The 144,179-nt window shown below is 40.0% G+C and overlaps 1 protein-coding gene across 8 annotated transcripts; it reads left to right on the top strand.

The window, feature by feature from the left end:
* Positions 1 to 43,530: 43,530 nt before the first annotated feature.
* SATB1 (SATB homeobox 1) lies at positions 43,531 to 136,981 on the top strand. 8 transcript variants are annotated; one of them, XM_050708950.1, is made up of 13 exons: positions 62,429 to 62,945; positions 63,038 to 63,107; positions 65,819 to 66,054; positions 69,873 to 70,049; positions 70,920 to 71,046; positions 71,775 to 71,898; positions 89,885 to 89,996; positions 92,527 to 92,981; positions 101,480 to 101,692; positions 110,004 to 110,159; positions 131,896 to 132,099; positions 132,599 to 132,694; positions 135,260 to 136,981. In XM_050708950.1, exons 3-13 carry the CDS (start codon positions 65,844 to 65,846, stop codon positions 135,743 to 135,745), a joined length of 2,361 nt encoding a protein of 786 aa, XP_050564907.1. In that variant the 5' UTR covers positions 62,429 to 62,945; positions 63,038 to 63,107; positions 65,819 to 65,843; the 3' UTR covers positions 135,746 to 136,981. The 8 variants fall into 8 exon arrangements, with proteins under 8 accessions (XP_050564911.1, XP_050564906.1, XP_050564909.1 ...); XM_050708949.1 differs by lacking the exons at positions 62,429 to 62,945; positions 63,038 to 63,107 and adding an exon at positions 56,114 to 56,186 and having other exon boundaries at positions 135,260 to 136,970; XM_035556414.2 differs by lacking the exon at positions 63,038 to 63,107 and having other exon boundaries at positions 62,439 to 62,945; positions 135,260 to 136,979.
* The last annotated feature ends 7,198 nt before the right edge of the window (positions 136,982 to 144,179 follow it).

The raw sequence follows: 144,179 nt of genomic DNA, 5'->3' as shown, positions 1-144,179 counted from the left end.
AGAGAGTGAAGTGCTTCCCAATAGGGGTGAGGAAGACCGTGACAGAATTGAGCTGAATAAATTTTACAATATCTGACCATCAAAAGGCCCTTGGTGACCAGGACAGACTCACTCTATCTGCTACAGCTCACACTAGTGCGCAAAAGAAGATTCCCCTACAATGGTCTTCATGAGAGTTTCCTCTTCTGGGAGGGAATTGTCAACCCACAAAATTCATACATCTGACTTTTATATAGACTTCTTCACTCATCTCAGTAGGACACACACTGGGGAGGGAAGAGAAGTGGATGAATTGAAAAAGAGTCTTTCCATCTATTCACAGCTGAAAAGTGCAATCAGCTAGGGGCAAGTAAGGCACCAGGCTGTGGCAGTTTGACAACCACAAAGCTTTCTACTTTTGACCCTCATCCTGGTAGTTGTTAACAGTGAGTAGAGCCTGTCCTACAAAGGATTGTCTCTGTCCATAATATGTTTCTCTACAGAATCAGTAATATCTCAGACTAGAGAAAAACCACCAACAGTCTCCTTCCTAAGAATAGCACATTCTTGATTCTTTTTCACTACTTTATCTGCCAGCTGTTTTAACTGATTAGTCAAAGACAAACCCCTTGTTGACATCTAATGTGTGGCAAAAACAAGTGTATAGAGGAATAATTATTTCCAACATTTGCAATGAGATTAAGTGCTTTTTGGATTATGAAAATAACAGGATTTAATGGGGTCGTTTATGTTGCTACTCTAGTATTAAAATGTACAGTGCATGCATACATATCAGATTACCATCTCTATAGTCCATCTACCTATAAGCATTTTATCTATCCACCACTAATACATTTTGGTCTCTTCCTTTTTCATACACTACAGGTGAGTGTCCTTGTGCATAGTGAATACGCAACATGGTTGTTATTGCCATAAATGAACAAGCACTCTTCCATATGAGCTATTTTTGGCATAACTTTCCTAAATCTGGGGAGCTTCCTCTTATTCCTTTTAAGTTTCAAGCATGTAGGATGAACGCTTCTCTCACTGCTTCTCTCTCTTCATGTTGCTGTAGTCATCACAAGCTCTACCAGTCTTCATTACAGCTTCCCCACAGTTCCCTGGAAGAAACAAAGGAACAGGAAGTGATGATTTGGGGAACCCACTTATGTGCCATTGTGTTGGGTGTATTTGGCAAGTTTTTGGTAATGGGGGGGGGGGGGGGGGAGTGCATTAGAGACTGTGGGAAGGTGGCTGCCCTGTGCTGAGCACAGCCAGTTCCAATGGACCCACCACAAAAGCACAGCTGAGAGTATCAGGGGAGCCGGTGTGCCTCTATGAAAACATAGCTAGGGAAGGGCAGAAAACACTAGACAGACAGAGAAGGAAAGGGGAAAAAAAAAAAAAAAGGATTGTTAAAGCATGGAACAACAGAAGAAACAGTAAGGTCAGAGAAGGAGGAGGTGTTTCAGATACTGGAGCAGATATTCCCTAGCAGCTCATGGACTGCCACACCAGATCAGATGGATATTCCTGAAGGAACTCTGGCCCATGAAGGACCTACACTGGAACAATTTTTTCTCCTGAAGGATTGTACCCCTTGGAGAGGACCCATACTGGAGCAGAGGAAAAATGTGAGGAGGAGGAAGGAGCAGCAGAGAGAAACTGCTGTGCACCTCTTGTAACCTCCCATTCCCCACCGCTACTGCAACACATGGATTGTGGGGGAGAAGTCTGTAATGAATGGTGAAGTTGAGCTGGGGAAAGGGGAAAGGAAAGATGTTGATTTAATATTTGTATTCTTCTTTCTCACAACCCAAATCTATTGCAGTTGGTAATAAATTAATTTTCCTAGGCTGAGTCTGTTTTGCCTGCAAGGATAATCGGTAAGTGATCCCCTGTCTTTACTTCAACGCACAAGCTTTCTTGTTCCTTTGTTTTTCCTATTTTCTTTCTCTGACCTAAAGAGGAGGGGGACTGACTATGAGGCTGGATTTAGCTTTTAGCTAATATTAACGCGGCATACCATTAGCAAAGTCTAGATTTATTTTTCAGCATGTCTCCATGATCTACAGATAGCTTGCTGGTATAGCCTGAGTCGCTGTTTTTCAAGATAATTTGATAAAAAATGATTCTGAGTATCTGTTCCTTACTAGTAAGGTCAGTACGGACATCTTAGTGACAGCTTACTTTTTCTCAGTCTACATTACAAAGCAATGAACTGCCTGAAGCCACCGTGATCTAAGAGTTGATCAGGAGAGTCAAAAGCTAGATGGTGCTGGAAATTGTAGAAGGATTATAATAGAAAGAAGTATCCACAAGAAGAGTCTGTCTGAATCCTAAAGAATACTTAGAAGTGTGAAAGCAATCAAGAAAGGGAATAGCTATATGTATTTCTCTATTTTGTCCAGGGAGGTGGTAGAGGCACCGTCCCTGGGGGTGTTTAATAAAAGGCTGGACGTGGTGCTTAGGGACATGGTTTAGTGGGTGACATTGGTAGTAGAGGGGGGTGGTTGGACCAGCTGATCTTGGAGGTCTTTTCCAACCTTAATGATCCTATGATTTACCCTGTGTTTCTTGAGTTGTCTAAACTGAAGGAAGTTTGGTTCACATGTCAGCTGCATTCTGTCTTCTGTATGTTTCATTTGCTGTGTGTCCTTTAAAAAGATGTAGCTGGATGCTTAAATTCCTGAAAAACAAGGAGTAGTGTTGGCTGTAGGATCCTACTTGTAAGTGACAGCAAAACAACCTCCCCCCCCCCCCCCCCCAAGAAGAGAGTTAAATTAAAGAATCAGTGACTAAAGCTGTGTGAATGCTAATGCTTCCAGTCACAGGATATTCAGACAGTCACAGGATATTCAGACAAAATGGAAAAAAAATAATAATAATAAAAAAAATCAGTCAATCTAATTTTTTTAAACAACTTTAAGCTGCAAAAAATATTTAGCTTAACCTGAAACATAAATTTCATTGTGATTTTAAGAGTTTCTTTATTTTTCTAAAATACATTTCAAGAAAAATTGAACATACATAGTATTTCAAAACCAGACCAATAATAGCATTTCTTTTAGAGAATTGCAATAAAACAATAAAACTATATTTTCCAAGTTATTTTCAGGAAATTAAGGAAGGTTACTTTTTAATTGGTTGGTTTAGGCAACTAACTTGATAAAATGAAATAAAACCCTTACAGTTCTTTGGTACTGCTGAACCTGCCCTTTTCATGTATATGAAAAATACATACACAATATCTGATTAAAAATATTGACAGACTCTACCTGGAGCCAGACACACTCCACCTGGAGTGTTAAAGCTCTGGAGCCGCCACAAGGGAGAAGTCTGAGGAAGGCTGAGGAATGGATCAGTGCTTCTTATTGATCCCAGTAAAGTTGCTTAGGTCTTTGAATATCAGACAAAGCTATAAAGCATAGCATCTTGAAAACAGATAAATAAAAGAACAAATACAGCCTTTGATGTCCTTTTTTTTACGTAAAGCTTCCAACAAAGTCAAAAAGACCGAATGTTACCAATGTGGAAAGCAAATGTCTAACTTAATTAATATTTCTAATTTTGTTCAAAAAGCTTTTTTTAAAAAAAAAAAAATGTCCAGATGAGGTGGATAGAATAGCAAAACCCAAATCTAAATTCAATAGGTATAGCTAACATTAGAGAGAAAAGAGAGAAACCATATTTTCACCAAAATCATCTTCCCGTTTAGTGTTACAGATGATACAACTCTCACATTTGGACTGTCACACTAACTGAGGCTGTGTGAAGGCAATATGTAAAGACTAGATTCTGCCCAGAAGCATGCACATAGCTTTAAGAAATTGGATGATCTTACGAAATCTAGGAAAATACTCTCATCCTGAGAGTTAAGCACGTATATAAGCACCTCACTGTGGGTTCTGAAGAAATTCCTGTCTCTTATGTGCTTAAGTCTCACGTGGATGTGGCTAGACCAGGCTGATCCAACAAAAAGTCTACAAGAGGCATCTAACTCTCATTCAGCAGCCTGACTTTTCCACAGAGAATGGGAGCAGTTTTGGGGTAGACATACATGACTGACTCAGATTCCCAGGTGGCTGCATTATCACATGGAAATGGGGGTGAAGGAGGAGGAAAGGACATTGTGCAATCCCTGCCCACGCACAGCCTCTAAGGCCTGCTGTCATATTTAGGGAAGGGAGGGAGGGAGAAAGGCAGCGCTGCTTCTAGCAGCTCGCAGCCAGAATGGGTAGAAGAGGAAGAAAGTGGCAGTGGTAGAGCTGCTTCCATGTTTTAGTAAAGAAAAAAGTGAGAGTAACCTGGCCCCTGCTTGCTGTGTATGGGACAGGCAGGAAGAAGCTGGGAAGCAGGACACATACTATCTGCTCAGCCAGCACCCTGAAATCCAGCAGAGATCCTGATCTTCAAGGAGGCCCTGAAGTAGGATTCTGTCCCTGAAGCTGCCAAGGCTGGGGCACGCTGACCTAGGCCATGAGCTCCTTCGTGCTAGGTCTCTGGGCCCACCTACTTCTAACTGCATGCACTGACAGCAGCTGGTGCTAACTCTATGCATCTCCTGTGCTTGCAGTAACAGTGTCTGGATCATGCCAACTACTTCGGAAAGTGTTCTGTTTCTCATCACCCAAATAGAAGAAGCTTCATTTTGTGAAAGCCCAGTAGCTTTTTCTGTCACGATTTTGCCAGTAAAACTTGAGGTTAGTCAAAAAAAAAAAAAAAAAAACCACCATGCAGCCAATTCAACAGGAATATTTCCCTCGCTTTCATGCACCTCTCTCGTATAAAATGATATGAGGTATTCTGGCTATCAGTACATACTACAAAGCTGTATAAAGCCCACATTCATTTTTATTTATAAAAGGAACTCAGGTTTTTCCAACAGGTCTCCTGTTGGTGGAAGGCAAAATTGTCACAAGGGTGGGACCAGATGAAGCCACCAAGGTGTCAAGGTTGTGAAGCAGTGCAGGATGAAGTGAAACACGTTAACCCCGCCACCAGACTTTCCCACTGATAACCCCTCACCTCAGGTTTGTAAGACAAAGCCAGTCCTGTGCCATTTAGTGAGTTTTCCCAAGTCCAAAAAGGTTACATTGCTGCTGTTTGTTTTGTGTGTGTGTTGTTTGTTTGCTTGTTTTTGTTGTTTTTTTGTTTGTTTTTACTGTAGAAAAAGTGTTTTGGACTCTCTGTATTTGCTCAGACATGCTGTATATGAAACAGATGTAGATATGCACATCTGTTCACTCTTTTCTTCCTCAAAAATCTCCCCACATCTATGCAATCACTTTAAAACTGACCAAATTTTCCCCATCTTAGGATCATACTGGAAGGGAAATAGTTGATCTGTTATTCAGTTCTGTATCATGAGCACATCCAGAGAAGGGCTACGAAGCTGGTGCAGCGCCTGGAACACAAGTCCTATAGGAGCGGCTGAGGGAACTGGTGTTGTTTAGTCTGGAGAAGAGGAGGCTCAGGGGAGACCTCATCGTTCTCTATAGGTACCTTAAAGGAAGGTGTGGGGAGATGGGGATCGGCCTCTTCTCACAGGTAACTAGTGATAGGGCTAGAGGGAATGGCCTCAAGTTGCACCAGGGGAGATTTAGGTTAGAAATTAGGAGACATTTCTTCTCACAAAGAGCAGTCAGGCACTGGGACGGGTTGCCCAAGGAGGTGGTGGAGTCACCATCCCTGGGGGTGTTCAAGGAAAGGTTGGATGTGGTGCTTAGGGACATGATTTAGTGGGTGATATTGGTAGTAGGGTGATGGTAGGACCAGATGATCTTGTAGGTCTTTTCCAACCTTCATGATTCTATGAGTCTGTGATTCTATGATACTGGACCATACCAAGGTCTAAGCCTAATAATTTATTTTCACGGATGAAACCACTGTTATCTAAAAGGAGGAAATGCTTTTCTCAGCACAGCACTGTGTAATCATTGGTTCACATACTCCAGAGTTGTGATTTAATCCAAATAAATTCTTTAGGTTATACTTTCAAATCTTTTCCCTTTTCCTTTTTAAAATAAAAATTAAATTTAAAATATGATGATGTTTAAACCAATAAATTTGTATCACAGACAGAAGTTGGGAAATCTATATTTGTGGTTCCTTGCAGCCATGGGTCATGATTTTAGCTCATATTTTCCAGATTTTAACCCATATTTTAAAATCCACATATATGACTTGTCTGATTTATGTGTAGGATTGCTTCATCCTCTGCAATCATGACACTTTGCATCAGCTACACTCCAGATGTGAAAAAAAATCTCTCTTTCAATGCAGAAACTTGTTGGTGCAGGAGACAGAACTTGGCTGGCAGCTGGTCCACATAGCTGGAAAGGAATTCATATCCGGTATGCACAGGAGGACCACAGACTCATCACCTCCAGCACAACATATATCCCACCACATATCCTATCACATACATCCCACCACATATCTCTACAGCAACACTTCACATCTGAAACCAAAGCCAGCTAGAAATGGACAGATGGGTAGATGTCCAAATATCTTTGCAAGTATAAATGGCAGACTAAAAACATGAGTTGCTTTATTCACAAAGGATAAAGCTTTAAAAAATACATACCCAAAACATATTGTTAGATTGCTTAAACTGCTGACCCAAAGTGTTTGTCATGCATATACTTTGTCATGCAGACAGTATCCAACACTGCCCACACATGGGCATATAGGCCAATCAGAGGTCAGACATGTCAGTGTCACATTGAAGGAGTTCCCATCCCTCTGTGCTCATTAAAAGAGCCTATTTATGTATTGACTACTTCTGTGACTGAAAGTGGGTGGGATCTGGACTTAGATTTGCACAGTTTGTTTACTGTTTCTCTTATACAGGTTTTAACTTGTGTCTTAATTCCTAGTTTCATATTCTTTTTTCACTAGCTTGAACATAAGAGAAAAAAAAATCTGAGTCAGTCAGTAAGGGTTTGTTCCTTTGTAACTAGGATCTCAGATTTCAGACTCAGGACCTGCTTTGGTTTAGGTTTAGCTTGAGCAAATTTACATTAAGTGTCAAATGATGTCATACAGCTGAAGGACATAACTGCCAATATGTAATGTATGGTTTGATATAGACACAGACCCAAAAAAAGCACTTTAGTAGGGCAAGTGGAGTGATTATTTTTCAATACCCCTGAGACCCTTCAGTCCTCATTAATCTTAGCAGGAAATGCATGTACCGTGCACTTTTCAGAATCAGGCCCCTATTGCTATAAGGCCATAAACAACCTGAGCAGTCTCCTCCTTTGGATATTGGAGGATTTACTGGAAATATTTGTGAACATACTGCCCGCTGTATTTTCTGCTCTCAAGAATTGAACAAAGCAATCTGAGGATGTATAAATGACTCGCTTGTCATCAGCTGTGGGACTCAGACGTCCTTCAAGCATTCAGATATTGGAAGCTCTTTGTATTATTGGTTTAGTCCACCACAACCAATTCTGCATGGAGTCAGAGCCTGAGGTTCAGAAACCATCAGCAAGACAACAGTTTGCTGCTTACACTGGGATTACCTTTACAGTACCATTTCCAGCAATGTGTGTTAGGTAAGGTCTCCCTCAGCTCTTGATCACTTTTCCCACTCCAGCTCCCATTCCCAGCCTCACAGAAAGCATTTTGTGAGGCCCACAAGAGAGGAAAACAGTGTGATGATCACGAGTCCCTCCACCTCTGGGATGGGGTGAATCTAAATGGAAAGTCTGCCTTTGCTGTCAATATGGAGCCTGCAGTTCTTCCTTGAGATAAGACTTTATATTATGACAGCCTTTACATGGCTCCTACTCGCACAGTGCCTCCACCTTCAGCCTTTCATACTCAGTTGACCTGGAGGCTATTGCCCTTTGAGACTGTCTTGGTCAAAATGCACTGACATAAAATTATTTTCTGCAGTAAGCCTCATTACAATGGCTTCAAACAATGATTTTACCAGCTCAGTTTAAAAACAAAACAAACAAACAAACAAACAAAAAACTAATATATATATATTTTTTTTATTTTAAAGTGCATGTGATAAATTTCTTAATGTTGTTTGCAAAGCAGGGATGTGTTAGAGTGGATTTAGAAGATCATTTTCTCACTTCTAATTTAAATTAGCTCTTTTAACACAACCAAAGTAGCAATGTGGTAGTGGAAACCCTGTATTTGTGCAGGGAAGGTAAGACTGTTAAGAGAAAGGCCAAAAAAATCCCCTAAAAACACTACTATGCAAAGTGATGTGAAACTATAATAAAAACACAGCTATTTAAGGGAATAGGACATTAGTATGACTAGATGCAGAAAGAAAACTAACACACGCATATCAATATGATGTTTAACCTCTTGGAAATCAGTTAAATCAACAGAGTGGCTGAAACTATTAGCCTAACCAAAAGTGTTGTCACTTCAAATGTGCAAATAGACAGATTCTGATAAAGGAGCTGCTCCTCCGGTCCACAATTTCTTGCCGTACTCTGTACTTCAGGGTTGCTTGAACAAAGTGAACTGATACAGTGGGAATAGGAATGCTTAATCTCAAAGGCAGCTGTATTTTTAAATATATTTTTTAGCACTTCGTGATGTACTTGCCTGTGTCAGGAGACTTAAATATTTAAACAGGGTGACAAAGTTCATTTCAACTTCAATGACAGTCAAACCCCCTGACATCCCCTTTTTGTAATGTGAGCAGAATTTTCTTCATAGAAATAGCCTACCTCAAAGGAGCAAGGAAGAAAGAAAAAAAAAGAAAAAAAAAAAAACCTTATGTTCCAACTTTTAAAGCCCAGAAAGTCTTTGCAATTTCTCTCTCACCTTTACCTATTTAGTCACCCCACCCATTTCCTACATAGAGCCATTTACATTTCTGACCAGGCTGTGAGTACATTTGCGTGGAAAATGAGCTGCCCACCTCATGGCCTGACACACAGCCAAGAGGAAGCCGGCAGCATTTTGTGTGCCTCCCCAGGGACAAGGTGTTTTCAGGCTGCTCTTTGGCCTCTATCTTCCCAGGGCAGCCCAGGCTGCCTTTTCCTTTCCCGAGCACACGGAGGGGTGTGCCTGTCCTCCGGCAGACCAGGGGATGAGCAAGCACCTTTAAAATGCGACAGAACAAGAAATGTGGATTTGTTGGATTTGTTTTCTCACCTGGCGCAGCCTCTGGGGTTTGGCGGGTGCTGGGTCACCCCATGCAGAGCCATCTCAGGGTCTGTGACCAGAACGGAAAGTGGTGGGGCCAATCCATCGCTGCGCGCCTCCGCACACTCCTGCACATGCCTCCACCCCACACGCACCCTCTCCCCTCTCTCTCCTTCCTGAGGAGACGTGATAATCCATCCCAGTTTTGGCTGTTCTGCACCCACACATATCCTCACCTGTGCGGTGCTCACCATCCCCTGGTTTAACCCCATCTCAGACATTCTCCAGCCAAGAGTACTGCTCTTGGAGCGTTAGTAGCAATCACACTGGCAAGCACTGACTGCAAGGGGAAATAGTGCCTCAACAATGGCTAAATTCAATCAAAAGGAGTTCAATCTGCTGAAAGTGTTTAGCTTTTATTTATTTATTTACTGGTAAGAAGCAGCGGAGGGGCTGAGAGGAAGAGAAGTGCTGGGAGCTTCCCTCTCACTGTGCACTCCCCTGCAGTGCACAAACCACCAGGCAGCATACGGAAAGGAAACAGAAACCAAGCAGCTCCCCAGTGCACCTGAGTGCTCGTGGATGGGTCCTTTGCATGGCGCATCGAAAAGCATGGAGAAATGGGAAAATCATGCCCCGTGCTTTGCAAGAGCATTGCAGTCCTGTATTCTGCCAGGCTGGCTTTTCCAGCACCAGGGTGTAAAAGAGACTCCCTGCACGCTGACACAGGAGTCCCCCAAACCTCACTTCTTCAAGCAGGAGAATGACTGAAGCAGCTGATTGCTCACTATTTTGATGTTTGTGCCCACCTTCACACTTCTCCCTTCCTTGCACCTTCCTTCCATAGTCAGCCAAATTGGGCATGTTCTTCCAGGTAGTAGACAAGATTTTAATTACGTCTAGTGGGAACTGAAAGGCACCGCCTCCCACTGTTCAGCCATGCCACTGGCCATGGGAGTGAGCGGGGGGAAGATACTGCAAGTAGGAAGGGAAACCGTGAGGAAACAAACTCCTTCCTTTCCCCTCCACTTCCAGCTTGCTCTATGCAACAGTCAGGGTGGCTAAACTAGAACATGAGGGCCTATTATTCCAACATTTTACCCTAGCAACAAAGTGAGTCTGACATGTTCCCACCTCTTCCATGCTGCAGGTGAGGTAAAGACTGTGTCTGTAACTGCCCCTCCATCATGCTTGTGCAAATGTTTGTGGAGCTGCTCTGTAAAGCAGAGAGTGAAACATTCCAGCTTGAAGAAATGCTTGAAAACAGAGCAATCACCCACAAAACACTTGTATCCATTGCACTGCTAAATGGAGCTGTTGGGAGAAGCAGAAAGAAGGTAAGAAAGCAAAGGATACACAGCAGTCTTCATCAAGATTTCCCTTAATAAAGCACTTGCTTGTCTACATCCTTGTGGTACTGTCAGAGCCACATAAATAGAAAAATATTTCTATAATTCTTGTGTGCAATACAGAGATGTGGGTTTCAAGTCCCTGCCTGGTAAATCCCAGGGAGTCCTGAAAGCCCCACAGAGCCTCAGCCCTCCACCTGCCAAAAGCAGCTTCCCTGCCTGGGACAGCACATAACCAAAGTCCGTGGCACGCTCTGACATAGTTAAGATAGAGCCCATAAAAGCACTGGAGCCAGAAATTCCCCTGGCACCCTCAGGCAAGGGGCTCTGGGGAGGATTTCTGGCTCTGAGGGATGGTGACCACCCAGGCGGGCGCAGCAAGCTGGCACAGGGCAGCCACGTCAGCATGGCACGGCGCCCAGCTTGTAAGCTTTTCCGAGAGAGCTTCCTCACTGCCCTGGGTCACGTCTTTCTCATGAAGATTTTACAGGGATGTCATAACTATACATCCTCCTATATGCACAGTAAAGAATTAGAGCTTTCCCAGCCTGGTGTAATTATTAACATGAGAGCAATCAGATAGACAGATCAAATAGCTTGTTATTAAAAGACCAATGAAGAGCATAAAAGGTCTAGCAATTGGCATAGGAAATCTTGGTTCCAGAATACTAAAAACCATAACCTATGGAGTGTTTGGTTTATATCATATGACTTATGTGTTATGGGATGTATTTTTCAAATTATACCTGCCCTGTGCCATGTGAACAACCTGATTCATCATGTAGGTCTCCAGGTAAAGTGGAAGTGAAACCTAGTATGGCTGGCTTTTGCCTGATCTCACACTCTTTTATGATCCAACCTTAGAATATTATTTTAAGTTCAGCTAAAACATTAATTGGAGATTCTGATTTATAGCTGATTTTTTTTCATCATTGAACTGATAAAGTAAGCTATAATGAGAACTTTCTGGATGATAGATGTCATTCTCCTGAGTAGTGCTATTAGCGCTTGTCCAGCTTCAGGAATATATATTAAGGAAAAAAAAGACACACATATGGCTTAGTGTAATTATGTAGTCCTTCAGAGTAAAAGAACTGTTTAAGAGAACACAGGTTCATAATGCTATGTTTATCTCCTTTTAATTTCTATTACTTTTTCCAAGTCTCTCAGCTTTATATATAATTTTACATTTTGTGAAATAAAGTTAACACTTATTTCACAAAAATAAAGGACAATGTTCATAAAGTACAATAACAAGCCAACACTTGCATGTGTCTGAACAGGAAGGGGGATAAGAAAAAGATCTTGTTTTGGTAGGCAAACAAATTTCAGTTTGTGTTTCACAAAGGATTATCATTAGGCTTGAGCAAACTCAATGTCTGTGAATATCTTACTTTCTTCCTATTGCCCACAGATTTTACAGAGCTGGCTTGACTCTGCAGAGTTTGATGTAATTTAAACCTTTTTGATTTTTTTTTCAAGTCAGAATTAGCATAGTACTGTAATTTAGCAGGTAGGAAAATCACACAACTACCTAATGTGACAGATATTTCTTTGTACCACGTGTAGAAGGCTATACTAGTAATCCTTTCAGATTCTCTATCTGTATTATCTAATCCAGTCGTCACACTACGTTCATATTTGTTATCCCCTACTGTTTTCTTCTCATCTACCTACCGTATTTTATCATTACATATTATTCCATGTGATCATCTTCTAAAAAGAAAAAGAAGCCAAGAATATTTCATGGTCAGAAATGGTCTATGAATATGCTTGTAATGAGGTAAAATGAGTTCACCCATCCCTAGTTGTTTTGTGTGCGTTTTCTTAATAGTAAGAAATACCTTGACAGAATCCCCTTAATTAAAACATTCAAGAAAGTGAGAGCCTGTGATAGCTGACTTTATGGACTTACACAGTACTGTAACTTAAAGATTGCCTGGGTCAAGTTTTAGGGCAAGGTGGTGTGATTTCTGCTTTCTTTAGCCTAGAAGTATTTTACTGTCTTGACTCTCTCTTGGTGTACTTAAACACATTCAGACCTACTTAATAACGTAGAATAATTTTGATTCACAGTCATTGACTAATGTGTTACATTCTTGTCCCATTACATGCCCATTTTACTTTATAAACTCTGATAGTATTATGAGATATGTTGTTACACTAATTCTCGTGGTATTACTCAATGTACTCCCAGTGAATAATGCAAGTATTAACAAATTGTTACTCTGTTCTAGGAATCAATTACAAATTCTTTTTTAGAGATAAGCAGCATTGCAAGAACCGGTGGGGTTTGCAGTGCTTTTCATAACATGTTTATTTTAAAGTGGAGAAATACAAAAAACTACTTACAGAAAGTTACTTTCCCATTGAAAGTTAGTACGGCTCATCCATGGTGAGATTTTCATTTAATAATCAAAGCTAATAATAATAATAAAAATAATAATAATAATAATAGAAAAGATATGACAAACAGACAAAAACACTTCCATTGTTATATCTATGGCTCTTAACCACAGGTGATCTGAAATTTTGGGGAAACTGTCCATAACTGTCACAAACAATGTAAACCATCCAGAAGCATAAGTCTGCCAAAATGTTTATCGGCCACTGTGTGAATGCAAAAAGAAAGCCTTCTGAGAGAAGAAAAACACATCTCTGGTGTCAACCATTCTGCAGACTTCTCTGTAGCTATAACAGTTTTTCTCTCTGTTTTCTAGAAAGGTGTGATGGACAACAAGGAAGGGAGAGTGCCTGTAATAAGTGGTGCATCTGTTTGAAGCTTCAGGGAGCAGCTGTGCTGGGTTCAAATGAGTTCGTTGATGATAATTCTTGAAATGACATATTCTTGGTGGTGTACTTTGATTAACTCTTTGAAAAAAAAACACTACATTTAGATTTTATAAGGCAGGAACTGACAGTCATTCTGCAATAGCGTGGAAGTTTATAGTTTACTCAGCAAAAGCTTGCATGCTGGTGAATTTTAGAAATGTTGGTCACCTCAGTACTTGAGAATCCAATCTTTTTGGATTCTCTTAATTCTCTAGAATGGAAATTAATTTTGTAGTTTCAAAGTTTGAATTTCACTTATTGTTCTTGGTATTCATAGAACTGTGATCTGAGCAAGGTGTCCTCTAAGTAATTAAGATGTTTTGAACTCACAGCAGACTTCTCCCTGACCCAGCAAACATACCTAGTTCATTGGGCACTACCACTGTAAACCCCACACTGACAAGTTCAAAGGATAGGGCCTTTGTCTTGAGGAACTGACACAAGTGACCCAAAGCCCTCTGATGCCAAGGGATGACCCTCACTGACCTCAGTAGACTGTGGATCAAGATGCACTTTCAGACATGCCAGTATAAAAGAGCAATGAAGACAGGAATAGAAAACATTTGACATTTGGTAAAGCAACCTTAACATAGCATACTACACTTTTATTATATGCGTGGTGTAAAATCATCAAAAACAAATTTTATACATATGTGTTTAGGATCTAATTTCAGCTATGGTCTCTGAATTATAAATGCTTGAAAAGATACAATGCATAATCTTAATCTGCAAGGAAACAAAGTTGCTTGCAACGACATGCATCAGAGAAGCTCTTGCTAATATTATGAGGAAGACAAGTGATGCACCGTTGGTAGCAGCTCAGTCACAGTTTGGTCTTTCCTTGACCACATTGCATCTCTATTCTCACCTCTGCTTCTTTCCTGTTTTCTTTGGCCCACACACATTTTTGTCTGTGGTAAATTCACATTCCTAAATGTCTACTCCATGGACTGAGGAACTGAGGTCCCTCGCATGTCTTTTTCACTGTGTTTTGGTAATGTAAGGAGTGAATTTTCCTTCCAGGCTATGCCACATGCCCACATCCCTCTGTTGTCAGTTGGTAGTAATTGAAGATAATTTAGTGCAAGGTACATGGCCTGCCATAGGAGAACATGAATCTGCTTGAGCCACTTATGTTACATAATGATGGAAATGTCAATCTATCCCTATATATCATATGTGTATACTATAGCAATAGGAATCAAAATAGGGCTACTCAGTTTTGTTGCTATTGTGATGACGTTACTAGCTTGTGAAAGTTATGGGAAAAGTCTCTGAATAATTTTCACAATTAATCACTTTGGCCAGCATTTCTCATCATTGCAGTGGCCAGTAATACAGTTGCAACGTTTAATTACCAACCAACGTTCATTTCCACTTATTTGAGGTAGGCATCAAACAAAATGTGGGTAATAAAAATAGTGAGGAAATACTCACAATTGAGTCTAATAGTTATTTGATTTTAAATGAAAAATGTGATAGTGGTGAAGCACAATGAAGTCCTTGTTTACCCCACACCTCCCAAAAAATAAAAATTGTTAGACTTTTATTTAAAGATGATGAAAAACTACGGACTCAGGAATACTTGCAGAAAGTTAAACAAATGTATGAATGTGTATTTGTGAGGAGCCTCTTAGTTTTCTAAATTAACTGACAGTCTGCCTTTTGAAAGTAATTAACTGTGTGCATATTTACACATTCTTTTCATGATGAAACACAAAGACAGAGTCGTCTTCCTATTTCCTGCAAGAAGTTGCAAGTGTCCTCAGCAACTGATAAAATTAAAATTTCACCAGTGATTTTTATCTTCATTTAAAAGCCATCCTGCAGAATCTTTAAGTGCCAACAAGTTTGTTATTTATTCTACAGAAAATAATTTTTGTGCTGTTCCTTTGTGAAAACTTCTTTCTCTCTTGTGTTTCCTATACATAAGCAGTGGTAGTAGAAGTTTTTTGCATACCCAGAATTTTCAAGTCATGGAATTTAAAAGAAAAAACCTAACTGGAAAAAATGACATTGTAACAGCCACCTGCTTGTGCCCACTATGTGGAAAAAAATGGGGTCCATAAGCAGATATTTTCAGCTGTTTCACAGGCAACATTTTTGTTGTTTGGTTATTTTTGCGATGCTCATCACTGGTTCCCTACATGTTGTTAGCTAAACCATTCTTGTGTGTTTTACTGTAAAATTTCTCCTCCAAATGTCTGTGAAGGGCAAATAGTGATTAAATCAGTACCTTACAGTGTTGGAAACCCTGAGGCCACATCAAAATTAGTCTTGGTGACCAATACCTTGCAACTCAGATTAAACTATGCTTTTCTGAGAACCTCACTGCAGAACAATACAAAAGCAAAGGCTGCATTTCCTTCTTGTTTGTTTGGCTAAAATTTGTAGAGATAAAATAAGTAACAGCATGATGAGCTGGCTACCTTCTGACTCGTTCCCAGTTAGCAGAGAAAAATATTATCTGACCTTGTGGATGTGTGCGGAGAGCTGTGAAAAAGCACGTAGTACTTGAGGTACAGCCTGCATCCTGCCAGCAAGGAGGTTAATGCAAGTAGAGCCTAGGCTCTGACCTGCCCTCCCTCGGTAGCCCAGCTGGGCTTCTTATGAAAAGAGACACTTGTATTGGAGTAGAAGGTTCTTGGTGTAAAGATATTAGAGAGGGATGCAAGTGGTCATTAAATGGTACAGAGGAGTTAGCAGTGAAGACTTTCCTCTTTCCCACTCCCCATTTCAGTTTGCCTTCCCCTAGTTGTGCTGACAGAACTAGATGTTGGGCTCTGAGATAACCAGATCCCTGAAATGATCGAAATAAAAATAGTTCTTCTGAATGTCTTACAGCTAAAGTATTACTCTTACAGAGTTCTTGGAGAATAACTTTTATGCTTATTTTATTTAAAATAAATAAGACACAAATGAATGTTTTATCAGAGAAACTACCATTAAACATTATAAAGAACATCATCATGCCTTGCTCAATTCATAGACTTTTTACAGCCAAAAGGGACTAAACATGAAGGTGATTTCAAGTTCATGGAGAATAAATGAATCAGATTTTGAGTGAGAAGTAAAAATTGACACCCTAAATTTAAAACAATATTGGCAAGATACCTAAAAATGCAAGACTGGCTATTTGAAGAAGAGAGAGTGAGAGCTAACCTTAATAACAAGAAAACATGCAAGATCAAACGTAAGTTTTTGAAAGATAAATTTATCCCACTTGTATATTACTGCTGCTTGCTAAAGCTGTCTCCAAATAGTTTATATAGATTTTTTAAAAAAACTGCTAAATAATATAAATGAAAAAAATGTGCATTGCATACAAGTGAAGTGTGCATCAAGGGAATAAGGTGATTACCTACTAATAAACATTCATCTAAATGTTTTTCAGGGACAACTGTAAAAGCCAGTTCTCAATGTCCTGCAAAAAAAGAATAGATGGAAGGTCATGGGACAATTCCTTCAATAAAATGTCAACGGTATTTTGGTTGCTAAAGTTTTTATATAACATGCACTGCATTGTAATTCTGTTACTTTCACAAAGCGCATATATATTATGCTATTTATGCTAAAATACTTTCTTAAAGAGCTGTCTGAAAGACAAAGCAATCAGATGTCGGCAGAATAAATCATTAAGAGTTTGCCCTTATCAGTGCCCTGATAGAAAGTGTAGTCTCAGAGGGGGTTTTAGCCCTTAACCTGAACGTTGCAACTTTCTGTTTTCATTCTCACATAGTTTCCTGGATTAGAGAGCACAGTTACAAAACACCCATTAAAGGAGACTTCACTTTGATTCCTGCAGCTGAGGAAGCTTTAGCATCATTTTCTCATCTGCTTCTCCATTTCACCTACTTACGTTAACAACTTTCTCTCCTCTGCTTCAGCTGAAGCAACCTTCCACCAGCATTGTTCCAACCATCTCTCTCAGCTACGTCGCTATCAGATGATGGTACAGTACTGGCCTGTTTACGTTTTAGAGCCTCTCTTCCCATGTGGTAGGTACCTGGAGTTTCTCCGACTACAGAAAATTAGTAGCAGGAGAAGTTTCACCATATTCTAGAGGGATTGTAAAAGAGCAAAAAGTGTTCTATAACTTTCAAGCCAGAAAAAAAGCCCAGATTTATTGAACCCTTCTAGATTGCAGGAAATTTTATAAACCTAACAGAGCTCAGAGGAAAAGAGGAATGGTAAGGAGCTTATCTACAATGCCATACAGTAAGATACTTTGCTGTTTAAGACTATGACAGTTCGTCCTTTTCTGTAACAGGAATATAACTTTTAAAAATGTTGGTGCCATTTGAAAATCGCTTATTGCTGAGCTCTAATAATAACTTTTTTTAAGAGTGTCATTTTACTCACTGCATATACATTAGGGTCTTGTTCTCAGCTATAACTTCCAAGACCTAATTTAACATGAACAAAATAATATTTAAATCAAAAAAAAAAAAATTGAACCGAGATTAGAGCAATTCTATAGAACACTTCTATCTTCTGCAAACTCTTTGCCTCAGTGCCAGGTAATATATTTCTCCTGCTGATGTGAATACTCACATGGTTCTACTAAGCTCTATGTGGCAGATACATTGGCAGTATTTCTTTCCCACATCCATACTTATAAAAAATCTTTACAAAATGCTAATATAATCTGAACCATTGGGAAGGAAGCATCAAACAAAGAAACAATTTTACACACTATCAATTCTTTTGTTTTTTTTTGTGGACTTTATTATTTTTAATGTTCCATTTTAACACCTGTTTTTTTAATCTGGGTTTAATCTGGCATTTTGTTGCCATTATTACTGTCTGGAGAAAGACAAGAGGACAGAGAGAGACTTGATGAAAAAGAAGATTTACAACACCTTTTTCCTTGTTAGTTACATCCATATAATTATAGCAAAGCACTGAGTTGGTACCACTTTGTTGTGCACCTGAAGCATTTTTTGCATGACAGTGCACTGATAGTTTAGTAACACAGCCCCTACTGTGACTGACAGTTGGTTTTGGACTAAATTACATACATTTGAATAGGAGATGGTGGCTATTGGTTAGTTCAGCCAAAGTCTATTTGGCAGAGTATATTAACCTTCATGAAGCTCTGTATTATTGCACAGTTCCATGTGATGCTGCTGTCTGCAGCACAGGTTTACCCCTAGTTTGGCTACAAAGAGTAGCCAAAGGCAGTGCTGTAGAAAGGCAGAGAATCACTGAAAAAGATTTCTTTAGCTCCAATGAAGATTGCAGGTATACCAGACACATCAATATGGCAGATGACCTGATAGAACAGGTAGTTAAAACAGTTTCTAAAATTCAGCTTTAGGAAAGTTGTTCCTGGGGCTGAAAAGCTCAAACCTCAGCTCACTCGAGAGAAAATTATTTTGGAGCATTGTTTCTATATTTAACCTCTTGGGAAGGCAAAATGAGTAAATTAATACTGTTACTTCAACCCTTTCATCTGCTTTATTTAACATTTTCCAAGAGCCCGTTCAATGCCATCTGAGTTTGTAAATTACTGAAATGGAAGGCATTAAGTCTGTTTATTGGAAAAGGAGCAAATACTGTATTTCTATTAAAGAAGCCAAATCTGAAGGTGATCCAAGAAATTGGATTAACGTAGGCTTCAGCCCAGAATCACAGATAAGTCTAGCCATCAATCACCAGGGAGAGAAAATAAAATAAAATAGGAGGGTGAAGAGAGACTGGGTGGAAACATGATATAAGTCCTGCCATCTGACCTCTGACAGCAGAGCCCAGCACTGATGGGTGCTGCACGAGCTTTCCAAACCAAGTTAGTAAGTCAGTGCTCTTCTTGAGGGCATCAGGACTGCAAGATATGGCTCCCAGATTATCTGAGACCCTGTGGAGATCCTGGGGAGAAAAGAGATTTTCATACCACCTCTATAGGCATGCTTTACTCCAGGCATGTAGACCAGCTGCAATTCAAAGTAATTAAACATAGGAGCCCGGAGTTCAATTTGTTCAGAATGAAGCATAAAGTGCTTGGAATCATTTAGAGTGGCCAAAACATCAGCCAAAGGTTGACAGGTATGCCACTGGCACTACAGGATAACCGTGTCCTTATGAAGCAGGAATCTGCAAGCCAGGCAGGGGATATGAGGGTGTCTCAAATGACGCCAGACTCCTATGCCCAGGCAACTGATCTGAGACCCTAATTTCTCTGTATAGCCCACAGGAAGAAATAGGCACTTGAATAGGTTTGTTCAGGACACTGAAGTTAGAGTATGATGGATTGCAGTCCACAAAGCATTTCCAGAGGCAGCAAGCCTTGCCCGCTTACCCTTGTATATACACATCCTCCTCTGTGTTAGTGACCTGTTACACCCGCCATCAAGAGCAAGATGGATCGTGTCTGCTTTTGGGAAATGGCACAGTCCTTTTCCCTCTGCTATCACCTGTTCTTCCCAAGGGGGGAACTTGATTGAAGTAGGGCAACGACCAAATTGCACCTGATGCTAAACCCACAGCTTCAGACTGTCTTAATCCAAGCTGGTGTTTCTTCTCTCTCCAGTTTGACCTCTCTCTGACTGCTTTTTTAGTGAAAAGGGGACACCTGTCATATGTGGCATTCAGCAGGTTCAAATGTCTGATTTGAATGAAACAGTCAGGGTTTGCAACATGGGTGTCTGTTCTCCATCTGAGTGTCCTAATAACCTCTTGGTTACTGGTTTCTCCAGAGTTGCCTTAAAACACTTGTTTCATCGTGATATAAGGAGGGAAATTTCTGAATTTTTGGCAGGATAGTAAAACCACCCAGCTGCAGTCTCAAGGCATGCACCCTCTCTCCATGGGAGGTGAGCAATCACACTCCACGCTATTCCCTCAGGTACTGGCCCAGCTCCACAGCTGATAAGGAAGGATAATAGGTCTATGGCCCCACCTCCTTCCTTTGCCTTTTTGACATCCTGCTCCCCGAATCTGAGTGACAACAAAGCCTATTGCCGCAGTTCCCGGGCTGCCTAGGACACCCACAAGGCAGCCTGTCAGGTCCTGCATGGATGCCAGGGCTCGGCTGGGAGCAGAACCTCCTCAACACAAACAGTTTTGGAGCCTCAAAAGCATTTTCTTTCATTTCTAGATACCAGCAGCATCACCCTGGGTTATCTGAATTACTCCAGGGTCCAAAGTTCCCTGCCTACGCTGCTGTCCCTTTCCTCTGTGAAATGTCCCCTGCGGGTATGTGCCAAACATCACCTGTTGGAGGGGCAGGAAGGATGGGGAAATTAAGCAGACATTGAGAAGACTCAAGCAAAGCAGAAAGATAATGACTGCTCCAGCCAGTGCTGGCAATCACTGTGCAAACTTCCCCGCACAGCAGTGCCAATGCAGCTCGCTCCTGACTGCGACACACCTGCTTGCTGAGAGCTGCGCATCTCTGTGCCAGGGCTGCCCACCGCACTGAGTGCCTGTGACTGCGCTGCTCTGTACTCCCAAACAATGCCTGCAGTGGAGGGGAATCAAACAAAACCTTTAACTTTTAGAAGCAAACAGCCAAATTCAGACCTCTAGCTCCAAACAGTGGTGTGGTAACCCACTCTTTCACATCTCTGCTGCGTGTATACGTGCTGTATACCAAAGCAGGAAGTCACACTTTTCTGTCCGTAGAATCCTCTGTGTGATTTACAAAACATTGCTGAGCTCATTTTAGGAGAATTCATTGCTGGAAAATGATTTTCAGTTATTGTTTTATTAATCAACACATGCCAAATCATATCTGCAGAAGAAAAAAAAAAAAAAAAACACTAAAAGAAACCCAAACAAAAATAATAGAACAATTATTGCTTGAAGATTTTGATTGCCTATAAATTATAACTCTATTCAGCTCCATGACAATTTATGTTTTCATTTATGAAACCATTCTTGTTATTAACTTTCAGTCTTGTTTACTGGGGGAAGCAGGAATACACCAAGCAGGCAAATCATGTTAAACTATGTCCTGAAAACCTAGGGTTATGGCACATGGGACACGTTTATTACCACTGTTTTAAAGCACATGATAAGTATAAAATGGGGCCCTATTTCAAAAGACGGGGGTTGGTCAGGACAAGGCAACTTACCATGACCGCAGTTCCTAATGCAAAAGTGTCAATGTGCTTGGTATATTCATAATGTGTTTATTCTCATTACAGTTTTCAATTTGTCAGTGTTTTACTGGCATGCAACCACAGAGCATAGACTGCTATTGCTGGTTAACCTTGTTATTGCAGACAAGTTACAAGTCCTGACAAGAGTTTGATAACTGTGCCTACTTATTTTAAGCCATACATGAGGAAAGGGTAGGAGGTTCAAAGTAAGTTATGCTTTCCTGTGTGAGTCCCCATATGATCATTCAAAGTTACTGTAAATATAAAAGCAGAAGTGCCTGATTGCCATTTTGTCACTATGACACTAGGCAAGAAGGTAATAAAAAATAAAAAATAGAAATAAAAAGCAGAATCAAGCACAAGGATGAAGTTATAAAAACGTAAAACCCTGGAGCCTCAATCCTCTAAAGCAAATGTGTGGATTTAGCCACCTGCACAGGTGTTTTCAGGATCAAGGACTCATTCATTTGCAAATAATCTTTCCTGGAATCTATATCCCAGAAGAAACAGTGGCCAAACAGGTAAATAGTGGAAATTAGCATTTCTTATGGAAAAAAATACGCTTTTCTCCTCCTCCTCTTGACATGTTTACAGTCTATTCACCCATCTCAACCCCTTGTTATATCCTGTTGTACACTTTGATTATAAACTTGCTGGGTCAGAATAATCTTTTTCCTAGTAATTTAACAAAAACAAAACAGCTTGCAAAAAAACATCATACAGCCCTGATCCTTGACTGAGGCCACAAATCACTTTTGGAATGTAAATACAGTCTTACTGTTTGACCAAATGCTCCACAACAGTTAAATAATAACAATAAAGTGCTGGAGGAAAAGAAGAAATGAAATGTTTAGGCAGATCCTAGATGCTGATTCACGGATCATGGTAAATGGGATAATGCTCTAAAAGCATCCCCCAAAAGAGACACCTAAATACACTTGTTCAGATATTCAGAGACATTGGCCATGTGCTGTTCTTTTAAAGTAAGGATTGTAGATGTGCAACCCTAAAATTAGAGGATTCACTTCCTATTTACAGTTTGCAATCTAAATTAGAAATTCACCAAAGACTGCCCCCCCCCCCAAAAAAAAAAAAAAGGCTTAAAAAATAAATAAAGGAAAAGTCATTGATCTTTAACAAGCATCTGCCAGTGGCTATTTGCACATCAATTCTGATTGTTGTCCTGCTGTGGAGAGAAGTGGTGCTGCCCCTTGTATACCTTTGGTTTGAGCAGAACTTCCTTATCATTAAGGTCCATTAGTGTTCATTAGTGTTGCTACAACATGAGCAGCCGACATATGGGAGGCAGAGCAGAGACAGGCAGAATTCTGTTCCCAAACAGCATCTGACACGGCTTGGAAATCTTGCTTCTTCAATCTAGGAGCACGCTGCTTCTGAAAAATGCAGTACCTTCCACATCACTTTCCATCAGTTGAAGCCCATTTTACTAAAAATTTTGAAATAAAAAAAGGGTTAGCAGGTTTAGCAGCTAAACTCAGAGAGCTGTGAACCTGCCCTAAAATAAGAAAATCCTTCACTCATTCATCTTTTAATGTTCCCTCAAATTAGATGAAGAGAAAAGATAGTCACTGGCTTCACCCTCACCCTTCTCCACCCTACCATTTAACCACAGAAAAGACTGATTTATAACAACAGTAACTTCTGTACTATCAGACATCTACAAGTTTTTCAGTCTTCAATTTTACCTTACATAAGTAGCTACTGCAGACTTAACATGCTTCAAAAAGTCAGAGCCATTTTAATGAACTACTTTTAATGTGACTACACTTCTAAGAACACAGAGTTCTTGCACAGGTGTTTCCAAGTGAAATATATTTCTGAGCCAGTTATTTTCTCTTCTGAAATCTGTTTTGACCCAAGGTTGGTAAAAAAAAATAATAATTATTAAATGCAAAAGTGTTCGTTTCTGTTCTTGCTGTTTGTATTCCTATGCGTTGGGATACTCTAGAGTAGAAACCTCATACATAATTTCACAAAATGTAAAGGTGGGACACCCATTCTTCTAATAAATTGCTTATTTAGAAAAACCTCCCCTTTTAAGCACAAACTCTCTGTTGCCAATTTTGCCACCTTGGTAAATATTTATACATGAATCACAAGCCTCTAAAGAAACGTTTTGGATTAAGAGCCTGACTGAAACTCTGCTAGTAATAAGTATATTCATGTTTCACTTGCTGACCTTGTATCTGCTACTTTTATGGGAAAATCAAATGCTTTTCATTATTACATTCAATTTCTGTCCTATATTTCAAACCACTTCTAAACTCTGCTTCTTGAGGTTCATGCTGATGTGTAAACAGAACGTTTCTTTATGAATCATACAGAGATGTCAGCACCTTGGGTCTTGGGTGAAGTTCACAAACTTGATAAACCTAAACCTTAAGGGACTTTTTGTTGGGTCTGTGAGACCAAAGTGGCACATTTAAATCAATTCTGTTTATACATAGTACGTAACGGACACTTATTTTTATACCCTGATACACCTCAGTATCAGAAGGTGAAACATCAAGGGTAGTAAGGAATCAATGGGGTTATGGTCATTCAGCCAGAATAAATGTGGTTTATTGTACATGAAAGGCCATGCCAGAGTTAATCCCATTTTTAGCTCTGTGGTTCCCTCCACACAGTGATGTTACATAGACAGCCTGTGTAACTGTCATTGGGACAGTAGATTTACATGGCAACATGCTGTTTTGGAAAAATATTGTAGTTTAATTAAGGTGTTTTTAAAAAATAAAAAATAAAAAATGAATTGATGAACAGAACTTAAGAACTGACTTACAGGCCCAACACCATGAGATTCTTGTCCACTTACTTCACTTCATCCATTCATTGAAAATGCAGGAAATGCAGGTCATATCTCAGCCTGCCTCTGCCCAGGATCAAAACAAGAAATCATAACAAGGTTCTTGATACTTTCTCCGAAATCCAAGAAAAAAAAAGAAAAAAAAAAGAAAAAAAAACAAGTAATGAAGACCCCACTGTAATCCTTTTATTCTCTTCAAGAGGCTGAGCTCATATACACCAATACCAATCCCCCCAGTACAACTGGAGAACCAGAGGTGTCAGGTTGATTGCTTTGCATATCTCTGCAAATGAATGTTGGGGACATGAATCAAACAAAAATTGCATTCAGAGAATGAGACACAGAAATGCGGGGAATATGCTGGAAGAAAGGGCATTTTCCCTCAGTCATGCAAGGTTAAAAATATAGTAGTTACTATCGTGCAGGTCTGTACACTATCCAGACTTTTCATATCTCAGAATGTTATACTTCCCTTACCTACAGCAGAACAAAGAGAAACAAGATTTAAAATAAAGAAAAGCATTTATTCCTTTTTTTTTTTTTCCAGGTTTTATATTTGGAAAGATGTGGCAGAGAAACCCTAAAGTTAAGGGGAAACAAGACAAGGGAAACAATGTCTTAATAATTAACATCCTTACTTCTACAGTCTCGGTGGTTGATGGACCAAGGGCACGCTCCTTATACTAAAGTGATTGGACACGACAGAGAAGGGTTTGAGTGGACATTAATACAAATGTGTTACACAGTAAAAAGGTGAGTTATATTCCCATCAGTGTGTGACCTGCTAACATGATTTTAAACACCACTACTCTTACCTAAAATGAGTGTTTAAACACAGCAATTAGCCTGGATTGTAGCATAGCTCATTTTCCTAGAGTTAATGATCAGGACTGCAGCAAGAAAAAATACAAAAACAAAACAAAACAAACAAAAAAAAAAACCATAAACTAAGTGCGAACTAATATGGGAATACCTCCACAGCTTGTGGACAGACTTCCCCATTTAATGTAAGGGCATTAACTGTGACATCCTCTCGTGGTATTTGAAAGAGTAACAAGATTACCCTCAGCAATATCACTGACAAGAAAGTGTGCACGAACAGGCTGATGATCAAAATCAGCACAAATATTTTATTTTCCTGACTGAAAATAGTTGAAAGCAAGAGGAACGAGTGCCAAAAAATAGGAATTGTATCACTCCAGCATGGGATTTTCCAGCCAGCTTTCAAATTTGAGCCCAAACATTATTAACAGTTCTAAAAAAAAATAAAAATAAAAAATAATTTTTAAAAAGTTCAGTAACAAGTTTAAAAAAAAAATCAAATGCTTTGGCAATTACTGTTTGTATCCAGATCACAAAGAAGTATCAGAATGCAAAGGAAAAGGTCTGGCAGCCCTGCTGAGCAAGCTATAAAAACAACAAGTGCCAGAAGCCTCACAAAAACAAACAACCCCTCCCAACCCGATTTCGTTTTATGTTTTGTGTTTCCCCAGAAAGTAGGAAGAGTGTTCAAATATTGAGCACATTATCCTGACAGAATTAGAGTAATTCTTAGTACTGATTATTAGAATATTATTTATTCCTGCTGGCTGAATGTGTCATCTCAAACTCAGTGAAATCAAAGGCACCTTAAAGCAAACTTCCCCTCCCTATTTTCTAGGGAGAGTTGGAAGAGCCTCTGGTGGCAGGAGATGAGATGGTGATGCCTACAATGTGCTATGTGGCTGCAGGAGTGAGACAGGGTGCCAGGATGTTGCACAGACATCTCCACTGCCCTGTTACAGAGATTCACCTCCTGACTGTGCCTGGCCAGAGGGATGAGACAGCACAAGGGGAATTTGCAAGGGGGGATTTTGCCAGTGGCCAGGCTGATGGTCTGGTCCAGAGCACACCATGTCCTTTGTGGGTTGGGTGTGAGGGGAAGGCAGCAGGAGTCTGGTGCTATTGGCCACAAGGTTCCATGCAGACCAGCAGGGGTGGCCAGGCAGCTGCTTGTCACCATTGTCCACAGGGAGGAGAGATGGAGGACGTGTCCTGAGCAGTGCTGGGGTAAGATCTGAGACTGGAGCTGGGGCTGAGGCTCTGGAGGCACAGAGAGGCACAGGTGTCCGCAGCCGGAGTGCCGGAGGGAGGGTCACCTCGCCAGCGTGGGCCCAGATGGCACTGCACATGGCTCACCCCTTTCTGGAGCCGTGTCCACTGAGGCAGCACCTAAGGTCACAGCAAGGCTTGGCAAAGACCTTCCAGAGCTCCCTCTCCCCTGCAGTCACTTGGATTTGGAACGGCGGCAGGTCTGCAAATGACAAACTGCTTTCCCCTGATCCGGGGAGGGTTTCCTGGTGACCTTGCAGAGGACAGTTCCCACCAGCACCTCCCCTGAATGGACAACAACAGAAAAAAAAAAAAGTATATAAAAAAAAAATATATATAGTTCTGCTCCTTCACGTATACTGAAATTACAGGACCAGGGTCAGTCAGTCTCTGCCTGACCAGTCAGGCCACCTCAGCATTGCTTGACTTGAGATATGTACCCAGAACTGCCGGGAAACTTTGGATCCACACTGAGAGGTATAAGCTCTCGCCAGTCAGGCTCTATGCACCAGGCATGGAGATGGCCCTGGTACTTGTCAGAGGGCCTTGGCCTGCGGATATGACAGCTGGTCAGCCTGCTTTGGTGCTCCCAACTAGTGCTTCTTACCTCATGTTCCTCCCCACTGCCTTCTCCAGCTGTGCAGGTTGCCACATGCAACAAAATGCATGTGCAGGAGCACACTGGAGGCCAGGCCTACCAGTGCTGGGCCACAAGTGGAACCAAGTGTTGGAAGGGCTTGGCCAAGGTCACACACTGTGCTCCAGGGGCCACACTGGGACCCTCCAGGCATACTATAAAAGTACCTCTGTCATGAGGATAGGACAGGGTTAGAGGAGAATAGATTCTGGCAGGGTTACCCATATTTAAAGAATCCCTGTGAGTGATATAAAGTAGTAGCACATTCAAACTCCCACCCAGGATCACAAACTCCATGAGTCTTGTGACTTATACTGACTTGTTTTAATAAAAAGCAAATTAAAAAAACATGAAAACATGATGCAAGTATAATCAATACAGTTACAACTGTACATCACTCGTCCTGAAGCAAGAGAGAGGGTGGACTGCATCTCAGTAAAGTATTTAAAGTATTAATATAATGGGAGGGGTACCAGCTCAGCTAATAAAACACTCCTCTTTCTTGCCCTTGTGTTTAATTTGCTGTTGCAGCACATGCCAAAGGTTTAGCATCTCAGCTCATTTAAGGAGTTATGACCCAGGATCATACTGGTGCCACCATATACCAAAAGATTGAACATAGCTGTTAATTACAGCTTCCCAGCAGCTCCAGAGAGGGAACACAACAAACTATTTAGTAAGCAGTGTACCTGCACTGAATAAAGACAAAAGCTCAATTTGAAATATTTGAAAGTAACTTTTAAATCAAAAGAAATGGTGTGAATTCTTATTACATACACTTCCACAAAAGCCTTTTTTGCTGCTATTACCATGTACCGTGTAGCCTGGGATAAATGTGTGGTTTACAGCATCTACATTACAATGTATAACTTTTAGCACTTACACTTTATGCTGTAACACATGCACAGACACTTTTTTTTTTTCTTCTCAATCTTCTTTTGGATATGATTTCTTAAGGCTTGTCTACATGGAGGAAGTTAAGCAGCACAGCAATTCTGGGATAACTACTCTCTGATAGCTCCCTGTGGACACTTCATTGCAATAAAAAAAAAAAAAAAAAAAAAAAAAGAGACTTTATTCGGGAATAATTACTCTGCATTGTGAGTGGAATAATTATTCTAGAATAAAAATCAACCTAATTCCAAGACAAAGTGTATACATCTATGTAAGAGTTTTGTCTGTTTGGATTTTGTCGGTTTTGTTGGTTTTTGTTTTTGTTTTTATCCCAGAATATGAATAGCATGCTAGAATATCTCGATTTTTTTTCCTGGAATGGCTATGTTAGGCCATTTTTCCTTATAGATGAAGTTATGGCATTGAGTTAAATAAAACGCCTGTCACCTGGATTCTCATTAGTTTGAAGTGCAGTTTTTCTCAGTCCAAAATATTTGTTTTGGCAGCCAATAACAGCCTGATGGGCCTTTCATTGACATAGGGTTTTTTTCCATTCTTTGGTAACAGGGGATTTGTCCTCCTCTGTGTATTCTTCAGATAGAAAATTTGTAGCTGAAAGACAAAGTGGTACAGACTTTGTTTTGTGAGATCATGCTGGAAAAGATCTTTTCAGTACATTTCTAGCAAAAGAGGGCAATCGTCTCTGCCCCATAAATCCAGAAGAATCAAATTGTAATTGGCAAGCTTGTATCTAATAGCGTTTTGTCCCTCCTCTCTCCCTAAATGCAACTGGCTATTTATTTCAAGCAGCTAGGTAATAGAGATCAGAGAAGGCCATGATGGTTTTCCTGTTAAGCAAAACTGAAATAGCTCTCCACCTGGCCAAGATGCAGGCCAACCACATGCATCTCTCCTGATCTTTTGTCACTGATCTTCCTCCAAGTTCACTCAAGCATCCCTTACCTCCTGTATTTATGACCTCTCCTGCCTTTGTATTTTAACTGGCTCTACTCTCAGGCTGTGGGTGGAGTGAAATGTGTAAAACCACCTGCTCATGATGCTGTGTTTCCATTCAGCTTCAGAAAAAAAAGGTTTATTCAGTAATTAAAAACTCTTTTTTGCCTTTAGATGTGTCTAAGCGTTTCTAACAGAAATGTAAGTCACGCAAACAAATTCATTCCTCATTCATCTTCTTGGCCTGCCTTTCCATTTAAAGACGTGTAATTCTGTTTGTAGATGATCTTCAGGGTCCTTAGTCCTTTCATAATATGTCCTTTCATTTCCCTCCTTACCCTTCAGCATTTTTAAGATCTGGCAGCAAAGACTGTTTCAGATACATAATGTGCTCATGATACTAATAGTGTTTAATGCATAGTCTAGTGGAGATATTTGAAGTATCACATGAACCATAAAGAGTTAAATTCAACTGGCTTCAGTCAAATCAGCTTTATGTGCAGATAAATTGCCAGGCAAAGAACAAAATGCAAATATTGCTCCTGATTTTGTGTACACCAGCATTTTTGGTAATTTTTAAACATTCTATATTATCTTTTAAACAACAGATGGTGTTAATAAAATTATAAACCACACCCCATAAAATGCCGAACAGCAATAGCATTTACCATGGAAATAATACAAGGTATAATATTTCTGCGTTTATGAAAAGCTGAGCATGAAAAACATTCACGTTGCAAAAAATAAGACCCAAAATACTCCTTTTCATTTCTTGTTAATGCAGCTTCAGCATTTTAATTAGTATCAATTACTGTGAATACAGTTTTGGATGTGTTTTAACTTGTTCAAAAGTTTCAAAAAAGAAAGTTTTTATTTGTTTTGTATTAGTCTCTCTCACTGCAAGTTCAGATGTGCAATGCAAAAATAATCTGCTCTAAGAAATGGAGTTTGCTTTGAATCAGTTAAAATGAAAGAGATGGATGACATGTTAAGTTTTCTGTGAGCTCTGAGTATTAAATTACTTAATAAAGAAAAGTTAAATTTGGCAACACTGGGTAAGTAATCAGAAAGTAATGAAAACACTCAAATAGGTGACAAGTCAAAGCTCTATCAAGGTCCAATTCTTTTTTTCAGGAAAACTCACGTTAACTTTGATTGAAGTGAGAGCTTTTGGTACATCCAGAGACAAAAAAGAATAAAGACTAGTTAATGTAGAGATCTTTATTCCACTGACATTTTTCAAAAGTTTATAAACTAGATGGAAACAGACTGGCTTTCCCCTTCAGATTAAACTTGCAGTCTGAATATCACTCCATGAGAACACTACAGTAGTTTCTCAGTCACAGTATAGAGACATATGGACAAAACAAGTGTCTTCTATACACACAGAAGAATGCCACCAAGCCTGTCATCACTTGGGTCATTCAGCACTTCCTCTGCCTATTTTGAGCCCAGCCTGCTGCCTTATCACATTATACTGGAAGGAGAATCTGTTTCTTCTCTACTCATTCTATCTTTTTGATATTCATAAGTCAGTCCTCTTCCCCCCAAGAAACCCAACAGTCATGGCAGCTCAGCTACTTATCCAAAATATATGAAAGTAAAGTGTGTTTGTTAGAGAGCAAGGAAAGAAGTGTTGTATGGAGAACCTGAGCATAGCTAGACTACAGCACAGTAAGTGTGAACCCAGTCAGACTGTACTCTTAATTATGGAAAGTAGTGATTATGCAGGATGAAAGTCCCGTCTCAGGCAACTGCTGCTAGGTCTACCTGTCTTAAGGTGTTCCAGCAAGGTGTGTGGCTAAATCTTCATAGCTCCACCCTCCTTTCATAGTCTCCTGTGGCATGTGTGCATCTTCATTTTATAGTCTTCAGGGCTAGTCCTCTGAGTTCAGTTTGTATGAGTCAAGAGACTCACGCTGGCGTTACCGAGATCAGAATCTAGCCATTTGTATGTCTGAGCACATATTCTCCTTGAAATAAGTTTGTGGTAGTATATTCAGGAATGTTTCACACTCGGGTTCAGATCTGGTTCCAGCTGGAGTTCCCTTGTAATGTTCCAAATCTCATTAAGTTAATGAGAGTTTTTTTCCAGCAATTTCAATGGGATTCCCTGTTTCTGTGCCCACATCCTCAGCTCAGCAAGGCACATGGGAAGCCAGGGCAAGTTCCAGGAATAGAAGGCCACGCTCCATCCCAGCCTCTCTCCTTGCAGCAGGACACTAAAAGAGGGTACCAGAGCAAACATGCCAGACAGAGGTGGCTGGTAGCCACTCTTGCCTGCCTCCCCTATGCCTTGAAGTTCACAAAAACCCAGTCTCCCGATTTTCTCTGTGTACTGGTGTGGTCAAAGATCTGGATTTAGGAGTTACACATAGAAAGTTTACACAAGTAAACAAAGGAAAATAAATGAATATTTGTGTGTGTTACCAAGCTTGGACAGTGCACATTGACATTGCAGAGGTGGGCTGTGGTGTAACCTCCACCTACAGGTCAATTTCAACCATTTAACAAGTGCACTTTTCCTTTCCATGTATATTACCAAATTGAACTGTCACATCTGGCTGCCTTGCTGACCACCCCCCACATCCACCCCCCCAAAAAAAGGGATCTCAGTGTGGTAAGGCACTGGCACAGGTTGCCCAGAGAAGCTGTGGATGCCCCAACCCTGGAAGTCTTCATGGCCAGGCTGGATGGGGCTTTGAGCAGCCTGGTCTGGTGGGAGGTGTCCCTGCCCATGGCAGGAGGTTGGAACCAGGTGGTCTTTCAGCCTGAGCCATTCTATGATTCTATAAAAAGAGATTCGCCTCAGTTGAACTGAGGGACGGCTATAAACCTTATACAGGTGGTGACAAAGCTTACTTATTTTCATGGAAAGAAGACTCCAGCAATCAGGACAGTCAAACCAGTACCTTTAATGAGAACTAGATTCACCCACACAAACAAGTTGTATGGACTCAGAGATATGTATCTTCTCATACCCAAATCATATACTTCCTATTAGCACTACAATTATTATACAGACTCACTAAGAGAAGTCTATCTTCCTAAATATTTATTTAGTGTTGATAGAATTGCTTACAAAACCTCTCTCTCATTCTGAGAATCTCTTACAAGACTCCCTTGTTCCCAAGTTCATTATAGCTACGTATATTATTACTGTAAATCTTTCTAATGCCTGAAATGTTTGGCTCTGAAGAACATTTTTATAATGAGGGTGGGGCAACGCAAAACTTTTCCTCTCCTAATTCATTGCTAAATTGTATTTGCAAGTTCAAATGCCAGAGTGATGAAATCACAATATTATTCATTGGATTTTGTTTGATTATTTGGTAGTGTTGTAGGGAAGGTATCTATAAAACGACATGAAAAGCAAAGCAACAGAGCTTTAGGGGTTTTCCGGAACTTCTCTTCCGCACACATCAATTTTACTATATGACTGTCCTGAAAGATTTATGCTTTGTGTTTTGAGGGCCAGGTTTTAAATGGCTTCACAGAATAAAAATATTAAAATTTAAATGCAACTTTAAAAATGTGTGTTGGACCTTTGGGCTGTCTGAAGAGGTCAAGTTCAAGACACTTATAAAAAGACCATTCCCAGAGAGACTGCATGGGAAAGCCTATTAACATTACTGCTTTCCCTTTATTTCCCCTTTGATCATAAAATAAGGTTATGGGTGGCAAAAGCTGTAGTGGTGGGAAGATCCCGAATAGGATAGTATGATTTAATCTACTGAACATAAAAATAATAAATAATTAAAAAAAAAAAAAAAAGGCAACAGTATGGTGGGGTACCAAGCAAGACTATGAGTACAAAGTCCCTTGCTAAGAAGAAAAGAAAGAAAGAAAGAGTAAATACATAAATAAATATGAAATTAACAATGGCTGGTACAAGTTCACAATATGAATTAAGATTTTAAAAAAAGGAAGAAAGAGCAATTTCATTCTACTTCTTCTTTTATTACATCTCATTTTATTCATACTAAAAAACATAATTTTTTTTTAAAGAGTTCCTAAATCCTGAGTAAAAATAAACAAACTCAGCATCTGGCATAAGAAATAACAATGGACAATTGTCTGTTTATGCTAGGGACATGCCTCAAATTCTCCATATTCCATAAAGGGAATATCCAAGGCCTCCTTCTCCTGCTTGTGCAGGCCTAGTAGTGACAGTGACTGATTTTGGCAAAAAGAGGAAGAATATATGTCTGCATGAGCAACTCTGGGCTTATTTTCACCCTGTCTTTTTTCAACTTTTTTTTTTTTAATATTTCATTCTGAAAGCTGATTTTTTTCCTCCATTTTACTGTCTTAGGTAAAATTTGAAAAATAATGTTATATGAATGATCTTCCTTTCCTGCTAAGGGCATTTTATACTATGTGAGTATTAAAAGGTCCATAGTGCTGAATAGACTCAAACTCATTGATTTTAAATGGTCCCATATAAATAAAAGCAAATTTTGGCTCTCTAGAAGAAAGCTCTGTTATTGTCATGAATATCTTAAGTGTAATCATTTTTCTTTTAATTAACATTCTAAAGAGAAGAGGAAGTTGGAAATCCAGATAAATCTGTTATGAGTCAATTCAGAAGCCAGGATTAGCATATGCAATCAAGATGGGTGCAGCAAGATTTCATGGAAGAGTTCATGAGGAAGCAACCAGGATGCATCATTTGCATGGGCAACCTCCTTGGTTTGTGTTCTTCTCAACCTCAGTATTGTTGACTTGACTCACTGCATGAATATTGCCAAGGAGTAGCAAACCACGATTTCATTTTCCTGCTCTCACTAGTACATCTTAGCCAGACATGCGGTTTTAAAAAAGACAAATCATATGAACTATGACAAACAGTAGTGGTCTTTTTATTCTTTCTGCAGATACTCTTTTTTTTTTTTTAACAGAATCTCCTTCTAGACCCCAGTTGTATAAATATCATAAGCAGATATGCAGATGGTTCTACTTTTGCTTGATTAGAAAGATGATATTGAACATCCCTCAGGCACTAGGAGTGGGATATTTCACACATAGGTCACCTGAGCAAGTGAAGCCTTTATCAAGGGGTGACGGATTAGTGGAAGACATAAAAGGAGTTGATGAACTCACACCAGGTACTATCAGACGAGTATTTATATTCTAAAGCCAATGGCAAATTTATAAGAGAATGCAGCTTTTTTTGCTTTTTTTTTTTTTGTGGTGAAACAAAACAACAAAAAAATGACCTTTACGTGTACAAAGGCTGAAACCTTTAACATTTGTGAGTTGATTATTCTACAGAGGCAACACCATGGAGAATCTTAGAAGTCTTGGTGGTGTATCTCTTTTATAAATAAACTGAATCCCTCCTCCTGGGAGGAAAAGCTAATGTTTTCCTCAATTCCAATTACCCAGAAAGAGGAATTAATGTCTTTTAAAATATGATACTTATCAGAAATAAAAATTACTGAGTATGTATCTGTGATCTCAATTGTCCTGAAAAAGCTGTCCATGGCATTGCAGAACAATACAAACATAGCAGAGTTTCTGAAGGACAGTCACTACTGAGCTCATTTCCAAAGTATGGTATAATTATGCTTAGCTCTACAGATTAACAGAGTTTGATAAAAACTAAACAATCATTTGTAAATCTCAAGCCTCAGTTACCATGGTTCACAGGAAGCTGTACACCTAATGCTAGTTAAAACAACCTGTTGTTTTGTAATGACTGGAAAAAGAGTATTGAATGCAAAGAAGTAGATAAACTGCATTTAAGCCTCAAAGATAAAACTCTGCTAAAAGAAGCTCATGTCTGCTTTTGCTGAACTTCATTAGTTATAAGCTTTGTACAACACCGCTTTTCCTCATATTACCTAAGCTTTATATTTATATTAGTTTAACATGAGATGCAATCCCTCCAAATTCAGCAAAGAAAATGATACTGCTTCACAAATGGACTTTCCTAATTCAAAGTTTCCTGAAACAAAAGACTGCTTGATTTTTTTTTTCAATCATGCTGCAGAACTGGAACCATTTCAATGAGTATGAAAGATAGCACAGTCCTGACACTGTAGTAAAGACTCTGATCACTATAATCATGGCAATGATAAGCCCTTATTTTAAGACAGAAACTTCAAAGTATGAAAACAAACACACCTACTGGACTTTCTTTCTCTTATTGAGTCATGCTCCATTATATTTCTCTACATCATAGTCTATCTAAAAGCAACAAAAAGTAAGGAACCGTGCACATCAGAAATGTTCTACGTGGACTACATTTTTAGAGGGCATAAATACATTAGAATATATCAATGTATATGAACAAATTAGGGTAGAAGGGTGTGTTTCAGAGACTTTTCAATGTGTGCACACTATTAAAATATGTCTGAGATCTGTTTAGAGAAAGCAACAATTATATTTCTTATTAAAGAATATGCAATTACAGCCCTCTTTACACTTCCTGCTTCCTTCAACAATGAAGACCTGTCTGCGTCGAAGATTATAAAGTCCTGCACTGTTTCACTAGGTCACCAGCCTGAACAGGCCAATCCACTTTCATGGCAATTTATTCCTGATTTTCTCTCCTGGGCCAACTTCTTTTATAATAATACTGAGCCTAACTGGAGATTTACAGCATTGTCACTGCAAGAGAATTAGCCCCCGTGAAATTAAATAGAATGCTGTTTAAACTTAAACTCCAGAAACTTTTGTGAGATCCCTAATGTATTATTCTCATGTCTACTATCTTTAAAATCTTCTTCAGATGCTGAAAAATCTGAACCTCAGTCCTCCCACTTTTCCACAAAATTTGTCACAGCCATAGCTGTGCTGCAAACATTTTGTATACTAAACCATTATTTTAGTTCCTTTTTGTTTATGGTATTTGTCTGTCATCAGAAAAACCAGAAAGACTACAGTTCAGATTTCTCAGGATCATAAATGGTTTGATTAAACTACAGATGTTAATTAAGACCCAAATCTGTATCTTCATGCATAGCCAGAATAACCAGCTTGTTAGCTAGGGAAGGCCCATGATATTTAGAATATTCCGTGTTGTAGGATGCAGATCACAAGTGGAAGGCTTCCAGGGCAGCTTCTGTAACCTCCTCTTCAGTTGTACCATGCAGGTTTGGGGAAAAAGACATGCATGGGACAGACTGTCTGAGCTGTGCCCATACACCCTGGATGTGGCAAAAGCAGACAGTTATGATATGGCAGGGCAAACCTGTGCACTGGGCTGCCATCACATTGGCAACATTTTTGGAAGATTATATTACTCCCCAATTTGGGAAGTTTGCAAGCAGATTAAGTATATATATATATACACACACATATATATATATAAAGAAATAAGCAATTTTGAATCTCACTATGCTTTTCCTATAAATAAATAACTTAATATGTTTTTTTTCTTTTTTAATTTAGTTAAATTCCACAAAAAATCTCTCAAACCAACATGAATGTCTAGCCATGCTGGCCATTACAGTTTCCAGTGAGAAACACAGTGAGAATTTTCATTATAAATAATATTCAATCCAAGAGTTTTTCCATGCTGTCTTTTGTGATACAAAATAAAATGGACCACAAAATCTGCTGAGAGAACAGCTATCAGCAGATACTAAGTACTGGTGTTCATATGAAACCAACTGCTATGAATAAACAGGTACTGATTTATATAGTTTATGGTCTAATCCAGTAAAATATTCTGGCGCTCCAAAACCTTGGTGCTCCAGCATCTAAGTCCCCTATCAGGTATCCAGAACCTTGTTTTTAAAGTGGTGGGCATAAAGCGGGACAAGCAGCCTGGAAAACAGGCAGCACATTGTGCGTTGACCCCAGCGTATACTGGCTGGAACTAACAGGGAAGAAACATGGAGGTTTGTCCCAGATTGAAAATCCTGCCTCCCTTTAAAGCCAGGGCTTTACCTGAGGGCTACCTGTAAAGACAGGGCTCTACCCAGGGCTGTCTGAGAGATGCCTCCATCCACTCAGTATCTACACCCTGATTCTTTTTATGAAAATAGGTTCCTGTGATCTTTCCTTCAAAACTTATGTTTTATTAAAACATAGCTAGAGGAGAAGCTGTCTTCCCATCTCCCTCTGTATAACGACTCTGTGATTAGAGCGCTCACACAATCACGGGATTCATCGCTCCTGTTCTGAAAGGCCCCAGCTCACACTCCTCTCCCCCAAGGGAGGACTCTGACCATCAGGCTGATGGTTATTTTAGAACAGGCAATCTCGACCCTTCTGCTGAAATGGTGCCCTTGAGCACAAACAAATTGAGGATTCCTTAGATCATAATCTAATGTTTAAATTATTCCCAGGGTTGGGGAACACACTGAGTTTTCCTGGGATTATTTCTATCTTCTCTATCTTAAATTGTTGTGGAACAAAAAGGGGGTGGGGTGGGGGGTGGGGGGGAACACGACAACGATAATGTCTCCTGGGAGTAAGTGCCATCACTACCAGAGTGACCCTGCTCCAGTCATGCCAGACAGTCTGGAGAATGCTCGAGGAGGGGCCAGGAGGTCAAGCCAACAAAGTGACCTGGGTAGAGAAATGAAATGCCATGGAGCTGAGGTCCTGAGGTCCCTGCATGAGCACGCCTGAAAGGCAGTTTCAGAGTCACAGGTAGAAAAGAAACTAACTCCAAGGCCTGAACCATGAGGACAAATGTACTGCTTTGAGGTTTAAGCAACTGCCCAGCAGAAATTTTTGGAATCACAGCTGTTTGTTCACATGCTTAAATTCCACCCGAGTCACACATTTCACACCACCTAGACCAAAATGTAAGTATTGACAGCGACATCTTTGTGCTCACCAAAGTATCTGTTTATTTATGAGAGAGAGAGACAGAGAGAGAGAGAGACAGAGAGAGAGAGAGAGAGAAAGAAAGAAAGAAAGAAAAAGAAAGAAAGAAAAAAAGAAAAAGAAGAAAGAAAGAAAGAGAGAAAGAAAAGAAAAAGAAAAAAAAGAAAAGAAAAAGAAAAAGAAAAAGAAAAAGAAAAAGAAAAAGAAAAAGAAAAAGAAAAAGAAAAAGAAAAAGAAAAAGAAAAAGAAAAAGAAAAGAAAAAGAAAAAGAAAAAGAAAAAGAAAAAGAAAAAGAAAAAGCAGTTGTTGAGGACAGTTAACATTGAAAGCACTGAGTTGTTACCTTCACAGGATAATCCTTGTCAGTGCTCAGCTGACAGATTGATGTTCAAGGTATGGTGTACCTCTGGCTGGGAATCATCTTGCAAGGTTTAGGGCTTTACGCTAAAACTGTCCTGTCTGTAGATAAACCATAAAGGGAGAATTGTGCTAAATCCTATTTTCACGTTGCAATATTCCTGAGGTTAAAACATATTTTTTTGCAGAAGTAACGTGTTTATTCTGACATTGTAACTAGTGTCTTCCACTACATGACAGAAACATTAGAGGAAGACCTTACTGACTAGATGTGGTAAACTCTTGACCAAAGACATTGCTTTAAGACTTCCTTATTGTGGGCAGTTTCTGCTTAGGCCTTTACAAATTCTCTAAATTTCTAATAACAAAATGTATCTCTAAACAGATCTGTGGTGAGGTGTTTATGTTGCCATCTATAGAGCAGGAAAAGCCCTTCCACTGGACTTGTCAGGAATGCAAGAAAAAGAGATGATTTTATCTTATTTCTTCTGGTTCCATAAACCCATTTACTAAGATCTAGTGGCACACCTTGTAACTCCTAGTCAGGTATTCAGAATAGCAACATGCGTATGTTAAATATAATCTGTGAAATATATGCCATATTTGATAAAAAATGCATGTAGTCAGAATCATATGATGATTTAATTTGCTTAGATGTAAAACCTGAATTTATTATACACAACCTATATTTGTAAAAGTAGACAGTCACCTGGTTTCTCTTCACTGGTCTAATCTGGCAGTCCCTCACTAGAGGCAACAGAGTTTTTAAAAGCAGCCAAGACAAGCCAGACGCCAAGGGGAAGGAACAGACAATGAGCAGGAAAAAGTGGTTAACACAAATATTAATACAACCCTCAATCCTTTCCAAAATGAAAGTTTCAGATCGACAGAAGGTGGAGAGGGCAATCAGACAACAGAGAAGCGAGTCTGACATCGTTGACGCATCTGCCACAAGTTGATCTTTTCTTCTGTAAAGCAGAAGTTGTAAGAGGAAATCTACAGGATGCAATTTACTTTCTTAGGTAATCAAAAGATCTTCAGCAGCAGAAAGTGGAGCGGAAAGTAGTTACCATCTTGAAGAGAAGCTGAATGGATTGAGGTACTGTGTAGCATCAGCGCTTGGAAAAAGAACCTTCAGTGAATGACTGGAGGAAACTCAAGCCAGTCTGGAGAAGGACAGATGAATTTATTATTGACATGATACACTTTTCAGTGAACAAATTTTTAGAAGAGGCATTCAGGTAGTGAGGTGACATAGGCCTAAATTCAGGAGATTGGTTTCTAGCCAACAGATAGTGAGATAATCAGAAGATTGCAGAAATACTCTGAAAGTAGCTGCCATGTTCAGAAAAAAAGTCACCCGGATCTCTTCCACTGAGCCACCAGTGATATCAGACATCAGATACGGTTCTGAAAAAGCTGATAATGGCCACTTGTATTTAAAATACGCATGGAAGGCCTCTCCAGCATGGTTGTATTTTTTTACTGACATTTTCATCTGCAACAGATAATGCTAATATCGGTTGGAGAACAGTTGCTCAAACCAAGTCTTAATATTTCATTAAGCTGCTGAGACAGCTATGGGCAGACCTTGCTAGTGAGCAGTCTTTTTGCTCTGTTTCACAAGTGTATGAACATGGTACAATAATACATAGGCTGCCCTTCTTGTAGCTTCTTAGGGAAAAAAAAAAAAAAGACAACAGTTTCTGATGTGCTCAGTTTAAAGCAAATCATGAAGAAAGCAAGAAGTGCTAGGTAGCATGCAGTGTTTTTCAGTGCTATAACTTTAGCTGTACACTATGAGCTGGAAATAAGCCATACTTTATAAGGTGTGTGCTATCTGGGAATGACACAAGTATCTGAGCATTATTGAGAGTTCTGTTGATCTTCTGTTGATCAACTGTAATAACAGGCAGGAGATGGTCTTCTCTATCAGCCTCTCAAGTATGCACACCTTTATGCACTGTTTCTTCTTAATAATGACCATTTTATTCCAAGCCCCCACTAACATCAGATTCAGAAAAAAATGCATGTATTTATTTGGTTCTGTGATCTATGCAGAGGCTTTTAACCCCACTCTACTCCACTCCCTGCTCTACTATACTCCCCACCTCTACTCTCTACTCATGTCTGAACATTAGTGTATTTGCATGTCTGAAAGGAACTGGAAAGTATCTGCAATATTTCCCAGAGGATCTGATAGCTCTTCTCAAACAAAAGCATATTTCCAAATCATTATGTCACAGTAACACTCCAATAAGGGGCACCTCAGGAAAGGCTCATGACATAGTGTCAGTCTTCTGATTCACCAATTTCACCACCTCACTTGAAAGATAAACATTTGGACATTAATATTTTAAGTTAATACCATCTTTCTCTTGAATATGTTATGTCTGTCGTCCATATAGGATGGGTCATCAATAAGATGGTCTTTGGATAAATTTACTTTTACCACTGTTCAAAGTCCATAAAACTCAGGAACAACATGTGGATTTCTGATGTTCCTTGGCAGGCTCTATACCCACAAAATCATGAGTGAATTATTGTGATTCATATGCCACTTTCATTTTTGGCAGGTAATGCTAATGGCATTGGAGAATGATTCTTTGAATGAGATCCGCACCCACTTCCCTGAAATCAGGACTCTGAAAAAAAACTCAGAACGGAGCTCTCAGTATAAAAACATAAAAATATGTATGAGCATATACTCTGTATAGGCTTTGACTGTACAACTTCAGACTTCAGAGACAAGCAGGATGAGCAGGACTTTCTATAGTTCCTGTAGAAGGTTGGGCAAGGAAACATCTGGAGATGGATACTGAGGAAGAGGAAATATCTACGTGTCAGTAATAGGAAAGTTATATTGTACACCTGCTTTTTAGGCATGCCATCTGCGCTCAGTCATACCATAATACAGCTTTGATGACATGCCACAGCTAAAGGGCAGGCAATATACTTCTTGCTTCATTGACATGAATGACACAACTCTGTAAAATTCACTGCTTAATGATATAAATCGTAACTCTCACAGTATATGGTTGCTTCCACACACACATGTTCTTCAGTGCTTAAACCCATACTAAGTATTTTGATACTGAAAGCACTGAAGGAGAATTATGGTGAAAACCAATGCACACTAGGTAAGCAATAGCACCTTATCTATACTAATGCTGAACTCATTATATTTTGTTGGCCTATAACTACACCATAACATCCAGTGAATATTGTTTACAATAACCTAATAACGAGCAATTCTGTTCCCATTACTGCTCACGATCTCATATTAAATGTTTCTTGTTTCCAAAGTAAACTGCCTGACCACATAGTTGAAAGGTATCACTACACTTTTTTAAAAGCTGAATAAATCTTGTATTCAGAAAAGGAAACATGATATTTATATATATGTGTGTGTATATATATACACACACTTTTTTTTAAAGTGTGTAATTTGACTAATATACAAAATCAATGAAAAATAAGACTTATATTACAGTTCTTTCTTAAAGAAGCATTTTCCACAGTGTGCTTCGGAATCTTTAAGAGGGAGCATGGTCTAAATACAGAATTCAGTTCCAGTCCTGGATCTACTCTTAAATCCATGTGCAGCCTCAGGCAAATGTGTTAATTTTCCTGCTTCAGTTTCCCTGTCTTTAAAGTGGGGATAACACGACTAACCCAAATAGCTTAGCTGCAATTTATAAGAGTGAGTAACTCGATTATTAGATTTCTGAGACATGAAACATGATTATTATTAGGATTCACTGACCAGTCAGTCGGGAGAGTGGGATACAAATAAAGGAGATGGGTCTTTGACAATAGAAGCATGCAGGCAGGCAGGCAGAGGAGCTCTGCAAGGAGGCAGCTCTAGGGAGTGGATAGTTATGCCTGTAAAAGTGTGAACGTCCCCTTTGTACTGACTTTCTATTTATTACCCCATGGTACCTAGAGACTATAAAAAGCTAAGTCCTCTCTGAGAAAGGGAATAGGTCCAAAGCACTACAACAAGCCAGCTGCAGGCAAATAAATTTTTATCTGTGTAAGAGAGCTAGATGTTATTTTCTAGTGGAAATGTCAGAATTGATTAAAGACTTAGCATTTCTATTTAAAATGACGGTAGTGCTTGATACACTTTAAAGGGAGAAAAAGTCAGAGGCCTGGTAACATGGAGATAATGGGGTGAATTCATTTCTGGGCTTCCTGCAGTAGTTTGGTACTCAACACACCACGGCCAAATTCACCCCACTGTACCTTGTACAAATGGGAGTGCCTCTTAATAACTGAAAAAAAAATATTCCCCCTGCTGGCAAGGTCAATATTATTAATTGTTGTTCTTATTATTAACCTTTGGGCTTGTGTATCCTCCATGGATTAATGATTATTCAATAACTGCGTTACAAGGCTGCACTTTCTAATACCAATTAATAGAAGAGTGCGGCACAGGTTAACTGAGAAAAGCATTGACATATCAACTCCATGGTCTCGGTCTTGTTTCTGAGACACGCAAAGGTGTCTACAGGAATTGTAGCTGCCAGTTCCCAGGGCTGGAAAAGGCAATGCGCCTCAAAGTCAAAATAAATTAAAAAAAAAAAAAAAAAAGGAGATGGGCTGACATCCAGGGTCCCCTCTCTTCTCAGTCTCCTAGGGAATAAAAAGCAGCCTCGGCTTTCAGGGAAACCTGCACTCATTGCCAGGTTCACTTTCCAGGAACTCCACATCCAAAGCGTGCAGCAGCGAAGATGGGAAAGAAGGGTCTTAAAAACAAAAGAACAGAGAAAAAGTCCCTCCCCGAGGAGAAGTTACACGCACAAAGCCAGTTCCGAAGGAGCGGTGCCGAGGGGCACGCGGTGCCAGGTGACACCGCAGCCGACACCACCGCGGGGGGCGATGCGCGGCTCCCAAAACAAAGCGGCGCGGCGGGACCCGGCTCCGCTCCCGGTCCCGACGGGCGGCGGCGGGCGAGAGGCGACCCCCGGGGGGCTGCGCGCCCCCAGCCCGGCCGGCCCCGGCCCCGGCCCCGGTGCTGCCTGAACCGCTGGGCGCCGAGGGGCGCACGCCGCCCGACAGGGGCCGGGGGTGCAGGTGTGGAAATAAAGCATCGGGGGCAAGCTGGAGGGAAGGGGAGGGGGCCGGGAAGGCGGGGGCAGAGGGGGGCTGTGTGTGTGTGTGTGCGTGTGCGTGTGTGTCCCACCTGACTCCCTGCTCGGCGGGGGGGCGGCACACACACACACAAACACACACACACACACACTCACCCGCCGCTCGGTTCCCCCCCCCCCCCCCCCCGCCGCTTCCCATCGCCGCCCCCATCAGGGAGGGAGGCAGCAGGCTGGGACCCCCCCCGGCCTCCCTCGGCCGCGCTGCCCCGACGGCACCGCCGCCCCCTCCCCGGGGGCAGCGCGCACCTCCCCGCCCGGGGGGGCCGTGGGAAGGAGGTGGGGGGGGGGGGACCGGGGAGGTGGGGGGGGCCGCAGGCAGACGCCCAGACAGACAGACAGACACGCAGACGCACGGGCAGGGCTGCCCCACGCCGGTACCTTGCTGCCCTGGTGGTTTCCGTCCGGGCTCCTCCTTGCTGAGGCAGCTCGGGAGCGGAGCCGAGCGGGCGGGTGCGCGCGTGTGGCTGTGTGCGTGTGTCCGTGTGTCTGTGCGTGTGGCTGTGTGTCTGTGCCTCCGTGTGTGTGTGCGTGTGTGTGTGTGTGTGTGCGAGAGCGAGCGAGAGCGAGAGCGACTCTCCCCCCTCCCCCTCCCCCTCCTCCTCCTCGCTCTCCTTCCTTTAAACGCCCACTCCCGATGGGTGAAAAGACAACTTGAACTTCAGTGCAATTAACTTCGCCGGCGCCTCGGAAGCCGGAGGTGTCGCCGGCCTCGCCCGCCGCGCTCCCATGAGTGAGTCGCTCCCGCTCCTTCGGCGGCGCTCCACGGGCACGGGGGGAGGGGGGGGACGGGGCCGCGCCGGGGGCACCGCCGCGGTGCTCTACGGAGCCCACCCGGCAGAGAGGGCGGGGGGACGGGGCGTGGGGGAGTCCGGGGGTGCGGGCCGGGGGGGGCTCCGTGCGGCGCTTCAGCCTGCGGAGCCTCCCGACGGGCGCCTTCGCACACCTGCAGCCGGCGAGCTGCCGGCCGCCCGCCCCGCTCCCCTGCCCGCCGCCCCCGCGGCGAGGCGCAAGGAGCGGGGAGAAGAAAAAAAAAAAGAAAAAAAAAAAAAAAAGAAAAAAGAAAAAACCCGAAACTTTGGCAAACTTCTTCCCTGCGCTCCTCGCGGCAGCCCCGACGGCGGGGGAGAGCGGGGCGAAGCGCCGGGTCGGGGGGAGTGGCGGGGGGGGGGCTGGAGGGAACGGGGAGCCCGCAGGGCGCGGAGCTTGCGCGGGGCCGGGCGCCCCCCGAGCCGCGGCTGCGGAGCGCCCCGGATCCCCCGCGGCCACCCGGCGCTGCGGGGAGCGCTGCCAGGGGTTCGTCGCCGTGCTCCGGGATTTTTTCTTTTTTTATTATTATTATATTTTTTTTTCCTCCGTCTCCAAAGCCGGCCCCCGAGGTTTTGCGCAAACCGTCGTCCTTTTGTCGCCGGCTCCGCTCGCTGCCCCCGGGAGCGCTCCTGCCAGGCAGGCACCTGCCAGGTCCGGAGTTGCCCCCTGCCTGTCCCCAGGCTTCTGGGACCGCGAGAGAAACTTCGCTAAAATGCAAGTTTGATGAAACACTTCGCACCAGCTCTCCGAAGCTGGAGTGAGCTGAAAATGACGAAAGCTCTCCGCTGCTCGTAGTCAGCCCAAGTGAGTGCAGCGCGACTGGGAAAATAATTCACAAATTCGGATCCAGAGCCTCCAAGGGGCCCGGGCGGGCAGTGCCCTTGCCTTCTGGTCCGCGCTACCTGGGCGTGAATCAGCAGCGGTCCATTATTTCTACTCTCTATTATTTTGGTATAGTGCGTTCATATATTTGTCTGCTGTCTGCTGGCAAACATTAGCATTCAAGCTTACATTTTTGACAAATGTGCAGACAGGAATAGCATGAATAGGCATCTTAAATATTAACAACCTAAGCATCTGTTGTGAAACAAATTTAATATATTTACTCTGTTTTTCTCACATTGTTAGAAAAGGTTACAATAAGTGTAAAATTTCAACTGTAGTTAGCACAAGGAACGCTTGGATATTTCACTCTCTCTTCAAGCATTCAGCACAATCGCCAGATAGAAATCTGTCAAATCAGGCGCACTATTCAAAAACAACTTGAGACAGGAGCGAGGAGTGTAAAGACATGAACGTAGGGTGTTCTCTGCGATTTGTATCTCCTTCTGACTCTGCAGCACTATCTGTAGAATTTGAGAGTGCTCTTCTTGGTCCCGTGTTCCTATATGCTCTTTAATGCATTTATACATGCACTCATTTTCTAATTCATTCTCTCTTTGCGATCGTTATTGGTATTACCTTGCTTTTCAGGTCGAAGCAATGGTTTGCGCAGAAATGTGTAATAATGTAGAGTAGGTAGCAAAATGAGCAAGCAGAAAACGTAATGTGTTCACTTCCAGGCGTGCATCTAAACAGCTAGCACGCGCACATCATGAGGCGATAGAAGAAAAATTAAAATCATGGGCTAGCATGCTATGTATGCCCACTCGTGAATACAAAAAGCTAGTGGAAAAGAAACAACTGACCCCAAGGAATTCCTCCGTCCCTGGAATAAAACTGTTCTAAGTAGAACAAGAGCACAGAAAAGTGAAGTCTCCAAAAAGACTGCAGAGTTATTTCAGGAATCAGTGCATTCCTTCCCTTTTTCCCACAAGTTCAAATATGTAATAAATAAGTCCTTTGTATGCAAAAGAGTTTACTGGAACAAAAAATATTTAAATGGAATCCTTTTTGTGCATACACTTTGAAAAACTAGCTGTTTCCTTTTTACATTCTTTGCTGCTAATAGTTTAAATAGGAAAGTGACTCCCAGTTTCTCCTCTCCTGTTATTTTAGCAGCGCGCACTGATCCGAACCTGCTGGCCTGTAAAGCAGACAGAGTCAGTCCGTAACTCGCTGATGGGACGTGCTGCTTTGCCAGACAGAGGAGCGGAGAGGGTCTGCCACAAAAGCCCCAGATCTGTACGAGAGCAGGGCACCTCTTCTGGTGCGCGGCGTAGGCCCCGCGGGTCAGCTGATGAGCACCTGCCTTCTGCTGCTGCGCTTCCCAGGCGAGAGCAGAGCAGCCAGCGCTGCCTGCGGCCCTGCCAGCAGCCCAACGGCACTGACCGCGGCCACCAGTCCCACGGGGACACGGCCACAAAGCCTCCCCACAGTAGGAAAGTCCTGAATGGGCACCGACGCGCCCTACATTGCAGGTTCAGGGTGGACAGAGGCTTAAATGGGTGCAACTGCAGTTTAGAAGATGCTCAGCTGAAGTCTGGTGTTCCTGGAAAATATTAATATTAATAATAATAATAATAATAATAACACAAATCTTTTAATTGTATCGACTACAATTTTGGAAGTGATGCCACCTTTTTATCGTAACTTATTTTTTCATATAGATATTGTCGGATAAATTCAAAGTCCTTCTTAATGTTTCCAGCTGTGTTTTGGAAAAAAAATCAAGGAGATTACTATATTAATAAGATAGACTGCATCATACAGAAAATTTATATTTAAAGTAGACTTCTGAATTAAAAATGGAGCGAACATGACTTATGAAATGTTTTGGTCACATTTCTAGGAACTACGCTATTTTAACGTAGATACTAGTGAAGCATTTTATTGCCTTCTTGTACATAACTGCCATTGCTCTCTCTAGATATATTTAATATATATCCAATGAAGCCACAAACTTTCCTTCCACAACAGTTTAAACACATCTGGAACATTTTACTTTCTTATAATTTATGTTAATAGATGTAGAGTGTATATACAATCTTCTCAGAAATCATTGCTTTTTCCAAAGGGGAATTTTTTTACTTTCAGTCAGGGAATATATTTATAAGAACAAAATAACTCAAAGTATAGGCAATTCTATATATCATTTTATTTTCTGTTAGATTAGGTTGATTATATAAAGCTTTCATTTAGAGCAATGGGATGATGAAATTACAGAGGAGTGATTGGCTTTTGTTTTTTCAAATGGTTCAAGTCGAGGGCTACAGAAATGAATGTTTTTGGTAAAGTTCTTTGAGTACATAATATTTTTCATAGAATTCTGACAAATTAATTTAATAGAAAAGCCACAAGTCTCTTAGCACAGGAGGCTATATTTTCAGGTAAAATGGGAGTTCTGCTTTTGCCATTATAGGCATCAGGCTTCAGTAATCTGCTCCTCTTGTGGAATGAACACTTTCTACTTAAAGCTATCATGCACCTACTGTTTATTTACGCTGCATTAAACTGACAGCACAGCAATCAGAGGAAAAATATGACTTACTTTCCTGAAGTAAACACCGGTTTATAGGTTGGTGCATGTATTTATATTCCTGCCGCCACTAAATAATGGCTGTCTCCATTTTAATATCTACCTGTGGTGTTATCTAGGGTAGCTGACTCTTCCTCGTTCGAAATGAGGGAAAAAGAAAAGAAGGGCAGCGGAAGAAAAGAAAGTTTCCTTATCATTCCACTCCAAGGGGAACTCTGTAGAAAAGTGAATTAGTATTCCTTTCTGTGGCATGCAGGAGCCAGTTTTAAAGACACAGCATTTAGTTTTGCTTGGTGTATTTGAATTGCATCTCAAACAGGGAAAACAGAATTCCTTAACAGTATTTGTCTATCCAAGTCACTGAAATTGTATATTCAGGCAACGGCAGATTAAGGGCAGAAGCATTTTATTAATAACTGAAAGCACATATGTGTGTGTGATGAAAAATGTTCTGCAAATCTGTCACTATGCAATCAAGTGCATTTTTTAAACTTTAGTTGTCACAAAGTTGCTACCGATTCTAAAAAAAAAAAAAAAAAAAAAAAAAAAAGTAAAACAGTTTGATGGTTAAAGAGTAACTTACAGTTCTTATTGCTTGTTATACTGAAAGTTTGCAACTTTATAAAGTCCATGTCAGAAAACTCCACTGATGTTACTTTTTATCTTGGACTAACGAGTGCAAGTAGCTGTCTCTTCAACTGGAGATAACTGCAGGTATTGTAACTCACAATTTACGGAAAGCACCCCTAATTTTTCCACCAGAGGGTTCCATTAATAATCTTTACCCATGAAGTGTATTTTTCTCTACCATTCTGTAAATTATAAAATTTAGCATTAAGTTAGTTCATATGCCAGCTCCCATGTGAGTGGTACTAGTATCGCGAACTCTCAACAGTACCTGACCACAATTTGTAACTGTTACTTCAAAAAGGATATGATATAATGGTCCCTTCTAAAATGTAGGTGTTTTCTAACATTTGCCATCCTGTGGCATCTAAGTTTACCACAGTTATCACCGACACTTTATTGCTTAATTGATATCTGTTTGCTGCTTTGCAAATGCTGACTTTCTAATGGTTCCTGCACTGCATGCTCTCAATAAGTATAAATCCAGGTAGAGATTAATTTTACAGGGTTTTGCCAGTTCTGATCTTGTTCACATGCTCTCACCTGGTCCTTGTACCCTATACCAACTGTAATCTACCCTTAATCTGCATAATCTGGTATAGTATAGTAGGAATAGTGTAGCAATAGCCAAATACGGGAGTGGAGCATAGTTACATACCTCAGGCACCGTCTGAATTGTAAATATCTGTTTTTAAACTTGCTGGGCCTGACTTTCCTCTCATGCGCACTTGTGGATCTATGCGGAGGTCCGTAGACCTTTGTTTTGACAGTTCTGGTTTTGACGGGATCAGTGTTAGGTGTTCAGATGGGCTGACGGACACACTAGCTTTTGTTATATAGCATTTATGCCAAAGTCACCTTTTTGCTATTCATTTAGAATGCCAATATACCCTGATCTCAGTTTTTTCAGTGAGTCTGTGGGCATTGGTGTATGCCAGGATTGACACAGGCTGTGAGAAGGCCTCCTCTCACTGGAGCGTGGGCCTGCTCCTGTCCTTAGGCTGCTGTCAAACAGCATTAGAAATGCTTTTCCACAGCTGTAGGTTCACAGGAGTTAGCTCGAGCCATCTCCTGCTTTTCTGGTGTGAACTGCGGGCTGGATGGGCAGAAGAATCTGCTTGTGTGCAGGTGGACCTCAGTCACCTGAACTACACCTGGGAGCAAAGCTTCAGGATGGGCCACGTCTATCAGCTGTGTTGGCCTTGCATAACTCCCAGCCACTATCTGCTTTATCTCTTTCTCTTGGCACATTATGACATGATATGACCCGAGGAGATGAGGGAGGTGCTTTAAACCTAGAATGCACCTCATCTTCTCAGGATCCTGCTCTGACAGGATTTATTTGGCCAGCAGCAATCATTTGTGCGTTGTTCCACTTGCTGCTCCATATAAGTGGTGATGCACTGGGATCATGTATACCTGGAGGACTGTCTCGTAACCTTTTCCTGTGTCTGGAGTCCAGGTCTTGCTTTCAGTTCTGACACTGACAAGGTGTGTGGTCTTGGTAAAGCACTGACCACAGCACATTTGCAGCCCTTTATGTCATGAGCCTGTGAGTGCCGAAACACTCACAACTTCATATGAAAGAAGAGGAAGCTGCAGCACACAATGTCTCTGTAAATGTGACTTTAATATGCCTCTGGTTTATTTACCCATCTATGGAATTAGCAATATATACATTTCATAGAGCACTGAAATATTAATTCTTTATATTTGTAAGTCGGTCCCAGAATGGAAAACATTTTTACAGCACAAGTACAAAGAATTGCTGCTCTGAACTCCAGCCCACATGCAAAGGTTTGACAAAGGTATTTCCTTTTCAGTAACTTTACTTAGAATATGTCTAGTTGTAATTAAAAACATTTGCAATAAACAGAATAAAAATTCTAAATATGCCCTAAGTATTCCCAATTTTAACGCATCAAATAAAAGACAGAGAGGAGTGGAGAGAGCGTGCGAGACTGTGCATGCATGAAAACTCACAGAGGAACTAAAGGGAAAAAAAAAAGTAAGGAGAAATTTCAGGGTGAGTTTTACAATGTTTATAATCAAAGATTAAATTAATATTTTTTTTGTAGAGAGCTGTATTAGAATGACTTTAAATCATTAATGCTTTTCAACATAGGTGGGCTTCCTTGATAAATGTATAAAGTCTTGAGAATAATTAGAGGCATCTTAAAACTTTAAAAATGACAGTTTTAGCTTCTAAGGATTCATTGTAATATAATAATACTGAATGCTTTTTAGTGTTACTTCTGCACTAGACATTTAATTACAGTCTTTGTGAGACATGTTATCTGTATAGTAACCAGTGCATAAAAAGAATGATATATACTTCTACATACAAGCTCTTGCTTGCCAGCTTTCTTTTTAAGATTATAGATTAAGATCTCCAATCCAGAATGTTCATGTCTGCAATCAAAACAACTTAATTTTAGACAATTTTCAGGAGGAATGGGGCATTCATTGTAATAGTATTTCTTCTCTCGTTGCTTTTCTTTTTACAGTAATACTTGAACGGTTGTTTAACAGGGGTTTTGGTTTGTTTTTTCTTTTTTTACCTGTGTGAGAGCCGAAAGTCAGCATTTCTTTGCTTGTTCAAAGGATAGATTACAGAACATCAAATGAAAAAGCACGTTTAACTTGAATATTGAGACAGAAGATTCAAAAAAAGTAAGAGTAGTTTGGTAGGGTTTTCACATGTACAGCTTAATGTTTGAAGGAAATTTGGAGCTTGCTTTCCCTGTGTCAGTTATTCAATATTGTCTGATACGCATTGTGGATAATGTAAATCGCTGGAATTCATAACTTGGTCCGTGCATGGCTGTGGAATAGGGAGTTTGTTTGCAAGGAAGATCAGGTACATGAGAGTTTTCCTTGTGCTATACTTGCAGATTTCAGTAATTGTGCAGCATGTGTAGGGTGCTCCTCCACACACTGAGTTGTGCCCATAGTTCCCATTCTGCACTTCGGTTATTTGCAGGACTGGGCACGATCGGAACTGCATCTAACCCCTTCAGAGCAGAGCTTTCCAATCGATCAGATGCAGGTCCTCTTTCAGGTTTTGCTTTTTTTGCTTCTTAAGTATGAGTATTGTTCAGGAACACCACAATATTGGAGTAGGACCCCTCATTTCAGTACTCTTTATAAGAAAAGCTCACAGTGAAATCAGTCAACCAAAATCAATCTCTGTCCCCTTGACTGTATTGTATTGGGTTTCTTTTTCTTTCTTTTCTTCTTCATTTGACTTGCTGAATACCATAATCCTTTTGGCCATTCCTGTAGGATTTTATCATCTTTTTAAGATAAAAGATGTAATAATTATGTAATAACATTTTTGGATTTGAAACTTGTGATTCCACTAGTTTATTTGGATTGCATGTCCTATGAGAAACTGAATTCTGCATTACCAATTAAAATGACTATTAGGCTATGCATAGGTGCAGTTATTATTTTCTAAGGATTCCAGAAGAATTTCCTAGATGCCATGCCAGCAAATTAAACTGCTAGAACTTTTTTATTTGTGTGGCACGATGAAAGATATGCCTTAAGACATGTTATACTGTCTGACAAATTGCATTTCTAAACAGTATTTCGTATAGGTTCTGTCTCTTTAAAAATGCAGTCTCCTCTATTTGCCCTATTAATTGTTGATATGTTGCCATCCACGAGACAAAAATTAGAGCTGTAATTAAATAATCATGTGATGCTCCTTAGTGCCAGTGAGAGCAAACTCATTTTTCCAGGCCCTGATGGTCACTGATTATTGTATTACTACTGGCTTGCTTTATTTTTTTTAATGGCTCTATATTGCTGGGTTACCTAACCACTGCCCTTCTTTTCAAAATTAAAGGAATTGAAGAACATTAAGTCACTTAATTGGCCAGTGGTCTACAGGGACACAAAGTAGTCATACCTTCTCTGCTTTTTGGTCACTCAATTGGTTCTACTGGGAGAGCTACATCAGTGGTGTGGTTGTGTGCCATTTAATTTACACTGGTGTTTTGGCTGGGATGGATGCATATAGGGAATGCCAGGAGAATTACAAAAGGAGCAGGGTATTAAAATTCAGAAATGATTAAAATTGAAATAAAAGGATGCTGCTTCTTTGCCAGTACTCTGGCAGTCATAATGACACATAGAGATTAGTTTCCACCTTCATCTTTTCCTTCTTTCTCATTTCCTCTTGTTTATTGTTGACACATTTTCCTTATGTCTCTGCTTCTCAGCGCTTTTTTTCACTGTTACATATTCCTACTTTTTCTCTTTCCTTAAGCATGGAGAAGCTTACTTAACCTTATTATAACAATAACAGAATAGGTTATTAATATTTAATATGCACATGATTAAAATTTCTCTCTTAAACATAGGTCAGCTCTATTATTAACTGACATGTTATTTTTCATTAAAAAATTTTTATTCTGCCCTTACGGTTTCTCAAACACCCTTTACTTTGGTGGTGATTTAACACATAATGTTTAGAAAACTGTGTTAGGCTAGTGAAAAAAAAGAACTTACCAGTCATGGATAATCAATTATGCATGAATTCAGATATAACAGATGGAAACTGGTGAGTTAAAGTTTCTCTTTAGCTTCATGATTTTTTTGTTTTGTTTTTGTGACACCTGTCTCTTATGTATAGATAAACATCTAACATAGCATACTGCTTTTCATGCATCTTTGTGTTTTTTTTCTTTTGGGGGGTTGTTTTTTTGTTGTTGTTGTTGTTGTTTCTTTTTGTTTCTGTTAGTGTGGCATAAACTCATTTTCCCCTGTTTCTAACTTACTATTTTTAATTTGTTTGTCTGTTGGCATTTCTATACCGCCTTACTTTTCTAGGGCCAAATTATCCTGTGATGATAGCACTTAAACTTCTCATAAACTACACAGTGTCATTTAACCTTAAAATTGTGTCAGCGTGATATTTTAAATTGTATGAGTTCACTTCTGCCTTCAGCTGCTCATGGCCTATAGTATGACGACATGAAAGCAACAGAGTAGACTATGGCTGTGCATATGTATTCATATATGCATATGCACACATTCTTGTGATTGTGATACTTATACAGGCGTTCCCTCCGAAGGCATTAATTAAATTTCTTTCAATCCTTTGACAATGAAACAGATTGCTTTACTGCTTTTTATTAAAAACTTCAGTATGGACTGGGCATACAATTTCTTTTGGTCATGGAAAGATTTTCACAGGCCTAAATCAAGCAAAAGACAATAACCCTTTGCTACGTGCCCACAGCAACAACCAACCGATATTATGTAAAAGAAGAGCTACATATAATTTTTTTTTCTCTCTCTCTCTCTTTTTTTTTTTTCATAGAAAATTCTAAAAGAGCTTGGTGCATGTGCTTGGACCTGAGTTGACAGTTTTTTTGTGTAGTTCCTTCCTGGTGGCTTACTGGGGGATTCTTGTATTTGAAAGCGCCGTGTGTTTCAGAAACGCAGGGGTAAGGTGATTTGAACATGCTTTTTCTGTGACTGCAAAAATTTGGAGCATTTCTTCACCTGGCTCCACCCACGTTTGAAGCATTTTTGGATGTGGTGCAGGGAGCTTTTCCATCTATGAAAGAAAAATGATTTGATAGAGAATGCACCCCATATTTTTCATGAATAGAAAAATTCAAAATTTCTTGTGAGCATGTTACCTACATTTTTGAAGGGAAAATTGTACTATGGGAAGGAGTTTGTAATATAGCCTGCCAGGAATGAATGATATTGAAAAGAGTTCCTTAGAAAATGAACATGGACATTTTTGGACAGTGTGAAAATAATTGATTTCACATGTTATTTCGCCTGTCACAGGTGGAGCTCTGCTAGGAACCTTCATGTGCATGCCTCATCTTCGCCACATGCTTCTTCCTCAGCTGTTCTTATATCAGCATCAAATACAAACTTTTCTCCCAAATGTTTATATGCAGTTCGGGAAATATATATGTATATATTTACGCTCGGGCGTTTTGCTCTAGTACTAGAATGAGTATAAACAAACTGGCATGAATACTAACCTCATTTTGCCCTAAAAATGTCATATTCTAGTGGGTTCCCAACTGCTCTTACCCGTGTCAGCCTGTTTCCATTATAGCTGATAGGCAGGAAATCTAGAAATGTAGTTATTTTAGCAAATAAATGCATTAAATACTGGAGCGTGCTTTTGCTACAGTTTTGATTTTTTATTTTTTTTTAAATCGGGACAAATATTTTGAACAAGTTACTTGGAGTAACATTTTGAAGTGACTTGTTTTTGCCTTCTGTTGTTTGCGCTTAAACTAAACATACACTGACACATGTATAGATGACCTTTATCTTAGTGACACTGCATATGATAAACGTTTTTTGTTTTAGCACCCAGATATTAACATGTACCTTGTTCCTTAAAAGAACTGTGAACATTAACAGCTAATTGTTCCTGAAAAGAACTGTGAAAAACTCATTCATTTAATCTTCGTTATTGTGGAATCTTCTGAGTTGGAGATTGGAACAAGTCCTAGAAGAAAAAGTGAATTCGGCCAAAACCACCAACTTTCAATTTGTTTTACACAAAAACCACACATTTTGCATGTATTTTATGTACAATGAATATTGACTCCTGTCAAGTTTGGCCGTAATTAGATGCACAGTTTTACTTAAAAGGTTTTGAACTTTAGAAAAAGTCTAGAAGAACCTGGGCAGAATTCTGAGTTAACAATGAAACTGGAAACAGGACATTTCATGTGGTTTTGGGTTTCATAATGAAAGTTTGACATAGTTCAAGTCATCAATCAGTTCTAACCATTTCCTTAGACTTCAACTCTTCCATATTTTCAATTTTTATCAGTAGATTTTATTTACGCTATCAGGTCAAAGAAAAAGATGATAGTTTGTCCTGGTGGCGAAGTGTTCCAGTGTAACGAATCAGTGCTGTTTGAGCTCACAGAAAGCACCTGAACTCAAGCTAATAATGCTTGAATAGTCCTTCTGCAGCGCTAACCGCAATGGTTCTGATTTTCTACCATACCATGCAGTTTTGCTTGGGCTGTGTGAAATTCATCCTCACTCAGAAGTGTTGGATTGAACTTCTGTATGCCTAAATGCATTCTTTTTTTTTTTTTTTTGACTGGGAAAGAAACACAGAGGTTGGAGGTGATGGAAAAGGAGTCAGGAAAGGAAAGAAAAGCTGAATCAGTCAACAACACCGCAAAACACTTTAGAGATAACTTGGTGTAGCATTGCTTTTAACAAGCAAAACTAACTGAAACTCTACTAGTTTATATGTCTGGGGATTGTTCTTTACATAGTGTTAAATTAATAGAGCTTCTGTTCAGGCACATCCCTAAAATAACTGCTTATCAACCAACTCTTCTTCCAGGTAACAATTATATGACCATCTCTTTCCTATGAGTTACCTAGCACTGTGATGATCAGGGTTTTAACAGGAACTATTTTCTTATTCTCTTATCTTGTATTAAATATGTTCACATGATAGGCCTGAAAATTATACTTCTTCGGAGAAAGTTGGGAAATCAGTAACCTGCAAAACACGCATTTATAACATAGGTAACTTGGCTGATCCTAAGATGCTGGCTTTCCTCCTTTCTTCCAGCTGCCTAATTGCATTAAAACTATTATATAAAACTCTATTGCCTTTTTTTGCTTGTTGTTTTTTGTGGAAGTAGTTGGCTGTAGCTGCCACAAGGAAATTACAAGCGTGACTCATCAAGGATCTAGTCTACTGTTATGGATAGAAAAGGATATAGACTACAAAATATATATATATATTTTTTTAAGTTGAAGCTTATTATTTGAAGTAGTTCTGAAATCCATAGTCATAAAAATATTGGCTTATATTAAATACCACGTAGTTAGTATTTGTGGAAGTTGCAATGCTAATAATATGCTTAGGGAATGAACTCAGCTTGTCCGCAGAACAGGTAGAGATTGGGCAACTACAGAGTAAGAATTATGTGATTAAGCCATTAATATTCATTAATGAATGATTAATGCTGCGATCTTTTATGGGAATGTGGACACCTGTCTATTGCAGTTTCAACCAGCTAGGATTCCTCGTGGCAGGCAGAGGTGAAAGACTTTCTATTCTCATTAGCAGTCACGTTCACCCTTCACTCCCTCCACCACGCCAAACAGTTTTATTGGCTTTTTTTCTGTTATCTTCTTCCAGTAATTTGCCTCTTCATGACTTGTTTGGCAGCAAGGGGCAAACCTAAATGACTGTTGGGACCACATCAGCAAATGTATGTATTTACTTCAGTTATACCTTCATCCTAGTCAGAATACATGTAGAGCTATGAAAGGTGCTTATGCAAAATGGTGCAGTAGTTTGACTAAAAGTAATTTGTTTTATCCCAAACCACATTTTGCATATTCCTATTCAATTCTATTTTTAAAAGAAAATTCCATGATTGAAATACACTGCAGAAAATGTTTGTGGGAGTAAACGAGCCTCGTCACATAGGCAATCAATAGGGAGATGTCTGTTTGTATATGATTTTACATATCTGCAAGCAAGCGGAGACATCCAACTACAAAATACTGCACCATGGGACACTGTGTAGATATCTGATACTTTCCAAGGGATCTGGGGTCCGTAAACTAATGAGTGCTCTACATGTAGCCATATATGTAGGTTTTTCACCTCTGGTGAATATGGTAAGGATAATTTACTTCACTTAATAAGCAATTAAGTGCAGTTCAATACAGCTGACTCCTGTAAGTTAAATATCCATTTTACGTAACTCTTTCAGGACACTGTATGTGAGAGAACACAAACGAGCAGAAATTGCTCATGCAAAATGTGAGAGGGGACGACAGCTTGTGTGCGATGTCTTTCAGTGCTATGAATTTCATTTCATAGCACTTTTGCTTTTTGACAGGCATACTATCCAGGCTGGGGCAGGTTGCAGTCAAAAAAAATCTAGGTTGGTATGTAACTTTGGCGCTCAGCGTGGGGGATGTCGGTGAATGCCGCGATCCCCATCGGTGTGCATCGAGAGCTTGGGGCGCGTGAAAGCTGCGAGTGCTGCAGCCAGGTCGGCTGCAGGTTGTGCATGGTTGGGCACCTGCAGTTGTTCAGGGCAAAAACGGAGGGGAAGGCAGTCAGCAGAGACTGAGAAGCACCTTCAGTTGGAGGTGCAACACTTGTAGGGCTTCGGGACTGAGTCCACACCACAGTGGTGACCATGCTGGGGCTTGCACTGATGGCCATGGGAAAAGACAGTAGGATGTACAGGCACTATTTCCCCCTAACGCTTCTGTGTACCTCATGCAGAAATTAGGCACAAACTGCCAGGGAGCCATCCACCTTTTGGCCATAGATGTTTCCTTTCAGAAAGTCAGGCACTGGTATTTTCATTGCCTTGCGGTCCAGCAGTTACTGCTAGCCGTAGATGGCCCCTCACAGCGCGGAAAATACTGCTCAAATTCTGAGTAAAGCGAATTTCCTGACAGTCCCGCTGCTGCGCGGCTTCTCTGCATCACCTCCAGCACGGGCGGGAGCTGACGAGTTACCCAAATGGCTGTAGAGTTGTCAGAAATACATATTTACAAAACCCAATCAGCCTGATCTCCCCAAAGAAATCTGATAAAAGAGAATACACAGCCATGCTGGTTTTACTCTGCTGCCAGGTCATTTCTGTTTGTGTTGCACAAGAGCCAAGCCTCAAGATTTGGGCCCATATTTCCTAATTTATTTTGAACAAGAAAAGATTGGAATGGAGACCTTAGAAGGCACCGAGGCAGCATGCCACACTGGAGAATTTGTTTTGTTTTGCAGCCACTGAGACCGCTGCTCGAGAGTTAATTCATGGTGGGGGTGAAGAAACACAGTCCAACTTTATAACTATTTGTCTTATTTCAATGTAACCTAGCACAAAATGCATTTATATATATAAAAATACAGTGCAACAACTTTATTAAGGATTAATAAGCTTTATTAAGCATATATTTGTTTGCTGAATGTTGACTAGAAGCTATGAAAAATGTGATGTTACTCTTGCTGCATGTTTAAATGATTGCCTGCATATGTATCCATGACAATATCTATTCATCTTCTGTTCTTTATATATGTTTTTATTATAAATATCTTTCTTCTAGTGGAACATTTTAATATCAAAGTTGACACAGTGAAGTGCAAATTGGAATAGGTCAAATGAAAATCAGATATCTGTATCTTGAATTCATTCCAAGTAGTTGCGTATTGATAAGAGAAATCTGCTGCCTATATGCCAAGACGCAGCAGCCCTCAGTTACCCGTGCTTTCTAGTTACAGCACAGGTTCCACGCTCCACCTCCCAAGTCTGCAGTAAATACTTTACCAGACATAGGTGATACACAAAAATTAAATTAATCTGTGTTGCAGAGAGTTTGTAGGGCTTAGTACATATATGCAGCTTCAAGAAGACAGTGATTTTCCGTAATCATTTATCTCAAGCATAGGAAGCATATGCATGATTATATAATTAACAGAATATTTGTTTGTCAGTGTTTGGTTAGTGTGCATAATAATATCATTATTAGGCCTTCTGTGCTCCTGTATTATCAGATTGTTATCTCCCTGCTCCTTTAATTCTCTGTCTCTGCTTTTTAGATTAATCACTTTGTTTTACTCTGAACATTTTAAGGGTTTTTTGACCATGAAGGGAATGGTTTGTGACACCAAAGCAGAAGTTATTTTAGAACAGATTCTAATCTTTTTGTTTTCTTGGTGGTTGTTACTGTCATATCTGGTAATCATTCTTATAAAGTGGTGTTTTAGTCCCGAATCTTGTTCCAAATCATATTTTTAAATATCAGATCTATTCTAACCAGCTCTGCATCCCTCAAATTATCTTCACTGCATCCCTCAAATTATCTTCCTTTTTCTCCATCGCACTGCAGGAAGCGTGCTGCCAGCTGAAACTCCCTCATCTTCCATGTTTTTCTTCTTTAGTGGTCAGTCTTGCTAGCTACTAAAGTTTACTGCAACAGACTTTCCTGGAAAAGATGAAAACCGATACAATATTGATATTTTCCATTGCGCTCAGGACGTTTAAATTCAACTAGTAAACACCGTCTTTCCTCCAATGGTTCAAATGTATTGGGAAATAATTCTTTTTTCTTTTTCTTTCTTTCTTTCTTTCTTTCTTTCTTTCTTTCTTTCTTTTTTTCTTTCTTTTTCTTTTGTTCTTTCTTTCTTTCTTTCTTTCTTTCTCTTTCGTTCTTTCGTTCTCTTATTTTTTTTGGAGGGACTGAATAATATTCTATCTATCGTCTTGGAAAAAGATGGGTTTCTAAATAAACAACCCGCAAGACAGTTATCCCTTGATCATATGTTATGGAAGATGTCATCTACATTTTCCCTTGTTTTTCTTTGTGAAATGTGTTTCTTGTTTTTTCCCCTTTTAAGCACTCTCGGTAACAATCTTAGTAACCTTTTTCAGGACATGCAACATCTGTACAACTTTTCATGTTTCCTATGTATTCCACCTCCACTTGCTCTGCTCTGAATAATAGCATTATGTAACACTGTACTCATGTTCAAGCATTGCATTTCTTTGCTTCTGAGATTATAATCTATTTTGTGTGTTGCTGAATATGATAAATATTTCATGTATTTCACCCTATTACCTTTTTTTTTTTTTCTGTATGCTGTTTCTGCTTACTTGGGTGAATGTCAGCTTGTTTCTTTACCCGGTCCTGATGCATTCCTCTTGTTTTATAGTAGTACGTGTAGCGATAATTCTGCTCTTCATAGATTTATTGATTTGCCTTCCCTTTGCTCAGAGCCCATGCTATTTTGCGTACTCTACAACTGTTATCAGTCTCCCTGCTTGCCTACTTTTGCTGCTGCGTCAAGTTTGTATGTGCAGGTCGCTAATTTTTTTTAAGTTGCTCCCCTAACTGTTTGGGCTTTATACCCGCCTGCGCAGCAGTTCACATTTCTCTGGTTGGTGATGCAACGCCCCTTGTTAGACATAGCGCCTTCAAACACCATGCCCTTTATCAATAAAGAACTTTAATTTTTCTCTTATCTCGCAGCCTGTACAAACTTGTTGCGTTCAAGTTCGGCTAGTTGGGTTACTTTTTTTTTTTTTTTTTCGTGTTGTTGTTGTTTTTCCGAGTGCATTGTGGGAAGAAGTTACGGCTGGCTGCCGGTTATTTCTGCTGTCAGCGCGCTGCCACCTTCCAGCCCTCGCCTTGCGCTGGTGGCTGCGGGTCCCGCGGGGCGGAGGCGCTGCGGGGACCCCTCTGCCCCGGCCCGGGCCCGCCGCTCGGGGCACCTCGGCCCGGCCCGGTCTGGCTCAGCCCCCTCCAAAACCCAGCACCGGGGATGACCCCTCCCGGGACGGGGCTCCGTGGGGGGCTTCTCCCAGGCTTTTAGGAGAGCCGGGGATGAAGAGGGGAGGGAAGGAAGGACGGGGGCAGAAGTTTGCTCCGCTCCCCCTCTCCCCGCGGCCCCCCCGTCGCCGTGCACCTGCCCGCGCAGGCTCCGCGGGGCGGGGCGGGGGCTCCGCGCCGTGCCCACGCCGGCAGGATATTGTTCGGCCTTCATCCCCGCCCCTCCTCCTTCTCCTCCTCCTCCTCCTCCACTTCTTCCTCCAGCAGCCCCCCCACACACACACCGCCGCAGGCCCCCATCTGCCGCCTGCGGGGGGGGGGGGGGGGGGGCAGCTTGCGGCGGTGTCTGCGTGGCCCGGCGCGGCTCGGCACGGCTCGGTTCGGCACGGCACGGCGGGCATTGTGCGCGGCGCACACAGGGCCGCCTCACCCGCAGCCAGCTGGCTGCAAATTCGTGCGCGCCCGGAAGCCGCACGCCCTCTTCCCCCGGCACCCCCCCCCCCCCCCCCCGAGCCACCCCCGCGCACCTCCCGGAGCCCCCCCCCCCGGCCCGGCCCGGCGCCCCCCCTCGGTGCCACCACCTCTCCTCTCCCGGCCCCCCCCCCTCCAACCTCAGCTCCCCGGCCTCCCCTCCCCCACGCCTCTCTCCTTCACCACCACCACCTCCTCCTCCTCCTCTGCCACTTTCTCTCTCTCTCTCTCTCTCTCCTCTCTCTCTCTCTCTCTCTCTCTCTCTCTCTCTCTCTCTCTCCCTCCCTCCCAGGACGCGTCGGATGATCCGAGGCCGCCGGGGAAGGGCTCCGGGCAGCAGCGGGGAGGCTGCGGGTTCCTCCTCCCCGTTTCGGGGCTGTATTATTAAAAAAAAAAAAAAAAAAAAAAAAAAAAAAGCGAGCCGGTGGCCTCGGTGTTATTTTGTATTAAAATGAGGAGGAGGAAGAAGAAGCAGCGGCGGCAGCGGCAGCGAGCGGTAGCGGAGAGGAGGCTCTGAGCAGGGGACGGCGGCGGCGGCGGCAGCAGCAGGAGGAGGAGTAGTGATGAGTCAACTAATAATTTAATGGGGACAGAAACAGGGAGAGAGAGAGAGAGAGAGAGAGGGGGGGGGGGGGGGGAGAGAGAGAGAGAGCGAGAGCGCGAGCAGAGCCAGGCAGCTCCGTCCGGGGACACACACACATACACACGCACACACAGACATAGAGCCGTGTAACATCCAGCAACAACCACCAAACCGGCCTAAATAGCAGCCCTCCTCAGCCAGCCAGGGGAAACGAGCATTAAAAAAAAAACAACAACAACAAAAAAAAGCAAAAAAGAGAGAGACCAAAAAAAAAAAAAAAAACCCCAAAGCCTACCATTATTATTCTTTTCCAATTTTTTTTTTGCTGGTTTGGTTTTTGTTGTTGTTGGCTTTTTGCAGCCTTTCTATTTTATATTTTTGCCCCCTTCTTGCGAGTAACTCTTCTTGGAGTTCCCAGTTTTTTTTATTTTTTATTATTTTTTCCTTCGCAGAAAGAGAGCCAGGTTTTGATTTTGTTTTTTTTTTATTTTTATTTTTTATAGAGGTTTTTGTGATTTTTTTTTTTAATTACAATTTCTCCCGGTTTTGGACTCGGAGGGGGAGTGAAACCTCGTCACTTTTTGTAGTGGTGGTGGTGTGCCTTGTTGTGTGTGTTTCCTTCCTCCCCTCTGTTCTTTTTCTCTCTCCCCTCCTCTCCTTGCTCCCTCTCCCCCCTCTCTCGCACAACAGCCCCCGGTAAATGAGAGGAGACAGGTCCTCTCTGCCTTTTTTTTTTTTTTTTTTTTTTTCCTCCCCGGACCGCAAAGGCGAGATTAAAAGTGGCATTTTAGTGCCTTTTCCTGCAATTTTCTCGACACTTTTTTTTTCTCTTTTTTTTTTTTTTTTTTTTTTTTTTTTATCTCCAGTAGCGATCTCTGGGGCTGAGGTTTCCGCAGAAAGTTTGGGGGCTGTTACGGTGTGTATTTTGGCGGAGGGGGAGGGGAGCGGGTTCCTTCTGTGTGTGCTGCTCCTCTGGGTGCCTATTGGAGAATAATAGTGTAAGTGACAACCTAGAAGTAGACTTTCTGCTCTTCACACTGGATAGAAAAGCTGCCTTTTTTTTTTTTTTCTGCTTTGATTTTTTTTTTAATCACCCCCCCCTTTCTCACTTGCTCCTGTACGCATTGGTTTTATTTTTGAAAGGATAGCTAGACTTAAGTCACCCTCCACCTCAATTTAAACCTGGTACTTTATTTTTTATTATTATTATTCTTAATTCCTCGTTTCGAGCGTTACACTTGTCTGATCAGTTCGCTCTCCAGCTCCTTCTTCTGTTGCTAAACCTTGAAAACGGGCTCTCTCTAAAGATATTTACTATATTTTTTTTTTCCCATTGCCATTTTTTTTTTTTTTGCTCATGGCTACTCCGTTTCTCGCTCTCTATTTTTGCCCCTCCCCGCCTAGAGGAAAATAGCAACAAGAAAACAAGGCAAATAAGCGAATATTAGGGGAAGTAGCCCTCAGGTCTGCTGCGCCCCCCCTGCTCCCCCCCCCGCTCCCCCCCCCCCCCCAAAAGGGGGGACCTAGAGAACATCAGTCTTGAACTTCTTCCTCTTCAAGAGCTCGGGCTGCAAAGGAAACCTCCTTTGTTTTTGTTATTTATATGCTGTCAAGTTTTGAAGTGGTGAGTTTCGGGTCGGTTTTGCTAATTTCACTCCGAAAACTGCAGTGTTTCTGTTTCTAGATAAGTACTTTGCTTCTTTGTCTCTTTAAAAGGTCACAGCGAAAGCTTGGCCTGGATTGCCAGAGCCATATGGAACGGATAAGTGCGGAGCCTCTCGCAAATGTGATTATGGGGTTTTATGGGGGAGGGAGGGAAGAGGAGGGGAAACGACTGGGGAGGGGGCTGGTTCAGGAGGAGAGGGAGAAATAAGATAATAGCGGCGGGGCTCCTCCATCGCGACAAAAGGAGACGCGGCACCGGCTTCTCATTGAGAAATCGCGCGGTGGGGCCGTACGCGTTACGCTGGGAAACCGTGCCTCGAAATCGGGCTCTGCTCTGAACGCCTGTGCCGAGAACTTGTAGTTGTGAAAGATGCCGAAACGCGAAACCCGGGGAAACTCTTGGCCTGGAAGCGGAGGAGATAGTAGTTCCTCCTCCCTGCAAACCCTCTCTCCCTGGGCAGGCCACGCTGGTTGTTGCTCATCACTATTCCAGGCTGAGGTTTCAGTGAACTTTAGCCTTGGGCATGGAGTTTAAATGAGTAAATTAGGTGTTTTATGTGCATGTAATTTTGCTTTGTAACATAAAGCTTTTTACAAGATGACTAAGCGGGGAGAGGATGCCGATGGGTGGGTATTCTAAGGCCAAGCGAAAATGACCCATTTGGTGTTTTGGTTGTAGTCAGGGTATTAACTGAGCTGCGATCTATCACTTTTATGCACTGTACATGATGTAGTGCCATTCTGACTCATGATGACTAGATACTTTTTGTAGCAAAGAGCCTTGGTGCATTAGAGTGCTTCCGAAGTTGCCAAAAGTGGCGAGGATTTTCTCGTTCAAGGCTTCTTTATTATTAAACACCCCTTCCCTTTATTTTTTATTTGTAATCCCCTTATTCTTGCGAGAGGGCAGCCTCAGAAAAGCAGCCCTATAGCACGTTAGCATCATCAGAAACATCAGAAGATGTTAATGGTTTGAGACTGTAATTCTTTCCTTAGACTACAGTTAACCCAGTAAAAGAAAAAAAAATACTCTCTTCAGAAAGTGGCTAAAATAGGCATGTTTACCATTAATGAGAGACACGACCTAAAACAGATGGGATCAAGATGAATGGGAAACCTTAGCATGTCACCGTGCAGCATAAGGAAAAATAATGATTTTCTAAACTTTAGCTATTCGCAGGCATTCTTTAGGTTGCTTGTAAACATTCGCATTAATACATTACCTCTTTCTTCACCATATCAGGAAAAACAGCGCAGTGTTCACTGCAGAAAAAAATAGTTTACAGAATTGGCATATATACCAATGACATAGAATAGTATATATAAAAAAATAAAATCCCAAGATATTTAGACTTTAATAGCTTTGCTATGAATTGTGCAGAAAATGTGTTGAATTACTAGGCAACTGAAAGAAAGTAGCAATTATCAGATTCGCACCAGTCTTTCTAAATATGACTTCCCCAGTATTACTATTTGTGCTCGGTAATGTAAATACTAGTTCATAAATTAATGTCTAGTCACCTGTCCTTAGTGATTATCTTATATGCATAACATAATTGTGAGTGTAGTCACACCTTTTCTCCGTCAGAGAAAGGTAGGGTAAAATCCCTAACAATCATAACAGTATTGATGAATGAAATCATAACCAGAAAGATGTCTCTGTTCTCAGCAACTGATTGCCTTTCTACTTGGTAAAATTGTTTCTGACGAGTGACAAAAATCCTTGAAACTTACTCTGTTATGTTCTAGGCTTGGGGGATTTTTAATGATTTCAGTGGAATTGTTATTTGTGGACCGAGGTTTCAAAAGTTTATAAAAAGGGAAATATAAGCATGCTAACAAATACTTTTCTTAATTTGCTATTGAAATTGCTTCCGTTTTGGGGTTTCACGTAGCTGTGCCAGTGTGTAACTTTGCTTTGCATCACCAAGGGATCCTTTATTTTTAAGGGTTTCAAATGTCTTGTCGAAATTGTGAGTTTTTTTTTCAGCATTGTGTTTTGAGAGATGCTGATTTTCTTCCTTCTTCTTTTTTTTTTTTTTTTTTTTTTAAGAAAACAAACTAACGGTTAAGGCTTAACACCTTTAAATTTTCATATGCTTATCTTGAACTTTGCAAAAGTTGATAAACTTACTGTATAAAATCAGTTGGGCAACTCAAAAGCAACCACCTCCCGCCACTGCTTTCTGAAGTTGAATGTTAAATTGTCAAATTCTCTTCTAATTTTTATTTTCAAGGTGTGGGGGGAAATTGTGAATGGCCAGTCTTCTACTTCACTAATAAATCTGTTGCTTCCTCAGCTAAAGTTTTAACAATCTCTCTATTGTTGTGCATCCATTTTTTATCAAGTAGATTGAGAACAGTTTCAGGAGAATCTTTTTCTTTCTCTCTCTGTCTGTCTCTCCCTCTTTCTCTTTCTCTCTTTAACACAATAAAAACACCCGGGTTTAATAACAACCCCTTCTGTGAGATTTGTAACAATAGCTGTGTTGGAGCACATACCTTGACAAACATCATTTATAAGAGTCTTAGTACCTCTCAGATTTATAATAACTGTGAAGATTTTTTTTTTAAGGGGTACTCTAGTTGGCTTTTTAAAAAAATAATTCCATCAGATTACAATGTGATCCCTCTGTAAACTGGGGTATGGGGTCATTTTTGGAGAATAAGTTTGTATCTTTTAAAAAAGGCATCTTCTCCTAGTTAAAATAGTTATTTGTTCTTCTTTATGAGCTTACGATACATATATATCTCTGTACATGTGCAGGCTGTGTACGTATACATATGCGCACACGTGTACAACATATATATTTTTTTTTTGAATCATGGCAGGTGATCTTTAGAGGCGGGACTGAGTATGGATCATTTGAACGAGGCAACTCAGGGGAAAGAACATTCAGAAATGTCTAACAATGTAAGCGATCCGAAGGGTCCACCAGCCAAAATTGCGCGCTTGGAACAGAATGGGAGCCCATTAGGAAGAGGAAGACTTGGAAGTACAGGAGCTAAAATGCAAGGAGTGCCTTTAAAACACTCTGGACACCTGATGAAAACTAATATTAGAAAAGGTAACACTTTTGTTAATTCTGCATTTGAGAAATATGAATTATAATATGGGGGGGGGGAGAAGCATACTTTTGCAGACTCTACTTCATTTATATTTCAGGATTAAATCTCCATTCTAAAATACTGTATATTCCCAACTCTGATATAAATCACATTTGGGAAATGTAAGCTTCATGCTTGGGTGGAGCATCTTGCTTTACAGGGTGGAGTCTGATTTTTGTTAAGGTAAAGGCTAGCTGCCCTGATTAAAGCAAATTCCTACATTGAAATAGAAGTAATGTAATGCATTAATTCTTTGAGAAAGCGTTGGTCTCAGAAACGCAAAAACATGTAAGAGTAAATACCGAACCCCTGAAACAAATTCTCGCCTTTCCTCTTAATGATGGTCCAAGCTTGGAAGGGCAGCACTATTTCCATAACAGTTGCAAGTTGGTTGAAAGGAGAGTGTATAAATCTTTAGGTATCACATTGGAAAAGTCATTTATGATGTCAATCTTCGCAGTTTATTTTCTTAAGTACAATTCATTATTGAACAATGAACAACTTGGGTGTCATATTTTTCAGTGGCTGGTTTGCTGTAATTAGACATTTACACAAGGAAAAGGCACATTTAGAATCACTGATGTTTGTATATGGATGGCTTTTGTTTGCATTAAAAATACTTTCAATGGACAATAATCTATAAATTTTACATACCATAATATAGAAGCCTTTTTTTACCATGTTCTGCAGGCTTGCTAATTTAAATCAAAAGATGTTGTATGTAATTTGGCATTTGTATTAAAACAGCCTCTACTTTTCTCAGTATAATCAGTATATGTTTGTAATCCAGATTTTTCTTGCATTTGCTAAGCAAAGTGCAAAATGCAACCAAGACTATTAAACGCACAAAGTTAGAAGGCAGAGGAATTTCATTGTGTCTGATGCATAACATTTATCGTACAATCATTTATTTTTTCCTCGGTTTGGCGAAAACAAAGAATATATTGATCCTGAAATGAACAGACACAGCAGTCCGTATTGTTAGATCTTTATCTATTAAAAATGGAAAAACAGCACTTCAGCAAATTCTTTGGCCTCTGCTCATGATTACCCTATTTATTGATTGTTTGCCAAGAATGTATGCATCTTAAGAAAGCCAGGGTAAGAGCATTAAAAATATAATTTATTACGGCTTTTCAAGCAGAGTGCATTAATATTGTACAGTGAAGCAGTGGGGCTATATAAAAAGGACTTTCTGACGCCTGCAAACATATAAGTTCCATAAAATCCTAAATAGGAGATTTCAGCTGTCTCTGGTATTATGTGATATTTGCACAGCAAACTTTAATGCCAGGACAGTTTTAGACAAGGATTCTACAGACTTCACTGCTCCTTATGGCAGACGTGCTGTTTACACAGACTCGTAAACCTTCAGCAAAAGCTCTAACACTGCCTTCAGGTTTAAATCATGCTGTATTTTTAGCAGCGAGCACTGACCAGTGCTCTCCCCTTTAATACTAGAAGGTTATGGAGTTGCTGCACTTGGAGGTCTTGCCAAGCACTAGCAGGAGAGATCAGCCAGCTGAGGTTGTGCTCTCCTGTACAACATTTTTCACATTAACAGAAGGACACTAGTGACAGTTTGCTAAAAGATTTAGTAGCTTGATATGTAGTCAGATGATACCTGTGTCACAGTACCAGGATCCACCTTTGATAAGCTACGCTGGACATCAAAATTTGGCCAGGAGCGTCTCCTGTTTTGTTTAAAGTACTACATTTTTCACAATGTTGTAACTCCTGAGACCGCATACCTCTCAAAAACTGTGCTGACATGCAATGCAGTACCTGTGCATTGCTAGTTTTGTGTCTGATCATAACCTGATTTGTAGGAACTGATAAGGAAAAAGACAAATCTGCCTTGGCTGTTTTTGAGCGTATATGCAGTGTTTGCTAAAATGAAGCTTTGTTTACATTTCATCTTCAGGTATTAGTGGTGAAACCACTTAAGAATTTTGAGCTCTTTCTTTCAGTCAGATGGTAGTAGGTGAAACATCAATTGTAAGAGTGTGAAAGGAAGTGTGGGGGGAAAAACAGCCAAAACCTTTCTGCAGATGAAGTGTGTGTGTGTGTGTGTTGGAAAGCTCTTCACAGCTTAATTAAAACCAATGAAGAAATCACCAGTTTGCACGTACTGCTTTTGCTTTGGTCTTCTCTCCCTTCCTGACCAGTCTCGCTGAGATTTAAAAAACAAGACACAAACACACATATACACACACACACACACACACACACACACACACACACACACAAAGAAAAAAAAAAAAAGCTCCTTCCTGCACTACATAAATATTGGCAAGCTTTTAGTCTTGTCTTTCATGCTGAGCCTATTGGGCAAACTGGAGTGAGTTTGTGAGCTTTTCCAAGCGAGCCTGAAGGGGTTTGTTTGCCAAAGATTGACTCTCTGGTGAACAGATGTAGTTTAAATATACAAGCTTAAAAGGTATCTTTTTTACCGTGATTTCTTGCTAGATGTTACGGTACAAGTCAGCGGACGTGATCTTAAAGCATTTCTGTTGTCAACAGTAAATCTTCCTTTTCAGCTGCAGGATGCCTTGTGCACCGGAGCAGGTTAGGAGGCTCTGTCAGTCTAGAGGGCAGTGGTTATAGAGGCATTAACATTGTAGGACTAATTGGAGTTCCTGGGTGCCCTGTTAAAATAACCCTTGTCATCATTTATGCTAAAGATGATACCCCTCTGGCAGGCTGCCATAAGGCGGTTCAGTACATCTGCTTTTAACCCTTCGGCTTTCTGTCGCCGGGAGATCCTAACCTGGGACAGGGCCGGGGCGGAAGGCCACGGGGTGAAGTGCCTCTGGCAGGCCGGGAGGGGTTCTCTCAGCATCTGGAGACCCGGCTGCTGGCGGGGATGATTTCCCCAAAAAAGCCTGGGTTGTTCGTTAATTTTCCTGTCTGCTGTCAAAAAGGAATTAAAGGAATAAAATAAAATCCAAAAGGAAGGGAAAGAGGTGGTTTGCTGAATATTCTGTATGGCAGAGGGAAGGGTCTGTCGTGAAATGCTACAAAACTAGAAATTAGTAATTAGTTTCAGGCGTACCGAAATAGCAGTGAACACCAGGAATGTTGAATGCAAGTGCATGAGGCAACAAAAAGAAAGCCCAGGCTGCAGGTACACTACTCAAAACTGAATTGAAATCACGGTTTGTTTCTTAAAGATGTGAGTGAAAGCAGTGCTCAAGTGCACTCAATGAATGAGGCATGAATTAGTGTTAACTTTTGCCTTGTTTCCTCGTGTGCCCTTTCCAGAGCAAATGTATAACATGCGAGGTGATTTGTTGTTGATGCTGAAGGTAATGAAATATTTTTGGCAGAACTGAGAAAGTTTTAGTGTTAACGAACAAAATTATGTGGCTGGTACTAAAATGGCATACACTGAAGACATCTGCAGTGTGTATTTAGGTTCTCGTGCTGCCTGCTACTCACAACAAATCAGGCAGGACAGAGAGAATCAACTTCTCTTCAGTCAACCTTGTGATTTCTATAGCAGGTAATTCTTTCATCTGTACCCCATCAAGGAAGGTAAATTTGCATTTCTGCTTTTCATAGAGCGGGGTGTTTTGCAGAACTTTCTCTTTTTCAGGGAGGGCGAGGGGAAAGGACTCGGGGAATATGTTTATCAAATATTTGTGATGATTCCTGATGCCTCGTCTGCCTGTTCATACAGGTTTTATTTGCATAATGCTTTGTAGACCCACCTACTCTACTATAACTCCTGTTTAATACGTGAAATTTGTTTTTTGTTTTTTGTTTTTTTTAACAGGAAGTATGCTTCCAGTTTTCTGTGTAGTGGAACATTATGAAAATGCCATTGAGTATGATTCTAAGGAGGAGCATGCAGAATTTGTGCTGGTGAGGAAGGACATGCTTTTCAACCAACTGATTGAAATGGCATTGCTATCACTCGGATATTCTCACAGCTCTGCTGCCCAAGCAAAAGGTAAATAATGTTAGGAAATTGTACAATGAATTGTGCTTGTTTGGAGGGTCCTGGGGGAGGGGCAGGATTTCTTTCAGGAATGAGATGCAGGTTTCACTTCTTAAACTTCTTGCAGATTCTGTCTCTGTTGTTGCTTTTTTTCCTTAATGTATTTTTGTTTAGTTAGCGCACGTTTTGTTCATGTGGAATGTTGAGGTAGACACTTTTTTCTTTATTTTTTTTTTAAGAAAAAAAAGACTTCAACTGAATCATTAGTATGCTTATTGACCTTAATAATCTGCTCCACTGAGGATCCACAAGGAAGTGTAAAGCATATTTGAGCAGATGGACTGTTGAGAGTCAACTTGCATTTATGACTGAATATCCAGCTCTGTTTCTTTTATTTTGTTCCTGATGATTTTATAGACTGCAAAGTATTTTTTTAAACTCAGTCCTTGCATTGCAAAATCCTTTATAATTTGTTAAGAAGGATAACTACTATATTATGTCGTATTGAATTAATCATAACTTGAGGAAAATATGCTTCTATGTGTATTTAAAAATCTCTACTATAATGCATTTGTATAATTTTACAATACACATAAAGAATGCCCTTGGTGATGTGTGAGTAGGTGTTCTGTTGTTTTTTTGTTTGTTTGTCTGTTTGTCTGGTTTTGTTTTGGGGGGGGGGGGGCTGTCTGTTGTTTTATAGTGTCAGATTTAAGAAGCTAGAAACAAAAGTGCCAATCCTGTTAAAATTGGTTATTTTTTTTGCCCCTAGGAATTAACAGGTACATTACTTTTTTTGGTTTTGTCCTCCTTGCCCTCCCTCCTCTTCCAAAAAAAAAAAAAAAAAAAGAATATACATATATATATGTATATACCCCACAGGGCTTATCCAGGTTGGGAAGTGGAATCCAGTTCCACTCTCCTATGTCACAGATGCCCCTGATGCTACAGTAGCAGACATGCTGCAAGATGTGTATCATGTGGTCACACTGAAAATCCAGTTACACAGGTAAGGTGCATACCAGTTCTGGGAAGTGAACTGTTACTTGTCAGCTCTCGTGGTTAATATTGCTTGTATTTAATTCCCGCTGTGCTGTGTGCTCAAAGTAAAAAGGCTTATCTAAATTCCTTTTTAGTTACCCTAATTCTTCTTTAACTTACAGCATACTATTGCAGAAAACTTTTATAGCTCTGATACATAGATTTTCTTTGGATATCTCATTAAAACTATATTGCATTTTAGTCAATTAAATGATGCATTACAAGAAGGCATTTTACATAAAGTTTACTTAAGAGAAAAATATTTTTGCATATCATGAACAGTACCATCTGTGTGCATTTTGTAAAAGAATGACTTGCTCACACTTATTGTTGCTGTCTAGGTTCTTAAATTTCACGGTAACAAAAAAGAAAAAAAATGGTTAATATATTAATGCTTTTCATGATCAGTCGTGAGAAAGCATTACACCTTAAATTGTTTTACCAAGCGCATCAGAGCAGGAAGGTAGAAGTAACATGAAAAAATAGTCGCCACATGCAGCTGATGTATAATTCATGCATCAATACAGCAGATGTGTTGTATAAAGTAATTAACTAATCGGAACAATCAGGAGACCGAGAGCAATCTCCAGATGCATCTGCTTGATGCGCAAAATGAAATCTGTCTGTCTTAAAGGAATGTTCTGCAGCAGGATGCAATCTTGTAATAATCCCTTTTCTAATCTGTGTTTCAAATAGTTGCCCTAAACTAGAAGACTTGCCTCCTGAACAATGGTCTCACACAACAGTAAGAAATGCTCTGAAGGACTTACTGAAGGATATGAACCAGAGTTCATTGGCCAAGGAATGTCCCCTTTCACAGGTACTTAGCATAACATGTAATAAATAATAAAGCACTACAGGCAACACTGATGTGAGATTTGAGATTTCTACAGACTGCAGCAAGTAGTATCCGTGGAGTGAATCTGCCAAAAATGCAAATTCATTTGACCACTTCATGATCTTTATAAATATGCCTGATTCATTTTGAACATAGTCTTACAACATTTCCCATGGGGAGTTGTGAAAGGTTGTTTACACCACACTAAAATTGTCTCACAGCAAACTGGATTTTAACTGGTTTTTGTCTTCAGTCTTTGAACTGCTTTGATGTAACTACTTTTTTCAAGCACATGTGTTCAAGATGTTAAAAGGCTCTCTACTTACTGCTGTCAAAAGTACTATTGAATCTGAATGCTTGTTAGATAACCTGCAGTAGTTTTAAATGCTAATTCATAAAATGAGACAGTCCTTGGCATGCTATATGAGAGGGGAATAAAGAATAAAGCTCTTTGGATGATGTGTTGTTGTTGCAAACAACCAAAGGAAAATCAGCCATTTATTAGTTCTAATCAAAATATACCTAAACAAAAATGAAGTCTCAATTTATGCATTGCTAAATATTGAATTGATGGCTTCCTGAAGCCTTAGTCGTATTGTTCTTTTCTGTCATTCTTTTGTCGAATTACTGGGAGGGAGCAACTTATTTTTCTATGCAGTACGGAGTCCACCGGTGTCGTGGTGGGAACTTCATATATATTGTTACATTTTAGATTTTAAATTGTATTTTGTTGTGGCACAGTGGAGACAGAAATTCAGTGTACAAATAAATGATGTTAATTGTGGTAGGGAGAGGAAAAAGGAAGTTAAGGAAGTTGAGATATTTTTATAGGAATTTTATTTCTCTTTTTCAGAATATTGGAGTCTTTGTCTCTGAAAGACTTCAGTTAATCTATAGAGAACTACTTGCATGCTCTCTCTCTCTGTCTTTCCAGTGGATATATTAGCAGTCTGTTTTCCCATCACTTTTTTCCCCTATGGTTAGATTGTTTTCAGTGATGTGGCTTCAATATAGGAAGTTTTGAAGTGGAAATAATCAAAATTATCTTCACTGGTTGCAAACCATTCTAGTAATACGTCTGCAAAGTTATCTTGTGCGTACCTACTATAAAAGCATGTGAGCTTTTGCACTGCTGGCTTGTGGAGGCTGCGGATAATTTGGGATTATTCTCCATGTTAGTCTAACAGTGCTAGTTTTTACTTGATAGTGATGGAAAGCCAGTAAATTGTATAAAGATGGAACATTTCATTTATAATTGGGATTAGTGTTTCACATAGCAACTTGTGTATATATGTAGATGATGAAGTGGCAAAACAGGAAAACAGTTTTTAAAAGAAATACTTCATTGTATTCATTCTCTATAGTACTGGAGAAATTTCAGTAACTACTATTTTTAAAAGATTTTTTTAAAAACAGTACTGAATTTTTACATCATAATTTTAATGGACAAAAACCTTGCCTAATATCAGTCCTCAAAAACAGCTCCTGAGATTACCAAAACCCCAGATTACAGAACTCTTATTTGAGGCTTTGTTTGCTGTTTTTGCTGTTTTACACTTTTTTTTTTTTTTTGGTAAAAGAATATATTTAAAGCCATGAGATTTTTTTTTCTGTTGTTTAAAGCATGCTAAGTACTTTTGTCGTCTGTTTATCTTCACCGGTGCTGCAGTGGTTGGGTTGCTTGGGAATTTAAATAGCTTCTGGTTTTTTTTTTGTAGTCCATTTCTTTAAAGACCATATCACATTAAGATTAAAATGTGTTTAATCTTAACTTTTGGAAAAATAAGTGGTTGGTCAAGATCCCATCAGTTGGTCTAAATCTTCCTGCTTTCCTCCAGGAGTGAGAGGGAAGACATGTTGGTCTGACAGTGCCTTTTCAAGTGACTCAATTGATATGAATGCTTCCCGTATTTGCTGAAATAATAACTAATTGTACATTGCTCCTATGCAAAGGAGACTGATTTAAAGTGTCTGTGTTTTGTTAAATATATTCAAGTTTGTGAATTGCTCGCAATACTGTGCTGCCGTAACAGAGGTGAGAAGTAAGAGCAAAGCAGAAGGTGGAGGGCAATTTTTCCTTAGAGGATTTGTCAAAATGCCAGCATTAGACCCTTGTGAGAGAAGAGCAGTGGTCTCTCCTCTTATGTACTTCCGTGGGCATAGGTAATGCCATACGAAGCGCTTCATCACAAATGCAAACTAATGCAGTGACACCATACCATAACTTATTAACACTGTTATGGATATAATTTATTAACCACAGAAAAATGACTCAAAGTGGAAACGAGATTAGTTATCGTTTTCTGTCACTGTCATTAGCAGTACTCTGTTTTGTGTAGGTACAGAGGATTTGTTAGATAATATGTAAGCTGCTGTGCTCAATGCGTGTCATCTCTGAAGCCTAATTTAAGTATGGAAGACTGAGAGTCATCATCGTCACTTAGAATTTACCTTTTTTTCTTATTTAATCTTGTATTTTGTATATTAGAAAATTGCTCTTATTTATGTAGAATACCAATATTCTGTGAACTGCAAAAATACGAAGCACGCTATTTCTCTTGTGCAAGTATATTTAATGGCTTGAAAATATATTAGCAGAGAAACTTCGAGATCCAGTTTGCATTAGAGTCTAGAAACAGCATCTTCTACTTCTGGGAGTTTTCTTTTTTCTTTTTTTTTTTCTTTCTTTCCCCCTTTTTTTTTTTTGCCATTTTCTTTCTCATTTAAACTAAAACTTTGGGGAGTGTAGATATGAAGTCTTCATGCCTTCCTCAGTACCACTACGACTCTTGCTCCTGTTAGGAGAGTTGAATACATGGTCTCTTTTGAAGTTACTGAAGCTGTCTCTCTCTACCTTCCGACAGCAAGGTTTACCACTTACTATAGGAACCCACGTCGTAGGGACATGAATTGGAGTCCTTGGGACAGATTGGAGCAAACACACAGCTCTCAGTTGCCATAGAGTTGAAAGTATAGGTATCAAGATTTATTCTCAAAATTTCTTATTAAGAAGGCAAGGTAAAAGGGTGCTACAAATTTTGCATGGAAAAGCCAAACCTTTTCTGATTTGTGCTCTGCAGTGTATTTTCATGCTTTTCCTTGGGTTTGCAGATTTTATTGCTAGAGACTAGCAGCATATGCAGGTGCTGGGTGAAAGACTTCTTGTGTTTGATACGCACGACTCACTTCATTTCTGCTTCCTCTCCACATCTCTTTTGATGGGGAAGGCAACTTGGAATTTAATCTAGGGCTCAATTCTGGGCCATCTTGTGCATTCCATTAAATTGGTACATCTCGCAAGTGGCTTAGATCTCATTTCTCTCCTGTTTTGGTTCTTCAGTCTCCAAAGAGTTGTAAAGAAGTTGTTCTACCATCAATTCTTATTTCCAACCCCTTGCACTGAAGCTCTGCTCTACCTCAGGCTGTTGGGAGCTGCTCTAAAGTGATCAGTCAAGCAGGCCTGTTGCATTTATTTATTTAATGTTAATCATACCATCTCTCTGCTCAGCATTAGTTCTAACATTTCATACTTCATTTTTACAGTTTTGCTGTGTTTTGGGTTTTAGTGCTCAAGTTTCTTATTATTTCTACAGTTAAAATAACTGAAATACTACAGATCATATCTATGCTGTCATTAATAAGGAGGGTTTTTTTTGTTTCGTTTTGCCTCTTTCGAATTAGGCTGGAAGTTCATTTGATTCTGGAACAATCGCACTGTTGGTGTGTTTATGAACTTTTAGATGTACCACTTGAGTTCCTGTTATTTTTTGCATGAGAGGGAGATAATAGGTCACCTACCAGACTAAGAGATTGTAGAGATTAATTAGTTTCTGGGCACAGCTTTGAAAATATGGCAATGATCAAATGACATTGACTTTCTAACTAGTATTATCTCCCTTGAATTTTTTCTACGAAAAGATTTTCTGAATCATTGCTGTTAGTATTCACAAACAGGTTTGGGTTTTTCACTTTAGTGTTTTTATTTGTTTGTTTATCAAACAGCTGCAACAGCACTTGTGAAAGCAAGGAATACTTTCCCTTTCCCCACAGTATCCCGAAACATGAAGGTGGTCTTTTATTTATTAATTTATTTTCCTTCCTTTTTGCTCATCCTTTGAAACTGTCCATACCTAGCCTAACTCTCAGGACAACCAATAGCCAGTGCATTATAGATGAGAAATTCCAGGCTTGATGTATAGCAGAATCTCATGGTTGCATCTTTTTAATGTATTTTGTAGGAGACATGAAATATTTCCGTGGAATATATCTGAAGTCTGTGGTACTTATGGACATAGTAATTTATATGCATTCTACTACTATTTACATTTATTTTGAAGATCTTTGTGTGCTGTCCCTGTCCCCCTCTCTCCCCTTCCCCGAATATCTTTTACATAATTCTGCAGTTGATGATCGGGGACAGATACATGCTTGCATTCCATAAAATGTGTGCACCCACCAAACAAGTGCTGGTATGATACTGAAGTCTGAATGGCTCTGCACTTGTGATAAATATAGATGCCTTGACTGCATTTTGATCAAACTTCTGGTGCTGTAGTGAATGATTTTCTGCATATGACATGGGCACAATGTATATCACATACTTTGCTCTTTGTTCAAATATCCTGCCCTGAATTTGCATGCTGTTTTATGCAGATTTCATGCAGGTTTTATATGATCTGGCAGAGATGCCAGGAAGAAAGCTTGCTTGGAACCTAAGTGTTTCTCAGTTTACCTGATCTGAGTGTACCTGGCCATCGTAGCAAACAAGCAGCATAATAGCAATATAGAAATCCTCTCACATTTCCTGGCTGCTGTTCTGACAACCTGCACTCCCACCCCCATCATGACCAAAAAAAAAAAAAAAAAGTTGCAGTTGCTAAAATTAAAATTTCCAGACCTATAAATAACCAAGGAATGAGCTATTAAGAGTTGCCAAAATCCATACTTTTTATGAGCATTTCTGAATTCTTTCTTCACAAAACCAAAAGGTTATTTTCTGCCCTCCCCTTTTAATTTTACTTGCCTAGACCTGAGACCAAGTTGTTGGGTTTCTTTTACTGTTTGTGCTTCCCTTCTCTTTCCTCTCTTCCTCCCCTCTCCCCCTCCCACCCTCCCTCCCCCCCCTAATTAATAAACTCAGTAAGGAATGCAGCTTCTTTTTCTACTTTAGATGTTACTGTACTTTAGGTTTTGAAGATGTCATTAATTATTTCAGGGAAGTAAATCCTTGAGGGCCTGGGCTCAGGTCTTGGCAGGCAGGTCCCTTCCAACCCACCCCTAGTTGCTCAAAAGCATTCCCTCTGATGTCTCTTCAAGCTGACAAGGTATCGGGATTCTTAAAGCATTTTCAATTAACTATTAAAATTTGTGCCCATGATTTTTAGTCACCCAAGTAGGATGGGCATTTGGAGTGAAGTACTGAGCCTATTGCTGATGGGATGAGGCAGATGAAATAATAACATTGCGACAGAGGGGCTTCGATCCCAGAGCTGGCCTTGCATGGGGCTGCTGGAGCCTCTGTTTCAGCTCTTCCGCAAGACCCAGCCACAAGACTCAGTGTGGTGCTGGAGGCCCCGGGCACTCAAGGTGAACCTTAGAGGTACACTGTATTTAAGGGTGTTCTCAGGATACTCAACTCTTGTGTGTAACCTTAAAAATATTTTGTCTTCTATCTGATACCCTTTATGTGCTGCTGGTTGACCTCACTAGTGTTGTATTTCTTTTGAGGACAGTGAGTTCAAAATTCAAATCACTTAATCTTTTGATCATTGATTTATGTTCTTTAGATGTATCTAAACACTCTCAATGTTAGAGTTATATCAATCTCAAACTGTTTTCTCTGGGCAGTAGCTACTATAGGAGAAAAGATGTAGATTTTTTTTTCCTGCCTCTTCATTAGGTAAAATTATGAGGATGTCAAAGTCCCTTTCCACACCAATTATGGGGCCTGGACTTACTGTGCAGGAAGGAAAGGGAACATACCTTTTTTCTCAAATAAGTGCAGTTTATGGCTTCAGAAGACTCTGTAACATGTCAACAAGTCCCTAAGTATCTATCTGTGCTGTCATGAGGTCGCGTGCTTCTGAAAAAGAGAAGTCCAATAGTGGGATGGTGCTAGTGTTGATTTCTTTATTTTTTTTCTTTCTTTCTTTCCTCCCTCCCTCCTTCCCCTTAATTCAGCTGTATGGAGGAATAAGCAGTTGTTTTCTGCGAAGCTTTCCTGTGAACAAAATACAAAATTCATGTTTTTTTAGGGGAATAACATTTTTGTGACTGTCCTCCCCACTTCGTGTGTTAACCACTTGGTATTGTGTCTCAGCAGTTTTGAGAACTGTGTCATGTGAGGGATTATCTGTATCATATGACCTTTAAGTTTTAGGGAAGTGACAGAATTAAAAAGGAACAAAGCACATTTTCTTCTGATGCATTTTCCTTCTACAACATATACACATTTTAGAACTGAGCCCTACTCAGCTTCTTTTTTCACTGCCTCAGTGGTCCTGAGAATGGTATATAGAATAACTTGCATTTTAAATACTTGTTATAATGTTCTTCTTTTTCATTTTTCCATATATATAAAAACATGTTTGTTGTTGTTATTTTTTCCCTTTTTACAGCTAGCTGGTAAAGAGTCAGCCAAGTAATGCAGAGCTACAAAATTTTGTATTCATTCATTCATACTTCTTAATGCAGTTATGGCTGAGTGCGAACCCTATTTTTTTTTCTGTAACTTTATTAGAGGGTTAACAAGCCACTCCTCCACTGTTCTTTAAAGCAAGATTGCAAATAAGTCTTTTTTTTCTTCTTATTGGCAAATTGTTGGCTGCAGAGTACTGCACAAGTATAAACAACATGAGAGATCCTTTAACATAACATGAGAGAGCCTTTAGTCGCTTTGCTCCCTAACTTTGGAGCTCATTGCCAATTGAAGTAAGGAAAGCTCTGGCTGTTGGGACTTTTAAATCTAGACTTAAAAGTTATTTGTTCTGTTTAGCATTTTTAAAATGATTCTATTAGGAATTGTATGTGCTTCAGTTTTAATTTTAACTCATAATGATTGTAAAGCACCCTGGGATGCTTGCATGAAGGGCGCTACAGAAATCCGAGATTGTATTGTACTGTGTTGTAATGTATTGTATTATTACATGGTGCTGGAGTTGGACCACGGACAATTCATATAGAAAGCATTTGAATACTTAGCTAAAGATAAGGAGAGTATGGATGGGGGGGGGGGGGGCGGGGTACTGTCTCTTCTTGCTTCTTTTCCCCCTTTTCTCTGTCAGTTATTTTATTAAACTAAATTAACATGGCAGCTATTCCCTAAGAAATGCCAGTATAATTTACTGCTGCAGAGGGGCTCAAAATGTAAACCAGATGATAAACTAAAAATAAAAAAGTCCACATTAAGATTTAATTGCACTTCCCTTTCTATATTACGTTCTTATGTAAAATACATTACAAAACAGTACTTTCTTTATCACTTCCTTCACTTTTAACTGAATTTCATTAACAATAAAGAAATATATTGTCTCTGTTTCGGTAATGTCGGTTGACAGTTAATCCCTTAACTTGATGTACATGTCTTTAAGATTTTTTTTTATTATTTATTTTTTTTAAAAAAGAACATGATAGCACTGACTGGAGCCAAGTATTGCACAACCATGTGATTTGCAAGTTTCCCAGCTCGCAGCTTTGCCAGTGCAGGTCAATTCACACCTGCCACACTTATGCCATTCTGGTCCTCATGTTGCTTTTCCTCAGTGATTGTCAGAGGTAGGGAGAGTCGTGTATGCGGCTCGTTCCTTCCTCCCCCCCTCCCCGCTCCAAATGTGTGGTAAACCTTGTGCACTGGAAGTGTCTGCTCAGGAATTAAATGGAGTTTAATTTCTGTCCATTAGGAAACTGCTATCCACATCGCCAATTAAGCCTTCTATTTAAAGGGCAAGTAGATACGTATGTTTAGGTCTTAATCACTGCTGCGATGGGTTTGCGGAGACCTTCCCCGACTGGTTCAGTTATTACTAGCAGTGGTGGGAGGCATGGATATCAGTGCGGTTATAAAACCTACCCGAAAGCTGAGCAAATTCTGTAGGTGCTGTAGCAGTGCTGTCAGCAGATTTAAAGCCGAGGTACATCTGCATCAGGGCAAATGGTGATGTAGGCATAAAGATTTGTCTGGAGAAGATTACTTGAATTTATAATAAACTTTTACCAGATAAGAATGAAAGCAAGGCAGGACCCACTCATTGAGAGGTGGTGCCAAGAGATGAGCACCTCTCACCTTGTCAGACCAGACTCGTGCAGTTCTTGGCTCTAATCACAACTTAGAAGAGCTATGTTTCTCAAAAAGACCCTGAGCAAAACTCTCAAAGCTTGCTCCCTTCCCTCCTCCCCCCTTTTCTTTTTTTAATTAATAATTGCGTTCTTTCTATTTATTTCCAAGAGACACAGTAGGAAAACCTAAGGCAAGGGTGAGCTTTGTCTCCCTTTCCTTGGACACTTCTTTAAGAACAACACAAACAGTATCAGATTCCTCTGGTGCCTTGCAGCAGCTATCAGAGGACAGGTTTTTCAGGACATCAACAGCCTCAGACCTGCCTCACTCCAAGACATGGAATAAATGAGTCAAAAAGAAAAAGTTCTGTTCCCCAGGGGTGGGAGCACATGAAAGACTTGACTCTCTTCATATATGCACGTCTCTTACATCTCTCTCTTTTTTTTTTTTAAGAACTAAGGTTTCCTACACTGAGAGTTGCAGTTGTTTCGTAAGCTTGTGAAGAACAATTACCTAAATTTACCTATGTGCTGGGTGAGGGGGAAACTGTCCTAAAGCATAACCTATTCCTGGCTTTGCCACCTTTCCAAAGGATTTGATAAGTTTTAGCAAACTGTCATAGAGAAGGATGGATTTTGTGATGATAAAAAAACAGAGACGTGTGAAGGACATCAGTGTATATATCCTTTCTAGAGATGGAGAAGAGAGTTCATCTCTTTGAATTTTACCTAGCATCTGTGTTTAAGTCAGTATATCTAAATTCTCCCAGAATTGTGGGATTTTGTATGTATCACAATAAAATCTCACTAACATATACTTGCCAGCTAGAATGTCCCCAAGCCTTTAAAGCTGTGTGCACTGTTCTACACATTTTGTAAGGAGTAGCTTTGTGTGCAAAACCTCATCTAGCTACATTTTAATCTGAGTGATAATTAAGATGATTTTCAAACGGGTAGAACCTCAAAGTGCACATGCCTATTCCACACAGAAAGCTAGCTGGAACATTTTTCTTCCAAGATTGTTGAGTTTTACATCTTTTTATGAACTCTTCAGAGCATCTAGACTTTTCACAAACTCTTAACAATGAAAGTCAACAATGCAGAAGAAACTAGTATCTTGTCTAACACAGCTGCTTAAAATGTCACTTGCATATGATTTTGTTTAGCAGAAGTAAAGAATCCATAGCAAATTTCATTCTATAACTCCTTTTTCTCATGATAATTCTTTACATATTTTCCCTGGACAAAGAAGCTTGTTCATGTGCTTTTTGGCAGGGTAAATATCCTCATAGAATTGGGGTCTATATGATTAAGACTAATCAGAAGTACAGGTGGCTCATAAAGAGGTATGAGGCCTGAAACAATAAATCTGACACTTAACCATTTAAACGAAGGATAGGCAGGGGATGTTACATTTGTCACTAGAGGGGTATTTAAGCAAGCAATCAGAGACATAAGAGATGCACTGACTAGGAGCTGAAATCAATAAAGTTCAAGCTAAAAGCTAGTCATATGTTTAAAAAAAAAAAAAGTACTTATCTAGTGAAACAGATTACCATGGGACATGTTGAAAGATCCAGTACAAGAAGTCTTCAGATCAATATCGGATGTTTGCTCTAGCTCAGCCACAGGTAACTTAGCTGAACTCAGAAATTGCTAGATGAACTTCTAGGGTCTGTTTTTATGTAGAGTCCAAATAGATGCTCAAAATTGTCCCTTTTGGCTTTAAAAATCTACAAAATCTTGTGTAGGAAAAGGAAAAGAGATCAAAGAAAGGGCTTATCCTAAACACCATAAGAAATTCAGCAAGACAACTGTTAGTGCTACTGAGTCTGATGACTTCTTGTCTGGACATTGTGCCTTAGGGCTCAACTTCATGCCAGACATCTGATGCTTTGCCTAGCAGAACAGTGGAATCCGAGAAGAGACTTGCTGAAAATTATGTCCTATTTCCCAGCAAGGAAATCTTCTTTAACGTGGTGGGTAATGCTAAACAATTTTGAGCAGCCTTTTACAAAAAACATAGTAGAAAACAACCATTGTGGTTGGTTGAAGGTAGAGAAATTACCCACATCTGTATCAAGAGAATGTATGTTTCATTTTTGTGGATTTTTTTAATGTGCCCATTTGATGCATTAATAGATCTAAAATGTCACCTGTCACAAAAAGCATTTGCATTAGAATAGCATTTTGAAACATTTGTATTAGGATTGTCATTTCCAGGTAGGAAACAAGTCAGAAGCTTTCTGACCTGGCTGGAACAGAATTGTTGGAAGTAAAAGCAATCACTTAAGAGGGAGACTGAAGGTATATCTCACTCCAGTTTTCCACCAGATCAGTCTGTGCGGTCTCCAAAACCCCACCTACCCCAGCCTTCTTTCTTGTACAAGAAATGCTGGTTGGCCTTGACCACGGTGCACTCTGCCACTGCCTAGTATAGGAGCAGCAGCCTGGAGAGGGAGATGGTTGGGGCAGAGGACCCTGTCTTCACGTTACAGGACTGGGGAGGAGGGTGGAGCTTGCCCTGGAGAAGCTCAGCTCTGGTCCCAAGGTTGGAGCACAGGTTCTGGGTTTAGCTTCATCTGGCAGAAACTGCCAGTGTATTGCAAGACGGCTTCATGATAGGCACCAAAGTGGGAGCAACAGGGACAGTCCCTTGAAAATGTGCATTTCAGATTTAAGCTAAAACAGTAGTATAAAGAAATCTAGTTACTTCAGAACAGCTTTTTTCAGTCGGATTTCTGACTAAACTGTATAGTGCTTGCCTTACCTGTGAAGCTCTCTGGTTTCAGAGCTTTTCCAGCAAAGGCACTGCAGAATCAAAATCTGAAGTTGTAATAAAACACCCCCCAAACTAAAGGGCCATTTTCATTCAGTGAAGTAAACTGCGAATTAACGTACTAAATTTTGATTATTTAGCATTTTATATTTTATCCAGATTGAGTTTGGGAAAGGCTTAGCCAGAAATATTTTTGTTACTAAGTACCTATGATTTACAAACAGAGTGCAATAAAAATCAGGATGATTATAAAGATTCATGTAGGGCGTCTGACAGTGAAGACAGAAATGTCCTGTGTCACCTATCTATCAAGGTTGGCATTGTGATGATTTTTTTTTTTTTTAAGTCTAGGCCACTATGCCGTACAGCTTGTAAAGCAGTTATAAAGTACTTCAGATCTGAATTAACATTTCTCACCTATTTTTCTTGCTCTTTAAATTTTTAAGCTTTGTAGTATCCTGGAAATCAGCTTTTTGTTTGATCTTTATTTATATCCGTCAGTGGGATATACTCAGAAAATACTGGGAGGATGCTGTTCGATCGTGCAGCAACTGGGAATTTACATTACCAAATTGTGAAGTGCAAGGATCAGTTTCTTCAGATGATGAATCCTCACTTCTGATTTTCAGGTCTTCTTGTGTAGGTTTATATATGACTTATTGAGGTTCCTTTTGTTTTATAATCTTCCCTCGTTATGTTCAATGTAGCTTAATGATTGCATTAATATGTACATTTAGAATTCTTAGAGAAGACATAAGGTAGAAAAGAAAGAGGAGATAATTTAGGCTATGCAAGGACAGGAGAAAGGACAAAATAAGTGCTTGTGTATTGGAATAAATGCTTCTGCCATCATTTGAAATCAGCCTGTAGGCAGTTTTAACTTATATGACCAGCATTTGCCATGCAGATCCTTAGTTCTTCTGACCCTGGCAGAAGTATAGAGGTCAGATAGCCAACCAAGTGCAATGCCAAAGGCACAAACAAAAGTTTTTTTCTTCTCTGTCCATCTGTGTTTTTTTTCCTTATTCTACATGTTTATAGGGCATGAATCAACAAAATCCATTGTGTTGCTCGTTATAGTTCAAGGTAAAAATAAAAAATTAACTTACTTCTTCATATGCAATTTCATGATTCCTTGTCAAAAACAAAACAGCTAGTGGCTGGATATATTAAAGCTATAGGTCTGGTTTTACTTGAAGTGGCAAGTGATAGTTCTCAGCCATACTGGAGCACTAGGAGCAATGTTTTGTCCTGGTTGGGTTCTTGCTGTATGTGGGCTGGCATAGGCTCAGACAAGCTAAAATCTTTGATTTGGGGTAATCTTGTGTTATCCGTTTGGGGGTTTGAATGTTCATTCTTATCTGAAAAATGTTAACATAGAGTCTTCTGAGAAACACTCCGAAGGGTTCAGCTTGCATTAATACTGATGTTTCCATTTCTACGCAAACAAAAGCCAGTGATAGCGGCTAGGATGGGGGAAACAAAGTTCCTCTGTCCTTTGAGAAAAGATCTCTCCTCCCACCCAAATCTTGAAGTTCTGTCCGGCTCTGCAACTTTATCACTATTCAAATTAGATCTAGGAACAAAGGCTTGTAGCATTTTTTTTATTTTTTTTTTTAAGGAGTGTTAGGATTGCAGAATTGGGACGTGCTGCCCTGCCGGTGTAAAGTAAAGTGGAGGATTTATGGAAGAGAAAATAGAATAGAGCCTTAAAAGTTTGGCTTTAAAAAATGGAGCCACTAGTTTGACAGATTGTTCAGTAAATGTTCATTTTATTGAGAATTATAAAAAAGGTGCTTAACGCCTCTCTGCCATTAATATAATACATTAAAAGGTTACTGTCAAGATTAGTGTTTCAGCTCTGAAAATTGACTGTAAGGTTTATGGGCAGCACTGTTCATATTCTGCTTGGAAGACAAGGTACCTTCTACTTATCACTTGACAAAACCATTATGATGTTACAAGGCTTTATGCTGAAAAACTTGATAAATAGTAAAACATAAATAAAATCTCATTTGAAAAGCAGGAGAACAGCTCCTGCCTGTCTTATAGCCAGATTTAGCAGATGCGGGTTTGAATGCAAAACAGTTGTGAAAATAGCCAGTGTCAAACTCGTGCAAAATTAAACTTGTGGGGTGTTCTGTTTTCAGTGGCTGTTATTGTTGAAGTGCTCCATTTCAAAAGCATGCATTCCTTCCTACAGGAAAAAAAAAATCAGATTCCTTAGTTGAAATTAATTAGCATTCAGAAACCAGATAGCATGTTTTTGGGTATTCATGAGATCTCTGTTTGAAAAAATGTTTTTAACTTGTAGAAATGTGTTGCAACACACAGATGGGAAGAAAAAGAAAAAAAAAATCTCTTTAGCAAGCACTGTGTGTAAAAGGAATATTACATTTTGCACGCTCCTGATTACCCTGTGTAAACAGTTTTTGACATCTGTCTTTATAGTTTTCGAGGAGAGGAAGACTTTGTTAAAAGAACCATTTTTATACAGCAGTCACCATTTCAGTCTTGCTTTACCTGTATTATGAAAGCAGATGGTCTGCATGTCTTTTGAATATTTATAACTATCAAAAACAATCTCTTGCTATTCACCCTTAGGCTTATGAGATGTCAGGACTGTTCTGGTTGAAAAAAAATCATCTTGGGTGTTTACAGAAAGAGGATTACATTAAGCTGAAATGACTATACATTTTCCAGTTTAATATTTGTCCATCAGCTGTTTAATCGTATTTAGATAATTGTGTAAATAAGTTGTTGCAGCCCTTGCCCCTTCCACTGAGCAGGCTTGAAGCTTTAAACACCGATGAATGAGTTGCAAAAACGCTTGGATTTTTTTTTTTTCCCCTCCTCCTAGTTAAACATCCTGGAAGGCCTAAATAAGTTTGGGTTACAATGCTGCTTTTGAGGGAAATGCTTCATTTGCACAGGAATCCCCAATATCTAATTCAGCCGTGTTGTTTTAGGAAGCTGCTGTGCCTGTTCCTCTCTGCTAAGTCAGTTAGCATGTATTTGTTTTGTGTAAATACTACAGCCCAACTACCCCTTCATGAGGCATGAAAACAACCTCATTCTGCCCATATAAAAATAATTTTAAGGTTATTTAGGGGGAAGTTTTGGGACTGTGGGGGTTAAAAGCTTTTTTGACTGGAAGCTGAGCAATCACTGATAACAGATTTTGCTGTGGTTGGTTGATTTGGCAGAAAAGCATGAACAGTTTTGGTTTAGATGATTGAATTAACCTGATTAACATTGTTTTTGTTGTTTTGCAAAAAGGACAACAGTATACTTTTAGCAATGATTGAACAATGCTTCACCTGGTCTGAGAGCAGTACTACAGGAAATGACTCACAAATGCCTCCCTCATAGCACCTGTGCTGGTGGCTGAAGTGACTGGCCAGCATGAAAGGCATGGGTCCTTCCCTTGGCTTGCAGGACACACCTTGCATTAGTTTCTGACACAAGATGAAAAGTGTCTGATGCTGCTGTTTTATCAGTTTTTACTTGATGGGCATATGAAAGCAATTCTGGCTGAGATTTAAGGTCTTTCCCCAGAGAGTTCCCCAACTTATTTGAGAAATTATGGTGCCTAGTTTTCAATTCTCTGATATTTAATATCCCCGAGAGAATGGGATTTGGTTCAAGCTACATGGAATGAACCTCAGCTGAACTTTGCAGCGAATTCTACCTCTACCTCCACACAGTTGTTGGATGCCTAATTATAATTAACTTATTTGGCTAAAAAAGAGCACTTGGGCTGCAGCAGATGGTATCATTCCAGAATAGTGGGATTTCTGTGAAGGTGGCACCATTTCAGACTAGATCTTCTGATTCTCAGAGCAGGACTGTAAGCGCCGTGTCTGGGGAGAGCGATGGAGGGAGGTGAGAGAGGGAAATTTGTGATCTTGAAGTCTTGCAACTTGCTTTCAAGGGTAAACTTCTAGGAGATGTGTTAAGACTGTGGATCTGTGACCAGTTTTTGCATTCTATCAATTTTCTTGGTGACGTGTGAAAAAGAAATGAAATTATGAGTGATGAATGTGATGCATTTGAATATGCCTGATATTTGTGTGATGCATTTATATTCGTCATCCTTGTACATGGAAAGTGTCTGCCTCTGGGGCTCACAGATAAGCAATACCTATGTACAGTAGTACCTGAGTATGCTTCAAATACACTCATGCCCACTTTGATTACTGATAAGCCTAAAGCCAGACATTGGGAGCTCCTCACATGTGACTGGGGAAATAAGGAAAACTTGTTAAACAATGTACCTCTAGTCTAGAGTGTAAATCTCTGAATACCATTAACTTGGAGGGTTTTATATTCAGTTTTAGTCCCTAAGCATAGTGGGCATCTGTATAGATAGACTGTCACTAAAACATATAAGAATTACACAGCAACAAGAATTATATAGGAATTTCTATAGCAAAGTGCATCTCTCTGCACTGATGTGACTGAAGATTTGATGACAAGGTAATATATAAGGAATAGAAACAATGAAATGCAGTGTTGTCAAGTTATTTTCTGAGTTAACAAGATAGTAATATTTTATCTGGCTTGTAAAATTTTGCCTTCAGTGAATTAGTAAATAAATCATTGATTCTTCCTGATGAGGATTCTTAGTGTATGTAATACCACTTGAAAGTTTGCATGAGTGTTCTCAAAGAAAAAGCAAGATAATTTTCATTTTAAAATGTGTAGGTAATGTCTATGATTTTTTTTATCTACTTTGAAGATTTAGAATAAAATCCCACTATTTAGCCATCAGAGTATCAGATTCACATTGTGTCAAAGAAGCTGAAATTCCTAACACTGTTATTTAAACAGACTAGTCCCCTATTTGGTTGTAAAATAAATTAACTGCATTAAATTTGTTTCTGAAGAAGCAGGGGATATCACAAACTGCCATGTCATTGGCATATCTTTGTAAAATGACATGGAAGGGTGGAATAGGAAATCCTAGACAACCATGTTCATAGGCAATAGGTAACTTATTAAAATTATTATCCATCTACGTGTTTTCATGCTTAATAAAGTTACTTGGGCAGGAGAAGACATCTGAGATAGACAAAGTAAAATAAAGGAAAACCACCTTGAAGTCTAAATGCCATCCACAAAATACGTGCAAATATGGGAAAGTTGCAGTTGCCCATTTTGCACATGCAGATCTGCAAATTTTGCATATACAATAACTGTACATTCATATAATTTGTCAGTTCAGGTCTACAGAAGCTTTTTTTAATCACACAATTTATATCATGTACCCATGTTTTAAGTGGTTTAATCTGTAAAAGATCTTAAACAATAATTTTGTAAGCTGCAGACGTTAATGGTACTGCTATTATGTTAGAAATTGAAATTGGGTTCAGCTGAGCTTGGTTCAGGTCATTCAGGCTAAAGTTGCAGTAGTCTATTAAGATTTCAATCTCCTTTTATATCACTGGCAAAATGCTTATAGTTAATTTCAGAAGTGCCAGATTAATATCAAGGAATGGTAAGAATTTTGGTGATTCAGAGAAACACTAAAATAGCTACCTGATGGGTAAAGGGTATCTACATTTGGCGTAAGTAGTACTGCCTCACTCTAGCAATTCTGAGACTCTACAAATAGCATGTTACTGGGTAATGTTAGAAAACAAATGGTTATAATGAACTTCACTAAGATCAATAATCAAGGTCCTTTTAATCAGAAGCTGAACTAGCCTTATAAGAGAAGACTTAGAGTAATATTTATTGCATTTTTACTCCGAACTGTTTCTTCTAGTGGTTATTGCAATTTTTTTAACAAAGAGTTCATGCTGTGCATTGATTTTATGACAGCACAAATATAGCTAAATGTTACATGCTGAATAGCAAAGAAACAAAATAATCAAAGCTTTGTCTTTTTGAATGTTATTGTTTTCTCAATATGTTGGATGATTCCTCTAGTTAAGCTAAAAGTATCTACTTTCCTCATAGAAATCTAAAGGGTGGCAAAGTTCAGTCTATTGGAATTATATTTGCTAATTTTGTTATTTATGTATCATAAACCAAATATAATTTTCATGTTGGAGCAGCACCTCATTTTGAAAGGCTTGGTTTTAATTGATTTTTTTAAAAAGAATGTACTAGAACTGAAAGTTTTAGGCATTGTAAATTCCACTGTTTTAAAATTGGTTAAAACTGAGCAGAAGGTAAATTTCTCACTGTAGCTATTTGATATCTCGAGAACCTTTGAGGAAAAGAAAATCTCTATCATCCTTTAGTCTATTTTATACCTAATATTCAGAATTAGATATGACAATGAGAGTTTCATATGCCTCTTTCTGTGAATCACTTAAAATGCCCTCTTTAGGAAAAGCAAGTCTGGGTTTGATTTAGGTAGTTATGTGTGTATTTTATCCTTCTAGAAATCATTTTGTTTTACCCTAACAATAACACATTCAGATAAACTTTGGTCCTGTGATTTTCCAGGTTCTGCTCTGTATGTAAGTGGCACAAAGGGAATGGGCATGGATTTCTTGGGCATCGTTACATATCTGGACTCAGTGTAGCATTTGTATGCCTGTAAACTTGTGTTGGTACATGAAGGGTCAATCAAATTTAAAAGCAGAAATAGCACAAACAAAAGGCACTTTCATAATTAGCATTTTCCATCCAGAGCCCATCCCATGGCCTGATATTTCTTGGTCGATAACTTTGTTCTTCCCTTAGTACATCTGCTTTTTTTGCTCTCATTTATAATGAACCTTGGTTTGGTTTTATGCTCAATTAATGAGTTTTTTAAAAGGTTTTGGACAACAGGATCAAAATGCAATATGGTTCTCAAACTCTAAAAATATAATGGTTTCAACAATTGAAATAATTTGTGCTTTGACTTGTACTGCTCTGTATTACAGATTATTTTTTTCTTCTCCCCTTTTCACGCAGAGTATGATTTCTTCCATTGTGAACAGCACTTACTATGCAAATGTCTCAGCAGCAAAATGTCAGGAATTTGGAAGGTGGTATAAACATTTCAAGAAGGCAAAAGATATGATGGGTAAGCAAAAAAAAGAAAAAAAAAAAAAGAAAAGAAAAAAAAAGAAATTGCCATGATGGTGTATACATACCATTATGTGTCAAGTTGAGGTCTGTCACAGTCATATAAGAAGCCAGGCCCCTTCATGATAAGTTTAGGATGCTTTTGATGAGTAGATGTAGAAAGTACATATATAGTGAAAGAATTCATTTAAATAAATATTTGCTATTGAAACAGCCAAACTGACTTGGTTTGCCAGAGATGTAAAGCTGTCATTCTGTAAATCTAGAGATCTTCTACAGCCCAGAATAATTGTTTAAAAAACTTGTTCCTGGAACTGTGATGGGCTGGTTTCTTTAATGTATGTATTTTTTTCTTGCTCTGGCTAATGTATATTTAAAGAAAAAGGCTTCTATAACTATCACTGCATTCCAAGAAGAATGCTATAATTTCATGAATTCATATATTTCTCTAACTTTGGGACCCTGATTTCAATTCATATTAGGAAATAGTTGTTGTGACGATTGTTTGCTTGTTGTAGTAATCATGAGTAAACTACTGGAGAGAAAAATACATCACTGGGACACATTAATTCTACAATACCTTTTATCTTTCTGTGTTGTGCCTTTTTAAAACTATTTATTAAACCTATTAACATAATTTTGAACATTGTATGTCAGAAAATTTCTACATAGTTTTCAGCAGAATGAAGAAATGGTACCTCAGTTTGGACCGAATTTTGAGCCTGACTTAGCTGTTAGTATTTGGAGAAAAATCATTCATCTACCAAAACGGGTTCCTTGCCTTTTATAGCTTAAGGCTGTAATGAAGACAATGAATCACTTTTGTGATAATTGCTTGAATTACTGTTCCAAATGAATGGCCCACTTGGGTTGATACTCTACTTTCCGCTGGTGGAAATAGGCGGCTTCTCTCCTTCATCTACTTTGTACCTTGTGTGCAACATTGAACTGCTCTGAGGGTTTATAGCCTTCTGAGGACCTGCATGACTGCACTTGGTTTGAGGCGGTCCATGTCAGCAGAGTGCCTGCATGGGGGCTGACCATCCCACAGCACCTCCTTCCAGCCCCATTGCAGCGACACTCCTGCTGTGGGGCCGATGCATGGGACAGCCCCTGCAGAATTCTCCTTACGTGACCTACTAAGACAGTTTCATCATCTGTTCATCTGGGGACACGAGAAACATGTGCATGTATTCTTGCTTAGGACAACAGGGGAGGGCAGGCTGTGGGTGGGAGTCCAGGTGTGGATTTCTTCTTCCAGTTACTTTTGTGAAGGAAAGGGTGTTTTGTACTTAATACCTGTTAGTGAAGATCGTAGTCACTATGAAAAGCACAGATATTGCCTTATCCTTGTTAAATATGATTTACTGTATAAGAAAAAATAGCTACAACACTTTCATGAAGATACTAGTTTTTTGGTTTTTAAATAAAGCATGTTTTCTTAAATCTATTTCCAGACCAGCATTGCTAAACCTCTAAAATGGAGGTTGTTTAAAATGAAAAAGTGATATATACTGGTAAAAGTGAGACTCCTTTACATTAAGTTAGAGTTATTCTATATTGTCTTATCACACGAGAGAGGAGCTGGAAGAACTCTTGTAGTTTAAAAAACTGTGTTGTTAATTAAAAAGGAGGGTGTGTCAAGGCAGATGAGTTAATATAGGAAAAAAAATCAACCATGTTGCAAGTCACTGAAAAAAAAAACATGCGTACATGGTTGAAAGATAAAGCAGCCCATCTGTGTAATTTACATAAATTATACTAGTTCCTAGCAGTCCCATACAATTGATGCTGCATCTAGAAATTAGCAAGCATGGGGAGGTCTACACCACACCCTGCTTGTTACAGATTTCCAGTGGCTGGGAACTGCAGATGTAGTGGCAGGGACCCCACAGGAGAAGCAAAACCAGTCACTGGGGCTTCTCTCTCCAATCTGGGTGAGTTTTCCAGTAACAACCCTCCTTACTCTTTGCACAGATACTCTCACCGTTTTACTTGCCACTTCTGCAGCATACAGAGGGACTTCCCATCTTTGCCCCACTTCTGGTTGTTTGCTGCCGTGCCTTGAAGCATCCTGCATCCATCACTGTGGGGATGCCCTCTGTAGCCACATGCTTCTGGTTTGGTTGGCAATTGGTGCATTGCACTTTTGCAGAGCTCTCTAGAAGTGACTCCTTTGCCATATGTGCTTTCCAGCACATTGTTTTGGCTCTGATGTTCTGCTGGTTCCTCCAGTGGCTTGGTGACAGTGATGGGCAATTTGTTGTGTTTTTTGTTGGTAGTGTTTTTTTTTTTGTTTGTTTGTTTAAATATCCACTGCACCATTATTTGTAGATATTTTGAAGGCAAATAACAGCAACAGTGATCTTATGGACTTACTGATCTAGGCTGGAGAATACTGTAAGCTCAACCATGAATGTTGAGCTATTTTGTATTTATATATTTTTGTTAGCATGTCTTGCAAGGATCATGAAGTTTGTGATTTTCAGTCTTATGTTGGCTTTTTCAATGTTTCTTTTCCACCGTAGTTGAGATGGATAGCCTTTCTGAACTATCCCAGCAAGGTGCCAACCATGTCAACTTCGGTCAGCAGCCGGTCCCAGGGAACACAGCCGAACAGCCTCCATCCCCTGTTCAGCTTTCTCATGGTAGTCAACCATCAGTTCGGACCCCACTTCCAAACCTGCACCCTGGACTTGTATCTACTCCCATTAGCCCTCAGCTGGTAAATCAGCAGCTGGTAATGGCCCAGTTGCTGAACCAGCAGTATGCAGTGAACAGACTTCTAGCCCAGCAGTCCTTAAACCAACAGTACTTGAACCACCCTCCTCCTGTCAGTAGATCCATGAACAAGCCGTTGGAGCAGCAGGTCTCAACAAACACAGAGGTGTCTTCCGAAATCTACCAGTGGGTCCGTGATGAACTGAAACGAGCAGGAATCTCACAGGCAGTATTTGCACGCGTGGCTTTTAACCGAACTCAGGTCAGTCTTTTTTTCTTACTCTTTTAAATCTAGCAGCCTCTTTTCTTTCTCTTTTTTTCTTTCTCTTTTTTTCTTTCTCTTTTTTTCTTTCTCTTTTTTTCTTTCTCTTTTTTTCTTTCTCTTTTTTTCTTTCTCTTTTTTTCTTTCTCTTTTTTTCTTTCTCTTTTTTTCTTTCTCTTTTTTTCTTTCTCTTTTTTTCTTTCTCTTTTTTTCTTTCTCTTTTTTTCTTTCTCTTTTTTTCTTTCTCTTTTTTTCTTTCTCTTTTTTTCTTTCTCTCTCATTAATTAATTCACATATTTAGTAATTATCGCCTTTTAAGTCTCTGTCCTCAATTCTGTCTTGTCACTTAGCTCCTGTGAAGGAACCACACTTCCTTGTAGGACCAGTGTCCATGTTGATACAGTAGAGAAATCTACAGTGATAGGTTTGTGGAAATACACACTGTTTTTAGAGATATCTTGGTTCCTCTCCATCTTCCCTGGAAAGGGAATGAACAGCTCTTTGTGATCGTTCACAAAGTCACCCAAAAGATTGCCTTTGTGTTGTAAAGGTATGCCAGTACTGACCACATGCATGCACTGAACTACTGGTTTTCTTTTCCTTATTTGTGTTTATTATTTTCAAGTGAAAGTCTTAATAACATGACTCATAGGAACTTTCCGAAAAGACCTAATTTAAAGAAATAAAACCTTTATTTTTAGATCTTCTGCTCTCATGTGTTTTTGCAGTTTGTTGCAAAAACAGTAGTTTCAGAGATTGCCGATGTCCACGTCAGAGCATATACTTCAGCTCTTCAATACAGAAAAAACTAGCCCTAGCAAAGCTGATAAGTAACACTAAAATGTGTTATTTTTTACACCTGTTTTAGAAGCTAACCCTGTTATAATTTATTCTGCTTTATGAATTTAACTTAATGCCATGTTGCGTGGAATTTAATCAAGCAGAAGTTATGAAAGAAACGTCAGTATACCCAAAGTAAATAAGATCTCAAAATTTAAAAAGTCTGTTTTAACAGAAAATAAAATAGGATTTCCTCTAAGAAATATTTTTAAAGGATGTAGGTAAATTTGTTTTGGATTCCACATTTTTAACTTAGGGAACAAGTATTTGCCCATTGTAGAATATAATAAAAAATTATAATTTGGGATTCTCTTGAAATGTTGATGTTTCTGACTTAGAGAATAAAAATTATTTCTTATGCACTTGTACCAGATTTGAATCAGCATGTTTTTGGTAATCATTCAGAATTATTATTACCTTTATTTTTTACATCCTTCAGCTGAAAGGAAGTACAGTTATGGGGTGAATTCTCTGTAGAGCTGTGTATGTGTCCTTGTGTCTTTCCTCTTAACAGTAGAGGAGACTTTGAAGATTTGGGTCTTTTATACCAAATTTCATGGGATGCATGAACTCATGCAGCTTACATAAATTCAGGCAGTGTCAGTTGTTATATTTATAAATAAGCAACACAGATTTGTTTAATACAATAAGTAATATTTGGGGTATTGATACTCTAAAGTATCAAAATACTAATAGTAGTTTCAAGTTACCACGGTTTGCAGCTGCCAAATAATTCAGAAAATAAATAATTTATTATTTACTTCTTTCTCAGACTTGCCTAAAAACAGCTTGGTTGTTTTTCTCTCAGCTTCCTCCCCCTTCCAAAATCATTTGTTCAATTTTCTCATGCAGTTTTTGGTCTATTGCTTGTTTTTGAACAGTATTTATCTGAAGTACAAGGACAATTCGTTCTGACTGGACATTGAATTTATATGACGTGCTGCATAAAGATACTCATAAAGATGCATAAAGATGGGATGAAAGCAACAGTAGAGCCAGATTTCTAGTGCAAATACTGATTCCTGACTACTAGACATTTTTCTTACTACCAAAGTTATTAAATATTTGTTTAAAGTTCAGTTCTTCCACAGACATTGTAGTTAACCAGCTAGGAAGAATGTGTTGTTCAAAGTGACCCAAAACTGGGAAGAAATCAAAAAATGAACATTGAAAAAAATCCAGGAAAAAGATATGAAATATATATATACGTAATATATTTTGGCAATATTCAACCAAATCAACTTGAAAGAACACAGAGTAGTATCCCCATATCCTACAAATTGTGTTAGCTAATCAAATTAGTATTTGCAGTTAGCTACATAACTATTTGCAGTATTTGTTACTTATTGTGGCCAACGTAGAGAATAGAAAGGAAAAATACTAGGAGCCTAGGCAACATTAGCCTCAGTATGGTGAAGAAATAAGTATACTTTTCATATGCAAGTGAAGCCCCACTGAATTCCAGAGGAGTTCGATTTTTGGCACATTTCACCTTTGCAAAGCTGAAAATTGTCATTGTACCCACAGGAATAGCTAACATGCAAGTATAAGTACAGGTATAGTCACCTGTGGTTTTTATATGAAAGCACAGAAATTTGCTTTGCTTGCTGTGCTTCCGAATTTATCACAGCTTGTTCAAGGATATATCGCATTTAACTAAAATTAAGGCAGCACTTTAATAACTGTTGCTGTTTCGAAGTTATTTTCTAATATTGATGTAATATCTTCTGACTTTTTTTTTTTTTGCTAAAGCAAGTGAAAATGCTTGTTTAAATTTATCTACTGTTTTCCGAGATAAAAAGCTAGCTCAGGCTTACCACTGACATTTTTGAAACTGCTATAAGCATATTTGTGCCGTGTCCAGGGACCATATCATGCCATCAGTTGTTGAAGGCAGAAGACCTCACTGAAATCAGTCAGGAGTTCTGCACCCAAAAAAAAAAAAAAATCTGATGTTAAGATATGGTCTCAGATGAGGAGAGAGATTTGCTTTCACTGTAAAAGTTACGGAAGGAAGTGAATTGTAAACTCCGAGTAATTTAGCTTAGTGTTTTGGTAATAAAGATGAACTTCAGTTGAATTGGCTGAATATGTTGGTACCTCGTTTTACACGTTTCTGCTCTATAGTATGAATACAGAATTTGTGGTTTTGTTTGGGGGGGAGGGTGCAGGGGGGTAAGTGAGGGGTGGTTCTACCAGCTTAGCATAGTAGTTCATCATTTGGCCATCGTTTTCAAGATTTTTTTTTAACTTTTATTGTGGGGCGAAAGTGTTGCCTGGAAATATTTCTGCTTCCGCTTTGCCCAAAGGAAAAAAAATGGTAAAATTACTACTGAGAACTAAATCGTTTGGTGTTTTTTGTTGTTGTTTTTTTGTTTCTAAATTAATGTCTATTAATAGGACAGAAAAAACCTCAGCCACGCCTAAGAAAATTGTAAGGGTGTTCAGTGTTCTTAATCTCTTCTCGGATAATTTCCACCCTACCCGTACCTTCAAAATGGTAGTTTCAAAACCGTGCATTTTTCAGGAATGTGCCTTGCGAAGTTTAATCAAAGAGGAGGCCAGAAAGCTATAACTTGCGTGCACCATACGTGCACAATAGCACAATTGTTGTGGGCAGCAGAAGTAGCTTTGGAGGCTGGAACGCCTCTCCTTGCAAGAAATTTCACAGCAGTCCTGCTAGGAAAGCTTCAGTGCACAGTGAGGTCTGAAGTTTTATTTGTCCTTCAGCAGTCGCTATTCCAGCTCACTGGCTGCAAAGAAACAGGCTGAATCCTGTTAGTATCCCTTTGTAATGCACCCTGGAAAAGTTCGTTGAGTCAGGATCTGTGCAAGCAGGTCCAAGTTTCACCTCAATCTTGGCTACCAAATGTGTGCGCCAGTCTCTCAACTTGCTAGAGCAATTTTGGTAAATCGAGCTATACATTCAGAAAATTTCAGTAAATTACAGTTCGGTTGTCATTCAGCTGAATTAATGAATTTAATATCTTTTCCAGCTGCTGTCGGTATACTGGATGGTTCAGCTTTTTCCCAGGCACTTTGCTGGGCAGAAATGGTGTTTGCGATCAGCTTGCTGGTCCAGGTGGCACCAGGCAGCCATGCGGTGACAGCACCGATGCAGGGTGGCCCTTGAGAGGATGCAGCGAAGCGCAGTGCCCCTGCTCCAGCCTGTCCCACAGACTCCCCCCAGCAGATAGGCTCAGTCTGCCCCTGCAGAGCTCCTGTTAAACCAGGAGGCTTTTCACGCTGCTTTGTTCTTCTTGAAAGAGCTGGAGAGGAGCATCGGCATTTGTTCCTCTGAACCACCTTCAGAGTCTTAGACAAATAAACAAACTCCTCTCCCATTTCTGCAGTGTTTGTAAATGCAAACATGAGTCAGGAAATGGAAAGCTTTGGTTCCCACCAGCGAGTCTGACATTTGACTTTAAGGCATAACTTAACCTGGTGCATGGCACGGTGACATCTACGTGCTGCACAAGTGAGGAGGTGTTAGTCATGGTTGTGGTTGGAACTGTAACTCCGAATTGCCTGTCTTTGTTTGTGTACACTTTCAACCATAACATTTGCTGCTTGAGCTCAGGTTCTGCTGTACGGAGGTGACCTCTCATCTCCATCGTCGTGAAAGGAGGGGGAGTGCTTTCTGCTGCTTTTGCCATGTCTGACTATTGTAATTCTTCTCTTCCCACAAGTGACAGTTTTACATCTCAAGGTTTTTGAGTACTTCTCAGTGTTTCTGCCAGATACCTTTCTCTCCCCCTCCTTTCTCCTTCACCCCCATACTTGTTTAAAATATTAGCTGCTAGGATTTATTGCATTTTGTTAACGTATAATGCCTTCTCTCCTATGTGAAAACTTCTGTGTATTTAGGACTGTGCTCATACTAATTCTGGGCAACTGCTATTTCAGAGAACACTTGGATGCAGTAAATGGCTCCACGTAATTTTAAAACAAAATCCAAATTTACACCAACCACCTTCTCAGGCACTTTTTTTTTTCTTCCACTTTGTCTTTGGCTCACTTTATTTTCCAGTAAAATGAAAAATGAAGATGGATTATTCAAAATTGATAACAGTAATGGACCATCATGTAATGTTTTATTGAATTTGAGTTCTGTAAATTATGTGGTAGAGAGAAATTTGCCTGCTTAAGTATAACAGAAATTGCCACTGTATTCATATAATTCTTCGTACTGTAATTTAAGAAAAAGAACACTATCCATATCACTATTGAATAAAAGGTAAAAAGGTGCTATTACACTATCATGATGGCTCTCTTCTTGCTACTAAGCGACATAGATAAATGTGTCTGCTTATAACTTCCTTGGCAGGGATCCAGGCCTGTGGGTGGAGCTTGCAAATAATCCTCCACCTGGACATGGGGCTTAAGCACCCTGCGATGGAGGCAGATAACAGTTGAGGACGTTCTGCATATTTTGGGGAGGTTTGGGCAAATTGCATTTTTCTTCTGGAAGCTTTGAAGTTCTGCGAGGCTGATAAAATCTATTTGAATCAATGATTACGTTCAAAGAGGAGACAAACTGGGGGCCAGACAGGCAGCGTTTTTGTTCACTTTGGCAGACACTTTTGTTTATCTCCAGTTTTAAAGAATTCATAATTAGGTTTTGAAAGCACTGATAATATTTATTGAACATTTTTGTGCAATTAGTAATGAATTAGACTTGTGATGACGTGTAAACTTTCTTTTTTCAATGGGTCCTGGTAACATCTTAAGAAAATACATTTCCAGTGTGAAAGAATAAGAGGGAGGAAGAGCAAAGGGGACTCTGCCCCTGACAGTTTCTATAATCTCCATACCAAATGGCATGGATCTTCTGTGCGACCTGAGGTACAATATCAGGAGACCACACCAAGACTTGCAGCTTTGCAAGCGAGTTCAGGCCTAGTAAAATGAAGGGTAAATTACTGCACGTAGGAGGCAAGACTTGAGAGCCAATGTATTCTTTCTAGGATTTTCCCATTTTACTTGTTGTCCAACTGTCTTTAGCTGGATTTTGTTGCTCAAAAAATTGAAGCAGTGGCAACAAATTAATATTTAAAGCCGGCAAACTGTATCGTAAGACTTGCCCTTTACCCGGTACTACACCTTTTTCATCTGTTATTTGCATCCGTATTCTGACCTTTTCATTCAAAGCAAGCACCTTCTCATGCCTTCTCCCCACACTCTCATCTCCCCTCTTCTCTCCACATCTGAGTCCTCTGCTGTGCTCCCAGCTCATGCAAAGATTCACACCAGTGATGGGGAAAAGGCAAGGGAATTAATACCTAATGACATTTCCTGCATAAATTGTTATACTGACAGACACAGAGGAGGGGAAAAAAAGTTTTATTTTTTATTATTTTCTAGTATGGTCCAAAGTATTTTTCAAGGACGTTTTCTGTGGTTGACAGTGGGTTGCTGGAAAGGAGTCTTCCTTCCTGCCAGTGACCAGTTCACTTGTGTTTAGTTTTCCTTTCTTCTTTTTAATCCTGGAACACTTGTTTTCAGCACAGTAGCAGTCAGAAATCACATGTTTACACCTTAATCATACGTCCTGTGCTCTGCGGGCAGCTCTGCCTTCCCTTCAGTGGCACAAAATCATTTTTGATGCTCTTTGGAGGATGGGTAGCATAACCCTACCATTAACAAGCAGTAACAGTGTGAGTACTTAGGTACAAAAGTACATAAACCTTGTAGGCAAGAATTTAACTGCTATATTTGCTAATAAGTCTATCGTTGAGGCTAAACAAAATTTTAAAATTTGTACTCCACCCAAATTATACTTTTGTCTGTAACTCATTTATTTACCTTCTAAATAGTTTCTGCCTGGACACCAGAAAAGAGGAGGGATGAAGAGCAGTGGTAAGAAAGCATCCACCAGATTATTATTATTTTTTTAAGTTTACCTCCAAATTATCTTTCAGACTCAATGCTGGAAGGACGGTTTGTGTTTTCCATGCCATTTCCCTCCTGTGTGTGCAGACCCATATGGAGCCATGAGGACCACGTGGCCCCAACATAGTGATTAGCACCTCTGTCCTCATTGCCCCGGGAGGCAGAGAGGTGATGGGGCAAACACAGAGCTCAGAGCCACACTGGTGGGTGCTGACCTGCCTGAGCACAGCTGCCTGGGAGCGGTAGCTTTGCAGCAGTATCTCCATACGGGGCTTTTGCCTGATAAAAAAGGATATTTTGGGATAGGAGACAACTGCCATAGGTGGTTTCATAGGTGTGAGCATCAGACTCATCATCAGGAGCTGATACTTCAGCCGTAGCTTTCTGTGAATGGCCATCTACGGTCAGAATCATCTCTCTTAGCTTTTTTATTACTCCCTTCTTACACCTCCACCCTTCACACCTCGATTACCCCCAAATAATTTAAATGTTCTTTAGGAAAAGGAACATTGGGTTGTGTTCTTTAATGTCACGTCAATGTTCCCTTTTTACACTGGCATTAGAAGTCTCTCATGCCAAGCCTCTCCTTGTCCCTGCATGGCAACAACATGTATTTTCAAAAGAAGTTCGTGTTTGCTTTTGCAAAAATTACAGTTTTCTTACTGCAGGTTTTGTAACTTCAAGACAGCACTGACGTATTTAAAAGGAGAATTTGGCAGGGGGGAGACTTCAAGAACCTGTTGACGTTAAACTTCTAGTTGCACTCACAGGTTCATAAATATTTCATCTTTTAGAGTAATTAGGTGTCCCAGACCGCCAGACCTGCTCCATTGCGGAGAACCGAGATGAAGTGATTACGCAGGGAACCTGGCGTGGTCTGTATGAGCCGGCGGCATGCTATCATCTACAGCCTGCCATTCCCAGCTCACTGCTGCCTATGCCCTCTATGCTGGCTTTCTTTCACTCCCCAATGCTTGCTTTTGTGTGTCGTTGTTGGGCTCTAAAAGTTGTCAAAGGACAGCAACAGTAAATGGACTTAGGAAGTGGGACCTGCACAGCAGGTGCTCAAATAAACAGCCCAGGCAATGGACGGGGTGAGGATTAGGATAGTCTGGTGAGGGGATGAGGGTGGTGGGAGGAGGAGAGGGGCACACTTCTCTCCTTTCAGTGGCCAACAGTCAGTTTTTGACACCTGTTGTTAAACTCTGATATAAAACTCTCTTATCTAAGTATTGACTTATTAAAAATTTAGACCTGAGTCAGTGAAGCCTGCAGGACCATTACGAGTTTATCATCTCAGATTAGCTGTGGAATATCACTTCCTTTCAAAGAGCTGTTTAAAGTGCTAGAAATGTGGAAAGCCAATTTCTTTAGGTTTGCTGTGTGCTTTGTCTGGGAAGCCTGAGAACAGCACAGCATCATGCCTCTGGACTATGTGTGTTTCACTTACTCTTAACTTCTTGTGATTGTCTGGCGACTGTGAAAGATTTCATGGCAAGTTAAGCCAGTAAAAGGAAGGAGACCTATTAGGCAGATTCAGTTTGCGTTGTATGTAAAACAGATGCTTAATAAAATTAAGAGCACAATTGAGGCTCTCTTCTCTGCTACCTAAATTGCCATTAATATATTCCTGTGTGGAGTGGATAGTACATTTGGCCACTCTTGTTCCAAGCCCAGTGGAAGGAGATCTGATGAGTAACGGCTGTGCAAAGGATGTTTTCACCAGGCTAACTGTCCAGCATTTTTTTTCCTCCCCCTCCCTACAGGGCTTGCTCTCAGAAATCCTCCGAAAGGAAGAGGATCCCAAGACTGCCTCGCAGTCCTTGCTGGTAAACCTTCGGGCTATGCAGAACTTCTTGCAGCTGCCAGAAGCCGAACGAGATCGAATTTACCAGGACGAAAGGGAAAGGAGCTTGAACGCAGCCTCTGCCATGGGCCCCGCACCTCTCATAAGCACACCACCTAGCCGGCCTCCACAAGTAAACTGCTCTCTCTGTCTTTTGGATTTGCTTGTTGTGCTTTCTCCATATCCCACCGGGTGATGCCTTTCTTCAGGACTAGAAAGCTTTTGCTGTTGAATTCTTTAAACGCTCGCAGAGTCATTATTTGCAGTGCATGTCACAAATTAAATTTAAGGAATGTAATGGATGATAGTAGCAGTTCATTACTAGCTATTTTCTAGTTTTAAGATAAACTCTATCCATTATGGCCTCCACAGAGTTTTTTGCTCTTTCTATTGAGACATGAGCTTTATTTGGTCCAGGAACATGCTGGTTTTCTGTTGTTGTCTTTATTTTTTCCTGTAATTCTCAGGTATTGTTTTAATGATAGAGTTTTAAATAGGGATTTTGAAGGATTTGGGCCACTAAACTGAGTGGGAATGAAGAGCAGAAGTATGAGCACGTTGTATTGCCTTAAAAAATATCTTCCAGAAAACAAACAGGTAAAGCTAAAGGTCTGGGGGGAGAAGACTCCCTCCTAAAATGCTGGGGGCACCATCACCAGTTTGGGCTTGGTAACAAAACAGCCTTGCTCTATTCATTGCTGTAAAAGACTGGGATATGTTCTTTAAAGCTTAGTTTAGTTCATGTTCAAATGAAACTCCTATTGATTTCCATAACATCTGGTGGGACTATTTCTTTAATTCTCCCCAAATGAAAAAGTCTGATAGACTGGTATCCAGAAATTCAACGGTGCAGTTCTTGTGTCTGTAAAGGAAATTCTTGATGCTGGTTTTAGGGTGCATGTGAAATAAAAGTGTGAGCTATAGGAATGCATGTGATTTCCATAAAGACGAAATGAAGCTGGGAAAGAAACACTCCAAAAAATTCTGTACCTTTTCTGAAATACTCTGCATTGCTGTGGCTCAGGGCTGTACCTTTACAAGGACAAACCAAACTGATCTACAGATAGGTGGAAATCATGCTGTCCTAGATTCACTATGCAAAGCAAGGCTTTGGGACTGTGAAAATTTTGTGACGGTTGAATGTATAAACTCGGGGCAGTTTTTTAACTAAAAACAGGCTCAAGCCAAGTGCCTAGGACTATATTCTGTACCTTTTCTGAATGCTACAAATTTCTGCAGATTATTTTTCAAATATTCCTGTAGCTAATGGATGCTAAGGACCACACAAAAGTAATGAATAACGAGAACATAGGAAAAGGGAGGACAGAAGATCTCTTCTGACCTGCTACAAGTACTTTTCACAAGAAGAAGAAAAAGAGGAAAAAAAAAAAAAACAACACCAGAAAGAACACACTGTACTAATGGTCTAATTTTGCTATCATTGACTGAGTTTAGTCTGTGAAATCCACTATAGATACTCTCCAAGATAAAGGAAGAGAGTCTATTTACATAGTAATGCTTTAGTGGGAAATAGTTAAGTATAGATAACTCTGTTTAAAACAACATTTAAGTTTGGTTTAATATCTGTACCTGCTCCCACAGCCCAGGTAATTCAGAGCAAAGGCTAACCCTCCTTCTTAACTTATCTCTTTCTGCCAAGGTAATGTCTCACTCTGTCTCAAGTGGTCTTGGGCAATTTCACAGCTAAAGAACAGAGTTAATTACAGGACCTTCCAGAAGGACTACCTCTGACTCGACATCCTTGTATTGGTTTTAATTCACACTTTAAACTGAATAAATTTTCAGCCAGAAAGGGAGACTTAGGGTTGGTTATAAGTTTACTGGCAAAACATACTCTTAGTCCACTTTTTTCTTTTTTTTTTTTCTTTTTGGTGTTGGTGTTGGGAAGATCTATGTCTCTATTGTGTATTTGTTTACATTTGCATTTCTTTTTCCTGAGACTCCAGAGTATTGTTAACCTAATCACGACAGTTAAAAGTAGAAACAGCATATGGTTTTGTTTGGATCCTTTTTAAAAGGAAAACAGGTTAACAAGGAATCCTTACAGACTAATACTTGAGTTCTGTAGAACAAAACAAGCATTTTTCTAGTTATTGTTCTTTGTCATTCAACAAAATATATAAGCACTTTATCTATTGGATGGATCAGGGATATAGATACCTCCAAGTCAGGATGCTGCAGAACTGTTTTAATTTGTTGCCAGAATTATCTGCCTATAAACACATGTAGCACTTGCCAGCTGCTAGTAGGTGTTCTGAGCCCTAAGTTTGAAAATTGAAATGTCCATATTAGTAATGTAAGTACAACACTTAATGCTAGAAATAATAATGAAATTATTCTAGTAATTGCCCTAGCAAATATAATTTTACAAATTGTACCAGAAACAAACAATAGTCAGGATTCTGCAAAATTATTAATGCAAGCTACTGCTCTGATTGCTGTCCCTCCACGCCCCAAGAAAAATGCCCACAGTTTTTTGAATATTTGACACTAAAGAACTAAAACTACTAACATCCTTATTACTAAAATTGTTATAAGCAGTTATTTAACATTCACTGTGTAGGAATAGAGCATAATATTTTTCTAGTTTAGCTGTGAACTTCTTGGATAAGTATTGAAAGACAAAACAGACCATTTATCCTGACAACAGAATTTAGGCAAGAGCCAACATATTTAATGTTAAATCTTTAGACCAGTGTAACATTTGAAACAATTAAACTATGAAACCATGAAAAATGGGAGCTAATATGCCACACATGAAGGTTTATTTTGCAATTGCAAGTTATCAGTTTCGGAAGGATGTGAAAATAAACATCCTGAAAAGGATCTATTTTGCATTTTTGTGTTGCCAACTGGTGGCCAGACAGTAGAGCAGACTTAACCGTTTAGCATCTGGGCTTGTTCAGTGTGAATTTTGCATACTATTACATGCAAAAACAGAAAGCGTGACCTTGGAGGTCTGATAGGATAGTAGGAACTCACCAAGCACAAACCCCAGCGCCTGAGTTAGAAGAAACTGCATTGAATTTCTCATTTTTACAGCATTCTTACTAGTTGTTACTTGAGCTAATGTATCTGGATTGTTTCCAGTTCTTTTTTGAAATCCTTTAAGAAGCTCTTTGTCCCCTTTACTTTTCCCTTTCTCTCTGACTTAAGAGAAAAAAAGCAAAATTTTACTTTTACTTTTTTTTTACTTTTTAATTTATTGAAATCATTAGCCTCTAATGCCTGAGCTTTCAGAAACATGTTTAGCCTTCTAAGCTGGTCAAGTTTTAAAAGTCTGCTGCCATCTTTCACTCTGGTGGGCTAAGCACAAAGAGACAGGGTACACAAGAATTTTCCCTTGGATGTTGTTCACCTTGCCACCTCCTGGGGCAGAAGCCTGTCTGTCAGGCTCTTTCCTGGGGCAGTGGAATGTATAAATATTAGCTTCTCCATCAGGTAGATACTGCATGGAGAGCTAGTTCAACATTTCCAACGTAGAAGGGATTAAAAAAACATCTTTTTTTTTTCTTTTACTCATTTCTTTCTCCCTCCCCATGACCTTCAGCTTGCAGATCACCCCACACTGGTTCCTTTTCAGTATTTCTAAGTCAAGCTTCGAGAATGGGTTAATGTCCACACGCATTGCATGGGAATGGGAGGGTGTAGGGATACTTCAGGGGATGCTGAGTGTCAAATTGGGTTCAGGGTAGATGGAGTTCCCCATGGAGTTGCTAGGGATGGCCTTTCCCTCTCATCAGGATAGTTCAGGGGCCATGGAGAAAGAGTGCCTCCTCCTCAGTACAACTTGTAAAGGATGGAGACCGGTGACCAACTTACAGATTTTCTTCTGCAGTATATTCTAGTTAAAGCTTGTTAGCCATCCTGCAGTTATGAACAGTTCTTTCTCAGAACAAGTAATCTCTAATTTCTGAAGAGCTGAGGAAGAAGTCCTCTCCCCACCCATATTCACCACCAAAAAAAAAAAAGTGCTAACTCTAGGGACCCATCATCAGTCTGTATAAAAACAGAGTACATGTGAAGTCAAGAGTAGAGTATAATTTTAGCAGACGATTGTTTTAAGAAATATCCACAAATTTTACATGGTTCTAGGTACTCAATGTAGAAAAAACTTTCATTTTCATAAACGTTATCCTGGCCTCCCTGTGACTACAAATAGGGTTCCTTCATGATAAGCAATTTCAGCTTGGATCCCAGAGATAGGATGTCACTTTTGACTGATCGTGAGGAGGACACGGCTTTGCTGGTGTTTGAGGACCAGTGAACCTCCATTTCAAGGAACTTCACATAATGACAGCTCCCTCGAAACTTCACAGTGGAGACCTGGAGTTTAAACACACAAATGTCACAACCAGCAAAGTTTTTTATTTTGCTGCAAGAATTTAAAATTTAGGTTGGTAGCCCTTGTGCCAAGTTGCAATTTAATGAAATTCATAGTGAACCAAATAATAAATGCAGTCCTCTCCTTCCCCCGTGAAAACCACCATGGAGGAGAGTTAATGGAAACACTGACACTTAACTATAACTGCACTTCCAGGCGCCAGTGTAATAATGGAGTAGTAAACCTTGTCCTGATAAAAGCTGTTCTGAAAGCAACAGCATTTATTGTACCTCCTCTGCTATTTGCAGAGTAGAACTGAAAAGTAGTTTGTTTTGCCTGGAATGAACTACTTTATGAATTTTAATGTACGATGTAATATTAAAAGCTAAACCAGGATTAAAGAAGATTTTTGTTCCCAAGCTAAAACAGTACTTATGAGAATGCGTTATAAAAGATTTTTTTGTTTCAGTTTTGGTGAGGAAGAAATGAACATCCATATTTGTGGAAACCTCTTCAGATTGGTTATTTCTTCTACAATAGCCTCTACTTTGTTTAGGGAAAAAAAAAAATGAATCCAGAATTTCTTGCTACTCTAATTGGCCTTATTTGATGATAAGATATGTACCTAGGCAGGCCAGGAGGGGATAGATGTGTTATTTTTTGTCCAAGTGTTTTTAAACAACTAAATTGATTGGTGATAGGAAGATGGCCAAATGAGTTTCTGATTCTCAGGATGTTACATTTATAAAATAACGCTCCCTTGTTCTGTATTTGCAAAACTTGGTTACTGTCAAAAAAAAAAAAAATTATCTGTGATTTCGTTTCTAAACAGAAAATGTGGCTATATGTGTGGGTGGGGTGAGAGGTTGTGTTTAAGTGTGGATGAGATGGGACATTATGTTTTGTTTTGTTTTTCTGTCCAAAATGAATACTGTTTTCACCTCCTTTCTCAAGTCCTGAGGTTGCACTGTTGAGGGCTTTTTTTGTTGTTTGTTGTTTCTTTTTTTCTTTTTTTCTTTTTTTTTTCTTGTTTTGAGGAGGAGGGTGTTTTTCAACCCAGCTTCAAACAGCCTCTAGCTTGAACTCGATTCTAAATTCAACACAGCAGGCTAGATGCTTGCTATGTATAAATTATGAAACACTTTTATGTATGGATATTCTCCAAGAGGTTAATTAGCATTATTGCATGGAATTCATCAGACCAGAGCAGACCAATGGTCCATCTAGTCCAGCCATAGTCTATACCTGATCTTTAAAGAGAAATTGTTAAGAAGCAGGGGAAGAATTTTTATACTTGGCCAGTGATGTAAATTGGAGAGGGAGAGGATATGGCTGTGAAGTACAACTCTTGATAATCCCCAAGCCCACTATTTTATAACTTTAAGACTTTCATTCTCCTGAAGATTTGTGGGCTAATAGGGCATTTTGATGAAGGTATTAGTGTTTTCTGTTGTTCATTTCCTAATTCAAGATCAGCAGAAGGCAACAGGGCAGTATGAGTCTTTTTTTTTTTAACTTCAGAAACATTAGATGCCATTGAGTTTATTGTCTTCTATAAAGATAGATGTGATTTAACAACTAGAATGAGAGTTTTCAGTAATTTCTGAGTTAAATGCATATCCATACTAAATTGAACGTGGAAAAGTATGGACCAAGACACATGATTTAAATCATCTCCAATGTGGTGTGTGAATTCGGTTCTTTGATGACCTGGCTGTTCACTCCACAGCTCAGTTCAGTAGTCTGTGAAGTACTGCTATGACATGAAGCTGTCTTTTGAAGCTGAGTAGCAATCAAAAAGTCAGCATGCTTACAAAAAAGAGACATTTTGATCAGGATCACAAGAGCAAAGCATTTCCTTCCCAAAAGATGCCACGGAATTGTATATCCTAGCAGAGTATCTTCATCATCTCTTCTTCCCCAGAGAACCCTCCAAGATTAGTTACAAGTTAGAAGTATTTCTTTTGGAAGGAGTGAAATAACTTTGTCAGAATTTAAATCTCTGGTCCAAGACGATGTGTTGACAAAGCCATCACATTTTAGTTTTCTAAGGTAGCTTAGCCTGATTTTTACATGTGCAGAGTGAGGGCTGTCTCCAGTAGTAAATTTAATGTCCCCATTGTTCATCAGTTATCTTATAGCGAGTCATTTCCATTTAAAGGTTATAAAATTTCCACTGATTTTGTATTTTTCAAATTATATCACTGCATGGTGTTCAGGAGATGCACCTGCTCTTGTGGCCCCACGCTAGTCTGCTCAGTGTGAGGCATGTGTTTTCCCACCCTGCAATGTGAATAAGAGGAGGTTCATGGTGCTGCTCCTCATGCTGCTCACTGCCTGGTGCCAGGAACGTTTCTGAGCGGCCCTTGGCCCAGGCTTGACCATCCTCTACTTTAGTATCACCCATTAAATGTCACACTGCAGAAAAGGAAACACCTCACTGTCCTGGTCACTGCTGCAAGGTACTGGTTGTTTTCAGATGGAAAAAAGCGATGTGATAAACTGTATGATGAGTTCTGGGATTTTTTTTTTCTATTTCCCTTTTGATTTAGGATTCCTGTCTTCAGACACTAGAAAGACTAATGCCTGCCAGTAGGAGGCAGGTGGAAGCATGTGCCTTGTCCTTGCTGAGGTTTTGCCATTTGCTGCAAATGATGAGGTGTTAGCACAGCACTGGAAATGCCTGATAGATAAATAAGGCTCAGCAGAAGTGGCATGCGCTCCCAGTTTCTGGGCTAGATTATTTTATCTTAAAAGTACCACAGAGGATAGTTAGGCTAAATTGAGCATGACATTTCTAGGAAAAAATGGACTGATGATTTGCCTAAGTATTTCCCTCACCCAAACCCTATCCTTCTCATATTGGGAGACCTGTGACATGAAAGCTCATATAAAAGTGAGATTAGAAGATGAATTGTCATGCTCTAATGATTTCCCTTTGAACTCCAAGGGACTTAAGAGCACAGGAAGATGCTGACTTGCTCTGGATTAAACTGATAGTGAAACTGGTTTTAGACACATCCTTGAGAGTAGGCTGAATCACCCTCTGGAATTGCCTGTCTCTGTCCATTAACTTAGAGGTAGCCTGAATGACTAACTTAAGACGAGACAGCTAACTTCTGAATGGCGAAATTAATTCATTTCCCAACAACTTCAGTGTGAACCAGTTTGAACTGAAATCTAAAGGTTTGATTTTGTGTCATCACCTTGAGGGTTCTTGGCAGAAATACAGTCTTTCCTCTGAAGGTCCTTAAATCTTAGGCAATCACTGCAAGAGGAGATCCTAAAGAAAGATGCTGTCCTTAACTGTTGACAATATTGTAGGGATATTCTGAGGTGTTTCTCAGTGTACTTGCTAATTTTTTGTACCTTTCAACTGATACTGCACAAACTGCAGATGCACCTAACATAAAAGAGGCAATATCATAGTCATTTTGCCTCGTTTTCGTGTTATTTTCTTTAAACTGGATTGCAAGAATACATACTTGAAAATGCATATTTGACGTATGTAAGCGAAATAAAACCAGCATTAATAGTTTTAAGAAAGGCCTATCTTGATTTCACGAGTGAGATTAAAATATGCATTAATCTAAATTGTTGCTTTCTTAAAAACAGCTTAAGAATTAAACTGATCAGACAATATGTTAAAAAGTTAAATCTAAAGCAACGAATTTTCTACATCACAATTCTTTTGAGTGTACTGGACATAAGGCATTTTTCTGTTCTTTATTTCATTCGAAATACTTTTATGCTACTGTTAAATTTTTTTACTTAAATTGTGTGGGGCAAAGAAATCTTGTAAGGATTCACAAGTCTCTACAAGATTGACAGATTTCCACCTAATTTGTTTTATGGTATGGAAATTCACAGTGGTCAGCTAAGAGTAACTCATATTTCAGATGCATTCACCTGTTACAATATGCTGAATTTTCTTGTTTCCCAGTTGCCTGAACTATGGATAACTTATAATGTTAAGTTACCGAAAAGCTGAAAGAATATAAGAGCAGTACTGAATAAAAGGAATAAAATGGAAAGGGAGAGAATGAGAGGAAAATAATTTTTTCATAATGAAAAATGTCTCATAACATATATTTTCTAGGTCAAAACTGCTACTATCGCTACAGAGAGGAATGGAAAAACAGAAAATAATTCCATGAACATTAATGCTTCCATTTATGATGAGATTCAGCAGGAAATGAAGAGAGCTAAGGTGTCTCAGGCACTGTTTGCAAAGGTGGCAGCAACCAAAAGCCAGGTAAAGTTACTGGGGCGCAACGGCCTCTCTTTTTTCCCCATCTGGTTTTGACCTGCTTCTGTGTAAATTATAGTGGCTGGACGTGGGTTAGCATGACAGCACAGTGCCACAATTTGGAGTTCATGGTTGAGTTCAAAGGTAACGTCTGGGTACTGTTTATTCACTGTCCCGTGCAGCTCAGCAAGTGCTGGTTTCATAAATACATAGTTGGTATGGATGAGGCAAAAACGGTGTGCAAGCTATCTGTAGTGGTGCTGAAGTAGGCTTTGGTGTTTTGTTAATTACATGGGCTGTAACAAGGAACACCGGGGTTCTGATTTTTGTTAAAATGATGAGTCAGAAACGGGGTTTGGTGAGGCTGTGCATTGAAGGTGGGGCAGAATTGTCCATGTCCAGAAAAAAAAAAAAAAAGGAAAAAAGAAAGAAAGAAAAGAAAAACACGTGATCATACAAGGTACATCTGAAAAAGCATGTCTTTGTGGCTGCTTGGTTACTTGCACTCGGGCTTACAGTCATATTGCATATTCAGTTTTAAGCCTCTGTTATGTGGTTTTCTATGCTGTTTTCTTCAACTGAAGAATTTCTGTTAAGTTTAGTGGCAAGAGAGTGAAATCAGTGAGCACTTGTTGGTTGTGATTACCATAAGTGACATGTCTTCTGAGAAAGATCACTGGAGTATGCAAAAGCATTGATGTAAGTGAGAATGTACTCAAAAAGCAACTCAAGGAAAAACATGTAGAAAAATGGAAACGAATAGAAACACAGTTATACCAACACTTGAAGGAAATGGTAAAGGCACCACTTCTTGCAACATTAAATCTTCACGTCAGATTAAATGTTAAGTCCAGTTAGTCACTTTTCCTTTACTTTTCTAAAACTCACTCTTAGAAAAACACATCCTCTTCCAGAGAAAGCTGGCAGCTATCAGTTAGACCGGTGTTTCCTGGGCCTTCAGCATTTCGGTGTTGATTTTCTTTTTAAATTTATTTGACTTTTGACTTCTATGGTGTTCGCATTTTGGAGTTTACTGCATTTTGTTGTACAGAAAGGACGTTGTCGCTTAAGTTATATGCTGTAAGGAGTATTTAAAGGGATATTTTGGAAATGTTATATCAAAATGATTAAACTCAAGCTGTGGACTGTAAAAATTATAGCTTTATAGGCCACATGCCTGCCTACCCTTCAATCACTGTCAAAGTGATAATTTCTACAATAATATGTTTCTTTTATTGTGGGATTCTAAACGCCAAGTGCTGTTTAAACATTAAACTGAATTGTTTATGTTAGTGCTGTACTCAGTGTGTCATACATCAGGCCACTATAATCTCCCATGGAATGTAAAAATTCTGTCATGAATCATGGCTTGTATATCAGAAATTACTGTAATTTTGATTGGAAATTACAGGGCTCTTGAAATGTTTCTAATTATGATAGAATGTTACAGCAGCTCCCAACCTGTGTGCTCCTCAGATGTCTTTATTTACATGTCAAGACCAGGGGCTAGAGAGCTGTCCGTTTTCTACACCTTCCCCATCCCTTTGCAGTTCTCCACAAAACTAAGGTATGAATCTGATCTACTGGTCCACGTCATTTTGATCTGAGTTTATCTGTCATAGAGTATTTATTTAAGGATGTAATCTTAAAATTTCTAGGCAGGACAGCTCTTCCAATTGTGATTTTAAAAGAGACAGGTAATCCCTTTTCAAATCAGCACAGGAAAGACAAAGGCTTCCAAAGGATGAAGGGCATTCTTTTTAGAGTATTAGTATAAAATTTCGATTCTTGTGCAGATTGTGCGTAAGACTGTACAAAACAAACAATAGAAAATGCTTAGTTCTTTTCCCTTTCATTGTGGAAATTATGCCTTTATTTTCAGAGGTTGTGTTTTCTCCTGGATTTAAGCAAGCTAATGTTATTTATGTTTTTATTAAGGAAGTTCTCAAGACCGTACTTAGCCAAAGTGCCATTTGTAGTAGAAACCTGCCTCACAGAAATAACTTCATAGGTAACTGGATGCATTTTGCCTCCTCTAACCAGTTCAGTACTAGTCCGCCAATCAATATATTTTTTTAAATATGTAACAAAGCCATGTATAGTAAAGGAGATATCAGTCATGTAAAAAAATCTTCATTGGAGCTTGTCAGTAGTACAGAGAAATATTTCTTGGGGCAAAGAAGTCTGTCTTGCATGAACCAGAGACTTGTTCAAACATATTCTTTAAGAGGCTCTTACATAGTTCTTTTTTTTTTTTTTCGTTTGGTGATATTGGTTTCTCACTCAGGACTGGAAAACCTGGGGTAATCAATTCCAGTTAAAATTAAAAGTCTGGAGAACACACAGTAGAAAATGATGTGCTGGTTAAAAATGTTTTTTTTTTAAAACCTCACCAAAATTGAATATTCTTCTCCTATTTAAAAACTTGATTAACTGCTGAGTGTAAAGTCTGCAGTTTTGGTATAAAACAGTGTGCGACCTAAAGCGGTGACCCCATGGACAAAGATAGTTGTTTGCTGGAGGGCTTTTTTCTTTTTATTTTTTTTTTTTTTTTAAAAAAAAAAAAGGAAAGAAAAGAAAATGGTTTGTGTCAACATTAGATTGGGCCTCTAACTAAGCAGCCAGCATCTGCAAGGTGGCTGGGCTTGCCCGAGTCAGGAGACTGCAGATAATGTTCTGCTGACTAGAGCACTTTGAACAGAAGAGCTGTTAAATGATGCACTACAGAAGTTTCTATTTAGGTAGCGCCGAGGTAAAAATCGAGAGCATCCTCCCTTGTGCTGTGTTAGCGCCTTTGGCAGCAGTTACCTGCTTCACTGAGGACCACACGTGGTCCTGATGCTCGATGGACCCGGCGGGCGCAGGGGCTGGGTGCAGCAGAGGTCGTAGCGCAGGGCAAGGGAAGGATGACGACAGCAGGAAGAGATTGCAGTGATACCAGTGAGATCTAGTGCTCTGCCCTAGGTGAGTGGTGATTTGCATACTTGCAGTTTCACGGCGCGCTTCGCTGGCGACTCACTCAAAAACTGCTGGTTGACTTCTCTGAAGAAACGGATTTGAATGAGTTTGGGGTTGTAGCTAGGAGATTCCTCCCAGTGTTGAATTATTTTCCCATGTAGGGATATACACAATTTGTGTATTTCAGAAAATCCTGTGTATTTAAGGATCAATATATTATCTGCAAAATAAATTCAAATTCTGTTAAATTCAAAATATATACTTTATATATACTTAATATACATAATGTATATGTAATAAATTTATTATATATACCTAATATATACTTTAAAAGTTACGATGATCATACTAAAGAATTCAGGAAAATATCATAATTAAAAATGCTTGGATACATAATATATTTGGGGGGATTTAGAATTGTAATCAGCAAAACACCTAATGTCAGTATTTAAAGTCTTACATCTTTATTGCATTTGGCCTGCATAATAGGCCTACAATTTTTTTTGTCAGGTTGTGTTGAAAAGAGAGCGTTAGAAAAACGCATACAAATAAAAGACAGAAATATTTACAAAGTGCTTTGTCTCTGCTCCCAGGGTTGTTTTTTTTTTGTGGAAGAAGGGCAGTACTAACAACATTATTTGCTAAAATTTAATCAGCACACCTGAATAAGTCAAAATGAAAAGAATCCACACACATAACATTTTGTGTGGTATGCATTACTTTTACAATTTAATCATATTGGGGTTTTATTAAATTTATTACCTAACAGTCTGATTCAAATAATTCTGAGAGCACATTCTTAATTTCGTTACTTCAAATTAAAAAAAAAAAAGTTGATTTGTGTAATGATCATTAAGGCATCATGGTTCAGTAACTGTGCATTGGTTACAATGTTTTCATGTGGGAGCTAGGGATGAGGGATTTTTTTGATGGTGACAGATGCTGAAATCTAATTTTATTCCATAAAAACAAACAAGGAAACAAACAAACAAAAAAAAAACCTAAAAGCCCCGAGAGATAAGGGAAGTAGAGACTTGTAGTGCTCCTATATTTTTCTGTATTTTGAGAAGTTATGTCTATGTCTTATTCTGAAAAGCTATGGCCTGTACATGCTGGTATGAAATAGGGAAGAAAGCAAAACTTTGATGAAAATCAGTTTATGTTGCAAAAGCTGTCTTAAATTTAAGAAATTACAGTTTGCAAAACCTGAAGTGATACCAACTTCTGTATCTCTGAGAGTCCCGTGCACTATAATATAAAGCTGTTCACCTGCTTTATTATAACTAAGTAATTTTAGTTTATAGTACAGTAACTAGGTAAAATAGATACCCCACTGCAGCTCCAGTCTTGCAGGTTACTGTGCATGTTGCAGATAGGTGTCAGATGCCCTTCCTTCTCCCTGAATAAAAATGCCTGTATGTTGAAGCCTGTGGCTGCCGAGGCACTTGGCTCTTCCAGGATCACACTCTGATTTTAATGTTGGAGTAAAACAAATAAGAATTTAGCCAAACTTCCAGAAACATCACGTAATTAAAGAGGGTTTTGACCCGTTACTTCTGAGCTGTTGCACAGTGTTGCCTAATTTCCTGTCCCTCCGTCCCCGTCTTTCAATTCGGTTAGGCAGTTATCCTCTTTGAAATGAGTAGTTCTGCATGCAAACCATGGAGGTGCCATCAGTGGTTTAGACCGCGCTGTAGACTCCACCCTAAGCCATCACACAAGTATTTCATGCAGTGGTATTTTATCAGAAGTGTTCGACTTAGCCTTAGTATGCACCTGGAGTTTCCTCCTCTGGAGCTCTGCATGGGAAGGTGCATGGGGTAGGATTGAAAGAGCATCTCCCACTTGCAAGTAGATTGGAAGGAGTTAAATGGGAAGGGAATGCTAAACATTGGCACTAAAATTGCTTTTGGCATGCAAATACCATGCTTTTCCTGACATAAATATTTTCAGAATAGGCCATTAGAGTTCAGGTATATAAAACCCTGCTTTTACTGGAAATTTTAATGTTGTAGTAAACCCAGAGATTTATAGTGAAAAATTGATGTCTGTTATCTCACTTTTATCTTTTAACCAGCAGTTTTATAAATGCTATATCTTTGATCTGGCTTTTTCCATCTAGAGACTGAGCTATATACTCTAATAGGAAAGTCGTTTTTAAACAGCTTCCCACATTGAACAAGCACGGTATTGTGGATCTGGCACGAAGATGTAACATGCCATTACTGCAGATATATAACAATCTATTCAACTATTTTCCAAGGGGGGGGAAGAAACCTTTTTATCAGCAGGAGTAACCCTCTGGTAACAATGTGGCTTTAAGAGGGGCGGTGTCACAATTTATTTCCAAAGCTGTTTCCTCCCAGAGCTGCATCTCATGCTGTCCTGGGGCAGTCCAGCCTGGGGGCTTGGTCCTCCACCCCACTTCTCTGTGAAGTTGTCTCCTGCTTTGTCTCCCTCCGAGCAGCTGAGTCACTTCCTGTTTTTAAATCTTGGCTTAAAACCTCTTTTTTTCCCCCTCTCAGCTTACAATGGGCTCTCTGTGGAGTGGGGAGGGATGCTGCACAGGCAGCCACAAAATAGAAATAAAAACGTGCTCGGAGGTCTTTCGCCATCCATCGCTTCCACCTGGAGATAAACCCCTCGCCCTCGCGGAAAGGCGACATAGCAAGCGTTAGCAGCAGAAGCACACCATGCAACAGCCTCTCCCTTTATTTTTTTTCCACATCCCCCCCTTCACTCCCCGCGGGGATTGCTCTGGCAGTTGAAGACGTGCCATGAGCAGCAGGAGCTGGGATGGGATCGGGTGTCAGCAGGGACGGGAGAGGAAGAGTGTGAACCGAGAAGGCAAGATGGGCTCCTGTGCTTGATCAAGAATGGCCCCATAAAGCAGCGTGTCATTCAGTGAAACTGTGAAACTTGGCAGATAAAGCTGATTTGCTTCTTTCACAAAATATCGTATGGCAGAGGCAGTGTGTTCTGCCTCGCCCGGGTCGGATGCAAGGAGATTTTCAGGTTTCTATTTGCAGGAACAAAAGGAGTGCTTAGAGCACTCCAGGTCCTTCCTCTGCCCATGTCTTAATTTTGTTTACATTGTGTCTTCTCAGAAATAAAGATTAAAACCTTAGGAAATTTCCTTAGGATTTTTTTTTTTAATTCTTTCTCAGGCAATAGAAAAATGAGGTCCAGTTAGCCGGCTTATCGCTTACCCCAGGCAGAACCTGAGAAGGGCTGGCGGCAGTCCTGGCCATCCCTATTTTATGGGTATGACCTTGGTTAAGCAGGTTGTCTTCAGCAAGTCTTGGGTTCCCACTCGTAAAAAGTAGACAGCAACTTCTTGAATCAACAGCGATACGCTGAAGACTGTAAGCCTTAAAATCTCCGAGGCGGTTCATATCAGTGTGCAATTGCCCATGGAAATCTGTGTGGAGGGAAAAAAAAACATTAAAACCCTGATATAGTTGAAGCCAAAGAAAGGAAAAGGTTCAGCGTGGAAAATACTTCACTCGTAAGAGGACAATACTGACCACTTCAAGCCGCTCCTGGGGGCCGGGCAGCCCTTTCAGCACATACAGCAAAGGTTGGGTTTGTTGACACACGGATTGAAGAGCAAGAGCATGCTTCCCAAGCATGCTCTATACGTGGGGTCAAACAGCTCTTGCAAGAGGTTCCCAGCGAGGCAGGTTGAGGAGCTGGTAGCAGCTTCCAGAAGCGCTGCATATTTGAGCCCTAAGGAGAGATTTCCCAGAGGAATGCAGTGCACACCTGCCTGGCATTACTCGAGAGTTAATGCTTAATGCCTTCACGGTCTCATCCTGCAGCGCATCCCTTCGAGGCGCTAGGGTTGGGGCTGCTGAGTGCTGGGCAGGATGCGGCCCCATCTCACAGGTGGCCGGGAGCATCACTCACAGCTTTTGCTTGGGTGGTTTTGTCCGGTGGAAGGAGCACGGCGTGGGGGAGAAGCGAGGAGAGCTGCAAGTTTAAGTTGTCAAATGTACAAATGACAAAAGACAGCCAAGTAGGGAAAGCTTTTTACAAAATATAAAATTCTGTTAAGGAAGCAAGACGGCACAACATAAGGAATGTTTGGTACATGTTATTGCAACTGAAAAATCAGAGTATGGAATGAATTATAATGTAGCATAATCCATAATTTTACAGTTTTCATTTTGAATTATTTATCTTATTTGATTTTATTAAAGATAAAACCAGCTAACGATATCTTGAACATCTCTTCATGTCTTAACGGCAAATGAAAGATGTCCTTATTATAGCTTCCCAATTTAAAAAATTTTATTTGTACCATTTCTGTATAATTCCCTTTTCTTTTTAAAGCACATTTCAGACATGCATTGTGTACACACGATTCCATAACCCATCAGGCTTCAGTGTTGCCTCAGTACCTCTGATTCAGTAAATCAGATCATAGGCAGCATGCTGTCATATAATAAGGTGTCTGATCCTTATTACCAGTTTGTTGATGCACAGACTCCTTCAAATTGACCATTGCAACACATGGTTTCCCCTGAAACTAGCTGTGATAATTAGCGTGGCTCTAATGAGACAGAATGTCACTGATCTTGTGCTGAACTGTCGAGTATCGACGCTACGGATGGGAACTGTCAAAGCTTGCCATCTGTGACAGAGCTTGGCATATTCCATTTGCAAGGTAGAGCATGCTCAATAGACTGTTTTTAAACAAATGGTCCATTTCTTGATTAGGGCTCTGTGTTCTGCTACCGTGGAAGACTTTATATTAGAGTGAAACTTTTTTCTTTTTCCTTTTTTTTTTTTTCTTTCCTTTTTTTCCCCTTTTTTTGCTGGGGTAAGCTCATTAGGAAATGAAAACGTTACTAATTCTCAATCCGGTGCCTTCAATCCTTTTAACTGTGGCCTATCAGCTTTTTGGGGAGAGGCGGGGGCAGCCGATCATGTATTTGTTCTCCTTCCTTCCCTGGTTATCTTAAGGTGGTTATTATAAGGCTAGCACTTCTTCCGGGCTTTTACCTGATTTTGAAGCAGTGAGGAATATGGACAGTGTAGTTTTAAGAGACAGAAGAGCAAAAATTAAACCAAAGTCCTGGATCCCGCGAAGTGGGAGCACGTGCGGCTGGGATGAAAGCATCGAGCCTGTCGAGAGAGCAGGGCGGCCAGGCTCCCGAGAGCAGCCCTGCAACGCGCCCTGCGAGAAGTCCAGCGCTGCTTATCATTCCAAAATATGCTTTGTTGCTTTTTATTTCCTCCTTCCCTGGCAGACCACACAGGGCTTGTTCTGAAGAACATTTTCACTAATCTGATCAGGCAGCCAAATACGCCGGGAAAACTGCTTTAATGATCCCACTAATTACCTCAAGTCAATATGAACTGTATTATTAGACTGAGGGAAAATATTCCATTAGGTCTCCCCCTTGGGAGTTTCTCCGCTTTGTGATGTCACTGGAGCCTTCGCCCTCTCGCTTGTAATTAATTTTATTTACACACGCAGGCACGCACAAGGTCACACCTGCACAACCGGAGCTGGCCGGGGAGCGAGTGGCACTCAGGCTTAATCAGATCTGTCATAATTACCATTCTGCATGTTTCTGACACACGCTGTGAAATATTTCAATTTAACTGCCGCTACCAGCACAACCAGATGTAGTGTGAGTGTGGCTGCATTGGAAATATTATTCCTCAGGATAAACTCTCTCCTCCTCCTTTTTCCTCCCACCCCCTCTCCCTTTTACAGCTAATGTGGCACAGAAGCTGATGTATCCTGTAAATCTTGAATGCAGCGCTAGATTGATAACAGCAGATTAGACAGTTTAACCACAAACAGCTTGTTCATTTTTCACAAATGAAAACCACATGTGGTGTAACTAAAATTTCAGGCTCCTTTTTTTTTTTTTTCTCCTCTTTGGTTGTTGTTTCCTTTTGTGTGTGTGTGTGTTGAGGTCTGCCTTTCGCTGCAAAGGAGCGAAATAAAAGGGTAAACATATAGGGGGGGAGAGACATTGCTTTCTTTGGAGATTATTTCTCCATGACCTTTATTAAAAACCTTCCTTGCTTTGGCAAAGAAATCCGATATCACACGGGGGGGGGTGCCTCTCACTCTGAGACTTTCTAATCTCTATTTTATGCCCACTTATTAAAGAAGTCATCCTACTGTGCTGTTTTTCAAAATAACATGCCAACAAACACCTCGCTTTAAGAAGAGCTTCTAACCAAAAATGGAGCCTTTGCTGCCACCTGAATTTAGCAGAAATAAAATTTTCTGCCAAAGTTTTTCTCCATGAATTTTGTCCCTGTGCTATCTCATTCCTTTTCCTCCTCCTTTGGGGAGAAGATACTGGTTTTTAAAGAATTGTCAAAGTATTGAGAATTTTGGCAGAGGAAGAATTGATTTTTTTTTAATGAAAACGTTCCAGTATTACTTATGAAAATAGGTTATGATTGGGTTTTAAGAGTCAAAATGTTGTCTATAAATTGATATTTTTTTTAGAAATTCATTTTTTTTCAGTTCAGTTGTTCAGCTTGCCCCAGTTAAACAGCCTTCAGTACTTAGTAAGGCTTTTTAAATCCACATACTCTTTAGCAGATCACTGTTGGCTAGTTTTCTTACACAAAGAAAAAAATAAGCAGTTTTGATTGAAAGTTTTAATTAGAAGTGTCTAAAACATTTCTTACAGCAAGAAAAAAAATGTGTGTGTTGTGCAACTGAGCAGATTCCCCAAATTATGCTGCAGGTATTGTCAGGTGAGATGAGTGGTGCCACACAGCTGAGAGAAATTTCTCAAATCTAATCTGTAATAAGGCATCCAGGGGAGGCTTAAAAGAAGTGGCTTCAGTAAGCGAGCACTTTAGCCATTGCCACTGACTTGCGATGAGGTAGCAATATCGAAAGTGCATGAGACGTGCAAGGAAGACTCGGTGTTCAAAGCTGGTTGAAAAAAGCACACAGGGTAGTGTTTGAATGCCACAGATGGCCCAATTTGCAGAGGAAAATCTCACTACATGATAACCCCCCAGCTTGGTGCAGGCAGAGAAAATGCCCCAAGCTGTGCCCGCACAGCCCGGCCCCAGCGCTGAGCTGCAGCAAGGCAATGCAAGTGTGCTGCCAGCCACCCGTGCTTCATGGCACCACCACCTCTGGGACAGATCCCCGGGGTGCCTGCGGACCCTATGTGAGCAGGTAACCTCTGTAGGTGCAGCAGGAGCCATGGAGGTGCCATGGATGCTGATGCTTCCAAAATAAGTCCAGGGTGAGTCAAAGAGGAGGGGAGGAAGCGAGAAAGCTGAGCGTGAACTGTCAGGATGTTCGCAAGGGTCCAGAAATCCATCTCTCATTTCTTGCAAAACTATTTGAAAATAGCAGTGCAGTCTGGAAGCACTGGATTGCCAAGAGAAAGAAAGTGCAGCACCCTCTCCCACCTCCTTTGAGTCTTTTGTTTTCAATTTCTCTTTCCTAGGTAGAGGTGTTTCGTTTCCTGCACTCCAGATGCGTGAATCAGCTCCTCCTCAGGCAGCACCTGCTGTCTGCCTGACAAGAGGTGCTGTTTCTGGCAGGATGGATTTTCTTAATCTCTCTTCCTGCTTTCTATATCCTCACCTTCTGTTTTGCTTTCCTCTCATCACCTTCGCTAATTCCTCTAGCTACACCTCTCCTCTTAGCCTTTCATTGACATCTTCCCACCCCGTCTACACGCTCCCTATCGCCTTGTGCTCCATCTGCCCCTCTCTCCTGTCCCACTGCTGCTCCCTGCGTGTCAGAGCTGCGTGTAGGGCATTGTACCTGGTGTGCATCCCCACCCCTTCTCCATTGTCAATGCAGGTCACTGATATGTGGGGGCTTCTGAGGGCTCAGTATATTGTTTCTTTAACATGAAGCTAAGGCATTAAAAAGAAAAGAAAAAAAGAAACAAAGAAGAAAAGTCAGAGCAAGCTGTACAGGAATTAATGGCATACTGAAATGAAAACAAAGCTGCAGTGCCAGAGCTGAGGAAGAGGCTGAGGAGCCCTTGGTTCCCGGCACCGGGGGAAGCAGGGCACCAAGTAAACAGTGCAGGAAACAAAAGAGAGCAAAATGCGTAACTAAACAGGAAGCGGCAGGGTAAATTTCATCCTGAGAAACCGAGGGCTACAAAATATGCTGCTGCAAAGAATAAAGGCGTCTTCTGCAAACAAACATGCAGCAGCAGTCTGAGAAGCAATTTGCTAAAGGAGTGACCGATTAAAATTCAGGTGAAGGGTCGCTGGGCTAAGGAAGGGGTAAGGAATAGTAGATTTGTGACATTAAACTGGATAATTCAAAGCATTCAACACCTGAAAGAATGTTATAGGCTTGTTAGGTGCAAGGTGAGAAAGGAGACAATGTTTTGTTGCAGATAATTTTTAATTTCACTGCTTCTGATGATTTCTTATTGTGCCCGTTTTTCATTTTCCTCAAATTTAACCTCTAAGTCAAACTCCAAGGTTTTGGTTACAGATTAGCCCAAACTGCTGTCATGTAATGAAAAGACTAGGGCAAGCACACACCTTGCTAAGTTGGAAAAAAAAATCCAATTTGCAAATATTTATCTAATTCCCAATCTGCCAGATTATATCAGAATCCACGTTATTCCATGGTCATCTTACTTTTATTCCTGTGCAGCTGTCAAGTTCCCTTACAATACAGGATGGCATTTGAGAAACAAATGAAAAGAGTTTTCAGAACCTTTGTAAAGTAAAGGTGTTGGACTGAGGGGTCTGCAGCAGAATTCCCTCAAGTTTTGGGCCTCATGTGAACAAGCTTTGTACGAGTATCTGTTACCTCTGTGGGTGTGCTTAGATGACTAGTGTTACGGCAAGTGAGGGTATTTTGCTGAGCCAAGTGCTTAGCATCTCTAGTCTATGTAACATACATACTGATACAGGAACTTTCCACTGTTTATATAAAAATGATTATTAGAAGGAAAAAAAAATCTATGGAGGGCTTACAGGAGCTGCTTTTTATTTTTCCTTTGGGGCAGCCAGTTTGCTTCGCTTCTAAGAAATCATTTCCTATTCTTACATAGTATGAGGAGGGAGTCTTACTAAAGGATCAATCTTCCCCAGCCAGGGGAAGGGGCCAGGGCAGGCAGGAGGGTGCCTGCTCCCCTGGTGCCCGCTCGAGGGGCAGGAGCTGCTGCAGAGTCATGCTGCTCTTCCCAGCCCCTTCTGCTGCCTGCAAATGTTCCACTTGGCTGCCACTTTTCTTGGCTGGTGAAGAAACACCTAACACTAAGAGCTGCTCTCTTTCTAGGAGCTTTCCCTCGTGGCCACGGTTGTCCCCAGCATGAGGGCAAGCTACCTGAAAATGCCCTTTTGTGGGTTCTCAGCCACGGCCAGCCAGGGGAGAAAAAAACCCTCTCCAGCTTCCCCTTTTGGTTCAGCTTTCCTATTCTTGTAAATCGATGCCCCAAGCAACCATGCTGCAGTTTGGGGGATTTTAGCTTTCTGATGGCTTCGCTGCTTTTATTTTTCCATGGATGATATATGTGTTTCTGACGGCTTCTTTCTCATTCGCTTGGGAGGTTTCCGTCTTTCGCAAGTGTGAATTTTAAACTTTTTTTAAAATGCATGGAGGGCATTCTTAATTTTCCGATGTAATTAACAAAATGTGGAGGAAAGTTAGGGAAAAGTTTGGTTTTGGTTTCTTTAAGACCCCTTCACCTTTGGCACAATCAAAGAATTACGTGTTGTTCACCATGGAACCAGGACCTGCGGGATCCGGTTGAATCACAGGAGAAATGTTAAAAGAAATCTTCTCAGCCTATTTAAAAGTCTAATTCAAATACACAGGAAAGCATTTAGTTAGGCCGTAAAAATGCCTGAGATGTCTGAGAGCGTGTTTGAGCTGTGTGGGTTTTGGACTGATGTCACTTGTTGGAGCATCTTGTCAGCTGAGCTGAATTCACAGTTAAGTCCGAATATCTACAAGTCTATGATTCCTCAGCGTGAGGTGGATCTTCCTGTGATCCAAGATGAATTCTGGAAAGAAAAAGGCATATGACAAGAAGCCATGGATTTAAATTACTCCCTCTGGGAAATTATAATCTTTAAAAAAAAATAAATCTAATGACATGATGTACCCATGTACAAGTAATTGCAGAAGTGACACATTAGCCCTGTGGCCTTTTTACTAGAGGTCTTTCCCCCAAAGCAAATGTTAAATCTCCATGAGCAACATAATAATAAACATTTGCAGTTCACTTGTAAATTGATAGTACTGAAAAAGATTTTTAAAACTGCCAAGCTCTTTCTCTTAAAGACCCTTCTCTAACTAAGCTGTAGCTATAGCTGTCATATGAAAATTGATTGCACGTTTAAGAATAAATAAATGTAGGCTATTAAGGGTCGTGGTTGGATTTAGGGTTGTATTTACTTTCAGGGGAAGCATTGGCATTGCAGTGAAATCAGTAGTTCTCCCTACTTAAATGAAAGATAAAGGGCCATATATTACCAGTCACCCTCTGTGAAACCCACTGACCCATTTTATGTGCCTATGCAATAAAAAGTAATGTACCAGACTAAGACTGACTTATTTAATAATTAGCAGATATTTTTTCTTGTTTAGATTTTTTTTTAAAGTATGTTTTTTGTCCTGCGTATCTCGTGGTTACGATGCCAACTGAATCGTGTGTGTGAAAAAGGAAGGATATGGAGGAGAGGAAGGCAGAATAAAGCTTCACCCACTGTTTTTTGCATCTATTACTTTTTCCCTTCTTTTTACATATGAATGTAGTTGCATTTTATGTAAGATTTTCAAAGGAATGCATATTATGTTTTTGATTAGGGCTTGTGCCTATCATTGCTAGGCAATTGAAGGCAATACTGTAGAAAAGATACATTTAAACAAGGAAACGGAGAGGTGGAGGAGGCTGAGAGCAGAGAAACCAAGCCTGGGAGAAGCCCTTAATTTAGTTTATTAATTCCCTCTGTACTCGACTAAAAAGTAATGATATTTATGTTTTCAGCCAGTTTTAGAGTTAACGGGTTAGGAGCGTTCTGGTTTTTTCTTCCCAGGCGCTGGTGGTACGTCTCAAGTGTTCGCACCCGGGGACCGTGCATACCGATTTTGATACAGCTTCAGCCCTTAATCCGACAAGTTTTTCTGTAGCGCTGGCTCCCAGCCACGCACCAGGGCTCCGAGTAGAGAGAGGTCTGATACGACAGACTAGACTGCAGGAGCAGGGCAGCAGTTCCCTGGGTCGTTTTGTTTCTGTACTCATTTCATGCCTATCATTGAATTTTATAGGTTGCTTTAGCAAGTTTCCTTTTCCTTTTTTTTTTTTTGTGTGTGTGGTTTTTATTTGTTTGTTTGTTTTGTTTGGCTGTTTACAAGAGTAGAAATACATATTTAATTTGTAAGTGCTGCAGCTATACAGGGAAAAAAGGCAGAGGGAAGAAGAGACATCAGGGATCCTTTTCCCTTAAAATATCACCAAAAAAAAATGCAGTGAAATGCTGTCAGCACCACTGCTGGCAGCTTGGTCATTTTTTTTTCCCCAACCCAGGGAAGAGGTGTAGGTAACATGCAGACAGATGGTGCAGCTGAATAATAGGTTGGATAAGAAATTTAGCAGCGTAATCTGTTTCTTCAAAGGAAGTTTTTCCTGCTAGTGAAGTTTACCTTTCTTCTGAAAAGCCCTATGAGGTTGTGGGGTTTTCAGTTTGTTTGTTTTACTAAATCTCATCTATTACAATGGCAGATACAGATTTACTTAAAATTCACATCTGGCTTCCCCTTTCAATGTTCTAGTAATGAAAGCCAGTAGAACAGATAAACCAGAAATATCTGGAGATAAAGGACAGCTTCAGGTTTCAAACTTTCTCTGATTTAGTGGAATGCTAAAAAGCAGAGCCTGAAATTTAGGACTGATTAGTGTGAATAAAATAATAAAGCAAACATCCTTCTGGGAACATTTATTTTCACTTTACGCCACATCTCAAGAAGAGGCATTCATGTTCTAGCAGCTCTGCTCATCCTCTGGATCAGACTGAACACCAGCTTTTGCTTCTTGAATTACAGATACACAGTTTTGTGAGCAAAATAGGGAAATCCCAAGCTATTGAACATTGATGGCAGCTTTCAAAATTACTTGAAAGTATGTGCCTCACAGAAGTCAGTTCTTAAAAGTACTTGAAAATATAAGCTAAAATGAAAAGCTTTTCACTAACAAATGTGTTGTTCAGTATCAAAAACTACTGAGCCTGACAGATTATTAATTTTCCTTAAAATTTTATGAAGATATCCAGTGGCCATTCTTTTAACAGACTTCGGCTCTTCTGGGAAACATGTAGGTGTATTCAGCTTTGATAGGAGATAACCATGACAATTTATGTATTTTAGGAAAAATACAAACCTGCGTCAGAATAAATTCTCCTGCAGTCAGGGAATTCCTGAAGAATATTTAAGGCATAAAAGGAGCACTCTGATCATCTGGGCTTGTACCCATGTCTGAACCCACAGGTATTTCACCCAGAAAGAAGTCAAATTTCAGTAATCTCAGCCCAAAGATGAATTTTGAATTAAATGCTCTCTTCTTCCACTGCACTGGGGGTTGCCTGATGTAGTTTTCTGGATAATACAAATGTAATGCAAACTGCATTCCCACTGTGAACTAAAACAGAGTCCATTGCTACTTATTTGTTGGATTTGTTTTGTACTGAAGCAACATTAGTTTGTTTTGCTTCATGATGCCTTATACAGGAGCTTACGTATTCTGAACTCCCTGAATTTTCGATCCTGTTCAACACTGTGAGAAATCTCAGTTGAAGGGTTTAATGCGTTTTCCAATCAATGTGTAGGAAATTTGGCCTTATCAATTTAAATGCTGGTGATCCTTTCATTGCATTATGGAAGAATCTTCTCTAAGCAGAGATTATTCTTAAGAACTTCATAACATTTAAAGGTTAATATGTTAGGTAAAGAACAATATCTTAAGACAAACATTTTTATTACAGGACATGAAGGGATAGTTCTGATTAAATTACATGATTATTTGAATGGGAAGGAAGACAAAGTGCATCATTTCTTGCCCTCAACTTTAATGCCTTTAATCAAATAATGACCTTCTGGAAATAGTTAATTTTAAGCATTTGGAAAGATCAATACCACTTTGCCACCAAAAAATGGCCCAGATGATGAAATTTGATGTATTTAAAGTACCATTTCACCCTTTTAACCTAGTAAATAATTTAAAATGCTTTCAGTACTCCTATGCTGCCATAATGTATCTCATTGGAAGTATTATGACTTTTCCAAAAGCAACCTTTCTGTACAATGAGCAGCTTACAAGTTTAATACTGAAGCCTAAGACTATATGCACATATTGTAGTGGTGGTGTCGGCCTTTTTTCTTCTCTTTTATGTGTGGATTCGGTTTTGAAAAGAAATGGAAATATCTATGACGAACACAGCCATTTGGAACAAAAATGAGATTTGTAAAGCAAGTTGGACAGCTTTTGAAGGGAAAAAGTCAATATTTAAAGTTTAGTTCATGAGTTCTTTTCCTTTGTTTTGTCTATAAGCTTTTTTGTTAAAGGTGAAGGATTTGGGTTGCTCAGACAATTAAGAGCCCATTTTACCAAGTGTAATTTCATATCTGTGCTCTATAAACTGGAGTGCCTTCAGCATTGTAAATAAAAAAAATTGCCCTCTATTAGCATGTTTGTGGGCAGATTAAAAACAGTCTTCATTAGCATAAGTAACACTTACAGATTCTTTTAAAAGTAGAAAATTATTTGCTGAATGATAAATTGCTAGCTTTATAGTTAGTTGCTGAAAATGTGCTCATTCAAAATGCCTACTTTAGTTTAGTCTACAATACTCAATTTTTTTGAGTTCAAAGTACTGTTTAATGGATTATGTACTTAGTCTTTGTTCACAGTAGATGCTGAAATGCAATTCACACTTTTTGCTAAAATGTTTGTATCAAATACCTCCCTATTTAGACTGATTTCTTCTAACACTATGTATTTTTATTATGCTATATGCCCCAGAGACTGATACAAAATAATCTCTGGTATGCTATACCAAGGAAAAGCTGTTCACATCGTAGCACTGATACTGTAAAATGTTTTGCCTTCATGGATTCAAATTACAGCTCTTTTTAAAAATGTTTGATTCTTTGTTAGTTATTCTGAAAGAAATATTCATCATTTGGCAAATTATCATCACTATAGCAAATTCACCAAACAAAAGAATTCAGTTGCTCCACCTTGAAGCCCTTTCTTTCTGGACTTCTTTATTGCTGATTTGGATGGAAGCTTTGCCCAGAGAGCATCTTTCATGCTGGTAATGCTACCCTCTTTGATCTAGTTAGAATTGGTATTTACACCTTAAGTGTAGATTTCCATTATATTTTTTTTTTTCATTTAATAGGAAGGATACCGGAATGCAAGAATAGTTTCTCTAGACACTGTGCGTGACAGAGCAGGACTTTAAATACAGCTCAACTCAGTCTGAATAAAATAGCATTTGGATACGTAAATAAAATGCACGTATGCTTTCTTTAAAATAAGCGTGCTCATGGGTCTTGCAGACTCTAATGTTTGGCAGTTATCCTCTTTGCGCTTTTCTTGCAATGGTTTGGCAGTAGAGCTTTCACAGATTTTTTTCCTTTAATATCTTATGTTTCTTTACTAAATCCCTACAAGAAAACCAGACAGAAGACTCTTATTTATTTTAAATATCTTAGGTTTAGCATCTTTTTTTTTTTTCACCATTTTCTTGCTTACTGTAGCAAGACCTTTGCAGATGGTACTTGGTTACTTGAAAGTGCATAACAGTATTTTCTTTGTAGCAGATGGATTTAAGACTTTTAGTTCCCAATAAATGTAGGTTTACAATACATAACTTTACAGGATTTGTGTTGTATATAACAGGTTTGAACATATTATCTCAGAATTCATCTGCATGGCATTTTCAGCTTATCCAGGGCCCATGCCAGTATTTTAAGTAATAGGGAGAGCATAGTGATTGATAGCAGCTAAAGGCGTGATTTTGAATAGAAACAAAGGTTTTAGAACAGAAGGTGTCAAATTAAACTTTGTCAGTTTGAAAAGTAGTAACATCCTGAAAGTTCTGCAAACATATTTACATGTGGCTAATGTTTATATTTTGCTTTGTACTCTCTTTATATTCAGTGTAATGTTGCCTGGCAAATTTACTCTGTTTTAAAATCAAGGTTTTTCCTAATGTCATTGCAGAGTTTTGGGGGGTTTGCCTTGCTGCATAGATTTATCTGTCTAATTATTTTAAGGCTGTTTTTTAATGATGTGCTGTATGTGCTGTAGAAACTGGCTGTCATCAAATTTGAGTTATAAATATTTCCTTATTATTTTAGGGTCCTGTCCACTTACTATAAGATTATAAAAGCATGAAAAAGCAGTGGTGTGAGCTCTCCTTCAGAATAAATTGTATGAACTATACAGAAATTGCTCTAGACGTAGGTGCATGTAAGAGGAGAAAAGTCAGCCTTGTTAAGTTCACTAGTAAATTAAACTATGTTAACTATAGCGCTTCATACTTCTTTAGATCAAATAGAAGCAAAACCTACAAATTTTGCATAACTTAAAATCCCCATTAGACGAGTCTATATCATTATTTTTTCTCAGAGTTACAAAAACGTTTCATACATTCTCATTTAGCTGACTTTTCTGAATAAGCTTTATGTTCAAACAGAAGTCTGAACTGAAATTAAATTAAATACTTACGGTGTTTGGTTGGTTGGTTGGTTGGTTTTCTGAACCAAGAGAAAACACGGTGGTATAAAGTCCTATGAACTAAATAAACCCCTACAGCCTCTGTTACTGCCCACTCACTAACTCTTCTGAGAATTTCTGTGAGGTCAACTTTTACAAATATTTTCAGAAATAAACACCCAAAATTGCTTCTGTCCTTGTAATTTTAGAAGATTTCAGTTGGTCATTTCCATGTTGCCAATCATATATTTTATCAGAATAACTGTTTACTTCTTTAAGAGCGTGAAGAACAGAGTGAAAAAGAGACATTTAATTAGAGTAGCAGTATATTCTATACACAGTGTCAGAAGCAACTGATTTCAGTATCTCAAAATCAGTGTTTCTCTGAAGGGCTAGCAGAGACATGCTTCATCTTACAACTCATCAAATCATTTTTACATAAAAAATTAGAAGTGAGATTTCAGTGCAAAGACTAATAGCATAGTACTGAAAGTGCAATGCTAGTTAACAGTAATTTGTAAGACTAAAGAGTGATCTATCAACTGTAGAAACACAGAAAAGGCAATATGGGGAGAAGGAATTTCTTAGTTAACAAAAGTGTTGTTGTGAAATATGTTTAATCAGCATAAACTTTGATTGCTTAGGAATGATTTTTACTATGGGGCATTTAATAAGAGCTACAACTGCCTTTTCAAAAGAGCATCTGAAATTCCCATTGCCAGCAGACAAAACGTGCAGCTTCTAAGTGCATGATGCAATTTCTTGTTAGGTCTGTGAGTATACCTTAAAGAGCTGTCATGGAAGGGGAAATGTTGTCTGTCTTGTCTTTATATATGCATATATATATAACTTTCACCTAAATGCTTTTGCAGTTCTCCTTTCTCTTTCACCACCATTAGAAACAGGACCAACAGTTTCAATATGAAGCAGTGCAGACTCCAATTGTCCTTCAGTTAGAAGGACAATTTTTTCAGCTTCAGGTTGGGCCTGTTTCTTTTTAATTAAATTTTCATTTCAATTAAAAGATCTTGATTTGGTTCTCTTCATCTTCTCCCCTCCATCCCCAGTAAACCACCTATGCTTTCCGATTGCACATCTTAACTTGCTGCAGAAAGCTAGCACTGCTGTTGAGCGCAGTCCTGCACTTGACCCCATGGAAGCAAGGCAGGCAGAGAACCACAAGCAGCATGTGGATTTTGTTAGGGGCAGGGAGAGTTTGTGCATTGACCTGGTGACACATCCCAGGGCTCCTCATGATGGGGAGGGAGAACATACAGACCCTTGCTACTGTTTTAGAAACATGCCATAGAGCTTGAACTGAGACAAGCTGTACATTATGTGCTCTGTAGGATGGCATTTGGCTACATTTCCCAATTAGCTTTTTAAGCCCTGGGGCAATTCCCAGCATCTGCGTGGCCAAAAAGTGGGGTGCGCCCCCCCTCCAGGGTGCAGGGGCCCCTTCTGCTGCTGCTGCTCTCCTCCCTCTCAGCACACCTGGTGAGCACGCAGTGGGTCTGGGCCCTGCTTAAATTTTTGCCTTCTCAGCTCTGCTACCAGCATCTCACCAACATTTGTCAATTGGGTTATTTCTACTTTTTCTCCTGTGTCATTTGTTCAGTTTTCCTCCAAGAGCATACACTTGAAATCTTTATACACACCTCACCAAATATTTTCTTACACAATATGAATGCATTATTTGTTTACTTTCACCTCTTCCTATCATGGCAATATTTTTACACTGCATTTATTAACTGCTAGCTAAAGATATGAATGTCTTCAAGAAAATAATGTATCTATTCTGTATCTATGTATCTATTGTATCTAGTAGTAAACCGGCCTGGATAAACCATATTTCAACTACCAGTACATATAAAAAGGATCTAAAAGCTTCTGTACATTTATATTATTTGTTGATTCAATAAAATGTCATATTATCTTTCCCACAGCATTAAGAAATAAAATTGCATGGACCTAGTTTTGAAAACAGATCCTCGATGCTAAAAGGAAGAAATATGCATGTTGCATGCATGCAATATTTTGTTTCTAAATTTTAATATACCAAAAAATTGTTGCCAATGTACACTGTGCTTGCTAGAGCATTTGCACGAATCTTTTAAAACTGTCAGTGCACAATTGAGAAAAAAGTCTTCAATTAAATTTTAAGAACATATGAGGAAAGAATTGTTAAATTTTGAAGATGAATTTTTATGTCTTTTTTTAGAAGCAAGTTCTTGCAGGGCATTCCTTAGCCGACTTCATAGCATTTCCTGAAAAGACTGAGTTAGGGTAGGTGCGCTTTTAGGCAACTTGCTGTCTGGTGACCTGGAAATGGTCTTAAAGGGTATGTCAGAAGCCTGAGGATATCTTGTTGTGACCCCAACAGTCCCTAGTAATATATGTAAAAGTGTGAGACTTTTTTTTTTTTCTGGGTCTATAAGAAAAATTCTGAAACAGATAATCAACATTCAAATCAGTTCAGCTGCAGAGGCCCCCCTACTCGTGGCAGATAGGAACACAATATTACTTTCCTGCATCCCATGAAAGGATTCCTCTCTTTTAAAACGACATTAGGGAGCTTCACTATCATTCTGATTTCCATCAGGCAGTTCTGCAGTCAAAGCAGGTATCTGAAGTATTTTCCTGTTTGGAGGAGTAGTACCAGCATTTAGAAACTGCACAGCAGCTGATCTACCAGCTACTGAAATGTGGTGTTGATGCTCTCAGATGGGTGTAGGCTTGCATAAAATAAAACAGGCAGCAGAGAGAGTATCACGTACTGGCATCAGTGTTTAGGGGAGGATATAGGGGATTCTGCCTTGGTCAATGGGTTTGTTGAACAAAGAGCACTGGGGTGCAGGACCAAGGAAAATGTGCTTGTGTCTTACAAGGGTCTGAGCAATAAGGCGGTGGTCTCTTGGTGTGCTGACGTTTGCTTCACATCCAGCATTTACAGTGAAAGCTGCCGCGTCTTGCCAAGGGAGAGGGTGAGAGAACACAGCGCTGCTGAAGTCCACGTTTCACCCTCGTTTGCCCCTCATGAGGTGAGGAAATACTAACATTTTGCTGGTGTTATCTTCAAGGGGTGGCTCTGTGAGCTGTTACGTTGGAAAGAAGATCCCTCACCAGAGAACAGGACCCTCTGGGAGAATCTCTCCATGATCCGAAGGTTCCTCAGTCTTCCTCAGCCTGAACGTGATGCCATTTACGAACAAGAAAGCAATGCAGTTCATCACCATGGTGACAGGCCTTCCCACATTATCCATGTGCCAGCAGACCAGATTCAGGTTAGTTTACCTTGGCCAATCCAGCAGAGCACTAAGTAAATAAAGCTTTAAACATAGCAAAGGAAATTAGTGTTTCTTTCCTCCCCGCCAGACTAACTACAGCTCTCCTGGTAAGAGATAACAGCGCACTGCCCTCCGCCACCTGAATTAAAAGACGAGCGGGTGACCCCCTGTTTTTTTCTTCTGGTTTGGGTTTTTTCAAGCTTGTGTGGAGAGGGTGGCTCAGGCGCATGTGCGTGGGGCAGTACAAGCCATCCACGTGAGCTGCCCGTAGCTAGACAGGCATCAGGACCAAAAGACAGACATGTTGGGCGCTAGCTGTACATTGCCAGCAGAGTGGGAGGAGGTGATAACACGCTGCTGTTGGAAAGCTAAGCTCAGCCCCTCAGCAGCGGTGGCTCACCCCAGGTAGGAGTGAGGGAAGGGGACATGATTCCTCGTCCCATTTGAACCCCAGCCGAGACCGGGATGAGTCAATGTTTGTTTGTTTTTCCTTTAGAGCCCCTCTCCCACCACCCTTGGGAAAGGAGAGCATAGAGGCGCTTTCTTACCAGGCCTGCTGACCACTGGACCTTGGCTGGGTGCTGCTCCGCAGGTGAGCTGGCACAAGGGCAAACGTGCCAGGGAGAGAACGGAGGGCTTGCAGGACCCACGCCACCTGGCTTTGGAGGTGCTGGTCCCTTGGCTCTCACAGGCATCATGCACACGAGCCTGGTGGCCCCTCAGCCAGGGAGCGCGGCTGGCTGGTTTGCTAAACATCACAGGCCAGATCTGCAGCTCTCTGAGCTGGAGACTCTTTAATCCCTTCTCGCTGAAGACATGAGGTCAGCCTTTAAGTGCTCCCTTTTACAGGGCAGATATTACCCCTGCTTTTCAGTTCCCAACCTCAGCTGAGACCTGGTGCATGATTTGTATTACCTATACAGGAAAATATTTACAGAGCTAGGGAGGATAGAGTTATCTTGCAGCCAGAAACAACACAAGCGTATATTAAAGATAAAGCAAACTGAATAAGTCAATCCCTTAGGATATCAACTACTAAAATAATTGTGAAAGCCTGGAAAGTTGCTGTTGATTTAGCAAAAAGAGAGAGAAAGATCTATATTAAGTAATAAAACAGCACTTGTTTGAAAACGTACATTGTTTTTAATAAAATCACTTCTTAAGGGGATAAAAGGAAAAGCTTATGCATGATATAAACATTTTGCCACTATGCCATTTACTTAGATTTTCTTGCCTTGTTGATAAAAGTTTTGTGTTTGATCTCACAAATATTATTCACCTAAGCAGTTGCACTGTAATCTCTTAATATGACTTGTAAGAGTATGGATTGGGAGACTGGGCCTGAGTTTTGTCTGTGCTCTTCTACACTATAATTATTGGAGATGCAAAATTATGTAGTTAAGACACGAGTTTTCAAACCGTATATACAAAGCCTCCAGTCTTGTAAGATTTTAATGTGCTGGGAGTAGTCTTGAATCTCTGTGGGTTTGAAGCCTTGAATGGGACTGCTCACAGACCGTAAAACATGAAAGGATGTGAATAGGGATGAGGCAAGAGCCCTAATTCCACGGGCATTTGCATCAGATTTTACAATAACAGGATCACTTCGAGCAGGGGCTGCTGAAATGGGTGTTGAGACCTACATGAAGTCTTCACAACCACAGGTGGCACTGCGAAATGGCCAGAAATTAAATTCATCCAATCCCTACAATATTTTGTGCTGCTTAGGGTCTGCGAGTAAACTGCAACCAAAAGCTTGGGAACCACTTCTGACACACAAAAAACTGTCGAGGGGAGACTCGCAAAGGGAAATGAAATGTAGTGATAGCAGCTGCTTGTTTTGCTGCTGTTGTTTTTTAATAATAACTGGTGGTTTGTACCATATGACAAGAAATTTGCTGATCCAAAATATCTTACTAACCAGTGCTTCCTGTGCTGTGAAGCAAGAGAATTGTCAACAAAAACAGTAGCTGATAAATTTACTTTTGATTTTAAACATGATCTTATAATGTACTGTACTCCAGCAGTGGAGGAGAAAAACATCTCTGTCCCTAGGGCTCAGTGCCTCACCTTTTAAGAATGTTTCTGAATCCATGCTTGCAAAACTTCATTTTAAGCTCTTGTTAATTATTTACATCATGATTTGCTTTATCTTATTCTTCTGATGTGCATACTGGCTCAATTTTATTGCTTGAGTTTTTGGAATGCAGCATGTTCCCTTCTAATAATAATAGTGCAACTTATTTAGAGCTTTGCATCTTAGTGCTTTATAAATATTAACTAAATAATCCCCAGCACAAACACTGCAGTAGGTAAATATGTTTGTTCCCCATATATACGCTGGGATCCTTGAACACAGGCAAGACAGACCCCCTCCATGGCCACAGGCAAGATGGGTCAGAGCCAGACCGGGAAACAAGGAGTTGCTACCTCCTGATCTCTTTGTCCTTGTGGAGGCAGGATTTGGCAGCACGATGTTAGACCCTTCCAGCTAACGCAGTCTGCAGTAACGTTTGCAAGTTTGGGGAGGCTTCAGTGGCTGCTCAGCGCAGATCGGTAGCGGGATATTCTGCACTTAGCTAAAATGCTTTCCTCTCCCTGATCCCCCCATTCCCTCCGTCTAGCCATTGGTAGAGATTTTCAGCCCTCGCTTTTGGGCAGCAGCTGCTACTGCTGGCAGAGCTCCTGTGTGTTTGCCCTCATCTGGCACTTTTCTCACTTTGCCCTTGCTACAGTTCTGGCTAAGCTGGTCAAGTTAATCCTACGCTATGTCACCGACTTAGCATTTTGTCGTGTCTGCACTTGACTCATGGAGCACATTCATTAAACTGTCGGCTGAACCGCACCGATGTCACGTCATCGGCGCTTCAGCTGGACCAACCCAGAGTGCTCCACTGCTCTGCCTGCATCTTGCCAGCCTTTTATCCCCAGTCCCTGCTCACACATGTGCAGATGTGTGCAAGATATGCAGAGGCTTACTAATTATTTTAATTCAGGTTCACCTTACTACCATCAATAACGAGCCTTTTGTTTTGGTGTGCTTAAAGTTACTGAGCAATTGCTTATAGCTCTGCAATTTTTTCCCCTGGATTTTCTTGGTAACCCAAAATACGGGCAGGAATACATGTACAAAAAAATGTTGTGCTTTGTCTTGCAGCAGCAGCAGCAGCAACAGCAACAACAGCAGCAGCAGCAACAGCAACAGCAACCAGGTCCCAGACTACCCCCAAGGCAACCGACAGTAGCATCACCAGCTGAATCTGAGGATGAAAATCGTCAGAAACCCCGGCCACGAACAAAGATTTCTGTTGAAGCCCTAGGGATCCTACAGAGTTTCATTCAAGACGTGGGCCTGTATCCAGATGAAGAAGCAATCCAGACTCTCTCCGCTCAACTTGACCTGCCCAAGTACACCATCATCAAGTTCTTTCAGAACCAGCGATATTATCTCAAGCACCATGGGAAGCTGAAGGACAATTCTGGGTTGGAGGTGGATGTTGCAGAATACAAGGAGGAAGAGTTGCTCAAGGATTTAGAAGACAGCATCCAAGACAAAAATGCAAACACGCTTTTTCCAGTTAAACTAGAAGAAGAGTTATCGGTAGAAGGGAACACAGAGATTAATGCTGAATTGAAAGACTGATCTAAAAGTATTATTTTCTTTCAACAGTGCCACTGGTATTTACTAATGAAATGAAAGTTCCATCTTGCGTTCTGTCAAAAACCTTTATTATTCATTGTTTGGCCAATGAATCTTCCAAAACTTGCACAAAAGTTGAAAAAAGGATAATGCAGACTGCACTAGATGTTTTACTCTGTTTTACAAACTGCTTCGCAGCAACAGATGAAGCGTTGAGGATTGTTTGATATTAATTTGTGTTCACTGGATACACTGTGAGTGTACCCAATAAGCATGATACCAGTGATTTTGATTCTGGAGCCTTCAGACAAGCATTACAACTTTTGTGATTTACTGTTTTTTGTTTTTGTTTTGTTCTTGTTTTTTTAATTATTACTGTAGCACTCCACACTTGATCTTTGGAAACTCACATTTATTTAAAAAAAAATAAAATAAAAAGAGTTTGTTACTCTTGTTCTATTGTATGTTACAAAAGAACTATAGACTGTGGAATGCAGTTTAAAGATAACATATGCCAACAAATGCCTTGTATTATATGGCACTGCCGTAATTCAGATTTGTTTTCTTTTGGAAATAAAGGTCACTGTTTTTTTTTTTTCCATTCTCATTGTTACATGGTTTTAAAGAAAATGAAAAAGAAAATGTGAAACACAATTTAGTCCTCATTATTTATTTGTAGATCCTGCAGCATCATGTTGTAATTAATTTTTTTGGAAGTTTCCGTTAAATGTAATATTGCTTCTCTTGTTATCATACTGATTTTTTTTTCTATTTATAAATGTATTTTGATGGGCAGTAAAACAAAGTGTCTTAAAAGTTTTAAATAGAGAAAATGTGCTTTACACAGTTGCCTATAAAAAGTGCTCTATGTTATCCAAGCAATTCATACTATAAGCTTCACTCTTATTGTTGTATGCAATTTTTACTATCATGCAAATAAGCTTAGGTAAATAAAACTAATAGATCACCTTAGAAACTTATGCAATTAATGTGAAAATAATTGATGTTTGCAATGTGTCTTCCTTTGGTTTACAATCAATTTTAAAGCTACAGCTGTATAAATTTTCTGTATAAAGGTGTATTTCTTTTTTATGAGTTTATTGCTATGAAAACACCAGTTATTTTGTTACAGCTGGCTGTTTTTATAAGTGTATCACAATTTTCTTTATGCAGAAATGTTCTGACTAGGAGTGGTTATTGACTGTAACTACACAATTAAAATTGTTTGTATGGTATGATATGGCAGGGTTTGTCTGCGTATGTGTATATCTGGGAGGAATAACTTGTTCTTAGCGCACATCGTACCTTCTTGCCACCACTTTGAAGATGACATTTCAATTGTTCTCCTTTAAAATTACAAGCAGATTTTTTTTTAATGACCTTCTTAATATTTGAATATAGATAACATACTTCAAAAAGAAACACAGTTTGGTTATGAAAATCATAACCTGTCTTTTCTTGGTTTAAGAACTTGCCTGCCCAACAGAGATAGCAGGATATTATTGAGTCAAAAGGCTATCAGGCATAAACATATTTACAGTTCCTGGCAGTAATGCACTTACAATGGATACAGCTGGTTTTCTTTTACACTAGAATTATGCTAACACTATTCCTTGCACTAATGTTGAAACGTTAAAAAAAAAAAAATTATTAGTCACATACTACGTAGGAAAGATAGGCTTTGCACATAGCAGTCCCCTTCTAAGCAAGATAATTTTAAATGATCACTAATAAGTCTCTTATAAGTCTCTTGATAAAGCCACCATAACTGGGGAGCTCTGAATTTATGCGAAGCTCTTGTCTAGGCTACAGAGGAGTCTACAGCTGAAACTTGTACATGACATGTATGCAGTTGTTCTCCATTCCTAGAGGAGGGACAACTTCCACCTGGTGTAATTTAGCTTTTAACATGAGATTCAATTTCAGCACAGCAATTCTAAAATGACTAAAAGTTTGCAAACCTCAGTTTTGTTTCAAAAGCACAAAAGAGCTTCAAAAGCACAAGTGGCTCCTAGGTGGCCGAAAATTTCTCCTTTTAGCCCCATTCAGTTCTTTAAGAAGATAATCATTAGGTAGCAAGGCAGGCTTTCATACCACATTTAAAATCACCGTTGTCCATGGCCTTTGTCTCAGCACCCACGGGTTTATTGAGCAGGTCCCAGCCATGGCACACTCTGGTCTGCTCCCAGGGCTGGGCCAGGCTGCACCAGGCTTTGGGCTTGGTTTAAAAGAATGGAGCCTTCGTGCCATGCTGGGAGGGCAACAAGCCTTAGGAGGGGCACAGATGTGTAATTTGACATCACAATTTAAGGAAAAGACAGCGATATTATACCATCACTTAAGGGACTTGTATTCGGTATAAAGCTATTGATAGCCAACAGCTGTGCTGGTTGCAAAAGGGCATAACCTAAGCTCAGTCCAGGGAAGCCTCTGTGGTCACCACTGACTTCCTTCTCATACTACAAATAGGATCATTTGTTTTGATCATTTGTTCTGGGATCCAGACTTGCTGTAGCCCGGGCAGTGCAATCTGAGCTGACGTGCAGGACGGTGCCACTGGCACGCTGGGGACAGCTGAAGAGCCAAGAGCCCATTGCAGTAGGGCTGCTTAAGATTAAAAATAAAAATAAAACTCACTTTTAAACTAATGTGTGCATATGCAGGGTAGAAGGAAAAAGCCACTTTCCCGGAATATACTCCCCTTCATGCTAAAAGCTAATATATGCAGCACTCCTAATATCAGAAATTGGGCAACAAGTCCAATACCCTATAAAAGCATAAGAAGAAATATTTATAAAATTGTCTTTTCAATTTTGAAAGCAATTTCCATTTCTTTTATCCTTTTAAGTTTTATGGGTGCTGAAGTGGAGGCCATGTGGGCTTGCAGATGGTTATTATAGCTGTTTCTTTTCCATTATCTTTGTTTTTCCTTCTCCTGGTCTAGCTGAGGTTATCTTCCAAGTGGTCCAGCCTGTGCAGTTACACATTACCTGCACAGAGGTTTGAGTCAGTGCATTTTGTGTCCCCGTGGGTGGGCTGAAAGCAGTCTTTTACCGTGACCTGAGTGACCAAAGTATTTCTGTTAAATCCTTAGCAGCATCCTCAAATGTGATACAGGTATTAAGGATCTCAATGTTATGTGGGTTCAAGAGGTTTATACTGTTAGAAGTTAAGCTACTACCAGTATATGTCACCTTGACTTTAGGACCAGTTAGACTACCTAGGAAATACCTTATGCCCTTTTCTGTTCCTTTTTCTCGTCGTCTGGCATAATCCTATCAACAAACTTTCGATTTCTTTGGAGATCAAGAAATTGGGCTTGATTTCAGTAATGAAGAAGTCTTTTTCTAAATGCAGCCCAGACAAAAAGACAATTAGTTGGGAAGTTGTCAGTAGAACTCACTGCTGAGTAGGACTTCACTGGCAGTGTACGAAAATAGAGTATTTTGTATGTGCTTAGGGAAGTATGGGGAAATAATAGTGCTTACTAGGAATAAAATTTAAGCTGTGAATAAAGCGAAACGCCTAAAAAAGAGAGAACTGAGTGCTGGGTGGGGATGGCAGGACAGCTTTTGCTATAAAACTGAAGTTAAGCATTTACCATGTTTTATGGTTTTTACCATAAAAAGTAGAGTATTTTTACTCCCTGCTGGTTCCCATTAATCTATATTTAAGTGACAAGATTTATGCAGATATAGTGGAGTCTCCAGTGAGCATTTTTCAAGCCTGAAATGAAACCAAAGAGGGCCCAGATTCCAGGAGGGCCATGGCTTGGGGGCAGTCAGATGCCCCAGCCACACATACAAAGGTTGAGTGCCATTGTAAAGTCTCCCTGCCCTACAGTACAGGATTCCTAGAGCTGCACTTTGCATTGCTTCTTTAAACTGGGCAGATGATGCAGAAAGAAATGTCTAGGTTTGAAAGTAAATTATTGTGCTTTTTTTTTTTATTTATTTCAGATAAAATGGTGAAGCAAGTGGGGGAGGAAGAGAAGGTTGCCCTGAACTGGTGATATGGTTTCAGCGATTTTCTGACTCAGTACTTTGGTTGTGTGCTGGGAAAACACCAAACATTGCTGCTTAGTCCAGTTGCCAAAGCAAATGCCCCATACATTAACAGTAGTGTAAATTACATGCTGCTGAAGATCTACTTGAGCATCAAGTATTAGCAATTCTGCTTAACATCGACTGTGTTTTTATGTCAGGTACATTGCAGAGACCAAAGGTTTTTTGATTTTTACATAATGATTTATATTGTGCTTTGAATAACAGTCCCATGGCAAAGCAGGGATATAAATACACTCCCAGGCCTTTTTTGCACACAGATGTAATTTTAGTTTGGTCTCCTCACAGTGCCTTGCGTCCACACAGTCTTTTACTACAACAAATGAGCTAATAATTCAAACTGCAATAAGTGATCCTCCTTGGAGCAGGAGCAGCACTACTTGGCAGTGAGTTTGTTTGCTTTCAGGTTCATATGGGAGCCTTCCCGACCACTCGGCTACTGGCAGTCCTCCCGCCACCCCACGCCGCATTGTTTTGCACTGGCCAGGCCCAGGCGCCCTTCCTCCTCTGGGTCAGCCTGCCCAAATGTCATCTCTCCTCTTTACATGCAAGCACTCATGTATATGCACCACAGTTTCCTATTAGGCAGTAAATACGGTGTGTATTTGTCATCACCTACCTCTTACCATCACCGTTCGTGCTGTGAGCCTTATAGGTTTTCCAGAACAGCTCACTTTCATCAGAGAGTGATGCTCTGTCTGGAGCAAAGCCACCAGCAGGCAAGCAGTTTCTGGGGTGCTGGGGTAGAGGGGGCAGAGAGGATATGTGTCCCAGAGGGAAACAGGAAAAGAAAAAGTGGATGACAACAGAGAAGGATGGGAGCATCAGTTAAGTCACAACAGCTATCATGGAGAAGTGGGCTCTGTTACAAGCCGTGCTAGAGGGGCACCCCAGAAAGCTACACTGTACTACCAGGATGCTGTAGAAGATGTTCTTGACCAGAAATGTACCATGGTCACCAACAGAAATACAGCATAACACAAGATACAGCATAACACAAAAGCCTCCTAGCCTGTCCACAGCAAAAGTGGTCCCCTAGCAGTGTGTGTTCTGGTGCCACCCCACCATGTAATGCATGCAAGTGTTTTCCTTAGCTGCAGACTGGAAGCTGCCATGGCAAATGAAGGTAGGACTTTCTTTCCAGGTCACTTGCTTACCCACACAATATGCTAAAGCAACATACAGTCTGTGGGGAAAAAAAAAAAAAAAAAAAAAAAAACTCCTTTTCCTACAGGATTCCAAGCAACCACAAACAGCATGTTTACAGCCTCAACTCCTCCTTGAACCAGATGTGCCATAGGAGCTGAAACAAATCAGGTGTGTTGTATGGCCTGCATGTTTATCACAGGGTGAGAGAATAGAAAAAAAAAAAAAAAAAAGCATTGCTTCTGTTGGTATGCAGAACTACATAAGCATGCACAGTTCTGGTGTAAAAATCTGGGGCAAATAGGTTGCCCCAAGAAGCTTCAGACTGCTACTGACATTTAAAACCAGTTGCAATGATTTGTAATTATTGGGGCCAGAAAAATTTGTGCAGAATGCTGCTGACTTTGCCACAGACTTTCTCCCAGAACAGAATTCAAGGCGAAGAGCACTCTTGTGTTATTTGCATTACAAAATAAACAGCCTTGCAAGACCAGCCTCGTAGATGTTGCTGCCCTTCTACATCTGCATTAAAGAAGGACACCATCCTGTAACTGGCAGCACCACCCACAGCTGTGCATCCCTTCTTACCCCATCTCAAGGGGGCTTCCCTGCTCATAGCATGCCCCCAGATTCCTTCTTTCTCTTTACTCTCTTATCATCAACTTGAAAATGGCCCTTCTTCCTCAGGCAACATTTTTACATGGGGAAAACAGAAGATGTTTTTTAGAAAACATCTTACCTTAGAGCAAACAATGGCAGGGAAAGCTAGGCGAGGATGTCCTTTCAAAAGTGTAGGGAAAGTGATTCTTTATCATTATCAGCATGACAGCTTGGATTGGGAAATAAGTACAGGTGTTGTTGTTGGCTTGCCTAAGTGGGAAAAATGCTATATCCCCAGCCTAATAGGAATTTAATAACAGCTGAGAGACCAAAGGAGACAGAAAAGGAAGACAGAGGAGAAGAAATATCTGGATACAAACTTATTAGGGCTAGTCATGCCTCGCAATGACTGGAGAATTGTAAGACTAGTTTAAACTGAAGGAGATCTGAGTTAGACACCAGGAAAAACTAAGTGAGAAGCACTTGTGGTTCACATACTGGATGTAGGTATAGGAACAGCCTGCAAAAACACAGAAAGAAGGATCAGAGTTATGGACTTGCTTCAGAGGAAAGGTTAAATAGAGAAGGCTTGCAAAAAGGTAGCGGCAGATTCCTTCCTTAACAAATACCTGCAAAATTGTGAGTGGCGAATACAGAAAGAAACTCAAAATTTCTTATAAGGCAAATAAAGTCAATGTTTGAGATTATCAGGCAGCAGGTTTAAACAGCAGCAAAAGGGAGCATTTGAACTGCAGACCTCCTTGTTGCTTACCCCATTTCATAGCAGGGGGCATGGCTGCTTCGAGTGCTCCGTAGTCACGAGTGAGACGAATGCAAGAGCTCTGAAATCGGCAGTGTTCTTGCTCAGGTACGCTGAGTGCAGTTTGCACGCTCTATTCTCTGTCTTGTTCATAACCAGATTTTAAAACAACTGACCTGAATAATTTCATTGAGGAGTGGGTCACCTGATTATTTACAAAACATTCCCTCCCACACAGGCCAGTATAAAAATTTATACCCGAAGCACTTTGGTCATTGCCATGGTACCAGTGCAGTCACTATTCACAACTGTGCTCCAACTGCAGCAAGAGTGAACTGAGGCTCCTTTGACCCACTTACCTACGAAACCAGGCCATTTTTATGTGGTACCACCTTTCTTTCAGTCTCTCCTGTGCCCATCCCACTTTCATTCAGGTTTAGCTGCCCTCTTCCATTCTCTTCTTGAAAAGCACCACTGGAAAGGTTCACATGGGAGAAAGGTAAGTGAGGGCTTCTGGAACAACTGGAAAAAATAGACGTATATATTTGCATCATTCCCTCATGTGACATCAGCCCAAAGTTATTTAGGGTGCACTACGGGATGGCTGGGAGAATAATCGCAGGAATGTACTGATTTGATCCCAGGTCTCCTCCAGCTGTCACCAGGCTTTCCGCAACGCACTCCAGGGTGCAGTGAGCGGACGGACAGACGGACACTGAAACCCTGGGTACCTCCCCTGGGCACCGCGTGGCACACGAGCACGGCACTGCTTGCAAGCACGCTGCTGGACAAAAAAGCGCACCATGGGAAAGCAGATCAAAGCAATGTGATTGCATTTCACGTCTGATACAGCTCATTCCTGAAGCCAGGGTGAATAGCCTAATCCAATGTATCATTCCTGTGCAGGCAGAGCCTCAGGCTGGCATCGTGTCCCGTGGAGCACTGCTCCAGCGTGCAGCATCTGCCACCACCTGCCCTAGGGCTTGGCGTAAGACTGCCCTGCTCCTCTCCACCTCCTTCTGGGAGATGCTTTGCACAAGCCCTGACAGCCAAAACTCAAGCTGTTTCAGGCCCTTGAGCGCACTGACTCTCCCACCACGGCCTGCACTGCTCGATCTCTGATCCACACTCTTGACCTTTAAGGATTCACACGGGCGAATTTCCAGTGATTTAGCTTCAATTTCATGTGCTCTTGCTTTTGCAGATATTCTACCCACTTACCCACTCTCTCCCCTGGTTAATCAATGTCAGCTGTTGATGGCAACCCCTGCCAGACAGCTAGTAGATGGGACAATTATTCTCACAAGGACTTCGAAGTCCAGACTTTTAACCCACCAGCTCCAGTATGGAGCAGCTGCAAGAGCTCTGAGTAGCAGCTGCCCCTTTTCTACTGCAACCGCTGAGCTGCCCTGCTTCTGGTCTCTGGCTACTCTGGGAAGAGGAAAAAAATCTATTTTCAAGACATCATAGTATGAAAACTTAAGTGACTTCTGCCTTAAAAAAGGAGGTGAAGCCCTACAGCCAGCTCCCATGTCATAAACAGTAAGCTATTCTACTGCGGAGGATCAAGTGACTTGATAGCATCCCTCACCCTTTCCAAAGCATACTCATGGCCGCTGGACTGCACCTCTTCAACACACCTCCTAAGGGTAAGATTGTGTTAGGGCAAAAAAAAGTGAGTGGCCAACACATTAGCTCAGCCACCTGAGCCCTCAGGTCTGCTGTGGCCCCACAGATGTCACGGACCAGCAAGTGTAACTTCAAGCAGTCTCTGTGTTGCTCTGGCTTCTGGTAGGAACTGGCTTTATTGTCACCTGGCACTGAGACTGGGGCTAAACAAATTTGATTCAAGGCCATCCTCTCTGGT

Source organism: Cygnus atratus, chromosome 2, assembly GCF_013377495.2.
Source record: "Cygnus atratus isolate AKBS03 ecotype Queensland, Australia chromosome 2, CAtr_DNAZoo_HiC_assembly, whole genome shotgun sequence".
Taxonomy (NCBI): domain Eukaryota; kingdom Metazoa; phylum Chordata; class Aves; order Anseriformes; family Anatidae; genus Cygnus; species Cygnus atratus.
The sequence above is the reverse complement of the archived record's forward strand: the minus strand, read 5'-3'. Positions and strand labels throughout refer to the sequence as shown.

What these genes read in the sequence shown, in the direction of transcription:
- SATB1 (XM_050708950.1), top strand. Translation starts at nt 65,844, where the DNA reads ATGGATCATTTGAACGAGGCAACTCAGGGGAAAGAACATTCAGAAATG. An exon ending in CTGAAAATCCAGTTACACAG is followed by an intron (nt 71,047 to 71,774) that starts GTAAGGTGCATA and finishes TGTTTCAAATAG; the next exon opens with TTGCCCTAAACTAGAAGACT. An exon ending in TGCCAGCAGACCAGATTCAG is followed by an intron (nt 132,100 to 132,598) that starts GTTAGTTTACCT and finishes TTTTTCCTTTAG; the next exon opens with AGCCCCTCTCCCACCACCCT.